Here is a 110,106-nt window from a genome sequence, read left to right as displayed (position 1 = left end):
AATGGTGTCCAGTGTTGGTGATCAGTGCACTGACAGGAAGGAAGGGTGTTTCCATCTAAGACTTCCTGTCCTGTTGTGTGACTCAGTGTCGATCCTTGTGCTGCTCTTTTCCTTTCACTCTTCCAGGGCATGTCTAAACCTATCCTCTCTTACTTGTCACCGTTTTCTTCCTTTAACATGTTCCACGATGGGTCCAGATTTAGTAAAAACATGTTGCCATCAACATGTTTTTTGATGGCATGGTAACGTTTGATTAAAGAGAAACTTTTGTATTTTGAAGTTTTACCATTTTTGACCATTTTAACCTTTGTGTTTAGCTAAGAGGTTATCTACGGGACGATTTCCTGGCTGGGTACGTGATAACAAGACTCTGTAAAAGGCACCGTGTGTTGCCAAGAAATAGTCCAGCACACAACCCCATCATAAACCACAAATCATTACTTTGTACAATTTTATTGGACTAAACAAACAAGACATAATTTGTGAAGTGAGCCGTGGACATAGTGGTTTACTTTGAGGAGAAGCTTTTGTTTGCCCGTTTCCATTCTGCATGATAAGCTAAGAGTACCAGTTGCATTTGATGTTTTCACTTAACACTTGGCAAGAAAGCAAATAACCAGATTTGCTGATCTCAAACTGTTTATTGAATTTGCCACCAGATTAGGTTAGCAGGACTTTTCTAAAATGGCAATAAATACATAAGAAAATAATGCTTTCCTAACTCTTGTATAAAAGAATTAATTTAACATATCAGTCCCTTATTGGGACTCAGGTGTTTCCAAGTATTTAAGGCCACTTGAAAATACCCTAGTCCCACCAAAGAGCTGAATTTAGAAATAGAGAGAGTTTGATAACGAGCCCATTGTGATGATTACTTAGAGGTATCTAAGTACAAGCACAAACTCCTAGCATTATTTAGTCAGCATTATTAATAACCACTCTATATTTCCAAGATAACAGATTGGGTCCATCTTTAGGATTGAGAACATAATGACTTGTTGAACAAAATGAGCATGGGAACCGGCATGTTCAACGAGCAGTTTAAAGTGTTTCCACAATGACTTAAGTCTAAAACGCCTCTGGGTACTGATATATATACAGCAAGCAATTGAGGTACTTGTGTGCTTAATAGTCCGTATACTACGCCCTGACATTTCTCGCATCCTTTTCGTTACACCTCTGAGTTGTCGTGCTGATAACTGGGATGTTTATTACCAAGGTTAGTTAAAATCCTCCAAGATGGCAAAGAGGCCTAAATGTTATAGTTTTCCCCAGACAATCTAAAAAGAAGTCCATAAACAAGATGAATGTAACAGAAGAAGGGAGGGAAGAGTGTAAGATAAATGACAGAGGGAGGGGAAAAGAGGAGAAAACACAGGGGTGTTAAAGATAGGAGGAGCCCAAGCAGCACGTCTGTCATTCCATCGTGGCAGTTTGTTAAATAGCAGAAGGAGAATTTTATCTGTTGATGCCATTAGTGTCACTGTGCAGTAAGATCATATGACATACGGTCATTACTGCTCTTTATTTATTTATCCCCACACACAAGCTCATACATAAATTCCATCGTGTCGCACGTCACGCCGATCAATCAAACGCATTAAAACCTTGAAGCAAAAACAAACAGATGCGCAAACACAACTGTAACTTGCGCTTTCCCTAGAATACGCCCTTCATTCACATTTCTGAACGCTCATGCTGCCAGTCCCCCCAACCCCCAACCCCACCACCCTTCCCCAAACACCACCCTTCCCCAAACACCACCCAGTTACCCCTGTATCTTCTTCCTGTGGGCTTGCCTTCACGTGGCATTTCAGGGTCTGTAAGCCTCAAACCATATGGGCTCCGAGGGGCTTAGTGGACCTCCAGCCAGTCCCCCCCTGGGGGGACCTACTGTCTGAAGTGAGTTCACGCAGGGCGTCTTGTCATCTCTTCAGCTATTTCAAACTCTCTGTCCTGACAAAAAATAATAACTCTTGGTTAGCTACTATTGTTTTAGTTTCTCACTTTCTCTGATTCAGTCCGTCTGTTCTGCCTGTTGGATTTTACATAAGCCCAAACATTTTGCATATTTGCAAATATAATGCACTGCTTGTCACAGGGCAATGTTAGTTTATTGTTTAATTATTATTTGGTTTGTGATTTGTGGATCTCAGCAATCCAGGCCGGGCAGATGGCTCTATCGCGCTCACCGATGACTCTCTGTCTCTCTCTTCCTCTTCTTCCTCTCTATCACGTTGTGTGCGTGCATGCATGTGTGTGTGTGTATCTCCGCAAATGTCTACATTTGTGTGTGAGCCTGCACGTCTTTGTATCTAAGTGTGAGTGTTTGTGTGTTGTTTTAGGAATATCTACTCTGTGGACCATATGGTACAACACTGCCTGCTGGGCAAAGATAAATCCCGCATGCAAAGGCAGCAGAGACACCAGTGCACACACGTTCACACAATTAGCCTATTCTCTGTATCATGTACTTGTATTGTATATTGTAATTAGTCTGCACCTTCACGTCTGTTGTTGTATAACAGCGATACCCAACAGGCCTGTCTTGTGATCATCTGTCAGTCTGTCTGCTCGTCTCGCTCTTCCCTCCTCCTTTTCTCAGGCTGATTTGCTTTCTACCTGCTTGCCTATACTTGTCTACATCCCTTGATTTCCATCTTTCTCCAAAGCAACTTGCCCACAGCCTTCTGAGTCATCAGCCCTTTCCTGAGTTGTAACATATAAGTCCGGTAATATACATTCTTCCCACACATCCAGTGGCTCACATTTAATTTGCTGCTTCAGAAAGTTTTGCCTCTTTCTCTCCATCTCCCTCTGTTTGTTTCTCTCCCTCCATCTGCCTGACTCTGTGTATTTATATCATATTAAATATCAACTCTTTCACTTTTTCTTAGACCTTGCCAAAAGTAACTAACATTGCCCTCACCAAGTAAGTTACTAATGTCTCTTGATAAGAAACAAAACATGAACAATCTGCCGCAATTAAGTGTAGCCAAAAGGAGATGAAAGGTAACTCATATCACATCATGACATTAGATTGTGCGGCTCCTCTTTCTTTGTTGTATTCTCATTAGACCAACTGCAGGAATTATGTCATGTTGTCTCTTCTCAGCTGTTCCCTATCACTACAAAAGTATTTGTATTAATGTATGTATTTAATGACAATCGGCATGAAATCTATCCATGTTTTCAAGTTTAGGAGCTAATATTGATATGATCCTGTTGTGCATATTGCTGTCTGTGTGGCTGTCTGCCTGCGTGTGCAAGGTCACTAAAATCAAAATACTCCAAAGCTCCCACGCTTCTCTGCTAGTCAGGCTTTCTCTCACAGATTAGGCAGATCACATAAAACCATTTACCTCAGTGTCTCTGTACACCAGGGTAAACAATGAAACATGTTGTTTCCTTTAGAAATGTGGGGGGAGACAGACTGTAAACCCCCTGTGGCACAAATCCTCCACCCCCACTGCATCTTGTGCCACAATGTCTGCTAACTGTCTAACGTGGCAGCATGGATGAGGGCACAGCTGGGAGAGAAACTGAAAGAGACATACAAAGAGTGAAGCAGTGCACGAGACAAGGCATTTGAAAGCTGGTTAACTGGGATTGTTTTTGATGTTTTTCAGCCAGTCAAAGAGATACAGGCGGGGATGAAGTAAAATGCATGCACTGAGGAGGGAGGTGAAGAATAGAGACGTGCACAGGAACAAAAGCAATGGCATTTAATATGAAACAGAATTTCAGAGGTAGCCCACTAGCTTAGTCACCATGACAACAACACACTTAAACCACCATTTAATTGGTGCTGTCTGCACTTGTCTGTTGTATCTCAATCCACTCCTTCTATGTACAGTATATAATTGCACAGTGATTTGTGGGTATCACAAACAAGCACAAACCCACTTATCTATGGTATATATCATTTTCATGGTTTGTAATGTAATACAGTAGTACGCATCAACTTTCCTCACAGTCAGATCATATTACGGTTGAGTATTTGGATCAATAAAATGAGGATGAACGGTTAAGTCCAGTGGTTAGGATCACTGTGCCTGTGATACATACTGAATTTAATATTTATTTTGCCCGATGTATTTATTGACTGCAGTTTGAGTGATGTTTTTCAGAGATGTTTGAGACACTGTAGATGAGTCTGTAGCCATAGTTCAGCTGCAGGCTTCTTTTCAGACAGAACAATTTATTGTAAGAGTTCGTCCATGAACTCTGAGCAGGGTTGGTTGAATCAGGTCAGAACACTGTTTGATGTTTACACAGACAGCACACAAGAGAAGATGGTATGCTTCAGGTGTGAAAACAGTCAGCTTCTCTACTGAAAATACTCCTGCCTGGACAAAACTTGCAGGGCATATGACGAATGCTGTGAATACACCAGACAATTACGTGAGCAGTTCTCACGTTATCACAAGCCGACAACATTCTGTAGTAGAAAATTGTCTGGGTATCCATCCATCCCTTTATCCATCCACACAACCATCCATATAATCATGCATACATACATTTTTCTCCACTTATCCAATTCAGGGTGATAGGTCATCAGTCTATAGCAGGGCCGACATAGAGAAACAGATAATCATTTATATTTACATTCACATAAACATACAAGCCAATTTAGAACTGCCGAATAACCTAACATGCATGTGTTTGGACTGTGGGAGGACGTCAGAGAGAACCCATGCAGGCACAGGGAAAACTGGCATTCAGATTAAAACCCAGGACCTTCCGGCTGTAGCAGTGCTAGCCACTGCATCACCTTTCTGCTGCTATCAGAGGAAAAATCATTTAATGTTTAACTAACTAACAACTATCATTTGCATTTTCACCTAAGCCTTATAATGTCTAGAGGTTTCAGCAGCTTAAGGCTCAATCTTGCTTGCAGTAGACGATGTGATGAATACATTTGCCACACACTCAGAATCTGTGTCTGACAAGATACTTTAGGTTTTAACATTTCACTTTAATTATGCCTGTCCTCCATCCTCTTTAATATCACCAGGTTTTTTAAACACACTCCAGAAAATGTAGGAAAAATGAGAACTAGAGGGAGAACGAGAGGGAGAACTAAGAGCACGATGATATGATGGTAATGTGCATGGCTAAAGACAATTTACTGTGTCTCAAGGTGCAGAGCCTTAAATGTGTTTTTCAGGCTCCACTGTGAGTTATTTGTCTATTTTCAGAGAACTGTAGGCGGTAAGGAGTAAATGTTCAAGCCAGGGCATGATGGAGCTATTCTCTTAAGATTGTAACAGCTGCAGTGACAGAGAGGTACAGGCATGGTTAGAGGACAATAAGAAGACAAAAATCATATGTTTACATAGGATGAAAGAAGCCCAAATGCTCACTGTGCTATACATCTATGGAGTAGATTCATAAAAATAAAAAAAACAGTAATAGAAAGCAAAGCCTGCATAGGATTTAACACAGCATAACCACAACTAACCCTGTCTTTATCTGTGAATGGAAAATGCATTGTTTGTTAACTTATGTAGCATTAGATGTTTCCTTAGCAAACATTTCTACCCATCCTGTAGATCCTGATCAAGGCAGTGCCAGAAATTGGATTTTCAAAAGGTCAGAAGAAAAAAAAAAGAAATTATTTAAGAAAAAAAATGTTCTTTTAAAAGTTGTTTATTCTTATCAAAAAATATAACTTTGGGTTTTTGCTACCTCAGAGAATAGGGGAAAAATCAGTGGAAAGCACAACCGATGACAAAATTAGGAGAAGGTAGAGAAGCTTTATCAAAAAACATACAGTAGGTGTTTTGATGTAAAAACACCCAGACTCAGCTGTGCATTCCTGTGAAGTGAATTCATTCCCCATGCCTCTTGGGGAACACACACCAACACACTAACGGACACACACACTCTTTCTCTCTCTCCCTCACATACTGTAGAGTTTTGTGGCTGTGTCTGAGCCTGCAGTTGATAAGATAGGGTTGGGTTACACAGCTTGCAGGCAGATACTATTGTAGCCGTTGACAGGAAGCTAAAACAGGGTGGAAATGTGTGCCTTCAAATTTGTGTATGCGTATGTGCTGCTTGCTTGAACATTTGCCCTCTCCCCTCCTGGCCAAATGGTTTCCCATATTCACTGTTTTCCCTTGATGAATGCTTCTACTCACTCCTGGACTGAGTAGGCTCTTGTGCGCTGTGTGAATGAGTATGCCTGCCCCAAAAAAGTCTAAAAAATGAAAAAGAGAAGCCATACTGTAGGTCACTCTGCATTCTGCCGTTTGGCCACCAGACGGGACAGTAGGGCGACTGTCCTAGCTGGCACCATTGTATTCTGATGAATGGAGGCCCTGTCAGAGACCCACAAACACACTGACCTCGCTTGTTTTTTTTAATGCAGCCTCTTGTTCAACTTCTGAGTTAATGTGATCACATGCTTCATTCATATCATTCTAATGTGATTACAATGTTAATATGATAAGGGAGTAAAACACATTTTTCATGTGACGGATTTACATGACCAACATTTTGATTGTAAAGTCATGAATTTGAATGTGTGTAGGGAACAAACATTAGTTATTTACTAATAACTAACTAATGTGGACTAAACCTTTGTAATAAATGGAGTGAATAGTTTATCAGATGCACTATCGCTAGGACTTTCTTCAAAAAGCAACCACTTTACATTACAGCCCATAGTTATAATTTGACCATGACCATGGCTGTGTGACAGTAAAATGTCCACTGTTGTTGTCACCTGTATACATGAGGCAGAAAACAGCAGCTTGAGAAACACAAGTTTCTTATATGTGTTTAATGGTGTACAAGGACCTGTTTTAAGTCTAACTTTGATCTTTTCCAAACCTTAACAAGGTAGTCACCCGAAGTGGTTTTCCAACAGTCTTGAAGGAGTTCCCAGAGATGCTGAGCACTTGTTGGCCCTTTTGCCTCCACTCTGCAGTCCATCTCATCCCAAAACATCTTGATTGGGTTTAGGTCAGGTGACTGTGGAGTCACTAGCAAAGCATGCCCACACCATTATACCTCCTCCTCAATGTTTCACAGTGGGAACCATGCAACCCTGTGTGGCATTTATCCAGGCTCTAATCTGAAGTGCTGTCAATTTGCGATTTCTGAGGCTGGTGACTTGGATGAATTTATCCTCAGCAGCAGAGGCGACTCTTGGTCTTCCTTTCCTGGGGCAGTCCTCACATGAGCCAGTTTAGTCATAGTGCTTGATGGTTTTTGCGACTGCACTTGGGGACACACTCAGAGTTTTAGTAATTTTGTGGACTGACTGACCTTTAGTTCTTAGAGTAATGATGGACTGTTGTTTCTCTTTCCTTGCCTGATTCAGTCTTGCAATAATATGGATACAAGCATCAAATGGTGGACTCCAAGGGCTTTTTTTTAAATGCAAAATTTTATCTATAGCAAGCTATTTATAACATATATTATATATTTTTAGCCAGTTTAAGTTGATTTGGACACACCTTTAGTATTTTACACAGTAGATCTATGCATATGTGTACTGTTAACACAGAAAGTGTTTTCTCCATACCTTGTTCAGTAAAAGTACACACCACCTATTAACTACTAAATTCTTTCATTTTTGCTCCAAACAAAGGCAAAGAATGCAATGAATAAAAAGAAAACAAAAAACTATGAAATTCTAAAACTTCTAAGACTCACCTGATACTGCTGAGGCTTGAGGCTTCAGATATTTGACAGGAAACCTGTATTCTCTCCTGGTGGTGTGAAATTTGAAAGTGTAAGTTCACTGATGCTCATATGTAAAACAGGTGAAGTGACGCCAGAAAGCTTTCTTGCATTCAAAGAGCACCATTTAAGATAAACTGCTCTTTCATTAATGGCGTGACAAAGGCTGGTCATATTACATGCAATTAGTCTCTAACATGAGTATCTTCCATTATACTTACCACCATGCAGGGCAGAGCATTATTAGACTCCACATGGCCTGTTTGAAATGCTTGAAGTCTTAAAGGCCAAGCATGAGTAATTTACTATCCGCTAGAAAATATTAAAGATCATCACAATTATTATCATCTTTGTCCAAGTAATTTTATAAACCCCATCTTGTTTTATGATAGATAGATAGATAGATAGATAGATAGATAGATAGATAGATAGATAGATAGATAGGCATTGACAATGTCAAGCAGAAGTGTTTTTTAATTTTTATTTTGTGCCTTTCTTTCACTTTTATAAGAGATAAAATAAAAAGCTTAAGGGTCCAGAGAACTGTAATCTATTTTTCCTGCTCCTACACACTGTGAGTCATCTATTCACACTCATCTAACCCCTCCTTTATCTACGATAGCACATTGGAAGAGAGCCTCTAGTTCCAGACGAGCTGTTTGACTGTGAGCCCCACAGACTAATGGAACCCTTCATCGTGACACCTTTTCACTTCTCAAACAGAATTAGAAACCTTTATGTAAAACAGGCCACAGGGTCCATTTTGCCTACTGATGCCTCTGGAATGCAGGTAGTGTTTGGACTGAACACATTCAGCACTTGCTCTAATAGCTACCTTGGATAAGTTATAGCATCTTATTTCACCATAAAACCCGGGACCCATGTTATTATATTTTTTTCCCTCATGTTTCACATACAGAAGGGTGTGAAGAAATAACACAAAGACTAGAACTGTGAGAATTTGGCTCCTGAGTCAACATTGAACTTATTATCTCAGCAGAGAATGTGTATGGTCTGAGCTTTTGCAATAAACCCATTTGACCTTGTAAACTCCAGATCCTCCCAGAGCTTTAATCTTTATTAATATATATATTTTTAATGTGCATTCATTGACAGTGAATTTTCAGGTCAGCCTGTTTTATGTAAATAGAGACAATGGAAAAGCTATGTTGAAGGAAAGGGGTTAATTTTATGTTCTTGTTCCACAGTTTTTCATATTTATCATTTAATATTCTGTTCGCTCCACACCAGTTTATTTCAAAATGCTTGTAATCTCAGTGTAGTTTCCTTAACTAGTAAAGAAACAACAGTTTATCATTACTTCAAGAACTGAAGGTCACTCAGTTCAGAAAAATTGCTAAAACTTTCAATGTGTCCCCGAGTGCAGTCGCAAAAACCATCAAGCGCTGCTGAGGATAAATACATCAGAGTCACCAGCTTCAGAAATCACAAGTTAACAGCACCTCAGATTAGAGCCCAGATAAATGCTTCACAGAGTTCCAGTAGCAGACACATCTCTACATTAATTGTTCAGAGGAGACTGCGCGAATCAGGCCTTTATGGTCAGTGCTCAGCATCACTGGGAACTCCTGCAAGACTGTTAGAAAACCATTTCAGGTGACGACCTCATGAAGCTCATCGAGAGAATGCCAAGAGTTTGCAAAGCAGTAATCAAAGTAAAGGGTGACGAATTTAAAATACAAAACATGTTTTGAGTTATTTCACACTATATTTGTTTACTACTTAATTCCATATGTGTTCAGTCATAATTTTGATGTGTCCAAACTTTCAACTGTTAGTGTAAATCAATATGCAACGTTTCCAAAAATGGCTCACTATTATACTATTAAATATTATTATTTAGGACTACCACTTTAAGACATGAGCTCACTGCTTTTAATGATGAGCTCATCCTGCAGGGTCTTTGTTCACTCAGTCCAGCATTGCTTCTGCTAGAAAAAAACCCCAAAAACCCAAAACAAAAATCCGTCCACCTTCTCCTTACTGAGCTGACTTGTAATTCCAACCATTCACCCTCACAGATTCCCCAGTTGCTTTGGCCACACTGCAGTAAAAGATGTAAATATGCCAGTGATGTCAGTCCATATGCCCTGATGATATCATTGTTTTTATTTATTGTAAATGTCTTCAGCACCCTGCAGATTTTAATTATCTGACTGTGACTTCATGCTACCGTCTCAATCTCGGCATGTGCACTGTGTCAATACATCCCGTCGGGCATTTTCAGAAAAGCACATTTAAAGAGGGGCAGAGAAAATTTCCACTGTGCCGCTTTCATAGTGTGTCACAAGTGCTGGAAAAAGAATCGACTGGGCTGTGAGTGTCATGTCTTTCCTCCAGCTGCTGTTGTTTGCGTGTGTGCTTTTTTTTTTTTTTGTCACACGGTAGGTTTATGTAACAAAAACCCATTCGCGTTTGCAACTTTGACCAAGGGAAACATAGACCCTCACAAGAAAAAAGAAAAAGCAACAATCTGACAACTATGACAGCGTACGAGGAAGAAAAGGTCTTGGGATGAAAAACCAGCTGAAAAACATGGAATTTAGCCTGAGAGGAAGATGGTGTGAGCAGATGATAGAGAATGAGATGCTGCCAAATTTGTCAGCGGCAGACGTGGCACGTTGCGCAGAACTGTCATTCAGCTGTATTCTGGCATGCTCAGAAACAGTAGATCTATGGCAAGCTGAGGGGTGTGGGAGGGAAGACTGACAAGAAATGGGGGGGGGGCTCTATTTAGAAATCCTCTCTGTGTTATGACTGAGTGACAGGACAGTGAGGTGTGTGAGATGGCTGTATATTCAAGTGATTTTTAAGGACAGTTTTACTGAGCCTGCTGCGCGCTCATGTCAAGCAGAAGAGAAATGTCAAAGTGGATTTTTTTTGTTTGTTTGTTTTTTGGCTCTCAGTGAAAATTTGTGTGCAGCATTTGGAATGAAAAAGAGCAATTTTGTCTGTCCTTGAAAATACAGTCAGATACATTTACGACTTCCTCAACTGCTGGGAGTTCAGATAGGCCTATAGTGGCAAACATCAATAATAATCCGCATCAGCAGTCTTTGACTCACAACCATGTCACCAAGAAAAACAGAGTGAGGAGAAAAAAAAAGAAATATGGAAGAGGTAACAACATGCTGTGGAGATGCCGGAGGAAAATGGTCTGGAAGAGGACTGGAAATAGCCTTTGGCGCAGTATGACTAACACTTTAATTGCAGAGGGACAGAGATGTGGTCCTCTGTTTTATGTGCATGTGAGTGTGTGTGGTTTGCTTGTCTGCAGTGTGTAGCCATTTCCTTATTCATACCCCAATACAAAGATACTGCTTATCATGCAGGTTGGAGAAAATTAGTTTCATCACTGTGTGTTCCCTGATTTACCTGCTTGGGTTATAAACTTGAGTGTGTGGTGTCTTCACCCTATAAGAAAATTAAACAAAGTATGTTGGATTGGGGGGGTTGTCATTGTTTGTTGACCTCCTGCTAAACACACCTGCTCACAGACACCATAACTCTACAATACATAGACATCTCCACTTCTTCTTTCTTTTTAGCGGTTAGCGCTCTCCTCTTTGCTTTGCTTCTCCTCGTGAGGCTTTATACTAATAAACAGACAAACCGAAGCTTCGTGATAAAACATAAGTCTGTCGCTTGCATTATATTTGCATGCACATTTCTGCGTAGATATAAAAAAAGGTGCCAAAACTGAGACTTATGTCTTGGCTGTAGGAGACCCCAGAGGTAATCAATTGCCTCTAATAATTCTCAGTTGTTGCAGCAATTTACCTAAAACACAAAGATGAATCAGTATCTGCAGAAACAAAACAAAGAAAACTGCACTGTAGAATTATCACAGGAATATCAGGATTCACAGTTTTCTCACAGATTCAATAAAGGTATTTCATTTTTCAGTGTGGTGAAGCTCTGTATCAGGGTCCCTCCAGCAGTGTAAAGAAAAATGAATCAGTTTCCCACTCATGTGCAGACATTTGCAATTCTTTCCCAGAGCCACCAGTCCAGAGTTATCATGAGGAAGTGATGATATCACTGCTTCCTGCTGGATTTGTCAGTACCTCTTGTTACGTGTGTTAGACTAGACTGTATATAAAAGGTGGATGACATGTGGATGAGAGGGTGGAGTGGAGTGGTCACCAAAACTGGAGGACAGACTTCTTGGAAGGAACATACAATTTTTTGCTTGCAAACTGCTACATATTACTTCCCAGATAATTACATATAAAAACAACTTCAGGAGGAATAAGCAGTAGACGTGAGGATGCAAATATAGTGATTTTATTTAACCAAGGAAGACTCAGCAGTGCAACCAACATTGCTAGTTTTGCACACATGCTTGGTGAGTAAGACCATCCATAGCCCCATAAATACACCTGGCAGTTGGGCTAATTTGAAACAATACCTGAGTAAACCCTCATTTCTCATACCACCTCATCCTCCTGTAAACTTTGTCCAGACCAGCCCCAGACTGTGTGTTTCTGTCATCTGCATGTCTGAAGAAGGTGTGGGTTATTGCATCTATGGGAGGACAGGCTTCAGTTTTACTGCAATATAATAAGTTCATCTAGATCTAGTCTATTTATTTTTCATGCAAACACTTCTTATAAGTTTTTATGGCCATTCATAAACTGAACTGCTATCAGAGTTCTGATTTGCCTACGACATATGTCAGCACGCCAGCTACAAAATAAGTTAGTAAATGCTGTAAACATTATGCCTGCTAAGCATCATCATATTCCTATCACTGTGAATATATTAATATGGAACAATAGCATGGATGTAAAATCTTATAAAATTCTGTCTGTGAAAATGATTGCACGTGTACAGTATATACCAAAGACATCCTTTTGAAACAAAAGAGCAAACCTTTTTGCAAATATTTGACCATACAATGTTTATGTATTTAAAAGGTTTCATCACACAGTGCTGTTCCAAAGAGCAGGAGATGATGACTGGGTCCTTGGAGTCTAGACGGTGGTGCAGAGTAAGCAGATGGCTGACAGAGACTCTGGATGAGATGACCGGGACAAGCCAGATGAAGTGGAGAGATGTTAGATGCCTGAAAGGCAGAGTGACGGCTCGCGATGAATAGAAAGAATAGGCAATAGATACAGACTGACCTGTAGAGCAGGGACATTGGATCACTGGACAAAAGTAGTGATGATTACATTTTAAATGAGGTGAATTGGATAGTGTGGAGCATGGAAGTGATTATGAAAAGCAGCATCTCTAGGCCATATCATTGAGAGCAAAGAGTCTACATGTACGACAGGAGAACTTCATTTCTGATCTTAAAAACATTTAGTACTTTCACTCTTTGTTTAAAATCGAATAAGCACAAAAAAAAGCACCATCTTCTATAAAAGATGTCTATTCACAACCAATTCTGTTCCAAACACTGCTCTGAATACACTAATCAATCAATCAATCAATAAATACAAAAAACAAAACACTATTATGTGTTATTGTTTTCAGTGAATGGAGAATCTGAATGGACTGAATGGGCAATAAATGGTCTAAATACCATTTAAAAATGTTTACGCATAACAGTGAATAAAGTGATGCTTAAAACAAGCAGATTATATATTTGCTGGCCGCTTTGTTAAGTACACCTTGCTAGTACGCTGGCTACACTATGGTCATGAGGTAATGGACAATCAGCAATAATCCTCAAGAAGGCTTTGATGTTCAAATGTTGCTTAATTGATACGAAGGTGCCCAAAGGGGCCCAGAAAAATATCCCCAACATCATCACACTACCACCAGCAGCAGCATGCACTGTTGCAGGATGGATCCATGTTTTCATGCTGTTTATATCAAAATGTGACCCTACCATCTCAATATAATCAAAATCAAGACTCGAGATTTTTTTTCCAGAATAAAAATTGTAGCCTAAGAGGTGGTTGTGTTGGAAAATCCCAGTAGATCCACAGTTTCTGAAATATTCAGAACAGCTCATCTGGCACCATTAACCTTAAAATTCACTTAAACCACATTTGTTTTCATTCTGACACAGCTGAGTATAGATTTCGTATGATTTTTTTTTTTATTTGTGGGTTGTTGTTTTTTTGCTGTTGACATTTGACAGTTTATCAGTAAAGAGACGGGAAAGAGGGGGAGAGAGCAGAGGAAGACGCGCGGCAAAGGGAAGCAGGTCAGATTTGAATTGGAGCCGCTACATTTTAGCCTGTATGATTATTTTAAAACAAAGTTTTAAGTCATATGATTCATTTCTGAAGTATCTCTAGAAAGCAGTTATGTTCAAAACCCTAAGTTTATTATTCTATTTACATAATCAATGGGGTTAACTGTAAGCTTATCATCTCTTTAAAGAATGAAATCAATACAACTATAAAGAAACACAACAGCATTTCCCGATTTTTCTTTCAATGGGTTTTAGATCAGCTGAATTATATAAGCGTGTAGCTTTAGATAGCATTAGATAACACTAGATATACTAGAGAAATAATTGGAAAGGATGGCGATCTGAGCAGGTTCGAGTCCAAAGAGTCCCTTTGATATGTGACTCTTAAAATCTTCCTCACTTCACAATCTGTGGTGGCACAATAAGCGCCAGTGGGACTTATAGAACTTATGACTGAAAGGCAAACAAAATGTCTTTGGCGTTTCAGAGCTTTAAAACAAATCCTGTTGATTACAAACACAGAAATGACAGAAATGAGAACAGTTAATGTGCACTTAGATCTACTAAAATACCAGAGAAGCTGCAGAGCAGACAGCTGAGCATAACAAATGCATGTTTGTTTCAAAAATACAGCAATCATATAAGACCAGATGGCCTGAAGGATGCAAGATGTTCAAAATTGTTTTATAATTGATGAATATTTATATGCTAGTTTATTGTCAGTATGATGTGACAGGAATATATTCTAACAGACTCTAAGACTAGAGAAATAGCTCAACCAAGACAGGATAAGGACACCTTTTGAATAAACTGCAAACTTCAGTCCATCTAAATGTAATTTTCTCTCACTACTATCTCACTAGCTCTTGTTTCTCTCAGTCAATTTAAATGCCTTCAACTGATTATAGCTGACATTGTTTCAGATGGCTGGGCAGTTCTATACTCCTGAGCCACCCCGCTGATCTACCAGAAAGGCTGATCCAAGTGAAAAGCTATCATACACTAGCTCTGTGAGAATCACACACCTTTGGGTCTGACACATCTCCTCTTAGGACACTAGTCTGAACATTTTGCAGCTGTCACCTCCAGCTTTGATCTAATTTTGCGTTCTCCCTCCATGCCCAGTAGTGCATGTCTCAATGCAACTTGCCAAACAAGATGACATCATCATCCTGGGGCAAACAGCCAATGGAAACCCACAGGGGAGAGTCAATCATGGGTCATCGCAGTAATCTAGGCCAATCAGCACAAGCCAAAAGGCCTGTAACCATGGTGATTAGCTTGGGTTCAAATATGTGTATATGTGGCAGATACCCCCTGTGTTGGTTCCATATGTACCAATGTACATAGTAAGCATTTGGCATCGTAGACTGTGGATGAGGATGTGTATTAAAAGGAGACAGAGTTATGAGCCGAAGTGGACTCAATCATGGGACAAATAGTGAACTGCTGTCCTAGTTTTGTAGCATATGGCTTATACATGTGATCAAAGCATCTATCAATATATCTAAATATCTATTTTTCTTTTTTCTCCAGCTCCTGCTGGTTACACACTTTGTCAGCCTTTGTAATTTATCACTGTGGCAATTACAGTCGTTACCTCTTCTCTGTATTGTTCTGCGAGGAGGATGGCTGAGGAGACGTGTGGGTGGCCGTGAAGGGTGAGGGGAGGGGAAGCAAGGACAGCCAGCAAACAGCACTGCTCAGTAGGAAAACTACAATAGGCTGTGAGTCAGAGGAAAAACAGGAGCGAGGAACAGAGAGGTATGCTCAGGAAAGGTCAGCTTGTGGAGGGCTTTTTTAAAATGCCAGAAGACTGAAAAGCGGATAAACGCTGTGCACAGTTCGTCTCTGTGACTTACATCTTTAATGTTCATATTTGGCTTGGAGGAATTCAAGCATGCACAATAGGATAAACAGAAAATAGAGGCAGGAAGTGCTACTACCGAGGCAAAACATAAAATCTATCAAATGCCACAACAGTATGACTTCTTTTCCTAGAAAACTTCCAAATGTATCAAAATCCATTTCCTTAACTGGTTATTCAATTTGTGGTCAAGGTAAAGTTGGAGCATATCCTGATGTAACTGAGCAAAAGCCAGGGTGCATCCTGGTCAGATCGCCTGTCTATCACAGGGCTGACACAGACAGCCAGACGACCATTCACACTCATATTCACACCTATGTTCAATTAAGAATCTCGTGTTAACCTTAGTGCTGTTAGCGGTGGGTTGGAATCTATTGGCCTGTGTGGAGTTTGTAAGGACTCTAAGCTTCCTCACAAAGACATGGACGTGTTTTACACATAATGGGAAATTAAATATAAGGTGTTACTCTTCACAGTTTACTTTAATTACTCGTCTGTCCTACTTCCTCATGTTTTGATTATCATTAACCACACAGTGATCACAATGGGAAATTATCTGACCCTTACATCCCTCACCCAGGAAACTCTGTTTTTAATCCTTATTATGTGCTTCACACCCACGGTAAATTAATCATCATTCAAATAGTTTAACAGTTGGTTGTTTGAGAGATACCACACTTCTACTTCATTCCTGTCACACTACACATTAATGAGATTTCATCTGTGGTGCTCACAGACTTGGAAAAAGATCTATGAAATTAAACAACAGTGCGTCTTTAAAAACAAGTCCCTATCTGCATAATGCACATATCTTGTTTTGAACAATTGGAACTTGTTGTTAAGACAAAAGAAGCTCTTATCAGAAACCACTGACAGAGACGTCCGTGATTGTCCAGAGAAACCTGTTTCAAAGCATCGCCTGCAGTTGTAATTCAGTTCTTCAAAGCAGAAACCTAAAGAGAATAGCAAAAAATGCATTTTGGGTTTGTTTTTCCTGAAATTATTAAAAGTCTTGACATGAGAAACCTCCTCCCGGTTAAATTGAGACACTATTGGGTCTTGTATTGAAGAAAAAGCCCTAAGGTCGCGTTTGCTGAAAATAAGAGAGCTGATTTCCCCATGTAGCTTTAAAATGTGATTTCAAAACTTAACACTTGACACAGCAAAGTGCTGCAGAGATCTCTCCCTAGCAGAGTCTGACACAGTTTTATGCAAATGCACATTGCACTGGTTAACAGTTAAACCCTGCAGGTTAAGCGGCTTAAATACGAAAAGAATGAAGGCTAAGGAAATAATCCTTGGCACTTGGCATAACAAGATACTCTTTTATTTCTGTAATTTACACTAAATTTAGTCTATAAGCCTATTAAAGCATTTATGTGTGAGTTTTTCTTTTAATCTTGTTTTTTTTTTTTAAATTTACATTTATGGATTGATATTCTTTGCCGTAATTGAGGATCTAGATGACAAATCTGTTGCTGACAAGTATGCATATACTAGAAATACTATTCTGTGCTAGCATTTTGCTGATTTATAGAAGAAACCAACACTGAGGCAATGATAAACAGCACAGTGTAGCAACAATGGAGCTAGTTTAGCAAGCTGCTGCAGGTATTACTCATTTCTGGAGAAGACTTCATAAATACATACGGAGCATGACCAAAAAGACATTTGTGAGCCATATTAAGGGAATAGGGACAGAGAACTCATAGGTTAGTGGCACTTGTACTTTTAGACCTCCACGTTTCTCAAACATATATATTTGAGCCATGATTTAGATTTCGGAAACACTCCTACTAAACCCTGTGTGTGAACACATCTCACCTTGATGCTTAAATCAACACAACCTGTCTGTTTCAAGATGACATTTAAATTCTTCCCTGATTTAAATTCATCAGAAATGTCTTCAGGTCTTAAGTATTTATTGGTGGGGTGCAAACACCAGAAAGAAACCCTCCTTTTCTTCCTTTCCTCAGTAATCCCAGCTGCTTTTCTAGAAACAGTTGCCTTCTAGTAGCATGACTTTAACGCTCTCTGTCAGAGTTGTCATTTTCACTCGCACCACTTTAACCTTAGTTCTGCTTGTTGTACCTCTGCTGCTCCAAATCGTTTTGAAGCATGCTCTGCTCAGACAAGCACAAGCCCGCACAGAAAGACTGAGATAATGCTCTTGCCTTATCAATCACTACATTTAGAAAGAAAAACTTGGCATCTAAGATCAGCCAGACATAGCTTATCCCTAAAATGTTTCTGTTTTTTACACCTCCCTTAAGAATTTATCACTAACTCCTTAAACTCTACTGATTTTTACTAGTTCTCCGTTTATAAAAAGATTATTTGGGATTTGTTTTTTACATCCTCTGACACAGGGGGGTTGTATTTGGATCCTCCAGTTGGAGGAGAGTGTCTCTAATGGTGAAGTCGCTATTTTTTTTTTTTTTTAAAACCAGACAGTCTGAGGAAATATACAGCTCTTTAAACAATACAACAGGATAGGCTGCCGCACTTCCTCAATATAACATGATGAGGAAGACCCACATGGGACCTCTATGACAAATACAGTCATGCAAACATAAAATACACTCATGATGATGCAGATTTTACTTTGAATTTACTTAATAAACACTGTGCTGGTGATGTTTCTTGTGGTGACATTAACATGGTTCTGGATTCATGTTGGTAATTTCGCACTGTTGCATAAACAAGTGACTAACAGCAAGAAAGAATACCATGACTATTATACACACTTTTTGAAATGTGTAAATGCAGCAGAGATGACAGTGATTCAATTATCTGACCTGTGACTTACTCAAGGTTAAAGATTTAGTCTCCTCTGCAGTATTGCGCAAAAGTCTTCTGCTAGGAAAATGAGAAGGAGGTGCAACGGTTTGTTGACAAGTGCAAACATTCATGGGAATACAGTGTATAAGAGTTTGTACAGTTCTAACCAGCATAAAAGTCAATATTTGGTATGACCATCTTTATTGTTCAGCACAGCCTGATTTCTCTTAGGCAAACATCTTATATCTTTAGGTAGTCTTCAGGAATATTTCTCAAGGACATTCAAAGCTCTTCTTTAGATGTGGGCTGCTTTTTGTTCTGTCCTCTGTCAAGATGGTCCCACACTGCTTCAATACTGTAAAGCTCCAGGGAGGCCAATCCATGACTGATAGTGTTCCACTGAGTGTTTTCTATCCAAGTATGCTAATGCTACATTGACAGCATGTTTGGGATCATTGTCATACCGAAAGATGAAGATGTTGTCAATCAGATGTTTCCAGAGGTTGTGTCAAAATATGTCGGCACTTTTCTGTATTCATGATTCTGTCAGTTTTGACAAGATCGTCAACACGTCTGGCTGCAGCCCTAAACCATGACAGCACCTCCACTGTGTTTCACAGATGACTGCAGACACTCACATCTCTCCTGACCTCCTCTATACGTTGACAGCGATACAATGTTAATCAGTCATTTTATATTTGGATTCATGACTCCATTAGATCAGTTTGTGTGTATTTGGCATACCTCAGCCTTTTCTCCCTCTTTTCCTTCCTTAGGGACTTCAAAAAGCCACCTTTCCACTCAGACCATTTCTGATGAGGCTTTGGTAGGTGAATCAACGGAAGCTCCAAATGCATCTCTCAGCTCCTATGTCAGGCCTTTGCTGGATTTTTTTTTCCTATTTATTGAGGATATGACTTTAAGCTGCTGTTTATCAGTTTGGTTGGTCTGATATAAGTTTTTTCTTTTTCTCTTTTGTTATGCTTGACACTTTGTTACGGCCCTAGCAGGGCCTCCTCCTGAAGTTGCCTGTGTGGGCGTGTCCTACCATCTCTCTTGTCTTGGGTGCCACCTTTTTATTTTGTACAGCTGACTCCCATCACCAATTGAAGGTATTTAAGCCCAGAGAAAGGTGAGCTCTGGGCCAGAGTGCCATTTGAGCTGTTGCAGCTAGTGAGCTGTATTTTGTGATTGTTTGCTCCTGCTTGGTGGGGGGGAGTGTGTTTGGTTACTAACCCTTTTCTGACTTACTTTTCAGTTTACCGACCGACGTTTGAGTTTTGTTTTGTTTTGTTTCTTTAAATGGTGATAGCGGCTTGTCTGTCTCTTTTAGTTGAGTTATTAATAGAAACTTTAATAAAACTCTTTAATTTAACCATTTTGCCTCTCTGTCTCCTTCTTGCGACCCAGACACTTTTTGTTACTTTCCCTAATCGCCTGGACCCTTTTAGGGGAACATAACACACTTCTTTTGTTCTCCACTTGCCCAGCTTCCTCAATTTTTTAAGGGCACAGTACACACCATGCCATGGAGGGGAGGGGAGGGGAGGGGGGCAAATAAACATTTTTGAAAGGTTTTGAGAAGACAGAAGATAATCTGGTAAAAAAAAAAAAAGAAAAGAAAAGAAAAGAAAGAAAAGAAAGAAATGAGGGCTGGCTCAAAAATGTTGCACAGCACTATATGTGTTTAAAACACAGCAGTACACAACAATACTGACAACTGGCTGCAGGAGCAAGCTTTGCAAAATTCTGTAGGAACCATTTTTTTCTTTTTGTGTATTATTGTGTAGGGGACACTTTTAATCCTGAGCATGTTATTATTTCAACACCACCTTGTCAAACAGCAGCAGGCCCACTCTTACGGATGATTCACAGGTTATGGAGAAAGTGTAGACACGTGTTTTGGCGGACTGCAAGCATACAGAGTGTAGCATGTGATCAGTGCAGGCTATAAATAACTTGAACTCGGTTTACACTTAATAGGTTTCCCAGTGTGTGGAATGATGGTCGACCTTCTGAAGTCTCCTCAGAGTACACTTCAGATTTAAGAGCAGTGATGAGCAGTAAGCGCGACAATCGCGCCCCTTGTTGGTCAAACACATTAAGTACTGGCAAGCTGAATGCGCCACACATTACGCCCTAATCAGTAAGCACATAACATTTGGCATGTGCTTAGAAGATTTCGTGAGCGGTTAAACTGTGAGTCAAGTTTTTGAAGTTGAAAGTGGAGCATCTTGTTTAATGCGTTTGTATAATGAGAGAAAAAAGAGAAAACTTATTCCACTGACAGTATTGCGTAACGCAAATACTGGTTGTGATTTAACCACAACCACGGGTTGCAAAACACATTTTATTTGAGTGGGAATGAAAAACTATAAATCCTTCAGGGGGCTTTATTTACTCGGTATTTTTAGAAGGCTTAGCAAATGCCATTGCAAAACAACAAAACGGCGGGGACATTCTATGAATTCCACTGCTAGAAGAAGCTTAAAACGCCATGGGTTTATTATGGAGCAAGAATTTGGGGGTAAACACCGGTGGTTTTACAAACCGGGGGGAGGGGGTATATTTTCCCGATATTTCCAGCTGCCTCCAACAGCTTTGACAACTACCTTTGCACTCATCCGTGCTGTGCAAATGATTTCCATTGACTGTTTATCACAGATCATCACGACTGAGAAGGCCTGTTGCAGTTGCATCACAGAACACACGATGGCGCACAGCAGCAACAGGTAAATGTTGTTTATATGCTTTCAGTGGCCACATTCCGTACTCCACTCTTTAGAGGTAATACGGCGCTTTAGGTATTTAGATTTGTTTTTGTTCCCTTTAACGTCACGCAACAACATCTTTTGACTGGCCCCGAATGTACGCTTAAGCTTAAAAAGCGTCAAAACTTTTCATTCGTTAATGACGTTAGACTCCTTATTTCCAAAAAGCAGGAGTTCCAAACATACAAAATAGATTCCTTTAAAAAGAGAGAGGAAAATACTGCTGTCAAACGTGCTTGCTCCACTTTTCATATTGAGCTTGCTGAATAAAAACTTTTAAAATTTAACAACGCTTTATTATTTGATTCATATAAAGTGTTTCCTGCTACTTTACTGTCAGAATGTTTTCACGTTTACGATCAAACCGCACTGTCTGTCTTTCATGGAAGTCTCTGCTGATCCGTAGTATGAATCGTTACTCTGGCAGGTGAATTCCTGTGAACTTGGGAGTGCCATTTTTTTCTTACTGTTCTTGCTCCCCTCCCTTCCCCTCCTCTCAGTCATAGAAACTCCCCAGCGCGCACAGAAGCGCTTCAGACGCGTTCAGTGCCCCGCACGCGAGTCGGTTAGTAACTTTCGTAACTCCGGTTTCACAAACCTTTTGTTGATTTTGCGCTGAAAACACGTTAATTTTATCCGTTTCGCTAAAGAGGGCTGCCACTCGAGAGGGCAGGGAGGATGAACGGATTCTGCATTGGATCGACTGATTAAAGGTAAGTTGGAGACACTAATTAACCTGTGGAAAAAATCTTTTAAAATCTCGCTGAAAAGCTCTCAGTTACACGCCTCTTTATAGCTATACGCATTTTTGCAGACAGAAAAACAGAGTTAAAAAAAGAAAATTGTGAATTCAGATTCTGAGAAGATTAAAAACAAATGTGGTCTGTAAAGGCACTGCTGCTGCTTAACATTGTTGCCCTTTTATAGTAGTCTAATTGCAACATTGTCCTGTAATTGGGGCATTTCACCTCAGTGAACATTTACAAAAGGGCTGTTTCTCTCCTCACTGGCTTGCTTATGTGTGTTCTTTAAGTTTAGCTGCCAGTATCAGCACTAAATCCCTGTTAATGATTAAACTCTGGGAATTTGGACACCACACTGAGTTCTTTGATATTGATTGGTATCTCTCTCTTGTTTGTTTTCAGGGTTTTTTTTCCTCCCGACTCCGTGAGCTTGTGAGGTTGGACACGAATAGGGAAAAAGAGACACTCTCATTTCAACCATGGATTATGGCAATGATGTAGATTTGTCCAACAATAATATCATGCCTTTGTGGAAACGCCGCACTGATAACAGTAAAAGGCCCCAGGACTCAAGCAATCCTAAACTGCGGCCCCACAGTTGCCACATAAATGGGGTCATGAAGACAAACTTCACCGAGGAGGACAACAAATGTTCCTTTACCTTGAGCCAGCCTGCTGAGAGACTTGTGGTCACACCCCAGTGTGTTGACAATAACACAGCGGTGTTAAAGCATGTTTTACATAAACCCTCAAAGAAAAACAGAGTGGTTCGAAGCATCAGCATCAGCCACTTCTCCAATGGACGCTTGTTGTCCAAATTTAGGTCTGAGGATAGCAAATCTGCTTCACTGGACAATAGGGTATATAATAGGAACTCTGATAGGGTGAAAGCGAGTAATGGGGAGATGATATGGCCTGAAAAGCATCTCTGGGATTCACAGACATGCATGTCCTCTCCTTTAAGTCAGAGTTCTCAGAAGGGCCAGATCGCATTTCAGAAGAATTCACCTTCAACAGAAAATACTCCTCTTAATGGTTCCTCACCTGTCTTTTCACCAGACACTCCTAACAACAACTACAATCAACCTGAACTGTCCTCCCTTTCATCCACATGCAGCTCATCTCCTCCAACCCATCGCACGCTCACCCCCTCCTACAGCTCCACCTCCAGCATCCCCTCCCTCAACTCCTTAACCTCCTCAGACCCCCCAACCCCTCGATCTCCATCGCCAGAAGACAGAGGGCAGGCACTGCTCAGTCAGTCCCAGTCATCCTCACCTATATCCCCACAGGACACCAGGCATACCTCTTCATCTTCTTCCATGTCCTCCACATCACCCTCACCGTCACTCTCCCCATCCATCTGTCCCTATAACGGCATTGTCCTAAGCACCCATAGCGCGGCTGCTCTCAAGATGGGCACCCAGCAGCTTATTCCCAAGGGCTTAGCATCCGATATTCGGCAAAGCAAGGCACCTTCCCCTGGGACACAAGCTCAAGGATCGGCAGGGCTGCTGGGATTGGATCATTCCAAACGTTCCTTGAAAGCCCTGAGCATGGTGGAAACTGGAAGCTACTTTTCTACAGGAGGCCACAATGAGGGGGAAGATGGTGAAAGTGAGAGTCCAGGGGCTCTTAGAAGAGGCTTGAGGAGTACATCGTACAGGAGAGCAGTTGTGAGTGGAGTAGACTCAGAAGTATCAACAGCAGATCCCAAAGGCCATCGGCTGTCCCAGCCCGTCATCAGAGGGCTAGGCAGGGATAAATTAGATTCACTAGTTAGCCCAACAAGTCCTGGCTCTATCAGTCTGCCAAGTGTTGCAACCAACAAGCCTGACAGCCCCATGACACCCAAAGATGTCAGCACCAAGAATTCAAAGCCTAGCCTTGGAACGGAAAAGACTAAAAGCAATGGGAAAAACAAGGTGAGTAAATCAGTTTCAAAGAAGAGAGTGGGTTCAAATTGTACGTGTTAAGAAATCGCACATTTGTCATTCACTTATAGGGGAGTAGGAGAAATTTAAATATTCGAATCAATGTCTTAATATCTAGAAATTAATTTTAACCGTGTTGTTTTTTTCAGAAAACAGTTGAAAAAACATGAAGTTTATATATAATATAATTAATAGAATGAATTATTGTGTATTTTAGTATATTCAGGTGACTTCAGAGAACAAGCTGTAGAGAAGTGCCATAAGTGATCAATTTTAGAAAAGCAAGCCTTTAGCAAATGATAGTTGTCAATGAATACTGTGTGAACTTTTGGCATTACTTCCCCCCCCCCCTGTTCTGCAGCACATTAAGATTTCTCAACTCGGCAACAATCCCTCTGATGGTTTTATATTTAATTGTGCACAAAGATTGCTTCATGGTGGACTTTTGTTATCTGGGGGAAGGGGGGGGGTAAAGCTCAAATTGGAAAATTACAACACAACCAGTAAAAGTACAGTGGAACAAGCTTGGTGGCAACAGCCGCAGAGGTTAGAACAAGGCCTTACAAAGAAACGATTAATGTGGTTGCTGGAAGACATGACGCAACGTGACACATACACTTAAACACACTGAGGCTCTGTAATTAGACAGGGGTCACTGGAGGAGGCAACTTGCAAAAGGGTACGGACAGGTAGTGAACAGGTGAAACAAGTTTGTTTCTTTTAATGGTTTGCATGTGTCCCTACTTGGTTTTTCAGAGTTCATTAAGCTCATTATGCTGTTTTTTTTTCTGTTTCAGAGTCCAGATAAGAAGAAGGTTTTGACCAGTCAGCTGACTTTTGACAGCGAGGGTGAGAAATTCTGTTTGCGTTTCTGTGTTATATTTTTGCTATAAAAGATCAGAATAAAAAAAAAAAAACAACCTGTGATTTTGCAGAGGAAGAGCTTTACCAGAACTACAAGGAGAATGCATTACATAATGACTCAGATGAGGATCCCGATTCCAGGGAACCCAAACCCGATAACAACATTGTAGTGCAGTACAGGCCCATACGTACCTCCTGGAGCCAGCTTAGTGTGGTAAGACATAACACACACAGACACAATAGTAGTCTCTGTTCTTCCTCTTATATTTTAAACCCTTTCTGCATCTTGGAGTGTGGTTGTGTAGTTTTGGAATGCTAGTGCTCCAAAGAATGCTGTCATATCCAGTTTGGCCACCATCTGTACCCATCCTCCCACTGTTTTCTGCTTTCCTTTGCCCCTCACTTTGTTTATCAGGGAGTACAGGAGCAGTTTGTCAAGGGCTTGTGCAGGCTGGGAGTCAGACAGTCAGCCAGGCCCACAGGAAGTCTTGGAAGCACTGCTGGGATTAATGCCAATGTGTTGGCAAACTCTGTACGCTCGTCAGACTGCAAATATGCCTAAAATGTTGCCTCCAGGGAGAGTTGTGGTGGCTTTGCATTACATAATGTAGTTAGGGATTGGAATTGAGGAGCAGAGGAATATAAGGGAAGGGGAATTGGCTAATTTAGCTTTCTACTAATGCAGCCCCATCTGTTTGTTTACTGGTAGAAGATGGAACGTGTGGGAGCAAAAGCAGGCCATAACCCAGATTGAGGAATTGAGGATTGTACTGTCTGCACATGGTCTCTAATAAGTAGGAGATTGGACTGAAGGCTGAAAACATTGTAGAGAGACTTTTTGTTTTGTTTATATTTATGTCAGCCAGACACTAAAGTGAACTGGGCACAGACTGCCCAGGATTCTGGCAAAGTAAGCGTTCTTTCTATCACAGCTGCTTTACAGCTGTTCGTCTTTGTGAATGCATTAGAGCCTTCAGCCTGTGATCTAGTTCTGAAGAATTTTCTTCACCCTACAGATTCAGGAATACTCGTGTGATTGGTCACTGTCCTGGTGTGACGGGAATTTTTTTTTTTTTTCCAGTGGAGCCGAGAACCGAATGTACAAGTTGTCATCTTGTGACTCTTGCTTAATCCTGAATCTGAGGTCCACCCTTCTACTATCAGTGTCTCATGTTTTTGATGAAATGTCACATCCCAGAATTATCATGGTTCTAAGAATTACCATTCACGCTTTCAGAAGGTGCGGCTGTTTTGGAGCTAACTTGCGCAATTGTTTCTAAATTACCTGAAGGCAACCTGATCAAGTGAAAAAAGGAAAAGAGCAATTCAAAAATGGGCTGCCAGGAAAGTAGGAGCAATATCTAGTAACACTGATGGCTGTATGTGTGAAAGAAATCAAATAGTGTGTGTTTGACCTGCTTCAGGTTTATTTGTTCTCAGTGTTTGGAGAGAGCTGCGGGGCAGATACTCCTGCAGGAGTATCTCTTCCTTATTGCTTTGCACAAAAATGGGTTGAGGAGCTAGTGCAAGTAAGGGAAACTATCTTCAGGATTTCTCATTACTTACATGTATCGGTAAAGTATAATGTGGTTGAGCCCCAGGTCATATTGATTAAATCTGGTGTAACGAAAGAAGGTGTTTATTACTCAGCCTCATATTCAGTTTGACAAAGCCACAGGCTGATTAATTCAATAGCACTCCGCACTCAGTCCCTTTCAAAACGTTGCTTTGTTTCATTCTCATTCAAACATCTTTCGACCAAAGCTCTCCAGCCACATACCAATGCAGTTTCCTCTCAGCTATATTCCACTTTCAAAATGAGCAGAAGTGGTTCCTGTTTAATCTTAGTGTTTGGATCCAACAAATTTCTATACTCCTGTAGTGTTTCTTGCAAAGACTGCCTTTCTTTGTGCCCCTTAGATATGGGGAAAAAAGAAGCCACAGCCTACACCTGTGCTGTGATTGCATGTAGTTAAACAAGTGTCTATCAAAAATGATGCAAGAAATGTTTCTAACTTATTGTTCTGTTTAGGTTAAGAAAAGTGGCCTGTGTGAGCAGATAAGTCAAGAAGAACGCAAAAGACAAGAGGTACGAGTCGTTCTTTCTAGCTCATTTTAAGTTATTTTTTCCGATTCATACTTTAAGTACTTAGATGTGTAATTAATTTAAACGCATACCTCATGTGATTGAAACCCAGGGTCATCGTTACCAGGACCTAGTAGGATGACTGAATCCCATATATCTGACTTTTATGTTTCCTCTCGGTTGATGTGTCTCTTGCTCCTCCTTAGGCCATTTTTGAGGTGATCTCGTCGGAGCACTCCTATCTCCACAGTCTCGAGATCCTGATCCGCATGTTCAAGGATTCTCCAGAGCTCAGGGAGACCATGACCAAGACTGAACACCATCACCTGTTCTCCAATATCACTGATGTCTGTGAGGCTAGCAAAAAGTGAGTGTTGCTGTTTTGTAAGTACATTTGTTATCAGATGAGCACCTTTATTCGTCTTCATATTTGGTACTCATGCTGTTGGTTTAAAGAATTTGTTGGTTTAGAGCAGGAGTATCAAACATAAGACACAAAGGGCCAGAATTGGCCTGGGAAAGACTTCTGTCTGGCCCACTGAATGGCTTTGGAAAAGTGAAGGAGGACATAGATTTTAGACTTTAAGTTGTTTTACAGCTTGGCCTACTAATAAATACCCCCCCCCATAGTAATTTTGTACTACACTAAAGTAATTTATTAATAGATAAACAATTAAATACCATAAAAGTTCCAGTTTTTTCACTTCTATCTACTATAGAATATGTATATTTTTCTACTACTACTTGCTTGCTCATAGGGCGTCATATGAGTGTTGGGTTTTCTCTGAATCTATTATTGTACGATCTACCTTACAATATAAAGCGTCTTGAGGCGACTGTTGTTGTGATTTGGCGCTGTATAAATAAAATTGAATTGAACTGAATTATTATTGGTCCACAGTAAAATAAATAAATAATAAACAAAAGTACATTTTTTTTATGAATTCACAAAAACCTTCAGTTTTGTGATTACAGGTGAGCTATCAGAAGTTTCTCTGTAATTTTACAGATTTATTTATTCTTGCTGACAGATTTCTTTCATTTAGTACAGCAGCATTTCTTTATCATGTTAAAAAAAACTGAGACTTATTCATGCAATTGCACTTGCTTTTCCTGAAAGATTTCCAATGTGTTGTTAAATGTTTTTACATTTATACAAAGGGGAGTTTCACTGGTCCGGCCCCCTTAAGATCAAAGTAGGCTGCATGTGGCCCACGATTTAAAAAGAGTTTGGCATCACTGGTTTAGGGGAATTGGTTGGTTGTTTACTTTTTAGGCTTCAGGTGTCTTTCATCACCTTGGTTTTGCTTAATTAGCTGGATAATTTGGCATGCTTAACTATCCAGTGTATGCTAATACAGACTTTCAGCTACTCTCCTCCCTTCAGTAAGGGTTGTTTTCATTGTCAAAGGATTTGTGTTTACGCTGCGCTGAGCTCTTTTCTGGATGCGAGTGTAAGTGAAGTCGTATGCTGATTGACGAAAAGCAGGCATGGAGAAGAAGCAAGGGGCAAATTGAGTGAAACGACAAGGAACAAAGAAGTCTTCCTCATAATTATGGTTGCATTGTTAAAGTGAACATTCCTCACTGATTGAAAGCACTGAAACAGGCAGCATGTCTGGGTTTTTTTTATGCGTCTATGAAAAATTGCTGCTATGGATCCGCTGAGGTTACCTGTCCATCATGACTTTATAGTTCACTGTTTAATAACATTCCTGGCCACGTAGCATGACCTTCCAAAAATCGTATAAAGTGATGGAAACAATCATGCATGAGAGGCCATGAAAGCTGAGACTGATGAAAACTGTGATGGCTCAGCAATTACTCTGGTGGATCGGACTCCATTGTTTCTACGAATGATTGGCAGAGCAGTTTCTGGCCACCAGTTGCTCTTCCTCGAGTTTATCTCCGAGGCCACTTTTAGATATGACATCATTTCTTAGACGCTTTCCATGATATCAATATGACAAAGGTTGAACGTTCAGCTGCAATTCAGCCTGTTAATATTATCACATCAGTGTTTCTATATGATGGTAACATTCTCTCAAATCACTGTTCACTTTTAGTGCAGTCCTGTTTCTTCCTTCACCTGTTTTAGAAACATGTGATTTCACTTTGGTTAAGACCACAATTAGCACAAGATGTACAATACTTTTAAGTAAATCACTTCATACGTCCTCCTCAATATTTTTACATCATACTGTAAATATGTTTGAATTTCTTGACACAGTAATGAGAAACTACCCTTGATACTTGGGAAGGCAGATCTTAAGATACACAGAGCCCTGTAGCACTGGTTAAACCAGATGCTTTACTAAGAACAGCTTTGAGGTTATTATCTTAAAACATACCTGAATAGCAATCTATTTTCAGCCTTCTGTGTAGTCTGTGTGTGATAGCAAGTAGGAAGGCTGTTGTGTATTTTATATGCAGATGTGTTACTGATTATATTTGACTTGATCCTCATGATCCTCGATTAGAGGTCTAAGTTTGAATAATTTAATTATTTTACACTGTTGATTTGACTCATTTACCGTGACCTCGATCCTCCTGAGGACATCCATCAGGAGATGTTTTGCCTCAGAATGAACAGCTTTGACCTGTAAATGTCCCAAATACATCGTTTAGGATGTGAATTAGCATGTGTTTCTTTCTTTTTTGTTATCTCGTGTGCACATGCCTTCATCAAAAGGTTAAGCGTACTGGGTCAGGCATGGACACAAGGCTACATAGCCACAAAATTTTTTTTTTTTCCATAGATAGTCACTGTGTGTGTGTATGTGGAGTAGGTATGGGGGGTCTGGTTAAAGGCTCTAGAGGTGCTTCTGCAGATGAGCAGGAACCTGGTCCAGCTTGGTCAAGGTCCACATCCTGTGTCTGTGCAAGTTTCCTGTTTATCACCTTAGTTGGACATGTGGCATGCCTTTTGAAATGGCCATCTGCTGCTGCTCAGGAAGAGGAAAAGCCTCTGTGTTATGGCTAATGGCTTGCTATGTCTATTTTAAGTGGTGGAGAGTTCCTCTTTTGTCATCTTATGGTGACTTTAGAAGTAAGTTGTTGGCAGCTCTCCTTGTCTACCAGACTTTGTCATTTTACTATTCGATATTATTCCTCAGTAGGGAATGACTCAAGTTAGTGAGTCACACTAACCTTTATTCTTTCACTTCCACTTTGGTGTCTAGGTTTTTCAAGGAACTGGAGAAAAAACATGAACAGAATATAGTGATCGATGACATCACTGACATCGTTTGCAAGCATTCCCAGTCTAGCTTTGATCCATATATTACATACTGTTCCAATGAGGTCTACCAACAGAGGACCCTGCAGAGGCTGGTGTGAGTGACCGAGCAATCACACACACATACGCTCTTATCTTATCATTCGTGGATTTGATCCAACATGGCTGTTCCACTTTTGCCTCGACCAAGTTCACTTTTTTCACCCAATGCTGCATCTGCCTCCTTATTCCCATACAGCTCCAAGAATCCAACATTTAAGGAGGTGCTGACCAGGATAGAGGGCCACCCTGACTGCAGGAACCTCCCCATGATCTCCTTCCTTATCCTGCCCATGCAGAGGATCACTCGCCTTCCCTTGCTCATGGATGTAAGTGCACTGAAAACATACAGCAGGGCTAGCTTAGGAATTACAAGACTGCCTCTTGCACAACAGTTTGTTTATCTGTGTTGCCCTTGTTAAGTCAACACATGGCTTGTTCTAGTGTTAAAGATCTTTCTTTGACCTTACATAATTCTTTAATAATCTTAACTGATTTGTAATGTTTTTCTTCTTCTTCACTTTCATGCTTACTTTGGCAGAGCATTATTCCATTTTTGCTTTGCTTCCCTTTCTTCCTTTCGCTTGTTCTGCTTTTATCCCCCTCTTCTCTTCCTTCCGTCATTGTCTCCTTAGGGACCTCTTGGGTTCATGCTTGTACATTTGGAGGATTTGGATCCTGAGAAAGTTTGGTTTCCATTCATTTCTTCCCACAGCTTCAGTATGTGATCAGGCTGCTGAGAGTGACATGCATGAGTCCAGTGAGCTGTTGTGGGATGTTGTGAACTAACGACTTTAATGTGTGTTTTTAATTATACAACCTGTGTGAATTCATGTTTTACAGACAATTTGTCAGAAGACAGCCAAAGACTCACCGCAATATGAAGCTTGTAAGAAGGCTTTACAAGCAGTTAGCAAGGTGAGGGCACTGTTAAACAGAAGTTTAATGTTAATGGCTTGCACCTTTGTTAAATTATTTAACAAAATTATTATTGACTTACGGTTATTATTTAGACAATTAGTTTGATACAACAGAACAGGAACTGTTACTCTAGTTTTACACTGTCAGCCACAACAGGAAATGATTAATTACTATGCAAAAAAAGCTAATCTAGCTTTCTTGTACTCTTTGATATGTGGATATGAAATGACAAGCAGAGTGCCTGCATGTTGAGGTTTCTACACATTTTATGTGTGTGTGCATTAACAGGTGGTTAGAAAATGCAATGAAGGAGCTCGGACGATGGAGAGAACAGAAATGATGTACACCATCAACTCTCAACTGGAGTTCAAGATTAAGGTATGTGGGTTTTTTCAGTTTTTTGGCAAGCAAAAATATTTTTGATTAACAAATGACAATAATAGAATAGCCCTTTATTGCCATTGTACGTGTACAACAGGTTTGTTCATCACATAGTGAATTCTGAAGTCAGTTGGATAAAAGAGAAAATAAAAGTTTAGAAAAATTATACCTTCAACTGCTGAAAGATACATTTTTTTTTTTTTTATTGCTTCGGGCTTGGTTGCCTAGCAACAGACATTGCATTCATACACTTTGGTATGAAGGCTGCTAGAGCTAGCTAGATAAGGTTGCTAGAGGAATATAAAGGGAACTGTAGTTAGATAAAAGGCAAGTAATTATCGCAGAGCTGAATGGGTCGGGGATGGTTATTGAGCCGTGGCAGAGTGGAGGACGGACCCGTGGACAACTGGATGAGTTGCTGGCTGTGAAAAGCATTACGGCAACTTTAGCTGAACGGAGCAGAGTGCAGAGTGTGGAGAACTAATCCAAGGAAGCGAACGGTGAAATCTGCAGCAGACCAGCTGAGTCAAATGGGTTTCAGGTGTGAGGAGGTAAAGGGATGCACACTGTGGAAAAATTTGAGAAAAATTTACAACTTACTTTCTTCAAGAAATTCCTACTGCTATTGTTGCAGCATGGGGTCAAAATGACCCTCCCTGGCAGTTCTAGGGTTAAACAGATACTGGTGATGGATGTGTATGCACCGATATCACTAGAGTTCAAAGGCAGTTAGGGAACGGCAACCCTCTGGAAAGACTCCCATGACATTATCTGCTCCTATGTTCTCCACCACATTCAAGAAAACCTGGCTGACTAACCACAAGACTAACTGGTCAATGATAACACATCTCACTGAGGCTTTCCTGTTATGGGAGACTGCAGGGAAATAACATGAGGAAAGAGCTAGTCTGTCACCCTTAACTGTAACAGTGTGCTTGTCCCAGTTAGGCTTCATTAACATAACGTGTTTTGATGGCGTGACAAAGTGGAGTTTCTAGAGAAAATTCGTGCAGGCTTGTGAAAAACATACAAATTCCACACAGAACAGCTCTGCCTGGGTTTGACTCATGTACCTCTCACTGTGAGGTGGTAGTGTTAACCCACCATGTTTTTGTATAGAGTTGTATGCTAAGTGTATCACAGTCAGTTTTAATGCTAATAGGCCACATCTGCTGATCATATTTAGCAAGTGGTGCATGCTAACATGTATGTACATGTATCTGTCAAAAAGAAGAACTCACCCCTGTATTGTCATGAGTATCGACAGTAAACACGGGGTTTGGTAGGTTTAAGTGTGCGTAAGCCATGTGGGAAATTGCTGTTGGCACATTTGGAGCGCACGGATGCCTAGTGAACCGTTTTTCATTCTCCAGCTGTTCAGCCCCAACATTACAGACATTTTAAAATTTCTTTGATTAATTAGTTTCACCATCTTCCCCTGTTCACCATATTTTCTTTCTTATGCTCCTCTAGCCTTTCCCCCTGGTCTCATCCTCCAGGTGGATGGTAAAAAGAGGGGAACTGACTGCATTTGTGGACAACAACATCTTTTACAAGCGAACATCACGGCAGCAGGTCTATTTCTTCCTCTTCAATGACGTCCTCATTGTCACCAGGAAGAAAAGGTGAGTTTCGTCGAAGTTGTAGAGAACTGCCAGGCCATGCATGGGAGGGTCTGCATCTGATTTACTTGGTGTGAGTTTGAGCTTGGTCTGCTGGCTCTGCTCATAATTCACATGTCGTGGCATGTTGAGTGTGAAAGTTTAACCGTAAGTCTTCAGGTTTTTACTGCGTGTGAGCACTGTATGTGACCGAGATCCTGAGTGCAGGGTGTGTAGATTTGTCTTCTCTGTCGTCATGTTTGAACTCGTCCTGGGAAATGAGCCTGTTTAAAAAAACAAAACAAAGCAAAACAATATTTCTGTGCAAACCGAAAGCAAACCACGAGAAGTGTTGGTAGCAGGGTTTAGAGACCGTTAAAGGAGTTTGATGCCACTGCAGATGTAGACTGCACTTCCTCCCTGGCAACATTATCACGTGTGTTTTTAGGTAGATCAGGTGCAGATACCTGAACCTGTTGCTATTTGGCACTATGAGAGGTTTTTTTGGCTCTTGACATGTCTTGTTGCCATGAATCACCTGGAGCTGTGAAACCTGCTCTATTGTCAGACCCGTCAGTGAGTCTTCCCCTATTTCCTCTAGTTTTAGGCAATACCATGGAGAAAAGAAAAGAAAAAGAAAAGCTATAAAGAGGACTTCCTTGATATGACTTTCATTTGTGTGTTTGTGTGTGCATGCGTGCGCCTGCTTGTCTGTTTTTGCCAAAACAAAAATTCCCGGCCATCTCCTTAGTGTCTGGAAGTAATAATCCCGCCACTCGCAGACTAAGAATTCCTCAGAACTGTAAAAAAGAAAAGAAACGTTCCATATGATATTTTTCTGGGAATCTGATCTGCCACGGCAGACTCCAGCAGTGTGTGGTGTCAAGCCTGTGTTTGGAAGACGGATTCGGGAAAAGGGAGGGCTCCGGAATCACAGTGTGTATTTATGTGTGTGCGTACGTTTGGATGGGGGAAGCTGTTATAATATTGGTTTGTACTGTGGAGAGCGCTGAAGTCCAGCTGTGGCACGCTACTCTGCTGCACTCCATCTGCAGTAATCCAAACAAAAGCTCACCAGGGGCACACAAGGCTATCCAGGCACTCCTAGATCACAAGCGCTCGTAGGTATAATGGCAGAATGGCCTTTTCTGTTGAAATTAAGACTTATAGTATGAGTGGTATATTTTGCAAGTTCAGTCTTGTCTCAGTTTAACATTTTTAGGATTCTGTCAAAACCACAAGAAAGGGGTGAAAAGGTCAGAGCCAAAGCACTTACTTACACAGTAGGCTAGAGAAAGCATAGGCATGACCTTAGAGCCATTTAAGAGTATATATATAACCCTGTGCTATCAGAAGAAAGAAAGGCTAAATCTGTTTGCCTGTCATTTGACTCCATGTATTCAAAAGTAACTAAGCTGTTTGTAAGTTTTTAGTATGCTGTGTGCTTACCGATGTTCACTGTTATTTTTATAATCATCTTAGATTTGTACAGTTCCACATATAAAACATGATATCTGAAAAAAGTTAGTTGTTTTTGTACATCACCCACTGCTAAATCTGTAATGGAGAGGACAATATAGCCATTAAGAGGCGAGACAATCTTCTTGTTTTATTGACTTTAAACTATGGACCATCCCTTTGTCAGGCTGGGCCTTGTGTCATGCACTGGTAAAGTGTTGCTCTGCTGGACTCTGGCTCGCAGGAACACTTACATAACACTCCAGCTGGCTTCGTTCTCATCCCCCCCCATGTTCCTGCGTAAATGCTGGGCATCATCTAAACATTAATTCATGTTGAGATTTCTATCTTTTCTTTTTATTTTTGCTTTTTTTTCTCTCATTCTTTTCCTCTTGATCTTATGGTTTGTTTGTGTTTTTTGCTGTATGTGCCTGTGTCTAGCCTATTCTCCTTTTTTTTTTTTTTTTTTGGGTCATAGGCTCAGCTTTCAGCATTATACTCTTACTTTGTGTGTGGGCATGTATCCATTTACATGGAGTTCTATCTCAACATGTCTCTAAAGGTTTATATTAGTTTTGCTTGTTTCTTGAACTGTTTGTTCTTTATTACAGCTGTGATAATGAATTTTTCCTGCTACTAGAAGGGGTGTGTGTGTGTGTGTGTGTGTGTGTGTGTGTGGGTGTGGGTGTGGGTGTCCAGGAAAAGGAAAGCCACAACTTGGGTTTTCTTTATAAAATTGTTTAAGAATTTAACGTTTCTCTCCCACATGTTGACAAAGCATATCACGGCGATTCCCCACCTCAATTCATCTGCCATTTGGCAATGATGTGACACACATGCAAAAAAACTCAAACCTCAAGCATGCAGTTTCCCCACCCATCGCATTCCCAGTGTCATGATGTCAATGGCATTCCAGGCATTTCACCTGTAGGTCAGTCAGGAGCCAAAAAGCTAATGATGCTAATGGTGTGTTTGATGTTTTATCTTGTTAACGCTTCATTTTTGTGTGTTTGAAGAGATTTAAATTCCAAACACTATTTTAGTATCTCTAATTGCAATTAATGGTCACATTTGAAGATTATCTTAGGTTGTTTTAGGTGATTAAATTCATCGATTTAATTTTTCAGCCAAAAAAAAAAATGAAATGAAATGCAACTTAACTTGTTTGTCAGCTGAGTGGAATTCAAAGGCTTTACCCTTACATAGGAGAAAAAAAAATCTGTGTAGGAATTGAAAGACGTTTGTTATTTCCGTTATCCATTCTGCCCATAGGCATGCCCAGATCACGTTACAAGTTACAGACAACTGGGAACAAACGTTTGGTGGGCCTTTATCAGCTTGTTTTGATGCTCAATTTTTTTTTTCTTTAAAAATTACACACATACAGGAATCTTCATATACGTACACAGAATAGCTCTAAATGGAGAGCACTGGACCTTCTTGAGAAATAACTGTCACAATATAGCTTTACGATAAAGGGTCCAAAATATCTTATAATAACTGGAAAATTTGCTGACACACACACACACACACACACACACACACACACACACACACACACACACACACACACACACACACACACACACACACACACACACACACACACACACACCTCTGTTGCCTCCATCCTGTCACTCTTTGTCTGTCCCTCTAGGGTTCTCTTCCTTTTCCTACTTTCCTCTTATCAGTAACACTTTCCTGCTTCTATTTGTTGCATTTGCTCATATCCCCATTCCTGGATAAGTGTTGAAATGACAATTAATGTGCATGTCGAGGTCAGAGAGCTCAGGAAAAGCATTTTTTTTAAGATAGAGTATTATATATAATATAATATAATATAATAATGCAGGCAAAGCAGAAATATTCACATAATTCATGTTCCTTCAGTCGTGAAGGGCAGCAGGCCCGTCACTGTTGAGGGCAGTCTAACTTCCTCAAATATAATCTCCATTCCTCAATGAGCATAGGAGATAACAGAGGCTAAAACTGACATTACATAGTTAAAAATAGGTTTTGGTAAAATGCACATTTTGAATCTGGAACGATAAATGGACTGTTTAGGGTAACTCAACATAATGGTAGATGATTATCCTGCTTTTGTAATCACTCGAATTATACCTCTAATGCTCAGCAGAGAACATTTTATTTTTCAATATCTGACAAGTATGAAAAATCTAACCTGTAATCATGAAAAGTTTACTTTTATTAGTTCATTTTCAGTCTTTTGTTAAGCTAAGCTAACTAACACCATTCTATAGACACGAATTGCATTCTAACTCTGCAGGAATGCAAATTTCCCGTGGGTATCATATTATTATTATTATTATTATTATTATTATTATTCCTTTAAACAACTCCTTTAAGAAGTTGTGAGAAGTGTCTAGTCACAGTTAGATTTGTGCTTGTCTTACATCCATCTTATACACAGACACGCAGTGCAGTGTCTCTTAAAGCTTTAAGAGTGGGGAAAAAGGTTTTAACTTGTGGGTGATAGTTGGAGAGTAGGTGTCGGTTAAACCTTGTGAGCCTCCCAACCATGACTGGATTCTCAAAGAAGTCACAACCCTGAGTTTCAGAGTTTTGTGTGGAAAATCCATGGAGCATGCCTCTGCTGCTTGGCTTTGGCACTCACTTTACATCATGTATAAGTCAGACGTGCTCACTGCTGGCATCTGTTTGAGTTTATGTAATGCACAAGCTAGCTGCTGTAGCTTCTTGGCTTGGCTGCTGTTTCAGTCTCAGGTTGATAAAACATGAGCTGGACTTCAGCTCCTTAACACTATGAATACACACACACGCACGCGCACACACACACACACACGCACACACACACACACACACACACGCACGCGCACACACACACACACACGCACACACTTTCTCTTCAGGTTCAGTGCCATGTCAGGGGTGCAGTGTTTCACAATCAGCTCCAGATGTTTCTGACCAACTGCAGCTACTACTAGATTTTTTTAAAAAGTCGTGGGAAATGTAGGCATGCAGTTAAACAAGCAAAAACAGAGTGCAGTCATAGGATATATAGACAGTTGCACATTTGGACTTTTGATTGGAACCAAATCTGAGGGATAATTGAACATTTTCTTCATTAAATACCATAGTACAGTCTTTCCCACTTCATGATTCATAGAATTGTATGGCTTGCTTTGTAAGTGATGTGGACTAAGTACACTGAATTTTCATGCAATGATCACTTTGTTGGCTCTGTAATGATGACCATAAATGATTAAATTCTATTTTTCTGTCTATCTTGTCAGTGAGGACAGTTACACTGTCATAGACTACGCTCTGAGGAATCAGATCAGTGTGGATTTTTGTCAACCCAGCGATTTCAACCGGTCACCGATCAGAAGCACCACCAGCATGCTGAGCTCACGGCAAGCTGGCGCCAACCACCTCTTTCGACTGAGTTTCCCTAGCAACTGCTCTGGTGACAAGGTGACCATGATCGTTGGAACAGAGTTGCTGTAAGTGCTTTTTTTGTAACCTTTGTCCCTCTTAAATGTGCTGTTTTCGTTTCACTTGCATTTCACTTGTCACAGATTTATGAGGCATGGCGATAAGGAACTATGAGTCATTTTTGACTCTCATTAAAACACTCATGTGTATTCTATCATCATTTTGGGAACCTAGAGTAGTCGTGTGATTTCACTTTGAACCACACAATAAGGCTCAATCTCTTAAAATTTTAAGACCAGCATGTCTACTCTTCTCTGCGAGGGAGCTTGGATCAAATTTCTGCTCCCTTATCTTTTCTGTATGTGCTCCAATACACCTTTTAACTTCAAGCAAAGAAGAACCCTCCCCCTCTATTTGTAGTTCTTATTTTATAGTCTCCTTTTGCACCATTACAAGTCACAGGGATATGTTGTTACTTAAGGAAGAGATGGGCACACTGTTAAATAAAGTCTGCTGTTCCATTATACAGTCGTACTGTCTGGAGTTGTACTCTGAAACAGACCGGCTGCATCAGATGATTGTTTTGTTGACTTTATTCCAACCCAATCATGTATTCTAAATAGAAGCGTCTCTCTTTATTTATAGTCTAAGGGGTTGGTTCAGAAATTTGTCGCATGTGCCACTTAAATATTTACTCACAAATACAGTCAGTGTAGCTGGAGCTTTGGATTCTGTGTCTTAGTACAACAAAAATATTTAAAGGCTGCTTGTATAACCCACACAAACAAAAGGGATCAGCTATGCACTGGGCTTCCTGCAAGGTTTATTTGTTCTTTTGAGTACTGGGAGCTGCAGCTTATGCACACATGCGCACTTCGATGAATGCACAGGCGTTCGCGCACGCATCTTGTTGCTGTGGTTTGATACTGTAAGGAGTGTTTTCATATGTACAGGGCCGGTTCCCCCTCATTCCTGTGTAGTTAGAGAACCTCCCTGTCTGTTGTCTTTACAGAAGCTGTGGTTTCTCTGTGTAGGCTGTGTATATGGCACGTCTACACTGCAAATTGCAACCTTAAAAATGTCTTTCGACTAACCCTAACCCCTAACCCTAACCCTATTGCCTTGTTTTGGTGACTACAGGTGTGCAATTACATTTTATTGATAAAAATACTACATGTTTAAACCTGGATTTAGTCAGCAATAACTAAACATGGATACCTTACAGCAAGCCATCAAGTCAATCATTCAAAAGATTAATAGTTATTTTTCAGTCCTGATGGAAGTTGGCCAGTACAGGCAAATAAGTGCGAGGTTTTAAAGTTCCAGGGTTAGATGATCTACAGAAAATGAATCTGTTTTCACACTGGATGAGTGTTTTTTGGTTATTTCTAAAGTTACAACCCCACCCTAATACCATTCTCAGCTCAGGGTAGCAGATTCTGCCGAACTGCCGACACCTCTTGCGTCAGAGGCATGCACACAAGGTGTCACTGACGTACCGGCTGTAATCTTAGAAGCAGAGCGATAACAATTCTCTCTAAAGTCCTCATTAAGAGGTTTGGGGGGTGGCAGTTGCAAGTCAAAAATTTGTCTACCAGGAGCCTGTTTTCCCACCAAACATTGGTTTAGGTTCTTAAAAGTAATTCATAATGACTGTTATCAGCAAAACATTAACCCTGCGAATTTTAAAATGACAAGTGCTTTAAGCATCCATATGTGAGAGACCGGTCTGGTTTTATTTTATTTCCTTTTGACCTTTTGCTTTCACTTTAATTTCAGTTTTTCCAGAGTAACTTTGCTTGTTTCAGTTTATTTTTTACTGTTTCAAAATGTTTAGTTTTAGCTTAGTTTCTCTTAGTTTCTCAAACTATCTTAGTGATAGTTTGAGCCTTTATTAATTATTGTATGGGAGGCAAATGTCTAATAGTGCCAAATTAAGAAAAACACATCGATCAGTTTCAGAATAAAGTTGAAATATGGAGATTAAAGTGGTCGTTTCGAGTCAAACAACTGCCAAAGCTTAAACTCTCTACAAAATGCCTCGTTTAGATTAGTTACTGAAATCAGTGCTTCATAAACCAGTTTTAGTAATGAGGAAATAATTTATCTTTTAGCACATAAACACGGTGTGGTGATAAGTGTAAGGACGTTGGAGATATGGTGCAGAAAGCTGCATCAAGTCAGCAGGAAAAACAAAACAAATTTGGAAGTGCAATATAAAATGGCTGGCAGTGGACAGATGCAACGATACTGAGTTTTTAATTTTTATTTTTTTATATCCTCATGCAGTCAAGAGGATATATCTTTTGAAAAGTTGGTTGACATATTTTACCAACTCCATCTACAGAAGGAATTTTGTACGTACAGCAGCAACTGTAATCTCCACATTTTGACTTTAAACTTGAAATGCTATTTTGAGAATAATCTCCAAATGAGCACAAAGACTTGTTTCAGTTGGTCTTCATTTGTTTCTAGTTTTCATTTTGATTTTAGTTAACTAGTTTTAGTTTTTAGTTTAGCTTTAGTGAACTAAAATCGCCTTTGTGTGTATGATCGCAACGCCAGTGGCTCTGACAAAACATTTATTTATATTACTATTTGACACTCTTCTTAGATATATTGCATTATATAATATTATCTGGATTTCTTAGTTAATTTAGCAAAGTAGAAATGTGCACTTGTAAACTTGGCTTATCGTTTTGCAAACTAAGCATGATGTGATTAATCAAGAAAATATTCAACAGATTATTGGGTAATAAAAATGACTGTTTCCAAAACACGACACCTCACACAGTACGTCATTAAAACAAAAGCCTTCATTTTAAATGATTTGTTTCTGCACTTTTACTAAGTGCAAAAACCTGGCAAAGTATCTGCAGTAGTATTATTATGTAATAGTACTATGTGTGACTGCACGGGAGGCAGATTCAGTGGACTTCCTTAGATGCACCGCCTGCTGATGCCTTGACCTACTACTCCGGCATGCATAATTGTGATCCCCCACCCAATCTGAGTGCCTCCTCTATGTAGTATAGCTTGTTGCGGAAACCCCCTAGACTCCCTTTTTGATGTATTTGGGGCCCTTGGCTCAGATGATGAGATGTGTGGGTATGTATGTGGAGGGTCAGCGCTTCACTCACTGTAGTCCTGAATGAGCTAAGAAGAGAGGGGGGGGGCACCCTGGCAACTGTCCATTGTTACAGTGGTTTCTAGTCATTGTTGAAGTTGTTGCCTAGCAGCAATCCACTGCCAAGCGGGCTATTTCCCACGACTATCCCTCCCCCTGCCTGCAACTTAACTCTTCCCGATTCTTCCTCACCGTCCTGTCTCATCACTTCAACAGCAGCCAATGTCTTCGCTTTGTTTTGTTTTTAAACCAGTGGATAAATTCCTTTTCCTCCATTCATTCATCCCAATTTGGCGATTTAACCAAGCCTGACACACAGTGTTGTTTCATTAGCCAGCCCGTTTACAAGCTAAATGAAGCAAATAAGACAGATAAATAGATGCTGGGCCTCGGAAACTGGTGTAACAGTGGACATTAACATGACTACAGGATCTCAGAATATAAACTTAACCACTTTTATAAACATTTTAAACACAAGTCCATAAAATATTGTTAGATAATTCTGTTCACCCGGGTGACTTGATCTTCATTTTGGTGAACAGTAATGCAGAAACTTTTTAAAAGTACTAGTTTATCTATAATACTCGGTTAAATGACGTAAAATTGTGAAAATGTTCCATTTAAATAAAATTCTGACATTATTTGCATGACAAAAAACAGTTTTAGGTTCTCATCGAGTAGCCTGCATGCCAGTTTGTGCAGCCTGTGAATGCAATAAGAAAAGATGAAGCATCCACTATTCATTTCATACTGGATACAAAGCAGCACAGGAAGAGCCCCAAAAAGCATTTTTGTTCAGTTTAAACATTTGTTCCCTCCATCATAGCTGACTAAATGTCCTAATATTACACACAATATTATGCCACAGTATCAAAATAAAACAAGCACTATGAAAATGACATCTTCCAACATTAGTCACCATCGTTTGAGCAGATTGAATACAAACACTAAAACAGGTTGATGTGTACATTTTTCTTTTGTGGCTCTCACTCACATGACTGACATAATGAAATATTATACAATAATTAGCAAGGTACAAGGCAGTTTCTTAAAGAGGCAGTACAATCAAATAATTTGCATACATCTTTTACACGTATTGGATGAGGTTGGTCCCAATCATGTTTTTTAATCTTTCCAAAGTGAAAGCCTAGACATGCAGCTGCTAACTGGATAGGGTGGGGCAGGGACTTGATTTGCTTTTCCTGTCACTGTCACAAAAGTGCTAACGACAAAATGCAGGTCTGTGCATGATTTATCTGTTAATGAGTGTTAACACAAATATACAAACATTAAAAAAAACAAAAAGAAAAAACCCTTCTCTATATTCTCCATATTCCAAAGGGAAATTCCACACATTCTGACTCGAGGCAGGTCTGTTTTTGTTGAAATGAAACTGTGGAAATGGACTGTTATTGTCAGTGTGGTTATTTCTGCTTTCAGTTCATTTTTTCTCTACCTGCCGACCTTTTAAGCTGATGCCTTAGTTTAATTTGAGTATTTTGTGCAAGGTCTAAGAAGCTTACATACAACACAATGACCTCTAACCTTAGCAGCGATGTAATGCATCAGGAATTCGCACAGACAGCTGGATTTGAGATGGCACAGGGACCTCAGTGTGGCTTGTTTTGCTGTCTGTGGCAGTGTTTATGATTCTCCTCTTCTCTGTCTGTGCCCTCTTCCTTTTCTTTTCTTTTCTTTCCTGTGTATCCTTTTGTTTGCTGTGCTCATGTCAACGTGTCTTTCCCATGACCTTGATGCTGTGTCTCGTCGTCAGTGAATAGCTCTTCTCTATTAGTGGAACAGAGACGCTACAGAGGTCTGCAGCAAAACAGTTCTGCTTGTATATGCAGCTACGACACAAAGCAGCAGAGATTATGTGACGGTCTCTACCAGAGACTGTATTCCTGTTGCACTCTGGTTTTCTTACTCTTTCTACTTTCATTTTAAGTGATAATAATGAAGAAAAAAAAGTAGTTGCAGATTGTTCCCCTTGGTTTGGGAAATTCCCTGGCTGCGTTGCTCCGTGCTGAGATATGCCGCGTTTCAGTCTGAGAAGTAGGAATTGTACCCAAATACTGTCAGTTAAGGGTGGGAACAGGAGCGATCGGAGTAAACAAACTGACAGGAGGAAAGAAGATGTAAAGATGAAAAGCAGTAGCGTGCTGCTGAAGTTGTCAGGGGACGGAAGGCTAGAAAGAGGCAGTCATTTCTTCTTATCTGTAATATGTAAAGACATTTTACAATGCAGCAGAAGTGAAACAAAGTCCTCTGGATTTATGATGCTCGCCATTCTCCCGTTCTTTGAGAGGAATGATTAAAGTTAGAACGAGTGTTAGTAGCAGGAGTAGGCAGGCTTTGTACATTGTAATGCAAAACATTAAACATTGCCACATTCCTCATAGTTCAAACTTAGTGCCAGTCATATTTAGCTGTTATCTGCTAGAGCCTGTGCTTGTTATATTTGAACCCATAAATGAAAGTGGGTTCAAACAGGCATCTCGGCAGCTTTAGTGCGAGGTGACTTGCTGTGATTGTTTGCACACATGTATCTGTATCTGGCATGCACCTCCAGCTGTCAGAAGCAACAACTAACAGCTGTCTTTCCCCACAGAGCAGCTCGAATGAATGTAAAGAACCTGCATCTTTAGCACAGAAATGAACAAAGGCAAAACTCTGTCCTATTTTTAAAAAAGCCATCAAGTGACAAAAATGCAGGGTTGCTTTCAAGCACACCGACAGGTGATAAAGAGAGGTGATTGGTTCAACAGTTGATCGTTATGAAATGTATCCACCAAATCCAAAGGTCACACCGTGTGACAGGTATTGATATTGCTGTGTGGGTACGCCCCGTTCTCTTAATTTCACGATTTTATTAAAAGTAATTGTTATCCAATCTCTACTGACCTATATCATTGTCAAGTTAGTTGTTGACATGGCCAAGATATTTCCCCCCCTGAAAAGAACCAGAACAGATTGAAATGCAGTAATGATGTCTGACTCATGGGCTTCGTCTCTTCACGTCCCGTTTGAGGCCCCTGTGAAGAGGGTCCATACAATTGTGCATTTTGTTCTCATCTGCAAGATCCAGGGCCAGCAGTGCTGAGTCACAGAGGGCCTCAGCAAACCCCCGCAGGTTCATTTCCGTAGGCTTCTTTATCTCATCCTCTCTCCCTTTCCAAATCCTTTAGAACAGGTGAAATGAGAGGTGGATTTTCATGGAACCTGATCTGTGCAACTCTGCCCACTTTTCCTCGCTGTGAAACTCAAACAAGAAAGAAAAAAAGCAAAGCAAAGCAGGGCAGTTCTTTTCTGAGAACAAGCCTTTGTGCTTGTTCCCTTCAGTTCCCTCTGACTACAAAACACACCTCTGTCCCCTCTCAATCACACGGGACAGAGGATAGCGAGGGAACACTAAGCTTCCTGTGCAGCTCACACTAGCCTGTAAAGCTGTTTGCGTGCAACTCCACCTCATTTTATTTTCTTTAAGTTGATTCTCACCGCCCTTTGTATCTATGATACAAAATCTGAACAATAAAGCATCTTCGACTGAAATTAAAGCAGCAAGGAACTCCCATAGTAGAGCAAAACTTTGAGAGTTGTGGTGTTATTAAACTTTGGGAACACTATAAAGTCCTTTAATAGTTCCTCATGTGCCATTACGTTTTCTTTCAGGAATGAGCGTGCTCGGTGGATCAGTGCTTTGAACAATAATGACAACAATAAGAAGACTCAGGACCGAACCAGTGAGTTTCCACAACACATAATTCACATGGACGCTCTGTCCTGACTTCTCTATTTAGCCTGTTGCGCCACCTTGTGGTTATGAGTTGAAACAGTTTTCTCATGCTGAGTTGGTTAGCCTGTCAAAAGATATTTAAAGTGCCAGTGTGACTTCTCTAAAATGATTCGGATGTGCTCTTTCAGATCTCATGCAGGTGGAGATGATCAGAACTTACACCGCCAGGCAGCCAGACGAGTTGTCTCTGCAGGTGGCTGATGTGGTGCTTGTCTGGCAGACTGTAGAAGATGGTATGTCAGTTCTCTCTGCCTCCCTCATATCTTCATATATCCTCACTCATACTCTTTAATATTCCTCTCATTTTCCACCTTCCTGTTTCAACGGTTTCCTTTCATCATTTACTTTTACATACTCTCCATCTCTCTTTCAAAGTCTGCATTTACTTTTTCCACATAATGGATCTGATACCTGTTTGAAGATGTGGTTTCACATCTGTGCAAACACATGGAAACCTTTTTCACATTAAATAACAGACAGAACCAAAAAAGAAGAGCCAGTAAAAGCATGAAGTACCACACAACACATTCTTCTGTTTTCATTTAAAGCCAGTTTCTCTTCTTAGGCTGGTACGAAGGCGAGCGGCTGCGTGACGGAGAGAGGGGATGGTTTCTAAGCGAGTGTGCTGAACCAATTACATGCCAGGCCACTATTGAACGCAACATGCAGAGAATGGACCGCCTGCAGGGCCTTGAGACTAATGTGTGACAGGACGATGAGCGGACTGCTTAACCTACATGGGGCTTTTCCCTGGCCATTAGTGAACCCTCAACACACCAGTGACCTGCCTTTTTAAGCACTGAACTCAGACGAATGAGTTCAATAACCATACCACTGACCTGTCTCCAGGGGACAACTGGACATCTATGAGAGCCTTGCGGCTGCTAGGCCCTCACAGTGGGATAAAGATGGAGCCACAATCATCAATAAATATCAGCCACACTGTCTAAGTTTCAAAGGAAAGACTAAATACAAACACGTGGAAGACGGATTTCCCTAATAACTGATTTGTCTCTGTGCAGGTGGGACATTTTGACAGTGGGATCTGTCACACTGATTAATTCCCTAGCCTGGTTAATAAAACTTCACACCCACAGCCAAAGTCACTGCTTTTTTAGCACCCTACCACACAGCAATAGCTGGTATGAAATTTGTAAATGCTTTTTTTTTTTTTTTGTTGTTGTTCATTTACAAAGAATACACTTTATAATGTGCAATTAAAATGAGAGTACAGTAATACTGTAAGAGGTAAAACAGGTTAAATTGTGTGAAACTAACAACAGCCTGGCATGCGCTCTGTTAATGAGGCTTCTCAGGCCATGTGATTGAAGCTTTGCCAGCATCTTGTTGATTGTGAAAGTGATAATAAGGAAGGAGGGTGTGATTGGCAGCTTATGTAAAGTGTGTGGGTTAATGTGGAAACTCCTGTGAGTGTTTAATCAGCCTCTGATGGCATGTGAAACTATGACAATATTTGCAACAGAATACAAAGTGGTGTACGTTGAGCTGCAAAAGAGAGACGGGCTATTTGTCTGAAGCTTAAGGCACTTTGTGTAAATAGCAGAATCCATTTTCTTTTTTTCTTTCTGGATTATATTGAAAACAAAGTAATCTGTATATAATCTCCCCTCTTTTAAGGGTTAAGTGCATAACAGAAGGTAGTCTGTCTACCCTCTTGTCTCCTGTTAATGCCACCATCATGAATCAATGATTCATTCATGTCACAAATATTATTAGACGCTCCATTCACTCAATGATTTTGATTGTTTGAAATATTTTACAAGCACAAATACACAAAATCTATCTCAGACAGAGGTATATGCAGCAGCCAGCCACAACTTTAAAATCATCTTGAGCTGTCTGTGGCATTCATATAGGTGTTGCTTTGACACATACCACATACTTAAACTACTCTTTAGAGTCAGTTTAAGTATGTGGTATAACACAGTATTAGACAGGTGGCTTTAAGGGCGTGGACTGGCACTGATATTGGGTGTACACCCTCCCACCCCTTCATATTTATTGTGTTATAGAAGGATGGTAAAATTAATTTTGTGTGCTGATGGCAAGATCGGAAGATAGAGAACAGCCCTGCTCTTAATGGTATTGCCCAGCATGAGTCATCTTTTCAGTGTTGCCCAGCTAAAGAAGAAAAATGACTTGGTCAAAGGATGAAGATAACACCATCTATCAAGCCAACTGCTCTGGACTCAGTCCAAATGACAACCATAACTGTTGAGCCACACGAACAAAGCTATGACAGTCGGCAGTGCTGCCATGAGGAAGGACACAAGTATCCAGACTTTCAAAGAGAACAGCTTTGCATTTGCTCTCAGGGAACATTAGCTTTGGCACCACACACATAAGCATGAGCCGGTCTTGTTTAAGTCATTTCCTCTCTTGTATCTAGTGTAAATTACCTTTGTACATGTAAATATGTAAAACGGCTTAAAATGTGTAATGTATGTTTTCGTAAATACAGATTATATTGAAGCAACTTGCTTATTCAGCCTTCTATATTTTTAATCAGCAACTCCTAATAAAAGCTGAATTGCCCATCATTTAGTCTGATCAATGACTTTTTTTCTTTTTACATTACTGCAGCAGAGACCACTCTAGGAATAAAACTTGGGACAATAAATTAGACACATTCTTTCTGGACATTTAATGAAGGATAATCAGATAAATCCTCTGGACATCTGCACCTTTCTCAGATTGGAGCTATTAAATCGAGGGTGTGAAATATCATATTACCCAGGTGATCTTAAAGCTCAGAACAAATTATGTTCTCTCATCATAAAACCAGCAATATTTGAGATTTTCCAAATCTCAGCCCGGCAAGGCGGATGAAGTTAAGCAGCATGATGGTACACCTTCTCTTTATTGCACAGGCCTGTGGCAACAGGTGAAAATAAAGTGTGACTTATCCAAACAAGAGGTTCACTAACAAGATAAAGTTACAGAAAGAATTCAAAGAAAGACTGGTCCTTTGATCTAAGAGGCGAAAAAAAAAATTATGGGAATCAAATGCAGGCCTTTTTTTGCCTTTCTTTTTAATAGCAGTGGCCTGTATTTGGCCTTCAGGAGGCCTGAGGGAGCAGCAAAATTTCAATCAAGCAGAACCATCAAGAAGGCCAGCAGGTTATCATAAATAATCGAACTAGACCCTGTGTCCAAGGATGCAGGCAGTAACTTCATGGCATATTCTTTTCAGAGACAGCCAAATCTCTATCCACTTTTAATCATCGTCATCATCTTCGTCATTGAAGTAAACGTGCTCTCCTCTTGGGGCAGACGCCCACGTTCTGCCATAGCCCCTACTGCTGCCTGTGGGCTTCTCCTGGGTCGTGATGAGGTCTATGATGGCTGTGATCACAGCACAGTCTTTGGATTGACGGTTTTGCCAGTCTACAGGAGCAGGATTACAAATTTTGTCCTGCAGCAGAGAATCCAGCTCTTTCTTTAAACTCTGCAGGACAGACAGGAAGGAGAGATTAATACAAAAGAAATTTCAAAAAGACAGATGTGTTGTTGATGCGCATGTGCATGTGTGTGTCGTTTACCTTAACAAGGTGAGCAATGCGTGCAGGGGATCTAAAGACAATCCACTGGTCCACTGCGATGGTTTCCTGGTCCTCGTCTTTTTGGATGGTAATGTCTCCTCCAAAGAACAGCAGTGAGAATGGTGACACCTCAGTGCAGTCGTATAGGAAGATCTGAGAGAGCACAGAGATGTCAGTAACGCGCGACGACAGGGCCATTACAACAAACACGTCAACACATTCGGTGACAGAGAGCAGCATCATTACGGCACACCCTGCCTGACAGCTATTCTGTGGTGTGGGCTGAAAGTGTCCCATTAGTAAGGAGAGGCTGTGGAGTTTGAAATGTGTTTCAGGAGAAATGTCATCTTGACCCATCTGTGACTTTAACTTATGTATTACACCTCATCCATTTTTCTTCTGCGTTTGAAGGAGACTGATTAATGATTAGGGATGGGTACCGGTATCCGGTGCCATGATGGCACCGGTTCTGACATAAACGGTAGTAACCAGACCGAAAAGCAGCGCACATTTCGGTGCTTTATTTCGGTGCTTTTGGTTTCCTGAGATGTCACACACTTTGGATTCTAGTTAATCATTTTACCTTTCCAAGGATAGTAGGCGAGCCCAGGTACGTACGTTCTTTTAGAACAGAGCTACAGATTAAAAAATGTTTGATAGAGTGATACTATATATGCCCTATAGCTGCAAAAAAGGCTAAAATTGTTATCTTTTTACAAAAAAAACAACAAAACAAAACAACAACAAAAAAAAAAACAGCTAAACATGAGGGGTTTTTGGACAAAGTTTGTGTTTTCCGTTGTTTAAGCACTGGTTCCAACCAAAGGAGGTATGCCGTATCAACAGAAAAGGCTAACTTGGTTATCATTTTGCAGAAAAAAAAGAGACTTCTAAAAATAAAAACATGAGAGGTTTTTATGGTTTGTGTTCTCTATTCTTTAAGCATTGGTTCGAGCACTGTTTAAGCACCGGCACCGTTTCAAAAGTACCGGTTTGGCACTGGTATCGGATAAAACCTAAACGATACCCATTCCTACTAATGATAATGCAAATTATTATTTTTTTTAGTTATTTATAGTTAAATTCTAAAGACTGCTGGCAGAAAAAGGTGTCATATATAGGTGCACTATAAATCACTCTGTGGGTACACACTAACAAAAAAACACCTTTGCTCTCAGGTCAAAAGTCAAAGACGCGGGATAAACAGCAAACAAAAACTATTTCAGCTTTGAAGGTTGAAGACCATAGTATTAAAAGGGAGAAGTAGAAAAAGATGGAGCGAGAAGAGAGAAGAAAAAGAGAAAAAAAGCGAGGAGACAGCAGAGACGACTGCATTTACTCCATGAATGTGTAATGTTATGTCTCACCGAGGGCAAGTGCGTCAGAGAAAGATGAAGTCTGACGTCATCCTTCAGTTTTATTCTTTTTTGTCCTATCTACAGCCCTGGACTTCTGCTTTCTTCTCAGGGTAAACAAATAACCTTGAAAATCTCGCACTCTCAGAATATCTTACTTTTACCATGTCATTGTGCTCAAAACCACTTACATGCAACAAGAAAAAAAAAAATCATTTAATGGCAACAATAATGACAGTGAAATGCAGCAAATCATTTCTTTTCCCTTAAAGACAAAGAGAAAAAGCACAGGCGGCCATCAGAGAGGACATAAAAGGTGTTTTCCTGCAGAATAGAAACATTCACAAAAAGAGAGCACAGAAAGAACAAAGACAAAGAGATGCAAGGGAGGGGAAACGGGTGTGAAGAGGGGAAGAAAAAAAAAAGAGAGAATATAGGAAAAGGCAGCAGTCAGCAAACAGCACTGACTGTTTTGCACCCCACCACCAACTACTACATTGTATCTGGAAGCTTTGAAGCACAAGAGCCTTTGAGAGGGACTTGAAAGGCAGTGTTTTAATCAAATATTCATTAAGTGCAAAGCTGGTGTGGCACCACTGCCAACCTTTAACCACTGGCCCTCTTTTCCACTCATATGCACCATTCGAGGAACACATGCAAACTCAAGAAGACACAAAGCAACACAGACTCAAATGTAAAAATAAATAAATAACATTTACAGAACAATATAACATTTACTAGGAGAGATAGATTACTCCACTATGTAAGATACTCACACTACTTGTTCTCATCTTTAGGTGATAGATAAGCCAAGTATAGTTGAATTCCGTCTCTTCAGCATTGACAGATTTTGGGTGGATACACACTTTTCCGTCAGCCTGAGTGTACACTTTGACACTGCAAAAGATCAGATGTGAGTGAGTCTAAGTGTGTGTTTTATAGAGCTGGGAATATTCACATTCTTCATACTTTACAACATATTTTTTTTAAATTGTCATCTTAATAAATGATGAAAAAAAAGACAATTTATCACAGCAGAAGATGGAAAACAGTTTTAAAAAATAAGAAATTGCAACAGTTATGAACCCCCCCTTTTTCATTACATTTTTTAGACAAATTATTCAAAAAGTTTGGATAAAAATAACGATTATATGCAAACACTACAATCTGGTGTGATCTCTGAGGCAGAGATGAGCACTGGAATACCAAGGACTAGCAAACTAACAGCTCACGACTGCGCTGTCAATGTCCATCAATTATTTTTCTTATCTCAGTTGTATATATACACCACAGTAAAAAAGAAAGTACACCTTTCAAGGTCTTATGTATCAGGACATATAAAATAATACATACAATGTAAAACAATGCAAAGAATATATCTGGTCCATCACTTGATTCTAAAATTATTTAAATGAAACCTCAGATGAACAACCAACACATGACTTTTTACACTTGTTGTTATTTACTGAACAAAAATCTGTCCAAAATGCAGAAACAGAGTGTCAAAACCCAAGTATTTCTATAAGAATTAAGGAGGCAAGTAGGAGCCAGGTACTCCTAATCAAATGTGACTGATTAACTGATTATTAAGAGTGAACACCACTACATAAGTGTTTGCAGTTTGTTGGTCTGTGTTAAAACAATAAAACGGTGGAAAGAAATCAGCAATGATCTAAGAGTCCAGCATTCCACAGTAAATTATTCAGTGGAAAATATTCGAGACATGTTATACGCCCTGACAAACTCACCCCAAGGTCATGCACATGACCTTGCAATGCACAGAGGAAGTGAAAAAAAAAATTCAAACTCCTCCACCTCAGACTCTACCAGCCTGAGTTAGTATGTCAAATGTTAAAGTTAATGAGAGTACAATTAGAAAAACACTAATTTTCTAAAATTAGTGGAGAGTCGTGTATCGCTTGCTTGTTGGCTTGTTTGGGTTGCCAGGAAAAAGTAATATAGTATAATTTTTGCTAAAATAACTCAGAATTTAGCTGTTCAAGAGCTAAATTCTAACAGGTGTTTTTTGGCTTTTTAATCCAACGTATGCAGAATGCTGAAAGTAACACTGTGTTCCACACACCAGTATGTTGGCCAAAGAAAACCAACTGTTTCACTGCAGGGAACAAGCTGTTTGAAACAGAAAACAACAAACACTGCTTAATCAGGCACTGAATTCATTAAGTGGAGAGCCGTGGTGCGGACATAAACATTTAAAAACTTGCTTGGTGTTACGAATTACTTATACAAAGGAAATGACCCTGGGAAATGACTGTGCACCTAGGTCTAAAGCTGTCAACGAGATAAACAATAAAAGTGACAGCCTGCTGTGAAAGAGAGTCTGTGCCCCTGTTGTGCGTGTCTGTCTTTTGCACGCAGGTCACAGCCACCGCTTATGACAGCTGCCTTTGGGCAATTTTATGATGACTGCATTGATCTTGAGCTGCAAAAGTGCCTTTGTTTTTGACAATCATCCAAACGTGGCCTCTGCACAGCCTGGGGTAATTGTCACAGTGCCCTTACAGAGCACTCTTACCAGGACGTATGATGAGATATTGCAGTGTGAAGGCTATTTTTCTCTCTGGAGATCAATAAGACTGATTGTGCACCTCTCTATCTTGGGCTGTGCAGCCCTTTCCTGTCTGTCATTGCTCATCTCCTCCTTTGGATTAGCAAACTTACCCTGGCCTCTTTTTGCTGTGAGATGGTCTGATCATGGCCACCTTAGGGTACAGACCTGCTACAATCACTGCCTTGATTAATTTTTCATTGCCTGAGGGGGAAAAAAGTGACAGATAAAGAACAAATGAAAAAGAAAATATTAAACTTAAATGCTTCACATCATACTTTGTTACTGCCTCACAGCCCAGATATCATGACCAGTTAAAAAACAACAAACAAACAGAAAAACTTCTTACTTACCCGAGTTGACATTAGATTTGGGGTCTTTGGGATCGTTGCTGCTGACAAAGCCTGCATGCATGAGATGTTCGGCAAACTGACCCTTCATGTTTTGCAGCATCTGAATGATGAAAGGACAAGTTGCTTCTAATAATACAGCACACCTTTGACTTCACAGAAAGAAGTCCATATTTAAAATATAGTCACGCAGAATCATCCCGACTCACCTGGAGTGTGTTGGCAGACAGGAAGTTGTCCCAGCAGTATTCCCTTTCATACCTGCCTCCACGCTGCTTTGCATCCTCCCAGCCCTGGGTAAATCAATGCATGATAAATTAAGATAGGATCAATTCATACAGCAGACACATCTGTGAGTACAAAATCAGGAGTCACCCATGTGGACTGTTCTACCTGGAAAGCATTGACAATAGTGAGGTGGTCACTCTTCGAGTTTCTAGAGAGGGCCTTCCGCCTCATGTCTGCCATCTTCTCTTTACCCTAAGACAAACAGATACGTAAAACAAAACAAAACAAAATGCACACACACACAAGTTCAAAGATAGCATACAGCGTAAGCTTTCATAAGCTGTCTGTGAACTCAGCTCTACCTACCAGGGGAATGAAAAAAGGGTCTTTGAAGCTGAGGGAAGCAGCAATAGTGAGTACAGGGTCAAGGCAGCCCAACAGAGCTCCAAACAGGATGAGCTTGCCAATGTGAGGTTCCACAGGCAGGCGAGCCAGGTGGAAACCCAATGCTGTAAGATTCTCTCTTTGGTCCAGGGCGTTCTGACAAAACAATGTCATCATATCCATAAGAAAGGGCATTCAGAAACATGTGCATAACAACTATCCCACAATTTTATTTTATTTTAACAAGTTTAACCTCGTTAGCCTGAAAGCTCATTTTTATCTGGGTAAATACTAATTTCTCAGTTTGCTGCTGCAACACAAGTTACTGAATTTGTAAGGGCTTTTTAGTTAGTTACTAGTATATTAAGTTACTAGTATATTATGTAATCTTTGGTCACAGCCCAGCATGCAATTGATACTCTGATTCGTAACAATCTCTTAAAAACCCTTTTAGTTACTTTCTTACCAGTTCTGTGAGAGTCTTGATGGCGAGGCTGACAGCCTTTTCAGTGGGACGGTCCAAAGCTTTCTCCAGGAATCGACCTATAGACCCAAGCTTCAGTATCTAGGGAGTGTATGTGATATTTTGATTTGATCAGCACAAGCATGTCATAATTTTTTCCACATAATTCCCTTTACTTAATCAGGTGGGCTGTTAACTATGGAAAACATTGATTTATAGACACACAGTACTGTGGAAAAGTCTTGAGCCACTCCCCATTTCTTCATATTTTGATATTCGGTATGACCACTTTTGTTCTTCAAAACAGCCTGAACTCTCTTGTGCAGCTTTCTTATTATTTCTTTAAATAATCTTCAGGAATATTTCTCCAGGCCTCTTGATGGATGTTCAAAGCTCTTCTTTAGATGTTGGCTGTCCTCTGCTCTGTTCTCTGTCAAGATGATCCCACACTGCATCAATAATGTTAAGATCTGGGCTCTGAGAAGGCCAATCCATGACTAATAGTGTTCCACTGTGTGTTTTTCAATCAAGGTACGCTTTTACTGCACTGGCAGTGTATTTGGGATGGCTGTCATGATGAAACATGCCAATCAGATGCTTTCCAGATGGTACTTCATGGTGGATCAGAGTATGACTGCGTTTTTCTGTGTTCATAATTTGGGCAATGTTGATAATACCTCTATTACCACTGGCTGAGATCCAGCTACAAAACATGACCGAGCCTCCACTGTGTTTTACAAATGGAGGCACTACCTGTTGCTCCTCTCTCCTGCCCACGTCTGTACATACTAACACCAGTTTTAACCAAAAATGACAAATTTGGACTCATCACCCCATAAAACCTGTAGCCATTTATTTTAAGTCCAGTTCTTATGTAATTTGGCATACCTCAGCCTTTTCTAACTCTTCTCTTCCTTATGAATGGCTTCTTGAAAGCCGCCTGTCCTCTGAGACCATTTCTGATGAGGCTTCAGTGAACAGTAGATAAATCAAAAGGTCAGATCTACCTTTCAGGTCCTGTGTCAGGTCTTTGCAGGACTTTTTTTGTACTTCTATTCATTACTTTGAGGTGTTCATCTGCTGTAGACAGTTTTTCTTCTGCCACTTCTCTTTTTGAGAACACACTGCACATACTGAGTTATGCAAATATTTCAGTTGATAACTAATATACCTCAGAAATATTATTTTAAGTCTTTCAAAATTATGAGTTTTAATGACAGTCAGATAATAAAAAAGTGCCTAAAGTACTTTTTGAAACTGATTAAGTTATTTGTTATGTGTAGACAACACTGGTTTATCCCTTAAGTTAGGTGCCTTTTAACAAAAAAAACCCAAAACAAAAACCTTAATTAATTATACGCCAGTGTTAAGTGACTTAATAGACAAAGCGGAAAACCCCCCCGAAACAAACAAAAAAAAGTTCCTCAATGTTTAAAGGAAAACTTTAAAAGACTTTCAAAAAGCCTGGAGAACTACTACTAAAGACTGCTTCAAAATTACAAGAAAGTCTGACTTATTGGAGGCAAAAGATAAAGAAATAAGGGATCACTCAAGACATTTTCACAGTACTATAGATATAGTAAGATCAAGTACAGTTAGCTTTGAATGACTTGCTCATATTGCTTTTTGTGACAGAACAACAAAAATGTTAGTGCTTACTTCTAATCTTAACTAACGCAATTCACTGAATGCTACGCGAAATGAATGTGATCACATGGTTTGGTTTGGCAGATACTGAAATTCGCTAAATGCACGTTCATTTCCACATTCAAAAGGGACATTTACTTGTGGCTAACTGCAGAGCAATGAAACAACCACATCTCTATGTCTGACTAACAATGTGATGTTGAAGTGTTTGTGCATTAGAGAGCCAGGTCAAGGTTAGCATGTTGTCAGTGTTTGTCTCACTTTAAGGACTGTCTGATGCATTGTGCAACTCTCACCCACTAGCTTCATAAACCATATCACACACATACTCAAATACATCCAGCACAGAGAGTGGGGGAGACACACTAAAATGCATATCCAATACAGCAACTGGTGAGAACAATCACAGCAAACACTACATCTAAATGACCTTTGGCTTAATTTTCCATTAGCACTGTTTAAAATATGTCTGAGTGGAGCGTGAGGATTTCAAAAGAGAAAGCGGAAAAAAAAAGTAAGCAACCAAAGAAGAAAAAGACTGTTTATATAAGAGGGAAAAAAAATGTGTAGAAAAGTAATTATACTGTCTGTAAAAAATGAGAGTAAGAGCGGGAGAGGGCATGAGTCAGCCCGGGATGCTCATCCCCAGTTCTCATTAGACAGGAGAGGCTGTAATTCAGCACAACACCAAAAACAGCGGCGCTGTCCTCGTTCCGCCCCTGCACTCACAAAACTCATTGAGAGCAATCTTGTCCTCATCTAAACTCCCAAACCCACATCTATCTGTCTCTCTCTCTCTCTGTCAGTCTATCCCTCTTTCTCTCCGCATATACAACCTTGATCTGCAAGCACAGCTCCTCCAGTGGTGTCCTCATAATTTCAGGTAATTGATAGGCATCCAACAGGCTGGCCCTCAGACCGTTGTACAGGTGATAGCATTTCCCCGGACACACTCTGGATATTTAGAGAAGAGAGTTGTTAGAGAGACAGAGAAGGAAAAGAGGTTAAATGTTTTACAGGCCCTGTGACAAGGGCTTACTTTAAAAATCAGTGGGATGAAACTGCACACAGTAAGCAGCTCTGCTAATTGGGCCTTGCTGCACTTTGATGTCAGAGCTATATAACAGAACAGACGTCTCAAGTAAAAGACTGGAAACAACCTGAGAGTGACTACACTTTGCCTTTCTGAGTGGTTACAGATGGGAAAGCAGGACGGAGTGGGCTTACAGGGAAGAGTGATGGAGAGCTCAGATGACAAATAGATGGGAAGATAATTATCCCATATCGCTATTGCATACCCAGAGGCACTAATATAAAGTATGCCCTCATTATATTATAATCTACAAATATATCCACGTGTAGACACAAACGCACACATAAACACACACACACCTGCCAGCACGTCCTTTCCTCTGTTTGGCATTGGCCAAGCTAACCCACTCAGCCATCATGGTGCTGATGTTATTGCTGGTGTCAAAGTTGGTCTCCTTAATTTTGCCTCCATCTATCACATAAACAACATCATCGATGGTGATGCTGTGAGGAGCAGGCGAGAGAGAAAGGGGGGAAAACATAAGTTGCACGTAATAATACAGAAAAAAAAAAACACTTCAAAGTTAGGGCTGTTCGATATAACGATATATATCGTTTCATTTTACGCTATTGTTTGATTCGTGGTGTCGCAAAATAAACCGTTTAGGGCAATATTTTTTCACCGTTTTGATGGTCACTGTAGTGGCTATATTAATTTCTTAAAGTTCTCTCTTTCTCTTATATTTAATATAACCACACTATGGACGGACAAGCGCCTGTTTTTATGGTTAGCAACAATGACGGTAACACTATCGTGTGTCCGCTTGTTTACGTTCCACATAAACCTTTCACGATAAAGCTCAAGATCCTGTTGAGACTTTTCAAAATAAACTGAATCACGTGAAAGAGCAGATTATTTACGGATAAGAAGTAGAAAAGAGCCGCCAGGTGCTAGAAAATAAACCTTAGACTCAAACGTTAGAACAGGCTTTTCCCCGCAGCACGTCGTGTAATGAATACTCATAAAGAAAACGGCGGCTGTTACAACTTATGTCTAAAAATGTATTGTTTCATGCATCGGTTAAAACACTCGACTCCAGCTACATGACGCGCAGCTGGAAACACTTCCCGCAAGTCGAGCTGCCCGAGATTCACAGAATTTACAGAAAATGTTACATTTTTGTGATTTATATCGTTATCGGACGATAGAATTCTTATATCGGGATATGAGATTTTGGTCATATCGCACAGCCCTATTCAAAGTAGACTCTCGAGAATTCCTAGTTAAGACTCTTACACAATCACTTAGAAGTAAAAAATAAAATCCAGCCCTTTGGTAGGTTTAGAGTCTATATTTACTGGAGTGATATGAGGGGAGTGCTGAGGGCAGGCAGCTCCTTAATTTGCTCTGCTCGTTTGTGTGAGTGCAGCACTCTGAACGCATTAACAAATTGCCTGTCAGAGAGTTTTCCCATCCAAACCAATATGACAGTATTTGTAATCAATCCAAGAGATGTATGCTAATTAGCTCCAATCCAGTTGTATGCCTCATTCCTGACTGAGGCACTGGCACACACAGAAAACAGATATATGATGGAATGTCATAAAAGGTCTGTGTTTTTTCTAAACCTTTAAACACTTTCCAAAGTACAAATGCAAAGACTGGACAAGCTTTTACCACAGACGCATGCTCTTACAAACCTGGTCTCGGCTATATTGGTAGCAATCACAATCTTTCGAACTCCAGGAGGAGGCCTTTTAAAAACCTGAGAAGAATTAGAGAGAAAAATTGAGCAGGACATTTGTGATATTGAAAAGGGACTAAAGTAGGACACAATTGACAAAGAGATGGTCCGAGAAAGAGAAAAAAAGAGAAACTGAAGAATCCTGACCTGTGTCTGATTAACAGTTGGCATGAGGGAGTGTAAAGGGATGATAACAAACCGGTCTGAAATGCAACAGGACACAAAAGAAAAACTCAAATAAAACACTGACTGTCAATTTAAGATACAACTACTCTGAACAATTATGTGTTCTATAACAACAAGTATCATGAAACCATGGAGAATTCCACAGCCACAGCACCCCAACTTCAGATAGGTGGAAGATAACAGATGAATGGAAAATTGCACCACAAATAGTGGCATAGTTGCTGGAGTCTACTTAACTTAAAATGACATACGTGTTTAGCAACTTTGTCTTTACATACAAATATAAGCAAAATATAAGCAATCAGCAACCAGCGGAGTCAAGTCATCTTTTGCGAAAATATAAGCTGGAAGACAAATCTTTGCTAAACTTTCAGAGTTAACTGTATATCACAACTGACAAAGAGACCAGTTGACTATTGCAGTCAAACTCTATTTATAATCTGTCACCAAATGCAAAACCAGCAATCGGGAAACCACCCTCATTTTTACTCCAGTGAGACTAAGCCATAAGCAGTTAAGAAAATGGGTGTATTTCAACAAAGTGGCGCAATGATGAGTGCTGTCTCGTCATGGTAAGAAGATCCTGGGTTTGAATCTGCCTGTGTCAGTCCGCTCCGGGTACTCCATCTTTCTCGCACAGTTCCAAGACATACTTGTTAGGTTACGTGGCGATTCTAAATCGGCCTTAAGTGTGAACTATGAATGGTTGTCGTCTCTCTCGCCTTGTGATAGACTGACGACCTGTTCAGTGTACCCTGCTTCTTGCTCTATGACAGCTGTAATAGGCTTTTATATTGCTGCGACCCTGAATTCAATAAGTGGTTAAGAAAATCAAAGGATGGATTTCTCAACTGTGGAACAGAAAACTGTATAGTCAAAGCAAGAAAGAAAAATTGCAAGACACCGACGTGCATTCACTTCCATGCTGTACATCCTGAATGTGTGTTTCTGTTTGCATACCTGATCGGAACATTTGCTGAGCCATCAGAAGGTCATTGAGAGTACTGATATTGTCCCAACCAGGCAAGAACACCAAGATTGCTCCTTCCTGTCCAAGACATGATACAAAACTCTGAACACAGCTGTAAGTCACAAAATCCAGCAGGGTCTCAGTAGATTGCGGGTCCAGCGAACAAGATGCCCATGACCTCAGAGGAGCTGAGCTGAGGCAGATAGATATGATTTGCTCTCAGCTCCCAACCTCTACATTCACATTCAGACACAAAATAGCCACTGAAACTCCAACATCTTTATGACAAATGCATCTTTATAGTACAGGAGAGCATCTGATTAACATTAACAAAAGCACTGACTTAATTTTCCCCACAATAGCAAAGAGAAAAGGAAATCAATAAGTCACATGAAAAAGTACAGACACAGAAACGCTAGCTGTGAAAACATAAGAAGAGAAGACTAAATGGTGAGGAAATCTCTGCGCATTGAGCTCTTTTGTCAGTGGCTGCAGATTGCTGACCACTTAATGGATATCAGGCATCGGCGCCTCACTCACAAAGCCAAAATCCATTACAGTAATGCTGTAATGGATTTAAAAAAAAAAAAAAAAAGCTGAAAAAGACTCCTTTAATGACTGATGAAGAGCTCAGTCATTGCAGCAGCAAAGAATAGAATAGAGAGAAGGAGACAAAGAATGAGACAAAGTCAAAAATCAGTCAATTGTTTAGGGTGCAGTACTGTTTAATTTCTTTCCACACAAGCTATTACCACAGTTGTTGTCTCAACACTAAATACTAAAAGTTTTGACAGAAATCAATGACACAAATATGAAGGTTACAGTTTGTGACACATAAAATTACACAAAGCAGTCAATGCTAGCCCATGGTGCCATGCTGGAAAGGTCAAAGATAAAATTAGTCAAATCTGTCTTTAATAAATATACAGTCATACAGACTGTACAGACCTATAATACAGAGCAGAGTTTCAGCAAACTCGTTTTCATCCTATCCAGATTTAAACAAAGTATTCTCTAGCTAAAATTAAGCTGCTATAAAAATCGATTCTATAAAAAGCACCATGCTATTCATTTCCTCCGAGAAATGAAGGGAAGGCATAAAAAGTAGCTTCTAGGCCTTGGTTTCCCCAACTTTTTAATTAAAGCTAATTATTATCCCCAGTTCTCAACCACTGGCACTCACATGGGACTGTATGTATGTTAAAGTCTCTGCATGTGTATTTGTGAAAGAGATGAAGGTCGGCTGCCTAGCTACAACCTGACAAATTACACGCATCCAGGAAGAAACACACTCTAATTAATTCTAACTAAAAATTAAGTGACAGTACAGTACAGTAAGCTCTGGAGAGTCTACTCTAGCACACACAGCAAACCACCCACATACAGTTGCACCCAGCAGGCATTCATTAATGCCTGTATGTTAAACCCCTAGGTGTATAATCACAGAACCCTGCAACATAATTAACCAATCATCACAGTCAAAAGCTCAGCAGATGGCCCATACCCTTGGTTCAGATTACCATCATGGTGAATCAGCCAGTTCTCTCACAGCCATTTGACAACGCCACAACAAATCAGCTGGTTGACTGGCTCAGTGTGGCCGTGACTGATGGAGATACAGCTTCATATGGGAAAGTATAATTATTCTGTCTGCCTCTGTTAGTCACTCCGTGTTCTTCTTCTTTTTCACTCTCTTGTTTATTTATACATCCAAAAACGATTTTACTTCATTCAGTCATAGCACTTAACTTTTTAAAATGGTAGTAAACTAATCATTCTTCTCTCATTAATAGTAGTCTACCCTGAATCGCCTCCTGGTCAGCAGGGGGGGATTTCTGTGGAGTGTGCATGTCTCCCTGTGCCTGTGTTGGCTTTCTTTGGGTGCTGGCTGTAAATTATAGACGCTAAACTGTCTCTGTAGGTTTGTGTCTTTGTTTGTCTCTCTGTGTTAGATCTGTGATGGACAGACGACCTGTATAAGGTGTACCCTGCCCTTGACCTATAATAGCTGGGATAGGCTCCAGGCTCTAGATAAGCAGCTGAAGTATGGACATATATTTTTTCATAATAACCATTTTACCACTTCCTAGAAAAGCTACTGGGCCAGCAGTTACAAAAATTAAAACTTTCTACTTTCAAGTCACACAGGTGACACTGTATTCACAAAGCTAACAACTGTGCACTGAAATGATGCTGACATCCAAAAAGGAAAGTTAACCAGAACTGGAAAAAGAAAAAAGGGAATGGAGGTGCAGCGGGAGAGCATCTGTTCAATCACTCATTAGCAGAAATTTGCTGCCAGGATCTGTGTCATTTTCTCTGATCTAATGTCTGTGTTTGGCAGCTAGCCCGCCTGCTCCCTCCATCTGCTCCATCTAGGAATGTACTGTACTTTGCCAGCCTAAGAGTCTCCATTAACTATTAGTTTTCATTTAATATCAAGCCACCTTTCACATGGGCAACTTTCTGTCAATGATTAGAGAACATGATGTCCAAGAATGACAATCTTCAAAGGCAAGCTCCTGTTACAGAAACATTCATTTTGACATTTTCATAAAGTACAAATTCAGTTTGTTTGTTTTTTGTTTTTTGTTTTTTTTAAATAAAACGCATCGTCTAGAATTTGGCCAATTTATGCCAGCTGCACTCAAACCACAACTAAAAGGTTAGACTCACCTCCTCATTGAGCACAATATAACGAATTAGTGCCAGAATTAGGTCCAGATCAATCTTCTCATCTCTGTCTAATATCTCGAGAGCCTCAATGGTTGTGTCAGAGTACCTGTAAAACACAGGACATGGACATGGCAACATAAGTGCTCCTGCTCTCCCCTTACTTGTTGCTGGAGGTGTCACACGCTGTAATATAGCTACAACAGGTTTATAAATATTTTCACATGCTATGCTTTAGTACAAAAATGCAGAATAGCTTTGAGTTACAGTTGATACTTTTACTTTGTTGTGGTAATAGCACTGGTGATCAGTAACATATTAATAATTGGTTCCTTTGTCTTTTTTTCCCCTTTAGAATGAGAAAAAGAGAAACATCTGTGTCGTGTTCAACTATAAAAGCAGTATTTCTGTTTTTTAAAAAATGTATTCCAGTAGGTCTTAATACAAAAATGTGTTTTATGTTGAAACCTTTTGAAATCACCAGAAAACTAATTTTGCAAGCACACCGACAGTGTTCAAAGTAATATTTCTGCCTAGTTACACAATAGACTGGATGCCATGTTGTGAATTTAGGACTTAATTATTTTTTAATAACAAAACTAAACACTGGCAAAACAAACCAACACTGAATATGCCAAGACATTTAAAAAAATATCTGTTAATATTACGCTATTTTATAAATGATCGGGCTCCTCAAGTTCTCAGTAATATTGTGATTCTTCTTAAAGCTTTCAGTTCAGTAAGACATAAAGCATTTTGGAAACTTCAAGTGTTATTACAAGAATTCTCACTTGAGAAAAATAGCCTTTTCTGTATCAACATATCGAATTCCTTACCTTTAGTATTCAAACTGGATCATGTCCAGGATTACTTTAAAATTAAACTGAAATAGTTTTTGAAGTGGAATCCAGTCACGTAGACATGAACAATCTTCTGTCTCCTGTTTAGAGCCTCTGTTGTTATATTGCAGGTGTGTCTAGTGGCATCTTATCTCCATTCTATTGTGTTGTGGGATTGTCTTAAAAATTTTAAAGCAGTTATTAGAGAGAAATTTGCACCCAAAAAATTTAGTAAGTGTCAAATTGGCAAAGCAAAGTCCTTCACAGCTGTAATTATGTTTTGAACAGAAGCAACTAAGCTACAGTGTTGCTGTGTCTGTACTAAGCAGACCTTGGAACTGTCTGTGATGGTGCACTTTAATTGTAGCTGTGTTTATGTAACAAATGCATCAGACATCAGTTTCAAGCACTCATCTTTCTCTTACTGTTTGTAGAACAAAACCATAATTCTCTATATTTAATCTTCATGAAATCAGAACTTTAAAAGAAATGTATTTACTCAAAACTACGAGTCTCACAAATCCTCCTGCTTCCTACCTAAAAAAAACCCTCAAAAAACTGGCAGCCGTTCTTCCAATTTAAGTAGCCTGATTTTCTCACCAACTCACCTGCCCTGTAGTGTTCGTGCGTAACATGGCCAGCTTTCCTTGTATTCAGCCTCTTTCTCCTCTTTCTCAGGTCTGGAGTTTCGCCCCTGCCAAAAACCTCTCTTCCATGAGGGGCGACGGTCCTGATTCTGGGGCCGATACCTAGCAGAGAAACCCAGCCTAGTTTATACGAGGTCCCAATGTGTCTTTGTGCATGTACATGTATGTTTGGTAGCAAAGTGGTTCTACCTGGTCATCTCTATAATGTCCTCAAGTAGGAACTCCTCCACTGGGAACGTCAAACCAGGAATGTGGATCATTGGGCAGTTGTCTAAACCGAGAACAAAACAGTGAGCGGCGAGAAAGAGGAACAGCTCAACTTATTAGAACTGCAAAACTTTTGCTGACAATTTGGTGAGGAAATTAGTGAGCTACACACCAAAATATTGGGAAAACTTCTCTGCGTTGAGCGTGGCACTCATGAGAATGATCTTAAGGTCATCTCGGAGGTTGAGTAAGTCCTTTACAATGATGAGCAAAACGTCTGATTGCAGGTTTCTCTCATGGATTTCGTCCAGCACCAGGTGACTGATACTCGACAACAATCTGACAATAAAAGCAAAAAAGGTGAGCAATTTTTTTTTTTGCCTTTTTCTGTCTAAAGAGTTAAAAAACAAAACAAAAAAAAAAACAACCCAATATTGGTTGACTTTTTTTCTTCTTTTTACAAATTCTCTCTTGTTTCTCTTTAAAGATCTTACAAGTTTCAATTAATGGTACTACCTTTTTAAGTACTTTTAAGTGAGATTTAAATTATTTAAAATAATTTCACAAGGCACAGACGTTACCCCAAAAAAATTTTTTTAGAAAGTGTTTAACAGAGCTACAGTCCATACAGACGTCCACTTGTAAGCCAAGTGATGTGCGAATTTAGCTTAACACCAAAAATGCAGTTTAGTCAGAAAAGGGTAGCCCTGAAATGACTCACTAGAGTCGTGCTAACGAAAGAGCATGAAGTGAGACAACAAGGAAAAGCTGGCACTTTCACTTAGTCTGTATTTCTTTTTCTGAAGGCACTTAGAATGCAAAGACGAGCATGGAAGAATGAGTCAACAGAAAATGGGGACCCATACTAATGAATCTTCCACAGACAGTAGCGTCAACCCCAAATCAATGGGGACAAAACAGAGTGACAAACAAAGGATGGCTGGAGTGGAGATATAGGGGAAAAAGCAGAGAAGATGTACAGGGAAAAGATGTATACAGGATGAGAAGGCAGAGGTGGAAGCAAACTCACGGGTCTGAGCGAAGCCACTGAAGAATAATGCCTGTTGTACAGTACAGGATCGAACCTTGTCTCCTTGGTAACCGGCTGGAAAATGGGAGAAAAAAAAAAAAAAAGAAAGAAAAAGATACTCTTACATCTGTGCAATTTAGAAAATTTAAAGTAAGGTCACCAAAATAAAAGCAGGACTTCTCTGAGAAATGAACTTAGGTTTTGTAACAGTTAACTGTGTTGCATTTCCACCATTTTTGCTACTTTACTTTAAATAAGCACCACTTTTATGTTTAACCTTTACATAGAAGTGAAAATAAAATGTTGCTGATACAAAATATTATACTACAATATGTAACGGAATTGTAGTATGCTACAGTGCACTACAGTAAGAAGATTTATTCATGCTTTGTTTATGTACTAATGCTGAAAGGTTTATTCAATTAATTACGAAATAGCTTCTCTTATTTTAAAGTTATCACTGTAGGAACTGCCTTTCATATGATATCTGAAAAAACAAAATTCATTGACAACTGAGCCTTATAAAAGGGTTTGTTGTATAACTGATGCAAGATTAATGTGCCAAGAAGAGGAGACTAATTACAAGATATAATATTCTTTTCTTTTTTTTGTGAAGCCTGAAGTCCAAAGAATTAATGCATATTTCACAAAAATCAAAAGAGACTAAAACCAGCAAAAGCGCCAAGAAAAACAGTGAGTCTTCTGGACTGGTATATAAATACAGAGCAACATGTATCAATGGCAAGACATTCATAGTAGAATACAGTTGTAACCACACATTTCTATACCGTAGTATTGCAGAGCAACATGTTCACTGCGTATTTATTCACAAACACTCTGGATCCTGTTTCACAAACACTCTAGCACTGACACAGCTGGCTGCTTTACCTGGCTATTACCCAAACCTTGCACATAGTGAGAAGATTCTGTCACCTTCATTTTCATCAGTGACTGTGAGTAGTGGATTAACCAACATGACTTTGGCAATGATAGCCTATGGAGTGAGTACTGACTACTATCAGTAAGCTAAATCAATTGTGAAAAATCAGCCAGTAAATAACAAGCAGAATTGGGTATTTTATTATAGAAACATATCCAATAGAAATCAGCATACTCCACTATTGTATAAATCACTGTTCGCTCAGGCTGCACAACAGCAAATTGCTTTTGTTCAATTCTTGCTGCAGATGTTTAATGTGTGTGTTTTTAAGAAAAATCATTTTATGGCGTTCATTTACCCACACATTTCATGTATCCATCTTGAGTCCTTTCACCAAGTAAATGTAGACTATGTATACATAAAAAAATATAACACGCCGTAGATCTCATGCGGAACATCTGAGCTCAGTAAGCTTTTAATTTAAATATTAATGAGCTATAACATATGTGATGTGTTCAAACTGCTAACTACGTCAAAATCTGTGTTTAAGATGTCTAAATCTGTTCCTACTCTGATCATGCTGGCTGATATCACCAACTTCAGTCTAAACCAAAGCCTCAGCTGTTACCGCCAACCTTGAAAACAGCAAGCTCAGTCTGAAATAGACAGACGTAATCAGGGAGGGAAATAAAACAGTCTGATTTCTGCAACAGCACTCCCATCAATTTAACCTGCTGTGGCTGGACTCTTAACCATATCAGATCTAAGGGAAATGAGCTTTCTAAACATAAGTATTGCTTTTGGTTTCTTAGCCTCTAAACCAATTACAGAATGTCAATTAAACATACAGTGAGCCTAATTTCACCTTCACACAATCACTGGCCACTTTGTTAGGCATGACTGTTCAACTGCTTGTTAATGCAAATATCTAATCAGCCAATTAGATATTTGCTCATATAGTAGCAACTTAATGCATTCGGGCATGTAGACATGGCCAAGAGAGCAACTATCTTCAGCGAATGGACAGCAAATGGTCAGAAAAAGATAATCCAGTAAGCAGCAGTTCTCTGGGTGAAAATCCTTTGCTGGTCAGAAGAGAAAGGCCAGTCTGCTTGGAGCTAATAGGAAGGTAAAAGTGACTCAAATTAAAAAAAAAAAAAAAAAGAGCATCTCTGAAAGCACAACAGGCCAGCCTGAAACTGATGGGCTACGAGTGCCACTACTCTCTTGGTTCAGAACAGGAAATTGAGGCCACAATTCACAGCAGCTCATCAAAATTAGAAAACGGAAAAATGGAAAATCTTTGTCTGGTCTTTCTTAAACATCCTAAACATGACAATGAGTTCACTGTAGTCAAATGGCCTCCACATTGACCAGATCTCAAGTTTCAGGTGAAAGAATTTTAAGCATGAGCACTTCTCGAAAGTGTTGCGTACCTCTGCAGGCGGATTTGGTAACCACATGAATTCCCATTCCCAACACTTTCTGCCCTCTCTGCCGCTACACGCTCTGCAACCTGATAGGAAGAGCACACACACACACAAATAGGATTTAAGAGGAGAGACAGCATTGTATTGCAAAAAGTAATAATTTCTAGATGAGCGATGCCGAAATTTTGCTGTATGCAAATGCATCGCATTATTTTTATGTCATCAAAGTAACAACCAGTTGTTATGTTTAAGGGGCGATTGCTTTTTCGAACAGGGCCATGCAGGTTTTAAGCTTTCCCCTTATTAAAAAAAATCATCACTCAAGTTCTGCATTTTGTATTTATGAAATATAGCTCAGGGAGTAGAGCAGATCATTCACTAGTCAGAAAGCTGGTGGTTCGTTCCCTGTTTACTCCAATCTGCATGCCATAGTATCCTTGGACATAGAAAGCACTTAGGTGAATGAGACATGTCGTGTAGGCTTGTGTAGAGTAGAAAAGGGCGACGTAAGGAAACAGTGCATTTGCCATGTACGTATTCAATATAAATATGCAAGAAATCAGGAAGGAGACAAATATTTTCCACAATAAAAAGATTTTAAAAATATATCCATATCTTTTTTTAATCAAACTAATTATTTTGCCCTTTTATTTCATTATTATTTTAATTTTAGTTAAGTGTGGAAGTTTGTACTTTGCATTCATTCACAGACAGATCACATTCTTTCATAGGTTCTCTACTGTTATCGTGTGTGTGTGTGTGTGGCTGGACTCATGGTGCTGTGTTTGTGTAAATTTGCACTGCTCTCTGGCTCACAGTGACAAAGGTTCTTAGTATTTAACCTATGCAGTGGCTTAGAGGCACATGTGCATGCACTCTTATTAACAGCTAACACTGAACAGTGATGCCTCTATGCATAAGCCTAATTCTGATTGGTTCTAAAGACACATTTGATGGCAGAGAAGCTAGCCTTGGACAGAGAACCAACAGGTCTGCTAGGAATCAAAGGTGACTGCCTGACCTATCCCATAGAGAAGCAGCATAACAGAAACATTGCCATGGCAACCACATTAAAATCAGTAGGCACACAACAACATATAATCCTTCAGAGGCCAGCAGAGTACATACCGAGATGGCACTGATGCGTCGAGGCTGTGTGCAGACCACACGGCACATTGAGCCCATGCCTCTGTTGATATAGTCATCCAGGATGAACTGAGTGACCTGAGTGGTTTTGCCACATCCTGTTTCCCCACTCACCACTAGGACACGGTTAGAATTGATCAGCGTTACCAGCTCCTGAGATCAGAGGGGTTGAAGAGGAGTGATTTACAGATGTGGCAGGAAAGCAAACAAAAACAAAAAAATAAATAAATCAAATCTGAAAACCAGTAATGAAGTTTTAGCAGAACTAGTGATTCATGATAAAAGCACATTTGCATGTGAAATACTTGCCTCTTTTTTCCCATAAGATGGTAGTTTTTCCCTGAATTTCTGAGATAAAAATTCAATAAAATTAGGAACAGATACTTTAAAAAGAAAAATTCCATAATGGGAACAGTCCTAGCACATCAGAAGTTATCCAATTCTAATAACCAAAGATAAATACTGACTCTGCGCAGTAACTCACTAATACAGTGGTAACCACTTGAAATGATGTAGCATGATAACATTATGATAAATTGATTGAATACTTGGTAAGAAGACTTTTCCATTACACATCATCTTGTACATAAATTAAACTTTGCACACCTATTTCCACAGTAAAATTTTGCACTAAACAATTTAAATGTATAAATATAATAAACATTTACTTATTTACACAAACATAAACAAAAGCTACTTACATACAGCCAATGCAGCAATGCATTTGGGCAACATTCTTTTTTTTTTTTTTTCCAAACATAGAACCTTTCAACTGAATGAAACCCATTACTTTTTATTTTTCTTATTAAAAACACTAATTAACACTAATTAATTAATTAAATTGGACTTTTGGACATTAAATGACAACAAATGACTAGTATAGTAGTAATGTTGTTATCTAAAGGCACTAAACATGCTAAACTACCAAAAAAATCCCACCTTGTCCCCACCTTAGCTATTTTAATAAATATGTTCATGCTAGAAACTTAAACCTAGATTTTATACCACTGAAAACTCTTACCAGCATTTCTTTGTACTTTGCATCTGATTTCTTACTCTGCAGATCTCTCTTCAAGTAGTCATCCAGGGACCTGTCTCGGACTACTTCTTGATGTAAGAACTCCAGATCCTTATCTTTAATAACTGGTTTCGCCGCCTCCTCTTCCTGATCTTCTTCATCCCATTGATCTGGCGGCTCATCTTTAACCGCTGTTGTAGAGTGACTAGAAAAAAAAAAAAAAAACATTCAGTGGTATAAACATCCAATATTACCTGGAAAACCTTACATTACTATTTGTTCTGCAGAATTTCTAAATGATTAAAAAAAAAAAACTAAAAAAAAAAAAAAATCACACATTTTTACACAAAGTTACCTTTGTGATTTGCCAGTTGCTTTCTTCTGGCCTGGACTACCTTCTTCTTCCTCCCATTTGACCTCAGTCTTAGTTTTTTCCTCTTCAGGCAAATCCCCATCAAAGTAACTAATGATGATAAACACGATAAATTAGTCATGATGTCAGCAGTCAAAGGGGAAGAAATAACTGAAATTTTACTATTCTGTATAGCTTTCCTACTTAATTCATTATAAGTTAGTAACGACAATTAAGTCACAATTGATAAAGCTATACAAGCCTCTCTCACCAGTGGGCACTATCCCTGGCAGCTGTTTGCCAGCTGTCAGAGGTCGAGGCTCTTTCATCCCTGCGGCCCCTTTCTGGGCCGAGCTGGTCATTCTGGACAGAGTTAAGCAGTTTGGTAATGTGTTGCTCTCTTGCCTCATCCATCTGGACCACTGCCCGCTGCACAAGCAAATGGGAAAAGGAAAGTTAGCTATGACCTTGCAACAGTGTTTTTCCAAATTTCACTTTATACCACTGGAAAAAAAAAAATACTACTCATTAACACTTTGAAGACAGGGACCTGTCTCGGACTACTTCGTGATGTAAGAAGATAAATATGTAACAGAAATACTTACTGTTGTAGATGTAGTTTTGAATTGTGTAAGTAATCCTTTTTTTAACATAATGACAGATTGGATATTTATTCAGTATATAATGATGGTGGTGGTGGTGTGTTTGTATTATTAGTATTATTATTAATAATATTTTATATATAATTATTACCATTCTTATATATTGTACAAGCAACTGTCTGTTAACCAGCAGGGGAAAATGTGACTTACTGCCCATGTTCAGATCAGTGTGATTACTTTCTGTGCACACAGTGAGCAATTTTCCAATCAGCTTCCCACACTTTGATGTGCTCAAAGATCTGCTCCTAACAGGCAGGGGCGGATCTAGAAGGGTGGCAAGTGCCACCCTAAAATGATCCCTTGCCACCCCAGTTTTGCATATGACATTGTTGTTAATTACAATACGATAGCATTAACAGTTTGAGCGTAGTTACAGTCAACAGTGAATATAAATGCTAAAACTGTATATATATTGCATAATGTCCCCCCGCTCCACCACTAACAAATGGTTCAGCCCATAACAGGACCGGCTTTTTCCTTGTTTTCAGTAGCAAGCGATGCTTATGATTGTGCCAGAGCACATTTTGAACAGCAGCATGGGAATTTCTGATTTTACACAGATGGGTGGATGTTACACTCTGGAAATGGAATGAAGGTGAGTGTTATGAACCCCTTGTGGTCCACCGACACGCTGCACCTCTAAATCACATGACTATTTTAAGCTGACATAGCAACAAGTTGCAGCCACGCTGGGTCTCTATTTCAGCCCACATTGAAAGTTTGGACTTCAAAGTTTTTAAATTTTAATTACAGGCCAGTAAATCCAGAGTTACGATAATATATATAAGCCACGCTTTTTTCTAAATACTGTCGTCACGTTTTTTTTGTGTGTGTGTGTTTTAAGCGTTTTCTAAGGACAGCGCGAAAACAGTAAAGAAAGGAAAAAAAGCCACATCTTTCCTATCGGTGGAAAAATGTACCATGTCGACAAATTTAAAAAAAAAAAAAAAGTCAACACGTGGGATTTGGTTGTTTAGGAAGAGGGAAAAGTTTTAGGAGTGACGGTAACGGCAGCGAGACAGAGCGAGCAAGTGAGAGAGAGAGAGAGAGAGAGTTTTTAGATGTGGGAGATTTGTGACGTTTAGTGTGTTGTGTTGTCTTGTGTAGTTGTTCTGTTGTGTAGTCGTTTTGTGTGTCAGTGAGGGCACTAATGAATGTCACAAAGGCACATTTGCAGTGTAAACACTGTCACTAAGTAGAAAACCAGCAGAGTGATACACCCGTTGTCAGGCCTGCAGGTTTATCCCTGCGCTGTTCTGTCTTTTGGTGGACAAACTTTTTTTTACTGGCACACATCATTTGTGTGGCATCTTATTGCGACACCTAATTGTTCTCTCATTTTAGTTCTAGTAATATTTTTAAATGGTTGCATAAAATGAAAAAAAAACAGCAGGTGTATTGGCTGCATTTTTAGACAAATAGTTGTATATGTTTACAAAATGTACAATTTATATTTGCATTTCAAGTTATAAAAAATTACTCAACATGTCTGTGGTTTTTTTACAGTAAAAAATGCTACTAGGATTTTAAGTTCTTTGTGTGATTTCAGATCAGTAATACTAATGCAGTATGTCAGTGAAAAAAACAAGTAAATTCAGTTGAGCTGAAAAGAATGACACCAAACAAGGCAAGGGGAAAAAATAAAATGAAACAATTTGAGGGTGAAATACAAACATAAACTCAAAAGGGGTCAAAAATGGCTGTTGTGTTACAGACCTCAGTGGGTTAATCCAACAAATCATGAAAAATTAGGTTTACATTTTTGTTCATGACAGTGCAGATTTCTGACATTTTGTGTAATTTAAGCATGTAGCAATGTGATTGTTTTCTAACAAAAAACAGTGTGAAACTTAAGTTAGACTTGTGTTTGTAAATGAACCGCCCCATGTTGTGTAGCTTTCTGGATTTTATACTTATTGGGCTACATATTTATTTATTATACAGGCTATACAGTACATACAATCAAAACTCACATGTTTTATGTAACTAAAATGTTTAATTATGTGGGCTACAGAGAATAATTAAGTTATAGAAAATATTTATATGAAAAATGTGTATACTTACTGCATTTAAATCATTTTAACCATATGTAACCACCTGCATATGTGTTTGGGGGGGGGGCTTTGATTTTGCCACCCCATTTGATTTGCCACCCTAATGCCACCCTAAGAAAATTTCTCTAGATCCGCCCCTGCTAACAGGGTGACTGCAGTTATACAGACAGACCTTCCATGTTTACAATGAGCATGACTTCAAGCACAGTCCATACCGATCTCCGGTCAGCTTGCTTCCTCCTAACGGCTCCATATCTTGCGTACCACAGTCCAATCTCACGGCCCTTCAGGTGTGGAGGAGGACGGTCTCTTTGCCCACCTCCTCCCCGATCCGGGTCAAATTCGGACATGTTTCCTCTCGAGCCTCCTCCACCTCCCCTTTCCCATCTTTCTCTGCTGCCATCTCTGTGCCCGCGACCTCCTCTTCTACCTCTTCTTCCTCCTCCACCGCCATATCCATAGCTCATGTTGCGGTTAGGAGCAGGCAACGGTAACCTCCGTTAACCTGCGTTCGATTAACGGCGTACAGCTACTCGCTAACCAGCAATATTCAGTGGAGTTGCGAACTAAATATTTCACTTCAAAAATATGCGGTGACACTCACGTAGCCACTGACAGTTGGGTTCTTGATAACTACACCCAAAACCCAAATTGCGCCCCTCTAACTCACTTATTAAACAACAACATCCCCTTGAAAAAGTGTCACATCCGAGATACTTGCTGGTTTCCATCTGGCATGTCGCATAATAATGCCGTCAACATTTTCAGCAACTAGATATTGACGTGGCGCTCTAGGATTGGTTGCTCTCCATATTACCGTTTTAAACGCTGCTTTCTAAATCTAGCTGACTTCTTCAAACGAAGTTATCATAGTAATTAGCATACAAATGCGTATTTCAGTTCAAATTTCCAGTTTATTTTTTATGCAATTTGTTATGATTTACTGTGTAGATCAGGGCGCTGACACTTTACCACTAACCTTTAAACATAACTATTTGCCTCTGAATTATTGTATTACTAAAGCATTCAGTCCTGTTACTTGTATAATTTCTAGCAGTGCTTAACAAGTTTATTAGACCACCACCGAATGTAAGAGTTATATCAGAGCTGCCCAAAATTAATAGTATTGGTAATTATACTTGTGCTTTTACAATAGTTAATCAAATTGTCACTCAAAATATATATGTAGCCTATTGCTAATATTATTTTTTGATTAAGATGCCAAGTTACAGCTATTTTCTTGCATTCAAACCCTTTTGTAGTTAAATGTTATGCTTGATTAATTCCTGAAGCTCAAATTTGGGCATAAAAACATGAGTTCAGTTTGCTATGTACCTAATAAATAACAATATAATTTTTAGTTGTAAACATTTTTTTGACATTTTTTCTTGTTTTTATGATAGGTTATTGTGCCATTTTAATGCATTTATTAAACCCTATGCGTTTTTACATACAATACGTTGTTCTCATCCAACATCAGCGTCTGACCTCATAAATGCGCTTCTGAAAGAATAGTCAAAAACTCCCAAACACACTTTGTTGAAAGCCTTTTGAAAAGAGTTAAAGCTGTTATAGTTGCAAAGGGTGTGCTATTAAACCCCAGAGATTATGAACGGGATGTCACCCAGGGAATCCATAAAATATTTATGTTAATTATTCACTGAATAACATTTAAACAGCATAAAAGTATAATTTTATTCTTTTCCAGATTTTAAAATGACATAATACATTTTAAAAACACACTAAAAGTGTGTTTTCAGCATAACCTCTGGGGTCATGTGACAAATTAAAATACATAAAAAAAAAACTGCTTCTTTTTTTGAAGATGTACACTTGAAGATGTATTGGGCAAGTGCAGAATGCCAATTTTTTTACTTCCAAAATTTCTCTGAAATGAAGTTAGACTGAATTCATCACTACTAATACAAGTTCACATATATTACTGTAGACTCTCAGATTCCCACCTCCATGATTTAGAATTCAGGAAGAGTTTCTAATTAATTTTTACTTTCACTTCTGTGGTATTTAATATCCATTATCTATAAAGAGAGTCTTTGCTGTTGGCTTCTCTGCACATGTTCTTATACAGAGGTAAATCTGAAGAATCCTTTATAATATATCCATCTGTATAAGATAGAAGATTGATTTTTTTTCCCCCCCAGATGATCTGAGTGGCCTTTCTGGAAACAAATTATGCTTCCATAAGTTTTCATGAGTTTTCTTTACATGTCATTTTTCCATTTTGATGTTTATTTAATTAGTTCAAGTGCAAATAAATTTAATTCACTCAGTGCCCTGGCACATTAACCTTCTCATTAACGATGAGCAAGTTGCAAAGTTCGATAGTCTGAACTTGTCCACGTACTTTTCTGTCATTTGACAGAGGATGCTCATGCCCTCTTACTTTTATCTATTATCCAAAGTAGAAAATATTTGTTTAGAGTCTTGCTAAATCTGTTTATGCATTAAACACCAGTTTAATAGGAGGGTTCCGGCCCTGAAATAACCTTTTGTTGACTATTTAGATTGCTAAATATCTTCTGGGGTCTCTGTGCACAGACAAAAACAGTCTGTCTTGTCAAAGTAATTGCTGTACCAGGTTCACACTGGTACACTGCAGTTTAAGGAACATTAGGGAATGACCTGCTATCTGGGCCTTAAAGGTTGCCGCCAAATGAAAAAGATTCACCGTGACTGCTGACTGTCACCTTAAAGGGTCTCTCTGCTACACTTCAGCACTGTTTTTTAATATAATTTTTTGTCAGATTTAAAATGAAAACTAAAACATTAACAATTAGTAGTAGTAGTGATACATTCTTATTAAGTAACCATTTCTCCTCAGTCACTGATTGCTTTGGCTTTATCTGACTTTTGTAGCGGTTACAAACGCTGTTTTCACATTTCCATACGTCACCGTTCACTGATTCTGTTTCTGAATGCTCCAAATCTAATTGGATTATACTCTGCATTCTCTTATTTCAAATTAGCAGCAATGTCATAAGGGGAAAATCTGTGCTTTTTCCTTATTGTTTACCTCTCTCTACTCTGTGTCTTTGCCCTGCAAATTAAAAGCAATAGACACCCTATCTGTGCCATGAAGCACATTTCACAGATGAGAGAGTAGAAAGAGTGGTGTGAAAGATTTGTGCAGGATGTTCATGGGAGGTGACAGGGTAGATCCCACCCTTAATCTTTCTGTTCCTGTCAGGAAATATCATGCTTTGCCACTTTTAAATTAAATTTTTCTTTTCACGCCCACTGTGATCATCAGAACCATCAAAGACACGATTTCCTTTTATAATCAGTGAAATGAATACTTACACAGTACTTCCACAATCAGCTATTTTGTTATTAAGGAGATGCATTTGAAAGAAGACAGTTTCCCAGAGCAGAGAATAGTGATTTGTGACGATGAAATGATTTATTAGCAGTTTGGTGTGAAAGACTAATTTGTGTAAAATCTTATTTTCAGTTTGTATTTGAGAATCTCATTTTCATCAAGTACTAACTGGACCTGCTTGTACAAAGGCTCCCTGTTCAGCTTTGACAGAAATATATTCAGTTGTGTCTTTGGACATTAAAAAAGAAAATAATTCCACAGTGATCGGGTAAACTTTAAGTTGGGAGTGACTCATGTTTTTGCTTCAGCTGCCAATTCTTTTATCTTTGTCATTATTTTGAACTCTGTGAGTACTATCAGTATCTCTGCTGGGTACTCTAAAGAGAACAGATGGGGGATTCAAAATGAAGGGATGTCAGAGAGAAAATGATACAGGAAAAAATACTGCTAAACTTGGGGAAGGTATTAAAAAACATACTGGGAGTAAAGCCTTTTGAGTAGTAGAGGGATTGTGGAAAGCAAATGACATGAAAGAAGAAAGCACTGTTTCATATGCTCCAAGCCTCCATTCCCTGAACCTTTCAGCACTGTTGCAGGTGTACAGCTCATATATACACCATGTTCGTTACCCTAGGGGCTAGCTGTAATCCATACAAGCAATCCCTGACCAGATGAATTTCAAAAACCTCCAATAAAAAGCCTCAGGTTTTAATATAGTGATTTTATCTCCTTCTGGATTTTTACATTTTCAGAAATCGTGCTGTGCTCTTTAGAGGTGCACATATTGTACTAGAGGTCTCACACAGTGCCACTGATGCTGCATTTTGATGCAGGCTTACCTGCACCTTATTGTTTCAGCATAAACAGTGAGGTTGTGAGTGGGAGGTGAAAGTCCTTGAATCAGAGAGAACTGATGAAAACATCAGGAATAGCTTCTGGTCAAGGTTTCTGATATTGCAGTTTTGTTTTGTTTTTTTACATTATGCTTTTGCAGCCTCATGAAGCCTCTTTTAAAATTTCTCCTACTTTCTTGTCATTTGGTTTCAAAATAACTGTTAGCTGTACACAGATAATATATAATTAAGCAATTTCAGAATTTTCCCTATGAAATAGCTTATAAAAGAAATATATTTTTTTGATGCTGTTTTTCTGCCATCTTGAACACTGAGCAGAATAAAGACATCATACAGCTGTTGTGGATTAGTCACATTCCAAACCCTAGGGCCACAGCAACCAATGATGTTACATATTATATAGGTCACTCTCCAAAGTAGCTAACTATTGCACTTTACTTGCCTTTTAATTTGTGGTAAATAATTCCATTTGAATCCAAACGGTGTGTTACCAAATAGCTCCAGATGGTTGACATGAATGAATAAACATGAAAATACTGGTGCAGCTGATGTGCAACTCAGAATTCTTAATAACAAGACAAATAACAATTACTTGCTGAATTTATGAAAATTCTGGACCAGAAGCTGAGCTGTAGTTTAACAATGAGAACAAACACATAATGGAATCACATCCACGCTGTTAAGCTGGAAAGATGGCGCACTGCTCAGCTAAAAACTTTTGGCACCATTAACAGATGACATGGTTGATATTAAATACAGTGTTGCATTCATCACAATTCACATGCCTGTACAGTATTTACTCTCACATTTTGCCTAGGAGCGCTTGAACTAGGAATGCATCGCAGTACTGTTGGAGGCAATTTTCTTGTATGAATCTTTAATGAAAACGGTCTTCAGGAGGATGGGAGACATTGAGGCTGATGGCTGGGACTCCCTAAAGAACAATTCAAAAGCTTGCAAATGAAGTCCTCGCTGTGCCAAGGCTGTGTTGAAGTTCAAAAAACCAAACAGTTAACATATAGAAGACATCACCATAAAACAAACATAAATACATATATACTTTAAAATTAGTCTTCAATACCAGTTTCACTGTTTTTTCTACACACAAGTACATGTATATGTGCATATAAATAATGATGTCATCTGAGAGAATGAAGATTTATATGATTCAGAAAGACATTCTTAACCCCTGTCAAACAATACTGATTTACACAGTCCCATCTATGAAAATTTTACTCCAGTCCTGAATATATGCATGTATTAGATAGAAAGTAAGAGGTCCCTGTGGCTCACCGATTGGATGGGAAGCAAACCGAGCGGGCAGACAGATGATCCCCCGAAGTGGTTTTGGAATGTACATTCATATGCTGCCTGCTGTGGTGAAATATGCACAGTCACTCATTTAAATTGCACTAAACATGTGCAAGGCAGAAAACTGTTCTGAAGAAGTAACAAAAAAAAAATGTTTGCTTCACTTCTTCTTGTTTTACATCCTAAACAGTGATGGTGGATCCACCCTACCCTCCCAGGCCCAAATTAGATATCAGATAGACATTTTAGACATTGCAGCTGGGTGAAAATGAAACACAATTCGAAGAAATATATGCAGAATAAACACAATTTTTTTTTCACGGTAAGCATGTGAAGATTTTTGTTAACTGACATCACAGATCAATGCTCTCAAACATATACCCTCATCTCTATGGGCACAGATACTAAAATGCACAACACATGCTCAGATGAGTCAGACACATAGGTCAGGTGACCCCTCGCCTCACAGCTGAGTCACCAGTGACGTAGTCTACTGGAGCTGTTTCATGTCAGACACGTGATCACACCTTGGTCCTTTTTTCCTCCTTTACATCTCTGATTTTTTTCTTCTACCTGCTTCTTCTGTGATAACAAACTGGCATATGGTGAAAGCAAGAATACAGATACACTACTAAAATACTGATTCTCTTCTACTGTCTATTTGACATAGGTCTGTATTCCACTCGATTTACAATATATATCATTTTACAGTCTAATATATCTCTGTGTACTCTACATATAGGCAGTAAATGTGCTCTCCTGATATTAGCTAAAGAGGAAGTACAAGAGTAGGCAAACAGACTATTACAGTCTTCAGCTAAGCCTCTATTTGGGTCACCTGTCAACTCTGTTAGAGCGGTGATCAGAAAGAAGTAAATGTGGAATGATTAAGAAATTTGTCTCACAGCCTTTACTGTCTGAGGTGCTTTTTCAACCTCCACCAGAGAGCCACCCTATTATTATTCTGTATGTATGTCACTCTTCCCTCTCCCCAGCTTGCTTTCTATAGGCCTCATTGAGCAGCTGTATCTCCTCATGATACCCCGAGCTCTCCTGTGTCTGGCGTCGGCTGTTCTGCCGATGAGCCTCCACAGTGTCAGGTATAGTGATATTTATGGTCTCTGCTTCTGTGGTGCCACTGCTGGGGATGAGCAGGGAGTAAGAAGCAGTCTCACCCAGGTCACAGGAGACAAAGCGGTTCTCCCTTCGGGAGTAACGAAGTGATGGCGAGCGGGCATGGGTGGAGGACTGACTGATGTTAGATATGATAGAGACGCTGTCCATTGCCTCTTCATTGTCACAAATTTCCAAAACTTCAAGATGGATCTTGACATTAGTGTCCCCAACCCCAGCCCCAATTCCCATCTCCATTCCAATCTCCATCCCCATTCCTACACAGCTGGCGTTCACATCTCCACCCTGGCCTCTGGATGCTGTTTCGTCTGCACTGGGCTCATGGCCAACTGACTTCGAACGATAAACTTCCACCTGAGGGGAAGAGAGATTTCATGTTTTGTTTTGGACCACAGTGTACTTGATGTCGTACAAAAATATCTCACAATGTTATAATTGATTTCTAAAACTCTATTCCATTAATCTTTTCCCAGTGGAACTCCCTGAAGAAATTTTAAATCTACTTTTTTAAGCTAGTCATTTTATGAAAATAAATGGTCTCTTTTTATTTGTTACATAGCGCATATGGACATATTTCATATTTATTGATAACTAGGAATTTCCTTTTCCACATTTCACTGCTTCAAGGTCTTATAGGGCTAATTCTAGAAGTGAGTTGTGTTGCAATCAGGAGCACATGACAGGATAAATAATCTAGAATGTTTTTGATGGTGAGAGAAATGGCTAAAACTATGCCGCTCTTGATGGCTATATAAGAGAGTAAAATTGATCTCACAAACAATATTTACCTTGCATAAATCTTAAATATGATGCCAGAGCCAGGTAGCTCTTAGCTTAATTTCAGACTAGATTTACTTACAGACAGGAAAATGATTTCAAAGCTTAAAAATGTACCTAACAACATTTTTTAAAGCGAACTAAATCATAATTTACCCCTTTCTTTTAGTTTAAACACAAACAAACACATTTAAGTAAATTATAGTGATCGCTGATCACAGCATAACAAAGGAGTAGGCAAGCGATTCATATTTGTATTTATTCTCAGTACGAATGCAAAGAGCATTTCCCACAATGCCATACTACGGAGGAAATAAATTCTGTCTTCCAATGTGAGTTTAAACAAATAGAGTACTGAGATGACATTACCTTTTTGGCATTGTTCGGGGAGATCTTTCGACCATCACTGCTGACCTCGTAGGTGGAGAGAGACAGCGTCTTCCCTGTAGGTGCTTGTAAAGATACAGTTCCCTGAAAGGCGCACAGGGGAATTGATAGACCACCTGATGATCGCTGCACAGGAAAAACACAGAAAAGAACAAAAATTCAGTCAGAATTTAGCACATCGTCTTTATTTGAAAATCAAACTGCTATTAAATTCCGCCTTGGCCGCTCATTCTTGACAATAAATCCAAAGCAACTAATACTTCACTGTGACTACAACTCATTTTCCATCTCATTCCTGTTGTTTAAAGTAACTGAAGTTACATTATGTGCCTGATGTCAAGTGCAGTAAGATGAATGTGCTGACCAGTCATTTCTATCCAAGAATTAATGAGGCTTGCATGTAGAGCCCTAACAACAGCACTCGGCTGTTAAAATGAGATGTCAAGACTTCATGCATGTAGAGGCCAACAGACCTTTCAGTGAAAAAACACACAAACACAAATAATGACTGACATATTTTTTGGCCGTTATTAGATTCGAATAGCAAAGTTTCAGTGCACAGTATCAGGCAAATTTTCTCCAACGGCTTATCAGCTTGCTTTTAATTATGAGTCTACATTTTTAGTTTAATTTTCATTTTTTCAATCATATTTCATGTTTTTCAGTCACACATTTACACTGCTTTTGTAGAGATTATGATGCCAGAGAGTAGATCAAAGTGAGCCTCTGTGAAAATATGTTTGAGACTGTGCATACTGATGGCAGAGGGAAATAGAAGCATCATGTGGCACAGAAGTAGGGAGACCTGTGGCAGGTCTAATTAAGCTTCTAAATTATTTAGTTAAATATAATAATCTGATTGTGACTATGATGCACAACAGAAACAAAGCAGATGCCAGTCTCTTGGCAATCTCCCCCAAATCTGCCTGGTTCCCTGTCATTATGTTTGCCTCATTGTGAATGGAGAGAGACATAGAGGGAGAGACAAAGACTGCAAAGCTGAGCTGAAAACACATTGTCACGTAGATCAAATAACGTTCAGAACACATCATGTGGGAAGCACACGGATGGATTTCTTTCTGGATATTTTCACATGCCTTTCTTCATCTTACATATAAAATACTATTTTAACATGCTCCCCAAAGGATCACCTGGCTTTTCCTTTTCCAAGGTAATTTTTTCTTTTATTTTTAAAATGCCTTTAAAAAAAATCCACAATAACCATTTTGCACCTCTTTTGGTCTGTCCAACGAAAATCTAACTTGTGCTAGAGGACTTTGTTCAGCTGAAGCTATTTGCAGATCGAATGAGTTATATAAGGTTAAAAAAAGTCTGCATAAAAAATAAGAAGTGGTGGGACTACACAGAAGGCTTACACCTGCACAAGTGGGGTGTGAATGTTGTCAGATATTTCCGTGCATATAACCATGCTTTTCTAGTGGGTGTAGGGTGCAATGGAAAGGGGGGCTAAGGGACTAAGGGAGCTAATTTCAAATTCTGCCAATGCAGATGTGATGATATTTTAAAATGAATACTAATAAGGCCTGTACTTGTATAGCGCCCAGTCAGTGTATTCTAACATCTTTTGAACTGTTTCCTTATTTGCTGACAGTAAGTCTGTTCTGATTTTTTATGCCAAATTGATGTTGACCCCAGTGATTAAGGAAATGGCAACAAAACTACTGGATCACCATTAAATGTGGTGCTGACCTTTGCAGTGATGATAACTTTTTTAAAAAATTTGCTAACAGAGTTATGGTGCAATCACTTGCGTAGTGAGTGCGCATAAAACTGAATCAAAATATAGATATTATTTAAATGCACCAAGGGAGAAAATTATAGTAAAACACATTAATATTACTTTATTTAGTATGAAAAACTAAAGTTACTTACTTGCACTCCTAAACAGAAAAAAATATTAGGGGTGGAATGTTGTACTTGCTTAATTCCCAACTTTCTTAAAAATGAATTGAATGAACATGAATTACGTCCAATGAAGTCAGTTATTGTTTTGTATAAAAACAAGCTTCTGAAAGATGCTTCTGTTTTCTTGTTTTTAAGGCTAATAAAGCTAATAAATTTGTTAAGCACTGTACATGGATGCTATCATGTCCAGGCACATGTTGTGATCCAAAAATCGGCATAAAGCTAATATTTGTTTCTAAGGAACAGTAAATAACTTTTACTGTAACAAGTTAGATCCAGTTCATTTTTTTCCTTTTTAATTTACAGCAGGTGACAACTGAAGAGCACAAATACTGTACTGAAGTTAACTAATACTGAGATATTTTTTGATGTGTCACTATATTTCATTCCCCTTTTAGATGAATACCAAGGCTTGCTGTTAATAGGTTATATATTGTTTAAATAAGATATTTTGTGTAATGTAATGAACTGAACAGTTAAATAACAAGTAAGTAAACAGTAAGTAAGTTATTCTCAATTACTAATTAATAGTAATTAATACGCTTGTGTAGTTCTTTGTGTTTAAGGTTAGTTGGTATTAAAATCTTGGTATTCAAATACACTAAATAAGGATAAACACATTAGGACAGCAAAGCATCAGGTTGTCAGCATGACTCATTTGCTTATTTCACACCTTTAATTAATTGAAGTGTCATTAATTGAAGTGTCAGCATACACACGTACAGTAATCTATTATTTAAATTGTATCAACTTCAATCTTATTCAAAGTCAGTATTTTTTTAAGTCTCTATATTTCATTGCATTGGACAATCTTTTTCTTTAGAGTAAATTGGTTTCAGTCCTCCATACCTTAATGCACATTAGTTCTCCATTTCCTCTTGGGGAAAAGGGCTTGTAAGTGGACCCTGACTCTGTGCTTGCTAACAGATATGTCACAGAGAGGGTAAAGATGTGTTTAAGCTCTAATTCCACCTCTTTCCCTGGCTCCCGAAGGCCAGATGGGCTGACAGTAAGGAGAAAAGACGATGGGTAATGACATCTAGTCTGCTAACACGGAACAAAACACAGCTTGGAAGAACTATAAATCACAAAGTATTTTGGCTTGTCTTTCATCTGTTGTTTGGCTTTCTGTATTTATACAGTAATAACACGTTGTGTGTGTGTTTCTTTATGTCTTTTGTAAATGTGCTTGAGGAACATAATGGTTGGTGGATACAGAAAAAAAGGCTTCATTTTTCTTTGTTGTTTGGCAGTGTTTTTATGTTTGTTTGTAAACTGCACTGTAATCGTGATTCCACATTTAAAGACCCCAATCAATGATTAAGGCCTAGAGAGACATATATATAGACTAGTATACTGAGAAGTAGGGCAGGGAAACGCACACACACATACACACACAAACACACACGCCAGCAGTGAGCATCTTAGACTTATACATGATGCAAAGTGAGTGCCAAAACCAAGCTGTAGATGCATGCTCCATGGATTTTTCACCCTCTGGTGATTTTCAGAGTGAAACATTTCAAACTTATAAGTAGAGCAGAGAAAGAAAAAGAAGGAGAGACAGCTACAGCGTGTGTTCATGTGTGTACATGCCTGTATGTTTCCATGTCTGTTTATATCCACAGTCTACTGAATGAGCCTATATCAAATCTAATAGTGTTATTGTTCTAATAGTCACAGTTTGGTTTCAACGTTAATGCCTGTGGCTGCTCTGTTTCACAAGTGAGGCTGCTCTCTCATCTGTGTCGTTTATCTCCAATGCCAGGATACATTAATCATTAGGCCTTTACTGCTTTGTCCTTGTTTAACAATTCAGTTGGCTCTAGCGAAACACAAAGAGAATTAAGCTTCTGGTATTATAAGAACACAGGATGTCAACAACAAAGAAAGAAATGGATTAAAATGGATTAGTGGATAGTGGTCTCTAGCAAACTGTCTCAAGCTTTAGTGGTCTTTGACTTTGCTAGTGGATAGAGTAAAATATTGAGTACCTGAATAAATGATAACTTTGAGTCCCGGTATAGAAACACCAGTATATACTGAATCAATGTGTGTGTTTGATTAAACTTGAACTACAGAATGAATTGGAAATAAGTTTGTTTTTTTGTTTGTTTGTTTTTTAAATTCAACTTTCACTCAAATATTTAACCTGCACAACTTATTCATAAACACACATGAAGGAGCTAACATCCAACGAATCTCACTGATGCTGATCTTTAAACTGTAAGCATTTTAAAGCTGCACATTCCTCCAACTTCAACTTATTTCTAGTGAAAGAAATTCACTAGACATAATAAATTTTAAGTTTGTGGATGTATATTTGGTTTTGAAAGACAGGCTGGCATTGGCTACTAAAATGGTGTGCGGTAATTTGATCAATTGCTCTATAAGTGATAAAAGCTCAGAACAGATAAGAATATGTGAGGAGAGGAGAGGAGAGAAGAGAGGATTTTAAGCATTTTATCTAAATCTCACGCACAGTTCCAAGGCTGTCAGCCTGATTATAAAGAGGCATATTTTTAGATGTGGAAAAAAAAAAATCCAAACCAACAATATGTAAGCCTTTCTCATCAAACACTTCCTTAAAGACTGTCTGTGTAAATATTGCACCCTATTCCATCGTCTATCATCCTGTGTCTCTATACAAGTGGACCACAATAAAAATTTTTAATTTCCTTTCAAACAAAATGTAAATGTACAAAGGGAGATTATAAAATGTGTCTGTTTTACGGTCGCGAAACACTAATTACTCTTAAATGATCACCACTACACTATGTTACTGCACGTTGCATGGTAAAGCCTAGGTTTCTTTGATTAATTTATGAAAGCAATAGAGTTGCAGTGTGTGGAAAAACTGCCTAATGCCAGCCATAAACCACAAAGTGACAGACACAAATGATTCATTTAATGGTTCAAGAGCCAACAAATAAACTGGTTACACTGAATGCTGGTGTACCTGTCTGGGCGTTCTCTCGGATTTACTCCTGCACCACTCCCAGTCTGTCAGCTCGATTTTCCGACACTCCTCATGTGAAAGCCTCCTCTCAGGCCCCTCAAACACTGATGACGTGTCAGTGAGACTATGATCCTGTTCCCGGTGATGAGAAGCCAATGACGGGACACAGCAGAATTTCTCATCATTCCCATGGTTCTCATGGGGAAGTGGAGCACAATCAGCCAGTGCCTCCCCGCCACCAGCCACTGCTTCCAATAGAAGATCTGCATGAGAGGAGCTGTCCACTGGGCACGTGGTGCTGAAATCAAAATTGGGCCCCAGCCTAGAGAGCGCACCACTTTGAAGCGCATCATGACGGGCATTAGGGAAGTCACAGTTAAAAAGGCTGTGATAAGCAGGCTTCTCAATGGGAGGACTGTTATGTGACATGGTGGCATGTGACAACTTGTACACTCCGTAGCCTTGTTGGAAGGAAAGGTTGAACTTAAATCTTCTTTTCATCACTGTGAGAAAGAAAAGTGAGAAAATTTTATTTTCTTCACCCTGCAAAATCATCACTGTTTCCCCTTGTACCACATGGGAACAGTTGTTTTGGCTTTTACTGTGCAAAAAGACATTTGGTTGTGCACAGTTAGTTAATTTGTGCTGTGCCATCATCTACCTGAGGGTTCTGGTGTTGGTTCCCGTTTGCAGTTAATGAAGCAGCCACATGGCATGTGGATCCAGCGCTCAGAAAGCATGAATAACGGAGTGACCGCAGGCGCCAGCAGAGTGAGAAAGAAGCTCAAAGTCTCCAGGGAGGAGCTGCGTGCACTGATTGCGTGGCGCACCAGTACCAAAGTCTGTGAGGGGGGAAAAAAGGAGAGAAATTAAGTCATTGAGGAGTCTCTGACTTAATATGCATGAGGAAGTTGTGGGAGGGAGACACATGAATGAAAATAAATTGCATAGACCTTTCACACATACTGGGCTTTCTTGATTTTAATTTTCCTATGTTCCGTATTCCAGTGGGCCAGCGGCACTTTAGCATTGCACCTGAGTGTGCTCAATTTTAAAGATGGCTACAAATAATACAGCTACAATAAAACAAAACCAACACCAATGAAAATATTCTAATCCACAGAAACAAAACAGAAATTACTGTATTTCTGACCGGTGATATCTTGACATTTTCGTATTAATCATCATTTGTTTTTATTCATTTAAGAGGGTTGCAAGTTTGGAATGCCAATTCTCTTTGTCCATCACTGCTGCACAGCATTTATCACCTACACTTTATTCTTTTGCTTTCTTTTTTCTTTTTCTTTTTTGAACAAGAACAACTCTTGTAACAGAGGAACTTGGTGTTGCAAAGCATGGATGTATTTCACAAAGCAAACTGATGTTAAAGACTTCTGATGGAGTCTTTAACAAGATAAGGAATTTCATTCATTTTTAGTGACAGAGAAAGTAAAAAGAGAAGAAAACACTTCTATTAAACGACTCCACTTTATTTCTCCTCCACATTATTAACCCTTACAGCTTACAGCTTACAGCATATGCGCCACCAAGAACAGTGATCTGATTAGGGGATACTGTTCAGCCGCGTGCCACACAGAGACCCTGGTAGTCTCTAATTGGCTGTTAAGCACTTTCGTGGATTTGCTCGGATGGTGGCTGCTGACGTCACCCTTGGCCAGAAACATACAATATAACTCTTTACGATAATTTTCAGTGGTCTGCTCACCTCACCGATTACGGCAATAAATCACCAAAACAATCTGTGTAGCTATATAAAGCCAAACAGAGACCTTGGGTTAAAGTGATTTTACTTTAAAGTAAGATATCGAGGTTTTATTTTGTTGTCCAGAGGTTGTTCTATAATTATGAGGCGGTTTCGTGTTAGATTTCGGTTGGAGTTTCATAGATTTTCTACAGACCGAGCGCTGAATAGCATTCCAACTAAATGAATAATAAATGATTTCATTACAAGGTAATACAACTAAAAGGCTCCAAGCCAAGTAGAGCAATGGGTTGGCAGCCCATTTGCTAAAAAGTTATTATGGTGTTGTTTTTGGCACCATTTACTGGGACATTTTCTTTTATGAGGCTTCTTACCATCATTGGCATCCATAAAACAACTCTGACAACCGCCAGGATCATGGAGAAGCGCTTTTGTGCAAACACCACAGGCGAATCCCCGACAGTAGCTGTCCTTTGATCACTGGCAGACACTGGGGACAAACTGCTGTCCTCTTTCTCCCTGATCTCTGTCCCGCACGAACTTGGACTCAGTTCGTTGTATGCCCCGAAACTTTTATTCAGGCTGTCCCGGGAAAAGGACTGCAGATCACAGAGAGGAGTGGTCCCGCTCAGTCCTCTTGCCATTTCTAGATAGCTGGGGTACAATAAAGTCCTTTGGGGCTCCCTGGAGCACAGCAGCTGGTAAGTGAGGGGGATAAAGAAAAATAACAAGCCGCAAAAACACAGAAAATATAAAGAGAAGAGCAGCAAAATGTAAAAACTGTCGCTCTCTGGGAAACACCCGAGAGAGGCCGGCGTAAAGCTTCCCCATCCGCATAAAGGTAGGACACTGACGGCCAGGCTGACCGCCCACACACCGGCAATAGCCCACATTACTCTCAGTGGCCGGCGCACAGACTGAAGCACTCCGAATCTCTTGGTGACATAAAAAGTGTAGGCTGCTATAAGGCAAGCCTTCATATTGCTCGAAACACCTTGGAACACGTACAGAAGTCCAGATAAAGTGCACAGGCTGCCCGACCCTTCACCTCCATTTGCTTCCCACTGAAGGAGCATGAATAAAGCCAGTGGGACCAAACTGAGCAGGTCGTCCACCGACATGGAAGCCACAATGACACACAGGGAGGTTTTTTTCCTCATCCGGAGGACAGACAGCAGCGAATACACACCTCCAACTAACGTTACAGCGGCGATGGTTACGCACAAACCGAAAAGCAGCAGGCGGATTTGCCTCTCCATCCCGGAGGGGTCTGGCGTGTCGTAGGTGGCAGTTGGAAGGTAGCTTTGGTTAGGCGCTGGGGAGCTCTGATACGTCGTAGACATCTCCAGTGAATTCATTGTTCTGCCTCTTTTGGCACTTTTAAGTGTTCAAATTTGACTCATTAGCTTGTAAAGTTCACCAGGCTGGAACGACGCGAGAACAGCACAGCATTCGGCTCATGTTTAAAAAAAAAAAAAAAAAAAAAAAATCACCATCCAACTGAGAACGTGTGCAGACGCTTTCCAGTCTCTTGGATGTGGAGCTGGTGAGGTTGTGTCGGGAGGCACCTGTGTCCACCGTTCAAACGGCGCAGCCAGAGTGCCTCTCGTTTCCAGCTGCTGATTTACGCGCTGTCGTCATCAGTGGTTACTTTCACGGCAGTCACTGGAGGGTTGAGCCAAACGCAGCATACTACTACAACCGGTTCTATATCCGTGTAGGACCGGTTCGATTCATCAGGGTGCATTTTTATTTGTGTCATGGCTCGACTCATTTGACGAGTCATTCCAATAATCACCCCTGTCTGAACAAGCCCTTTGACAGAATTTAATGCAAATGATAAAAAGTAGAGGGTCTTATTCATGTATTTTTTTTATTTTTATTTTTGGACAATTCAGATTTTTGTTTATGTGTAATGGTGGAGCCATCACTTACTGAATAATGCCATTTGAAATCCATCTACACAGGCTGTGCGAGCCATTTTCAGCAGATTGGTTTTCATTGCTTTGTTTTCAAACCCCCCACCCGCGCCTTTTTTTTTTTTTTTGCTTAATGGAGTCAGGAAACTAAATGCCAGGGCTAAAATAATAAGGGAATCATGTGGGGTGGATGCTCTCTCGAAACAGAGTAAGGCCAGTTTACTGTAAGTGCTTACATGGCTGTTTGTATATGATCCCATGTCCTTAGATTTGAAAAGTACTCGTAAAGTAAGATGAAAAAAAGTGTGGCAAAGGTTCTGAAGTTTATAGAAATAAATTACCCTTATCTGTAAAAGGAAGCTGTGTTACAGAGAGCTACTACATGATGTATTTTCTTTCAGAGAATATTGTGATAAAGAATATTATGAATGTTCATTTACTTTTGTTTTTCCAAGAAAAAGAAATCGCACCTCCTGTGTTGTGCTTTGTTATCATTGTTGATAGCTTTTTGGTCTTATGCCCTTTGTCCAAATATGCACAGAGATGCATGATGTCAGCTCAGGCTCATTTATTTACACTCCTCATGTTCTTACTCACTGTATGATATCATTATCTGTGGATGCTCCTGAGTGTAAGTGCATCTGACTTCAGGTCCTGTAATTAAATTATAGTTTGGGCTAAGTGACTTCCAGCTATTCTAATGACTCAACTCTCTCGGGGGGCAGGAGGACACAGAGGGGAATGTAAAAGGACAAAAACACAATCCACAAGGGTACATAAACACTAAAACACAAATACACACAAACCCACACAAATATACCAGCTGAGCACAGCCTCACACATCAAGGTGACCTACTTTATGTGTATCTATCTGTGTGTGTGTACTGCATGCAGTGGTTTGTTCATGTGAGCGCAAGGTAAGTGTGCAGCTCTGTAAAATAAATTCATAAACACTGTGCAAAAGTGCATCGATGAGGAACAGAGTAAATGCAGGGTCACATGATCTGTTAGAAAAACGAACACACTTTCATTATCTGTTGATGGAACAAAGACCTTAAGTACATTTTAATTCAAGTCAGTTCGATGCAGAGGTTGAACAGAAGAAATACACGGCTGAAAATTATTTACCACAACAGAATATTTAACAGTAGGCGTATACAGTTTTGAGTAAGTTATTAAAATCCTCATGTTAGTGTCGATTACAGGGCAGAACAACACAGTACGTCCTATTAAAAGTTATAAAATAAATATTAATCAGAGCAAACACAAATAGATACAAGCACCCATGCATTATGGATATATGCTGAGCTTATCTAGCCCTGGGTGAAAGCAACAGGGGCAAATCAGAAAAGAAGAGTGAGTGTGTTTGAACTACAAGTTTTGATGTAGCTCAGTTTTGAATAAATAAATGAATAAATGGCTAGCATAGACTCCACATTTTAAGTCTTAAAAAAAGAAGTTAAAAAAAGTCATTTATACAATCACAGTTAAATTCAAGGTCATTGTAATACATATATACAAATTCATGCTTGGGTGATGAAACATTTATTGCAAATTCCCAGCACAACCACAACTAGCTTATCATTGTTTTCTAGCTACATGATAAAAGAACTTCCTCCATCTGCAGACTGACACACATGCATGCTGCACTATGAGGGTAATAAGAGTTTACACTGAGCAAATCTGCATAGACTCTAACATGAATTTTATTCTTATTGGATTGTGTGTTGTTGCACCTCATTTAAATCTTTCAAATGAGGCTTGCTATGGCTAGCATTCTCCTTGTGTTAACATGGAACGTGTGCTTTGTAACATCTGACATTTTTATTGGTGTGTCCACCAATTAATGAGGTCCCATGAAGGAAAATAAAATTAGATTCAAACTAATAAAGAGCTTCATTTGAGAATTACAGCCATATTACCACATCTAATAAATCCATTTACTGTAATATTGGCTTTGATATGAAACCAAAACCATGGGAATACTTTGAAGTAAAACCTTGATGTAGTTCATCGGAACCATGAAAAGGAAACAGCTAATCAATGATTGATGATTGTAATATACTGTTCAAATGCCCTTCAAATTCATAAATGATGTACTGCATTGCATCATATACATGAATACGTGTACAAATATAAAACTAACAATCCTCTGTTGCTTACTGGCCTCTGGTGGTACATCACAGCTTGTAACTTTAAACTGTAGAGCTGCTGGAGTGCAGCTCTCTTCCTCTCTCTAAACACAAATGTACCCACATCTACATGCACATACACACATATAAACACAGAGTGTCTAAGTGCATCATTATCCTAAGTCACATCAAATATTAATGAAGCAGCACTTGACACAGAGATATAGAGACAGAAACAGGATGGAAGATTATATTTGCATAAAAGAGAGAGCTTTAAATTTAATGAGCAGAGGAGGATGAATAGTTAGTGCCATGAATTTATAATTGCTCAACACTCAATTCTCTGCTGAGTGTACCATGTAAAATACAACTGGTGCATGTTGGCATTGTTCAAATGCTGTTTTTAGAATTAAAGTGACTTTGAGATCCAAATTATATCCAATGTAATCATTAAAACTTGTATGGTACAAACAAGTTAGTCCAGCATTAGTGAGTAGAAATGTCTAAAAGACAAATTAAACCTGTGTTAAAAATGTTTTCATAGAAGTGCAACAGTGAATCAAATGGTTTTGTGCAATTAGGTTTTTAGTGGTAAACTCTGAACTAAAAGGAGAACAAATATCTTAATGTCAGTAAGTGAGCAGAAACCATTCTCATAGTTGTTGGAGTAAGCAGTTGCTTCCATACATTCACAACATTGCCTCAGTTCATTGTGGTTTGTGGGCTTTTGTTTATGCACAGCTCTGACACTACTCTGACAGCATTCAGTTAGCTTGAGGTCTAAACTAAAGTCATTGTCCTGTTGCATGAGCCAATTTGATCTAAGCTTTACCTGTCAGACAGAGGGCTTCACATCTGACTGTAGGATGCCATGGGTTCATGGTTAAATCAATGACTAGAAAATGTCTGGGTTCTGTGACTGAAAAATAAGCCCAAGTCATCCCTCCTCCTCAGCTGTGCTGACAGTTGATATGAGGTGTTTATACCGGTGAGCTGTGTTTGGTTTTTGCATGTGCATTGCCACTTTCTCTGACTCTCATCTGATATTGTTCCAGAAGTCTACTGTGTACTGTTATAAACTTTAACGTTTAACATACTATCTTAGGCCTGTGGAGTCTAAGATGTAGCTCCTGGGTTTTGTTTTTGCAGTTTCTCTGAGCATTGGACGATCTGGCCTTGGGGAGATTGCTTGGTCCACTCTGGTGTTTTCTGCTAAATGAAAACATTGTTTAAGGTTGGTTGAAGAATACAACATCTTTTGTATATGCATATACTATTAACTGTAAGGTGTGTGTGTATATCTATCTATCTATCTATCTATCTATCTATCTATCTATCTATCTATCTATCTATCTATCTATCTACAGGGAGTGCAGAATTATTAGGCAAATGAGTATTTTGTCCACATCATCCTCTTCATGCATGTTGTCCTACTCCAAGCTGTATAGGCTCGAAAGCCTACTACCAATTAAGCATATTAGGTGATGTGCATCTCTGTAATGAGAAGGGGTGTGGTCTAATGACATCAACACCCTATATCAGGTGTGCATAATTATTAGGCAACTTCCTTTCCTATGGCAAAATGGGTCAAAAGAAGGACTTGACAGGCTCAGAAAAGTCAAAAATAGTGAGATATCTTGCAGAGGGATGCAGCAGTCTCAAAATTGCAAAGCTTCTGAAGCGTGATCATCGAACAATCAAGCGTTTCATTCAAAATAGTCAACAGGGTCGCAAGAAGCGTGTGGAAAAACCAAGGCGCAAAATAACTGCCCATGAACTGAGAAAAGTCAAGCGTGCAGCTGCCAAGATGCCACTTGCCACCAGTTTGGCCATATTTCAGAGCTGCAACATCACTGGAGTGCCCAAAAGCACAAGGTGTGCAATACTCAGAGACATGGCCAAGGTAAGAAAGGCTGAAAGACGACCACCACTGAACAAGACACACAAGCTGAAACGTCAAGACTGGGCCAAGAAATATCTCAAGACTGGTTTTTCTAAGGTTTATGGACTGATGAAATGAGAGTGAGTCTTGATGGGCCAGATGGATGGGCCTGTGGCTGGATTGGTAATGGGCAGAGAGCTCCAGTCCGACTCAGACGCCAGCAAGGTGGAGGTGGAATACTGGTTTGGGCTGGTATCATCAAAGATGAGCTTGTGGGGCCTTTTCGGGTTGAGGATGGAGTCAAGCTTAACTCCCAGTCCTACTGCCAGTTTCTGGAAGACACCTTCTTCAAGCAGTGGTACAGGAAGAAGTCTGCATCCTTCAAGAAAAACATGATTTTCATGCAGGACAATGCTCCATCACACGCGTCCAAGTACTCCACAGCGTGGCTGGCAAGAAAGGGTATAAAAGAAGAAAAACTAATGACATGGCCTCCTTGTTCACCTGATCTGAACCCCATTGAGAACCTGTGGTCCATCATCAAATGTGAGATTTACAAGGAGGGAAAACAGTACACCTCTCTGAACAGTGTCTGGGAGGCTGTGGTTGCTGCTGCACGCAATGTTGATGGTGAACAGATCAAAACACTGACAGAATCCATGGATGGCAGGCTTTTGAGTGTCCTTGCAAAGAAAGGTGGCTATATTGGTCGCTGATTTGTTTTTGTTTTTGTTTTTGAATGTCAGAAATGTATATTTGTGAATGTGGAGATGTTATATTGGTGTCACTGGTAAAAATAAATAATTGAAATGGGTATATATTTGTTTTTTGTTAAGTTGCCTAATAATTATGCACAGTAATAGTCACCTGCACACACAGATATCCCCCTAAAATAGCTAAAACTAAAAACAAACTAAAAACTACTTCCAAAACCATTCAGCTTTGATATTAATGAGCTTTTTGGGTTCATTGAGAACATGGTTGTTGTTCAATAATAAAATTATTCCTCAAAAATACAACTTGCCTAATAATTCTGCACTCCCTGTATGTATATATATATATATATATATATATATATATATATATATATATACATACATACACACACACACACACACACACACAACAGGGTGTGTGATCAAATATCCTGTGAACAGATCCACAAATCCAAACTAATTTCACCAATTGTAAAATTGACTGAATTTTCATTCAGGTATGTAAGATAGTTTCCAGGATCACTGCATTTTTTAGACCACTCCCTGTTTGTCCAATTTAGATGGCTTAACAATTTTCAGGCTATGATGCCTCAAACTTGTGCAGAGAAACTCAACTCAACAAAATGTGATGAGACCAGGATCTCCAGCTACGGCCAAGACATTTCCAGTGTTTCCCAGCTGAAGAATATTCAAAGCCAGTCAAATAAAGAGCGAGATAGGGAGCATGATTTGCTCTCTTTTTTTTCTTTTCGAACAGAACTGCTCTTTCCTGCTAGCTCAGAGTGCACTGAAAACACAGGTTTTGCCACAGAAACAAAGTCTGGATCCTTTCCCAGATTTGCCTTGTGCAACTTAGTCCACATCTCAAAAATTTAAATCAAGTTGAAAAGTCATGTTTTGACATGCTGGAAGTGATTTAGTGTCCATTGCAGAGGCTCAACTGCTGCAGAAAATAATGGGACTTACAGCCATGCTGAAAATGGTGCAGACGCGCACCAGAAATATATTCCCAAATCTGTGATTTACCAAATTTAAATAAGATAAGGCTTTTCTTTTTCTTTTTCTTTTGTAGTAAATATACTTAGGTGCATAAAAGTAAATTTTGCTAATAGATTAAACTTCAAGTAAATGATGTCAACCCTATTTTTTAAAATGTTATCACTGAAAATGGGACATACTAAAAAATGTGCCCAGTTAAATTAACTTTGTATTTTGAATTTCACCTTAATTTTGCAGTAACTTTTTTTTTCTATTTTTACTGGAATCTATACTTAATAAAGGCAGTGTTGAAAAACAGAAAGAGATCAGCCTGCTCGCATGGTGAGCAGGCTGAAGGACAAGGACCCTCTCTTCTATTAAAGTGGGCTTTTGCAGTTATTATAGTAAGCAAGCAGGCTGAAAAAAATGCCTAAAATCAACACATAAATCAGCACATTCACTGCTTATCAGTTTGTCAGTATCTTTTCAGAATGCTTTTCAAATTGTGCAGATAAAATTCAAATGAAACTGGAAGTGCATTTATTGTCCATTTGGTTCTCTGCTGTATGCACCTGTAAATGACTGAGATCTGAAATAATGTATGCAGATGTGTTAGGAATCTATATCTGCACGCAGTTTAAGTGTTGTCATATACCACAAATTAGGCAGACTTGTGAGCAGATTCTTCTTCTTCTTCTGTAGTTTTGTTCTTTTAACAAAGTAATAATACAGTGTAGTTAATATGTAATTATTCAAGTGCTTAAATGTAGGGATTATTTACAATAATACTTATAAAGGTGAAGCAGTGTGTGCTTGCTTTGAAACAATAATGTGTTGATTAACACTTACTTGTGATTTTTGTTGCACTACATAATGAACTACTGATCAGGGGATGTCAGTGGTAGTTAGATGATGAAGCACATTATTTTATTACCCACCCTGAGACAAATGAAGTGTTTTTTTTAGGGAGATTGAATAGCATTAGGGGTGTCAGGTGCATAATAGCTCATTTCTACTTTGTGTATGTGCCATTTCAACTCAAGCCAAGTTGACCATCAGAAATTCTTATCAGACCACAAACAATTCTGCACCTGTTTCCACGGAAACGGTGACAGGAGTTTAGCGATATGCAGGTTTGGTTCGGTGCTGTTTCCCTTATTTATCTCTCACATAAGCAAGGACATATGCACCGGTACTCAGTTTCCATCAGCACTAATTGACTGAGTTTGAATATAAATTTTTTACTTTCCCAAACAAGTTACAAAAGTGACTAATGGTGCACTCATAGAGGTTTAAGTGGAGGTCACATCCCCATCAGCCAAACAAAATGTGGTATACCTTTTAGTAATAACGGTTCCTTTTGTTGGCTGCGATGAGTGCGACAACATATAGCAGTGACAGTACCCACAGAAACAAATAACTGCCTAACACAAATGCTTGAAATTAAAATTAGGCTGAGGTAAAGTTAAAGAAGGCAACACCTTACAAGTAAGGAAGACCATCCTTTTGCATTATTAAACGTTTTTCAAAGCCATAAAGTTCAGTGCTACGTCAGGCTGATTTGCATTTGCAAAAGCCGATGCCTTGTTGGGCTGGAATGATTTTAATGCACCTGGTAGAAATGAAAACAGTAAAAAACAACATGCTATTTATAAGCCACAGACCTCTGCGCAACCACACTGTGTGTTTTTTTTAATATTTTGACAAGGAAGCAACAGATAACTGGTTAAATGAGGGGGAAAATGTAACACATTCAGATGCTTTCATACTCATTATAAAATTGCATAATGAGTATGAAAATGATCCATGTTTCAGGGGAGATAAACACCAACAGGTAATTTTGTCTGAAAGATCGCTATCCATCACTATTGCCATGATAGTGAATGAAAAGACATTTTAGTAGGAGGACCTTCATCCTTCCAGTACACTTTTGGAGTTTTGGAGAATCTTGACAAGAAGCACTGAGGCTATTATGAGATCCCAACACCTTTCAAGGATACTCTAATGGGGCTTTGCTTTTTGCTTCGCCACCTATTTTGAGATTTGTAAGTATATGCTCTTTCCCATATGTGCCTCTGAACAATGCCTTTGTTTGTTTGGGGGGATCACTGTGAAATGTCACAACCACTAAATTCATGAATCATTCAATGAATCCTGACTGGAATCATTTAAGTGTCAAGTTCAAAATGTTTTATTAAACAATGACTAAATTACAGGGATCATGGATCATAATGGATATTGTGGTCTCTGTATGTGTTTTTGTTACTTTTCTGTATTAAAGCTATAGATAATAAAGTGTGTGGCTGTATTAGCTAATAAACAATATGAATATGTGTGTTACAGAGTAAATATTAATGGAATATATAACCAGTTTCCTATGTTTTGTGTCATTTATTGACTTAATTTCCAACCTAAGAGCTGCTGTAAGATTTCTAATGCAGGCTGTCACTGAAAAAAAGAACTATGGGCTAGTAATGAATTAATGTCTATTTTTCTGACTTGCCATTACTTCGTATGTGGAAGCAATACCAAATAACTCATCAAATCAGAATGTGTAAGCCATTCTGATTACCCATATTTGGGTAACAGGACCATAATTTGTTCAGAAGCTCAGTCTGAAGGGTCCTGAGACTATATGAAAACGTAAAAGTAGGAAAAAAATCCAGAAGTAGACCTGGCTTTTTCTAAGGGGCCGGTTTGGGTTTCAGTGTGATTGTTCTCCTATTGTATTCCTACTGAAATATTATTTCAAACTCTGTTTCCTGGACTGCACTTTACTGTGGCTAGAAAAACAGATTTTCTACTAAAAAGTCCACTTTGCTCAAAAAGATAAACTTTAGAACATACTTTTGCGTATGTTTGGTGGTTCTTGGTGTCCGGGGCTGGGCGCTCAGGTATGTACCAGCTCACTCCCGGTGGCTACTTGGCGGGGCCTAGCGCCTGTTGCTCGGTCAGGCCTCTTCCGGGGCGCGGGGGGCCCTCGGGCCTCTGGCCTCTGGGCCTGCGGCTCGGTTCACTCTGGCACAGCTGGCTGCCGGCAGAGCTGGCGGGCACGCCGGTGCAGCCCCCTCTAGCTTCTGCTCGGTGGCTACTGGGTGACGCCTCGTTTGGGGATCCTCAGCCCTTCCCATGAGGGTGGCACAGATGCCCCTTTAGTGGTCCTCCTTGGGCTCTCGCACTCTGGGGCCTCTGGATGTCTGGGGCCTGGATCTCCTCCATGCCTTCTTCATGCCCTGGGGGACAGGGCTATGGCTCTCTACATCCTCTTGCAGACCATTACATGTGGAAACCATTTGAATACAAGCATGCTGATCCACACAGGTGTGCACACGGGTGTTCACTGTTCGTAGACTTAAATTACACCTTTCTTGGCTGCTACTTCAAAGCACATTGTGCGCTGTCTGTCCTGCGTGCTGCACAACAACATTGAATATTTAGTATTTACTGCTGTTTACACTTAGCTAGATTAATGCGATGGTGTTGTGTTTAGTATGTTGCTTTGGTTTTTTTTTTGCTTGTTTTCTCTTCTTTCTCTCTCAACAGGTGATCCAGGAGATTTTTTCCCCCCTTTCTCACTGTCCCTCTCCCCTTCTGTTTTTCTTTTCCTTCCTCTTTCTTTCTCCCTTTCCTATCCCTCACTCATGTCTGTCCCGTCTGTAACAACTGAAAATAAAATAAAATAAATAATAAAAACAAAGGTCGATCAAATGGACCAATACAGCAATGCCATGATGATCCATTTGGCAAAATAAATCCATTGGGTATCCTTGTTGGTCTTCAGACAACAATTCTGACGGCTAAAGAACTAAATGGGACAGGCAGAAAAAAAAAAGAAAAAAAGAACATACTTTTGCACATAACAAGGACTGCATTGTTTTTACCCAATTACCAACATGGTAAACACACCAGGAACGTCACTTAATGGCCAAAATGAACAGACATGAATAGGTCACGTCAAGATTCTAATTTGGCCACCAGATGGACCTATTGCACTGTGTAATGGCTCAGCTGTGTCAGAGTCAAACATAACCAATAGTGGATCACTCAGGAGGATCCAGGCTTCCAAAGCTTTGCCTAAAGCCAGTGTAAGATGAATACAACCAGAGCCAGATAACACTGTATCTGTCTTCTACACTCACAACTCCTTTCTTGCAGATTTGTCACCCTGCAGGGGGTGACAAATCTGAGGGGGGACTCTGGCACCACTCAGGTGGGCCAGTGCTGTAGTTCTGCAGAGACAGAACTCATCAAGGCAGCTGATTGTGGAGAAATGTGTCAAATTAGCTTTCTGCTTCTTTGACCATCTCTCTCCATGATCTCTATACTCCATCTCAACAACCTGCAGCACACTAATCAGCATAACGAATTCATCCAGCATGCCTGGCTTAATGGAATCAGTTACTAAAACAACAACAAGAAAAAACCCAGCTTGTGTCTGAGATAACGGGGGAGTAATACGTCTGATCATTTATGCAAATCAACTGATGATGATAAACTATTATTTGTTTTATTTCTTATTATACAAAAGAGATGGAAGGCAGAGAAGATAAAAGGAGCTCATATAAAGGAGGTGATGTGACAAGCCCATCTGTTTTCATATGCATGTTTTCATATGTGTGCCCAAGCACTGAGCCTCGCTTCCTTTCCCTGTCCATGTGTGTAGTGTGTGTGTGTACTTCAACATTAATGAGCAGACCAAAGATTTTCATTAAGGCCCCATTAGTACCTCTTTTTCCCTATGGGCTTCTGTGCTCTCATTCATTCTTCTGATGCAATAACCAGAGAGAGAGAGACAGAGAGTGGAAAGAGACATGCCTCACTGTCACAGGAGTTCAGTAAACTGCAATAAATCTGGCACTGTTTTAGAATACCCCAGCTTGTTTGAACTCCTTTTCATTTTAGAAAAAGAAACATCAGCTGTTGAGTGATGACAAGTAAATGATGAAATATGATTGGTTATTAAATAAACATTTTGGCACTAATCATTTCAACTTGAGAGGCAGATGCTTCAATTATAGAAAACAAACAGATCATAAGGGATTGAGCTCAAATCCGAAAGGTTTCCTTGACTGACATCTATGCACTAGCTTGGCTATCATCCCCATGCTGCTGACAAGCATGGCTGGGCAAACTTTTAAAAACCTTTCAAGCAGCCACGCTATCAAACTGGAGCGCACTTCAAAACACTGTGGACGGGTAGCGACTCCCCAACAAGTTAACTGGCAGCAGATCTTATCTTGGGAAGTGTGTTTTCAATCTTGGTGTTTCCAATCCAGTGCTCATCTCAGACAGAGATGAGCAGTTTGAAAAATTTGGCTGGAGTAGAAAAAAAAAAGCCTTTCTCTTGAACATCACTAAAAATAACAAATATGCTTCACCACAGGGGGTTACAGCTAGGAATAAAACATTGCTGTGCTTTCATTACAGAACATTAGAGGGCAGTGGGTTTGCATAAAGTGCCAAAGCTGATTTCAGATCAACCAGAAACTTGTGAAACAGCAGAGACAACACTCAGTGGCTGGTGTTAACTAGTCTCTCTTTGTAGCCCGCTGTGTGCTTCACCTTCATGCTTACTTGACCTTAGCTGTTGCATAATTTTCACTGCCAATCAGTATGCTCACATTTTGCCAAAGAAGATGGAAAACTCAAACAGGAGCAGCCCTCTGAAAAGTCCAAGAGGAGAGATAGATGCTTTTTCTGTGTCTCTGCTGACTCTTCAAAGTGAAGTAAAACATTTCCTGTCAGAGGATTTCAGACAGAGGGGAAAACAAGCGAGGGTGAGGAAACAAAGTAAACCCAAATAGAAGCGTAGGAATTTCGGTGGTGGTCGACAGATCATGTTAGAGTGTTAAGACAAATATTGCTTGAAAACATACAATGTCCGCTCACAGAAAACGGCACACTGTAAGAGGTGACAGCATGCAGCAATGCTGCTACTCACGAGGAAGCTTGGCACATAGTAGAGTGGTTAGTCACACAGCTCCAACCCAGATACCACACAATTAACTCTATGATTCCTGCTGATTTCCAACAAACGAAAAAAACAGTTTTGGAACTGGTCTAGACATGTCTTACATTTTGATCAGGAGGTGTATTCAGTGAAATCTCTTTTCAGTGTCTGGATTAGGATAAATCCCACTGTACCTGCATTGTTATGTCCCCACATTTTGTCAAGTCTTGAATCCTGCTGGAACATGTGGTGTGATGACAGAATGAATATAAAAGGCACAAAAGAATATAATCTGTGTGGAAATCAAGTCATTGCTACCCTAAAGATAACATCCTATACATGGAGTGATATTGGATTTAGTGAAGTGTGCAATGTGAATGGATATCACACTTGTACTTGAAGCTTTTTGTAAAATCAGTAATCCGTGAGAGCAGAAGACAGAAGTATAGATACTGTTCCGTTATGGCTCAGTCAAGGGATTATTGCATAAAAGCATGTCTTTGTCCCATTTTAGGAGTAGACTGACTAAGAGCCTTCTCAGAAGAAAGAACGATAATTACTTATGACAGCATTATTGAATTGGAAAAACACTGGTAATGAAATGAGTCAGGATGTAACAGGAACTTTCACAGTGCCTGTATGTTAAATAAGTGCTTTACTAATGGTTTTTCTGGATGGTCAGTGCTTACGCAATCCAAAGTGCCAAAGCCATTTTTTGCAATTTGTATACCCATGAATAATTTGTCATGCTTTCTTGTTAATCTATGATGCACAAGTAAATGATTCAGCGATCAAAATTTAACCTATTTATCAGAATGAGCAAACTTTCTGTAACTCTGTAACTGGACTGACACACACATAGCTTCATACACATCACTGCCTCAAGCACACTGCCTCAAGCACTTATTTGCACACACACACACACACACACACACACACACACACACACACACACACACACACACACACACACACACACACACACACACACGTCAAGCTACGTTTTGCACAATGCTCAGTCTTTTGCATAACCCACTGTCATTGTTGCACTTTTCTAATGCACTGTTGTGTCTGTATTGCTCTGTTCTGTCTGGTGTTGCACTGTCTTTGTTTTGTTTTTTCTTACAATTTTTGACTTGACTTGAACTCCTTATAAAGTCTTTCCAAACTCTTTCAAAATTAACGCTTCAACTTTTGTATTTTCCCTGGAGCCGATCTCAGTGCAAACCATTTTGTTTTTAATTTAAGTGGCAATCTCAAAGATTTCAGTCCTGGTTGATTTGGTGACACCCGTAGTTACTAGTGGTAACTCCAAATGCACTTTAATACTGCGTGTGACAGAGTGCTGGGACCAGAAAAGCAAACTGTTGTTGTTTTGATAAAGAAGTCAGACAATAAATCGAGCTTTCTCCATCATTCTGTGAGCAAGTCTGATCTGATTTAATGCTGCACACGGCTTGAGTCTGCAAACAGCAGAACACAGTGAAAGGACACAGTAGTTACCTTGCTGAGAAGTTGGTGGTGCGCAGCCTGTCGCCTACAGCCCATTGTGGCTGCTCCTTCTTGTGCTATTAATCTGTGCAGTATTCTAAACTGAAAATGAATGATGTCCTTTTTGTATATACATTTAGCACTGACCAATAAAGGTAAGTCCTAAAAAGACTAATAAAATATTGCATTTCATGTGACTGTGTGTTACTGCTTCATAATAAAATACAACTTGTAATTTGCCAGTTAAATGTTTCACTGTGAAGTTCCAGCAGGAGGAAATATTGATCCATCCATTTTCTCAAGCAGTTGAGGATTGAAGGAGGTTCGTGGGGGGATAGGTCACCAGCCTATGGCAGGGCTAACACACAGAGACAACCATTCACACTCACACCTACGGTCCATTTAGAATCACCAATTTTTTTTTATTTTTATTTTTTGCCTGTCCCGTTTGGATCTTTAGCCATCAGAATTGTTGTCTGAAGGCCAAGAAAGATGCCAAGCGGAATTACTTTACCAAGTGGATCATCATGGCCTTGCCATATTGGTTCATTTGACTGACCTTTATTATAATTATGTGTTTATTTTATTAGATTTTCGGTTGTTACAGACGGGACAGACATGACTCGGGGATAGGACAGGGAGAAAGAATGAAAGAGGGGGAGAGAAAGAAAAATAGAGGGGAGAAGAGATGGTGAGAAAGGGGGGAAGAAAAAAAAGAAAAACAAACAAAACACCTGGATCACCTGTATGAAGATAAAAAAAAAAAACAGAAGAGAAAACAAACAAAAAAGAGCAAAATAATAAATAAAACACCATCACAATAAACTAGCTAACAGTAGATAACAGTAGATACTAAATATTACATGTTATTGTGCAGCACGCAAGATCGACAGCGCACAATATGCTTTGAGGTTCCTTGGCTGCACATTGCAGCCAAGGAAGGTGTAGTTTGTGTCTATGAACACCTGTGTGCACACCTGTGTGGATCAGCATGCTTGTCTTCAAAAGGTTTCTCCATGTAACGATCTGCTAGGGAGTGTGGGGAGCCATAGCCCCGTCCCCCAGGGCATGAAATGGGTATGGAGGAGATCCAGGCCCCAGACATCCAGAGATCCCAGAGTACGAGGACCCGAGGAGGACCACTAAAGGGGCAACCGTGCCACCCTCCTGGGAAGAGCTGAGGAGAGCCCCAAACGAGAGGTCACCCAGCAGCCACGGAGCAGAAGCCAGAGGGGGTTGCAGTGATGTGCCCGTGGGCTCTGCCAACAGCCAGCTGTGCCAGAGAGGACCAGGCCTCAGGCCCAGAGGTCAGAGGCCTGAGGGCACCCCACCCCCCGGAAGGGGCCCAGCCGGGCCACAGGCGCCAGGCCCCGCCAATCGGCCACCAGGAGTGAGCCAGTACATACATGAGCGCCCAGCCCCAGTCAACAAGAACCACCAACACACCAACGTCTGAGGGCATCAGCCACCAGCAGGGAGTGTGGTGTAGACATGTAGAATCACCAATTAACCTAACCAGTTTTTAGACTGTGGGAAGGAACTGGAGTATGTGTAGAGAACCCACACAGACATGGGGAAAACATGCAAACTCCACACAGAAAAGCCCCAGTCTGGTTTTGATCTCGCTGTGACTCAGTGGTGCTAACTACCTCACAGCTGGGCCTCAAAACACAATTTACATTTTGCAGTAATATAACAGCAATTATCCTGTTTATATCTGAAAAAAAAGTATAACTATCATCTTACTTAACAGACCTTTATTTTAATACAAATCTTCAAGATTGCCAGTTAAGATCATTTAATTCAGAACTGCTCCTTGGTATTTCTTTTACTAATTGTAGTTAATTCTCTGAGACAAGCTGTTCAGGTCCAAGTCACTCATGCTCGTGGACCAACCTCTGTCAGATCATTTGTGTAGTAAGACAAATTGTTCAGTGGTGGACACAGTGAAAGGGTTTATCACTTCTGAAAGCTTGGAACAGAGGTGCCAGAGGGTGGAACACACTCAGGAGCAGGCATGCTAAATGGCCATGACTGATGAGCACTATTAGATAATTCTTCTGGGTCATGCATAACCAATTCAGACCAACTCAGGAAAATACACTCATGAGCAACACACAGAGATGCATTTATATATTTATATGCATTTAACCAAAAAATAGTGCCAATTAATGATATGCATATTTGTTTCTTTGATGCATCTTATAGAAAATAATTACAAACAAGAGTCAAAAATATGGCTGGATAAGCCCGTATTTGAAGCCAATTAGTCATAAAAACTGGATACCTCTTCATAGCAGAGTGGCTTTATCCCTTGCACACTGGAATTCAAAGAGGAACACATACTGTACTGAACCAGTAGACCTCAGTCTGGGAAGTAATCACACTAAGTCTGAGATCAAAGCTGTGTAGCAGCAATCAACTTGACCTCTTCAACCTCCAGCTGTCAGCAAGTGAGAGTTTTTGGAGGGACAACTTTCTGTGTGTAGGTGTGTGTGTCTTTGTGTGTGTGTGTGTGTGTGTGTGTGTGTGTGTGTGTGTGTGTGTGTGTGTGTGTGTGTGTGTGCATAGCTGTTAATATATGAGAGTGAAAAAAAATTGAGTAAACAAGGACATGTGGGGCTGATGTGAAACACCTGCCCAGACACAGTTCTGGACCTGAGATTCTAAGAGAAGTTACTGGCCTACTGGAAAAGCAGGTGAAGAAAAGTAACAGCAGCATCAGTTTAGAACTGCTGGTTGACATGTATTGAACTGGTGTGACATAACAGCTCCCCTTTGGAGAGTCTGTAGCTTGTTAAATGTGAAGTATTGAGTCTGTCACTGAGCTACAAGCCAAGTCCAAGTGGTGCTTCTAGGCAGGAAAAGGACAGTTATAGCCAAATTATGAAGATTTTCTTATGACATGATGGGGTAAGTATATATGTCCTTCTCCCTCTGGGCTGGAGCGAGGGAGGTTCTGAACAGTAGAAGCATGTGCTGTTGCCTGTTTTTGGGGGCCCCAATGAAGGAAATTCAACAAAGAGGTAAAACACATATATTATCAAGTCATAAAATTCAGATTGATGCAACTCGGCACAAAAAACGCAGTTTTCATTAATTTAAATGATAAGAGTTAATCACCTCAGCAGTAGAGTCAGTACAGCAAACTGGAAATACAGTACACTCTGGTGGGACTCCTGTCCTTCCTCCTGTACTTCTCCTGCACCACCTACCTGTGACTACATTTGTTACAAGTTGTTGTTGCTACTACTACTACTATTTTGCTGCATCTGTTTTTTTGTTTTCTTACTGACTTCTTCCACACTAAACTAAACTAAACTAAACTAAACTAAACTAAACTAAACTAAACTAAACTAAACTAAACAGATAATAAATCTCAGCACAGCTTAACAAATGCGCACAGCTTTAAAGGCTCACTTTCTTCCACTCTTTTAATTATGGAAAGAAATTTGCACCAAAAGGGTTGCAAATGTGTACATAATAAGAAGTAATCTGACCACACGTTAAAACAATTTTACAAATGCGTATGCCCAAACCTGACAAAATACTGATCATTTTTGCACAATTTATTAAGTCAAGCTTTGTGAATCAAATAATTTGTCTTAAGTTTGCCAGTGAACATCTAAATTATTCAGATAAGGCTTGGAAGAAAGTGCTGTGGTCAAATGAAACCCAAATCGAGTCCTTTGGCATCAACTTGACTCACCGTGTTTGGAGGAAAACAAATGTAGAGTATGACCCAAATATTGCTAAGGGTACAGGGTGACTTTGCCACATTAACTGTGGCAAAGTCACAAAGTCTTCCAGCATGACATGGTTTCAAAACATACTGCCCAGGCAACAAAGAAGTGGCTAAAGAAGAAACACTTTAAAGTCATGGAGTGGCCTAGCCAGTCTCAAGACCTCAATCACACTAACAAATCATGTTTTTTGGGAGATCAAATACTTATTTCATTAGATAACATGCAAATCAATTTCTAATGTTTATGTAATGTGTTTTTCTCTATATATTTTGATGATATTCTGTCTCTTTCCACTAAAATGATGCTACCATGAAAAATTAGAGACTGTTCATTTCTTTGTAAGTGAGAAAACCTAAAAAGGCAGCAGGGCATCAAATAATTATTTCCTCTGCTGTATGACTTTAGTTTGAAGTTAGAGTATACATGCGAGTTATTAGTGAAGAGTTACCTATTCATCTACTAAGCAGAAAAAAGGAACACACTACCTTCTGAGACACACATTTGTCTTTTTAGCTGCTAACACTCCATTATAGTGGCTTATCTTTTAAGTTTGATGTTTGGTGCTAGGGGCAGCAGCGTCTCCTCACATTAAAAATGGGTTCAGGGACTCAACCTGCTGCTTGGTAATGCTTAAAAGCACAATATTAATAGTAAACCAAAATACTAATGACTTCAGAGCTGACACATTAAACTCAGGGATCCTAAAACATGTGTGCTAATTCTCCTCACTTTTAGTACTATAAGTAACCTTGTTCACATAACTCTTCATATATTTATAACCAGCATGGTCGGTTGCAAGTGCTGGCATGCATTAGAAAAAGTATCAGGTAGTAAAGAACAAAATGTCTCTAGAAAAGTGTGTAACAAAGAACATACTGAGCTTAAACTAGCACTGCATTTATATAATGTCATATTTATCAAAATCTAATTTTTTTTACTTTGAGGAAAAAAAGAGAGTTTATCTGATTGGGAAGGAAGTTTTTTGAATCGGTTTGCATTCCTTTCCACGTCAGGAATTCCTAGAGCAGCTCACAACTGCAAAGCAAGAATGGACAAGTGAAGAGGGTAAAGAAACTGTCTTTTGAATTTTCACAGCGTTTATGATGACTATCGATAATCATAAAAAACAGTGACGCACTCGCAGTTTGCCTGCAGGCCTTTTTGTCAGACATGATCTCTAAGGTGTGGTTACCAGTTTTAAAAGGGTGAGGTTTAACCCAAACCGTGATCTTTATCTAAACCTGATCACACTGCAGCTGAGAACTGGAAATAGGATAAGGGAAAAGAACGCTTTTATGCCAGACAGCCTTGCTAGCGGAAAGCCCTGAAGGCAAACTTCTTTCAGGAAGACGCAGGAAAGAAAGAGGAATAGATATTTGCCCCACTTTTGCAATTCAAACAGAGCAAGTGAAATTATCAGCACAAACAATCTCTGCACAAATAATGAATATAATAAAGAACACTGTATATTAACGGGTGTTGGTGTGAAATTGTATTATTGATAACAAAAAGTTATCACAGTAAGCACATGGCGGAGATTATGTTTTTTATTAGTGGTTGGGCTTGGCCACATGGTAGTTATGCATATGATTCAAAGCAAGGGAATAAATGTAAGTCACTAACAAATACATGATATACATGCTAATGGAAGGCATTTGCTCAAGTGGAACAGCTTTGATAATATTCCTGCACTCTATGTATACACCTAATACTACATATAGTATTTCCCAGTGATTCCAGTAAATCACTGAAGAGTTAGTGTCGTGGAACTGTAAAATAACAACAAATGAATTTTGTTAGTGTAGTGCAGAGTATATCCAATTCCATGTGACAATAATTCACAAAATATAAGAACAAAACCGTCTGAGCCTGTCTGGAAATACTGAGTAATCTTGTACTTTTAACCATTTTCCTGTGTTTTCTATGTTTTGCACTTCTGTATTCCTCTGCAAGCCGCCTCATGACTGTCACAAAGCTTGGGCTGAAAGTCCATCTCTATGAGTGACAAGGTTATTAATGTTTGTGTAGTAAATGTGAGTCATTAATCTTGTGGCTGTGTTTCTGTGGATCTGTACTTCGGGTGTAGATTATGTGTGCATGTTTATGTGTACTGACAGCACATTTTGAGCTGAATTGGACGGCTCATCCGTTGCTGATAGTAAAGGTGCTCCCGTGACAGTTTCTGAAAGGAGCTGCTGATAGTACAACCCATCTGAGCGACCTTGATACTGAAAACCCTTCGTACCTTGGCTCCTCTGGCGACAAACGCCTAACACTTAGACATCAGTTACATTAATTACGAAAAAAGCATATCTTTTTAAAATTGTGACAAACTGCCTGTCCTGTGTGATTCAAGCATCCATCTATTTGTTTTCTTCAGCTTATTCACAAGCATATGCCTACCAAATGCAGAAGTGGTTATTAGTCACGGTTTTTGCTTCCAGTTGTCTGCAAATCAATCACATCCACAAAATTGTCGCACAAAACTCAGCTGATGAATCATCTAATGAAAATGTGGAAGTTTTTATTTTTATTCTAAGAAATAAATGGTACTAAATTGAATTAAAATGACAGAAAGGCAGCATTTCTTTTTATTCAACCCATGCGATGTCCACGAGGGTAATTGATGCATATTTGTATCTGTGTAATGCCATTTAGAACTGAGATGGTAAACATGGAAATGAGCTTGGATGAAAATCATTTTAGATTAGCGTGGGACCCGGTTGAGCTTGAAAAATACAGCCTACCTAAAAAAGACCCAAAGACCTAAAAAGAATGAAAAGAGTGTGTGTCTGTATGTTTGTGTCTGTTTTTCCACACATCGACCTATTTTTTACAACAAAAGACTTTTTAATACCTGTGTCACCCCAGGCACAGTGCAATTAAAATCCAATACTCTCCAGGAGTCCATAACATGCTGGGTTTACTGACAGCGAACAGAGCTCAAATGGCCAACAGAGAAGGGGCAATAGGTTTTATGTGAAGAGCACAGAAACACAACGATGGAAAATATGATCACAGTGGTTGCACTCCAGGCAAATGAACATCCTTTAAATGCACTGACAGACAGCTGCTGTGAAAACCGCTGTCAGTTCAGCTTCACAGATATTCAAAAGATATACACAGATGGGAATTCCTTGGAGGGCATGCCTACTGTTTTTGTGATTGCAGGCAATGAAACATGGACAGGATAATTGGGTGACATTAAATAGGCTTGCTTATTTTTTTTTCCTGGTGTAATTCACATGATTGATAGTGGAGCTGACAAAGTAGCTTATTGTGATCTATGACCTTCTGTTTTATTGTGATAAGGTCTTTTATCTATAATGACAAGAGCTAAAGAGGAAGTAAGGTCACATAGTTATACAACCACAAAAGCTATCTAAGAAAGAGCTTGGGGTGAATGAATGGATCAACAAAACTATAACTACTAGGCTTTAAAACTATAACACAGGAGAGTGATGTTTATTTTTTGAGTTTTAAACCGAAGGAAACTATGAGCACATGTTTATTTCCCCACCCATAGCAATGTTTTTTTCTTCCTTAAACTCCATCAAGCAATCGTTTTTTCTCAACCAGGACTAATTGGACATGCACGAAATAGTAATTTGGAGTTCTGGATCTTAGAGTTTGAGTGCATTTTGCAATAGGTGTAACTAAATCATGTCTCTTTGACCGGATTGTCCATCTTTATTACAATATTGTGAAATGTTTATTATACTTACTAATAAATAACTAAATAAATAAATAAGACATGAATGAATGACATCATTCATTTTCCAGTGTCATATAGTTTCTACCCCTCTCACTTTAATGCTGACTTTCACTTTCAGTTCAAACACCCTCCACTGTTTGCAGAAGTTAACTGGTCTTACAGGAATGGCCCACCGGCGAACATTGTTGTTAAATAGTAAGTGGAGTAGGAGCAAAAGGTCACAACTAACTCAACAGTAACATGGAGAATATAATAAATTTAAGTTTTTTTTTGTTTTTTTTACTTGCCTTAAAAACTCACTAACGCCCAATAGGCACGATACTATGACAAGGCCAAACAGCTCTCATACATCCACAGATATATTTAATATAACACTCCCAGCCCTGGTAACATTAAACATGATTTAGGTAGAATAGACTGACAGTTTAAAAAGAATTAGACAATCTCTATTCACTGAGTGTTGAGATCACTCCACATAGACGGTGTAGATTTTTATGGTTCATAGCTTGAATCAGTTCAGTTCAATTCAATACAATTTTATTTATATAGCACCAAATCGGAACAACAGTCGCCTCAAGGAACTTTATTATTCTGAGATAAAGACCCTGCAACAATAAGTAGTCAATGGTGAATCAGTGGTGAATACATGTTTTATGTTTGCATCTTTAGGACTGTCTAGGCCTCCAGGGACAAAAAAAAAGAAACGAAAAGAAAAGAAAAGAAGACTAATCCACGTGTCCCTATTGCCTGCATGTCGATTGCACTATTACAAATCATTTTTTCTTGCATATGTAAATCAATGCAGGCAATATTTCCATTAAAAACTGCTCGTCCTTATTAAT

The 110,106-nt window shown here is 39.5% G+C and overlaps 3 protein-coding genes across 4 annotated transcripts; 1 reads left to right on the top strand and 2 right to left on the bottom strand.

Moving 5' to 3' along the window:
- Positions 1-21,800: 21,800 nt before the first annotated feature.
- Positions 21,801-47,455, top strand: LOC120720055 (rho guanine nucleotide exchange factor 26-like). The gene is made up of 15 exons (XM_040009662.1): positions 21,801-22,002; positions 22,436-23,957; positions 24,764-24,815; positions 24,902-25,044; positions 26,863-26,919; positions 27,123-27,283; positions 30,099-30,251; positions 30,393-30,522; positions 31,037-31,111; positions 31,403-31,492; positions 32,969-33,120; positions 37,830-38,039; positions 44,771-44,841; positions 45,023-45,127; positions 45,460-47,455. Exons 2-15 carry the CDS (start codon positions 22,512-22,514, stop codon positions 45,600-45,602), a joined length of 2,988 nt encoding a protein of 995 aa, XP_039865596.1. The 5' UTR covers positions 21,801-22,002; positions 22,436-22,511; the 3' UTR covers positions 45,603-47,455.
- Positions 47,456-47,756: 301 nt separating this feature from the next.
- dhx36 (DEAH (Asp-Glu-Ala-His) box polypeptide 36) lies at positions 47,757-73,103 on the bottom strand. Of its 2 annotated transcripts, none has more exons than XM_040009660.1 (26): positions 72,540-73,102; positions 69,880-70,037; positions 69,612-69,719; positions 69,260-69,461; positions 68,548-68,586; positions 68,221-68,391; positions 67,099-67,178; positions 64,783-64,857; positions 63,925-64,091; positions 63,735-63,816; positions 63,507-63,647; positions 62,063-62,168; positions 59,377-59,464; positions 58,378-58,433; positions 58,187-58,251; positions 56,846-56,989; positions 56,290-56,407; positions 53,810-53,908; positions 53,326-53,499; positions 53,125-53,211; positions 52,941-53,024; positions 52,735-52,834; positions 52,495-52,585; positions 50,589-50,709; positions 48,458-48,610; positions 47,757-48,363 (listed from the first exon to the last, which is right to left on the bottom strand). In XM_040009660.1, the coding sequence occupies exons 1-26, from the start codon at positions 72,789-72,791 to the stop codon at positions 48,133-48,135; spliced, it is 3,192 nt and encodes a 1,063-aa protein (XP_039865594.1). In that variant the 5' UTR covers positions 72,792-73,102; the 3' UTR covers positions 47,757-48,132. The 2 variants fall into 2 exon arrangements, 1 of the variants encoding a protein (XP_039865594.1); XR_005692781.1 differs by lacking the exon at positions 47,757-48,363 and adding an exon at positions 49,825-49,916 and having other exon boundaries at positions 48,501-48,610; positions 72,540-73,103.
- Positions 73,104-74,510: 1,407 nt separating this feature from the next.
- LOC120720053 (probable G-protein coupled receptor 149) lies at positions 74,511-88,420 on the bottom strand. Its single transcript, XM_040009659.1, has 6 exons — positions 87,110-88,420; positions 85,674-85,854; positions 85,013-85,515; positions 80,110-80,253; positions 79,257-79,317; positions 74,511-79,181 (listed from the first exon to the last, which is right to left on the bottom strand). The coding sequence occupies exons 1-6, from the start codon at positions 88,091-88,093 to the stop codon at positions 78,805-78,807; spliced, it is 2,250 nt and encodes a 749-aa protein (XP_039865593.1). The 5' UTR covers positions 88,094-88,420; the 3' UTR covers positions 74,511-78,804.
- Positions 88,421-110,106: the final 21,686 nt, after the last annotated feature.

The sequence above is a fragment of the Simochromis diagramma genome, unplaced genomic scaffold (assembly GCF_900408965.1).
Source record: "Simochromis diagramma unplaced genomic scaffold, fSimDia1.1 OVJJ01000344.1, whole genome shotgun sequence".
In the NCBI taxonomy this organism is placed as follows: Eukaryota; Metazoa; Chordata; class Actinopteri; order Cichliformes; family Cichlidae; genus Simochromis; species Simochromis diagramma.
Note: the sequence above shows the minus strand (reverse complement) of the source record. Positions and strands in the feature narration are given on the sequence as shown.

Coding starts and splice junctions, on each gene's coding strand:
- LOC120720053 (XM_040009659.1), bottom strand. CDS start 88,093: ATGAATTCACTGGAGATGTCTACGACGTATCAGAGCTCCCCAGCGCCT. Junction 85,516..85,673: donor ACCAACACCAGAACCCTCAG/GTAGATGATGGC, acceptor TCTTTCTCACAG/TGATGAAAAGAAGATTTAAG. Junction 79,318..80,109: donor CCCCGAACAATGCCAAAAAG/GTAATGTCATCT, acceptor TCTTCCCCTCAG/GTGGAAGTTTATCGTTCGAA.
- LOC120720055 (XM_040009662.1), top strand. CDS start 22,512: ATGGATTATGGCAATGATGTAGATTTGTCCAACAATAATATCATGCCT. Junction 26,920..27,122: donor AAGAACGCAAAAGACAAGAG/GTACGAGTCGTT, acceptor GCTCCTCCTTAG/GCCATTTTTGAGGTGATCTC. Junction 33,121..37,829: donor ATTGTCACCAGGAAGAAAAG/GTGAGTTTCGTC, acceptor CTATCTTGTCAG/TGAGGACAGTTACACTGTCA.
- dhx36 (XM_040009660.1), bottom strand. CDS start 72,791: ATGAGCTATGGATATGGCGGTGGAGGAGGAAGAAGAGGTAGAAGAGGA. Junction 68,392..68,547: donor CATCTTATGGGAAAAAAGAG/GCAAGTATTTCA, acceptor CTCTGATCTCAG/GAGCTGGTAACGCTGATCAA. Junction 48,611..50,588: donor TAAAGATGAGAACAAGTAGT/GTGAGTATCTTA, acceptor GTGCTCTCTCAG/ATCTTCCTATACGACTGCAC.